General features: G+C 48.8%; 3 protein-coding genes across 9 annotated transcripts; 2 read left to right on the top strand and 1 right to left on the bottom strand.

Annotated features, from left to right (window-relative positions):
• The first annotated feature begins 252 nt into the window (after positions 1-252).
• Positions 253-20,552, top strand: PRPF40B (pre-mRNA processing factor 40 homolog B). Of its 6 annotated transcripts, none has more exons than XM_032876852.1 (26): positions 258-336; positions 6,389-6,469; positions 7,235-7,378; positions 7,694-7,759; positions 8,437-8,464; positions 8,695-8,720; positions 8,858-8,968; positions 9,256-9,328; positions 9,461-9,485; positions 9,709-9,912; positions 10,140-10,269; positions 10,352-10,416; positions 10,937-11,101; positions 11,203-11,311; positions 11,693-11,843; positions 12,576-12,709; positions 13,356-13,470; positions 13,614-13,705; positions 17,825-17,941; positions 18,178-18,315; positions 18,524-18,619; positions 18,851-18,937; positions 19,168-19,345; positions 19,583-19,644; positions 19,758-19,901; positions 20,002-20,552. In XM_032876852.1, the coding sequence occupies exons 1-26, from the start codon at positions 334-336 to the stop codon at positions 20,092-20,094; spliced, it is 2,637 nt and encodes an 878-aa protein (XP_032732743.1). In that variant the 5' UTR covers positions 258-333; the 3' UTR covers positions 20,095-20,552. The 6 variants fall into 6 exon arrangements, with proteins under 6 accessions (XP_032732745.1, XP_032732743.1, XP_032732742.1 ...); XM_032876851.1 differs by having other exon boundaries at positions 9,256-9,376; XM_032876853.1 differs by lacking the exon at positions 258-336 and adding an exon at positions 625-1,417 and having other exon boundaries at positions 9,256-9,376.
• A 291-nt stretch (positions 20,553-20,843) lies between these two features.
• Positions 20,844-74,114, bottom strand: FMNL3 (formin like 3). The gene is given in 28 exon segments (XM_032876850.1): positions 20,844-21,785; positions 22,507-22,623; positions 22,755-22,878; positions 23,154-23,246; positions 23,582-23,683; positions 24,188-24,348; positions 24,931-25,060; positions 25,150-25,230; positions 25,332-25,400; positions 25,528-25,762; positions 26,522-26,724; positions 26,924-27,048; positions 27,133-27,201; positions 27,654-27,933; positions 29,159-29,260; positions 29,641-29,790; positions 30,106-30,216; positions 30,800-30,874; positions 31,950-32,043; positions 32,403-32,479; positions 32,643-32,751; positions 34,020-34,172; positions 36,897-36,980; positions 40,143-40,219; positions 40,501-40,581; positions 42,580-42,663; positions 73,715-73,816; positions 73,818-74,114. Coding segments are annotated over 27 exon segments (3,087 nt in total). The 5' UTR covers positions 73,842-74,114; the 3' UTR covers positions 20,844-21,785; positions 22,507-22,531.
• A 15,324-nt stretch (positions 74,115-89,438) lies between these two features.
• On the top strand, positions 89,439-110,256 carry TMBIM6 (transmembrane BAX inhibitor motif containing 6). Of its 2 annotated transcripts, none has more exons than XM_032876848.1 (10): positions 89,439-89,554; positions 100,187-100,274; positions 100,662-100,770; positions 103,875-103,995; positions 105,212-105,260; positions 105,368-105,465; positions 105,674-105,753; positions 106,055-106,155; positions 106,776-106,851; positions 108,245-110,256. In XM_032876848.1, the coding sequence occupies exons 2-10, from the start codon at positions 100,219-100,221 to the stop codon at positions 108,266-108,268; spliced, it is 714 nt and encodes a 237-aa protein (XP_032732739.1). In that variant the 5' UTR covers positions 89,439-89,554; positions 100,187-100,218; the 3' UTR covers positions 108,269-110,256. The 2 variants fall into 2 exon arrangements, with proteins under 2 accessions (XP_032732739.1, XP_032732740.1); XM_032876849.1 differs by having other exon boundaries at positions 89,458-89,562.
• The last annotated feature ends 11,640 nt before the right edge of the window (positions 110,257-121,896 follow it).

The raw sequence follows: 121,896 nt of genomic DNA, 5'->3' as shown, positions 1-121,896 counted from the left end.
GCCCCGGACGCGCGCTCTAGCAGCTTGGGGCTGCCAGGCTTCTGCGGCTCCGGCCGCCAGTCAAGAGCCCGGCAGCGCACCCCGCCCCCCGTGGGCGGGCCCCGGAGCTGGCGGCGCGGGGGCGGGGTCTAGCTGTCCGCGCCGGGGGCGGGGCCGGGCCCGGGCTCTCCGGGCCGGTGCAGGGCCCGGCTGGTCCGCGGGCGCGACCGGAGCCCCGGCCACCAAGGGGTGCGACCCCCCACTGGCCCCGCCTTCCCGGCTGCGGCTCGGCCAATCAGAGCGTCTTTTACTGGCGGGTGGGCCGAGCCGGCCCAGCTGCTCGGAGGCTCTGGCATGGTAACGTCCCCGCGCGGGGGTGGAGGGGCCCGGGGCGGTCCCACAGCGCCCCCGGCGGCCCGGGCCGGGGCCGGGGGGCCGGGGAGGCCGCCGGGGGTACCCGGACCCCGGGGGAGGGCGAGGGGCATGAGGGGTGAGGGAAGGGAGCCCGGGAGGGGGAGGGGAGCGGGGATTTGGGGGAGAAGGGGCGGGGAGGCCATGATGGAGGATGACGGGGGTGGGGGAGAGGGGGATTGAGGGGAGCGAGAGTTGCGGGACTGGGTTGAGGAGGAGGAAGGGGAGACGAGAAGGGTCGGTTTGTGAAGAAAGGTCAGGAAAGGAGAGGGGGCGGGAATGTGGGAACCGAGGGACAAGGGGAGAGCTGGGGGGCCAGTTTCCCCTTGTTGGGTATTTGGCGTGCAACACGCCCCTCCTCAGACCCAGTGCTTGTTTCCTTTGGAAGCCCTGGACGCCCCATAAGATCACTTGGAGACCCCCTCCTTCGTTTCCTCTCATTGTGTCGTTAGGTGAGGAGAGGGCATTGTCTCCTGAGGAAAGAGAGGCTACGGTCCCCATCTAGTCCCGGATAGCCCAAGAAATGAGAAAACAGAGGACCCTTGATCCCAACCCTGGCTCTGCCATCAACAAACTGTGTTAACAACTCTGTGTGACCTTGGGCAAGTCACTACCTTTCTTTGGGCCTCAGATGCCCCATCGATTAAAAAAAAAAAACAAAACAAGGAAAATGCATGAGAATGATACCACAGATCCTTTCCAGCTTCGAAATGGGGTGGTTCCTCAGGAGAGAGTTCAGGAGAATGGATTCTAGGATGTGGGGAAGCAAGGGAAAGCAGGCTGACGCTGGAGGCGAGGCCTTCAGCTGGGGCTGCAGAAAATCCCCAGGGATGTGGGGGATGGTAGGCACAAAGCCTGCAGGGCTGGAGCAGGCTAGCCAGCGCCAGTGGCATCCTATTGGAGGGATGGAAGAACTCTGGAAGTGGCGGAGGAGGTAGAGACCTAACTCAAGAAAACGAAGACCAGCATGAGGTCTTCATTCTGAGGAGATGGCAGGACAGAGAGAAGCAATGAAAGCTCTTTTCTAGTAAGACTGCCGATATCTTTGGGGAGAGGGAGGAATATACTAAGGCTGATGTAGAGGAGTGGGGATTAGGATGGTCTTGAAAACGGAGGGCCTGACACTGTTTGGGGCAGCTGAAGCAGGGCAGCAAGTAAGGGCTGACTGCAGGGGAATTAGCTGGTCTCTTGGCCTCCATGCTTTTTTTCTTTCTGATGTCAGGTACCCTTTCTGAGAGGTACTTTCTCTCACCTTTCTGAGAAGTGTGCCTTCCAGCTTTCATTGTCCCAACACAAATCCCTTTAGGGAATGAGTCAGACCAGACCATCCTTGGGATCACCTGGAGGATTTCAGGATAGTGTGTGGATTGGGGTAAAAAGAAAACAGGAGAATCAGTTTGTGAGAAATAGCTGTGGCACCATCACCCTAGCTGGGAGACAGCTTTGTGGAGTAGTTGAAAGCTTTGGGGTCAGAATGCATGGATTCCAAACCTGCCTCTGCCGTTTAATCCTTTGGAACCTTGCTCAAGTTATTTAATCTCTCTGAACCTCACTTTCTTTATTTATAAAATGGGGACAATAATAACCTTTTAGATGGTTGCAAGGATTAAATGAGTGGCATGATATCTGGCCCATAATAAGCACTCAATAAATATTAGTTGTTAGCTCTTCCCTCTTTCCTTGCTCTTTCTTCCATCTCCATTCTTGTTCTTTTCCCCTTTTATTCTTTCTTCTGAGTCTTTAGTTCTGAGCTGCAGCTTAGATGTAAAGGCTCAGAAGAATTGATCGCACCTTTGGTGGTAGTGGTGGTGGGGGGGTGTTGGGTCCTTCCACTGGTACAGATGAGCTCATGATGATAAGATGATCAGTGGTTTCTTCGTCTCTGTCCAGCCCACAGATGTGTTTTTGTTCCAGGGAAGACATAGATCTGCTCTTTCAGCCCATTTCCTGTATCCCTCTGTCACACGAGTTCAGTCTCGCCCCAAAGTGTAATGAGACCCGCACTTGTCCAGGCTTCGCAGCAAGTGAGAGAGGGGCAGAGGTGTTTTAGGAAGAAAAGTATACACGTTGCACAGGGGAAGCTCAGGGAAGGGAGGGCCGCGGAAGTTCCATGGTAATTTATCTTCATTCCTTTGCTCTGTCCTCTGCGGGAACTGTCCAAAACAGTCCAGCATCTGGATCCTGGCCAGGGGTCTCCATTCCAAGTTAAAGATGGTCAGTGCTCACTTCGGCGGCACATACACCAAGTTAGAGATGTCCTATACAGTGAGTTTTTTACTATTTAGGTTTTCCCGTGCCAGTATTTGATTCCAGTTTTCTTTCCCCAGCTATACAGACAGCCTCTAGCGAGCTGTCCATCTCATTACAGGCCACCTTTACCCAGAGAATTTTATACAACTGTACGTGGGCACATGGGTGCACCTGCACACATTTGCCTGTTCTGGGATATTCTAGGATGCAAAAATCGAGTAAGGTTAAGGATGAGTCTGCATTCTATCACAGCACTTTGTGTGCAGGGTCCTGACTAGACACTCAAGGGGAGGCGTAAAAGGAGAAAACATAATCCCCCAATATGGAGAAATCTCCTCCCAGGTAGGGAGACAGGCGGACGGGTGGGAAACACCCAGCAAACATCCACAGAGTAGCATGTCATCAGTGCCTAGTAGTGCTGCATTTATCCCGAGGGGACACAAGGAGGTAGGAGTATGTGTATGTGTGGAGGATAATCATAAAGGTAATCTGAAGGGGGTGAATACTGGATCATCTTGAGCAAAGTGAGAGACCGTAGAGTAAGAGGAACACAGGGTGTAACCTAACAATTGCTGTGCAGAGAGGAGGAGGGAAGCCACTGAGTCAGGCTGAGCCAAGAGTAGACAGGTCTTTTGAAAGGCTTCGAATGTTAGGTGAGATTCTGTAGGGTGAGCGATAGGGAGCCACCGCTAATTCTCAAGGAACGGTTTGGATCCTTGCTGATTTTACCACATGGGAAGCAGGGAATATGCTGAGTGAAAAAAACAGACTGCTTCCTTGTGGCAAGGACAGTGCTGAGGGTGACTGAAGAGCAGAATGGACCCCGTCCTGGCTCTGTCCCTGACCACGGTGGAGCCTGGGACTGATAATTTCCCTTAGTTTTCTCATCTGAAAAAGGAAACTCCCTCGGGTGGTCGCCAGAGTCCCCTCCGTCTCTGACATTCTGTGTTCTCTGAATAACTCCTAGGCCTTACCAGTGGCTGTGTTTTGTGGGACCTGCCAAGACCATCAAGTTAATAAATACTAACACCTTCTATGTTCCAGTCTGGGGCAGTGAGGAAAATACAGTGGGGCTAGGAGATGAGGGTGAGCCAAAACAGACCAAGTCCCTGCCCCTTTAAATGAAAGATCTGGTGGAGGCAGCAGATATTTCATTGACCCTAAGACTCACATTTTAACATTTCTTGTCAAGACCTCTTAAAATCGTTGGAGTATCATAATTTAAGTGGTGGCATTTGTTTTTTATTAGTGGCCACATAAAATAATGGGACAGTCAGCACCATGGGAGTAACTGTAAACTTCCAGTGGGTAATTGCTAAAGGGAAGGGTGCGTGGTACACGAGCCTGTAAAAGAGGGCTCTGACTTAAGCCTAGACCACTGGCCTGGGAGGAAGCCTTTCCAGAGGAAGTAATGGCTGGTAGATGTGAGACCTGTAGGCTAGGTGTATAGGGTCAGCAGGAAGTTGTGGCAGGCAGAGATGAAGGCCGGAGGTGGGAGAACTGGGAGATGGTGAGTGTGGCGAGAGCACACACTCAGGAACTCAATATGGATGAAGCTGGCAAGTTAGTTGAGAAGCAGACTTCCCACAGCCTTCCAGGCCTTGGGGAGGAGTTTTGGTCTCTACCGTCAGGACAGTGGGAGCCATTGAAGAATTTTAAGCAGGGAGTAACATGATCTGAGGTGCATTTTGATGAGCTTATTGTAGATGTAGGGAGACTACTACAGAAGGTCAAATGAAAACGAGAGAGGGGTGGGCAGATTCAAGAAATGTGTACAAGGTACAATTAGCAGGACTCAGTGACGTATTGACAAGAGGGAGGTGTGGAGAATGACTCACCAGTTTCTATCTTAGACAGCTGTAGGGACTGTGGTGCCAGCCTCAGATGGGCAACTCTGGAACCTGGTAGGACCCAGAGAGATGGTTACGTAGCATCTGGGAGGTCAGAGAGGATCCTAAGGCAGCTTGAGGTGGGTAAGCATGGCACAGAGAATTGGATTTCCTCCCACACAATTTCTGACTTCCCATGCTAAGGACAGTCTCGGGCTGGGGCAGTTGAACCCTGAGAAAGCTGATTCTGGGTGGAATAGTGTGGCTTACCTTTCTCTCCTTAGGACAAGATGGGTGGGAACAGAGGCAGGACAGATACTATGGGAGGTAGATATTAGAAAGCATCTTTCAATGCCAAGCCTTCTCAGTGGAGGGGGTCAATGGGGAGGCAGGGAAGTTGGGCATCAGTAGGGTGTCTCCTCCTCAGCCAGCTACCACCTTTCCCTAGAACTCCTCCCTGATACCCTCTAACCATCAAGCGAAAGGAGGAAGGACAGGGCCTTTTAGCTGTATCTCGAAGCCTCAGTTTACTTAAAAAGATTTTTTTTTTTGAATGGGTAATATAGTCACATGGATGCATATTCAAAAGTTACAAAAGGGCATATGTACAGCGAGAAGGTTCCTTTCCCACCTCCGTCTCCCTTCTACTGATTTCTTTCTTGTATGTCCTCTTTTCTCTCCAGTTTTCATACAAATGATCATACTTGACTGCACTTTGCATTTTTTCCCACTTGTTAATGGATCTTAGAGATTGCTCCTATCAAGACTATGAATGGCTTCATTCTTTTTTTTATGACTGCATAGTATTCCATTTTATGTTTGTGTATAATTTCATAGTTAGTGACGGGTATATAGGCTGATGCCAGTCTTCTGTTTTTACGAATAATGCTGGACTGGAAACATTGTATATGTATCATTCTGACCATATCTGTGGGATGAATTTGGCTATATTTATAGATGAGGTGTTAGAATTGGGAGTGTTTGGTCCTTTCTTTGTCCCTTCTTGCATTCATTCAATATTTATTGAGTACCCATTATGTGCCAGACACTGGGGCAGGTACCAGGGTCCAGCTTTCAATAAGTCTGACACATCCCTGTCCTCATGGAATGTTATTACACATGTAAGGGGAAACGTAATAATTACGAAACTGTGTACACCAGGAAACTAAGAAGGGCATCAGATAGAGAATAAATTCAGTGGTCGGGAGCGCTCTTGGGAGCATGTGGTATTTAAGGCAACAACTGCAGGATGGGATGTGGTGGCTAGTAGGCGTAGGGCAGGGAGACTAGGCTGTTCAAAGTCTCAGCCACAGGGAGAGGAGGTCGGGATCTGTAGGGGAAAGGGGTAGAGCTGTTGAGGAGCAGGTGATGGGGAGTGGGAGGTGTCAGAGTGAGTAAGGGAGTAAAGATGAGGCCAGTTGGGGGGTGCCCGCAGTGAAGAGAGAGGGAGGCTAGTGCTTAAGGTGTGGTGACTGTTTGGGCTTAGAGGGCTTTGGGGTTGACTCTACCAGTGAATTCAGGTAGGGAGACGGGAAAGGAGGTCACTTCCTCCCTGGCTACTTTGGGAATGAGAGACCTCTGTTGAAGGCTTGAGGGAGGCCCAGCCTTGCCCACAGATAGGAGAATGGATGCAAAGCCTTGGGAAAAGCCACACTGGGCCTGTAGTCCAGCCGCCCTCATCTGTTCTGGGGCTCTGGTGCGATAAAGACCACGTAGAAGGGGACCGGCAGCCTGGCTCTTGGCTGGTAGAAGAGAGCATAATTAGCTAGGGCTCGGAGCTGGGTGTGGGCAGGAAACCGGGCCAGGAGACCCTTCCTCTGAACTTTGTACTCCTTTTTCATCCTCATCACTCTGCTTCCCTTTTGCAAAAGCCCATCTCTGCCCATCCTGGGTCCTATGACTTTTCTCTCCCTCAACAGTCGGTTCCCGATTCTGGTCCCCGGCCCCCAGCAGCGCCTGCCCCCTTCCCACCGGGGCCCCCCATGATGCCACCACCCTTCGTAAGTTTTATGTCTTCCCCTGGGCTTGGCTTTTCCAGCCTGCACCCCCATTACCCCAGTCCCTAGCACTGCTGCATTGCCAGCACGGTTTTGTGTCCTGCTTCCTCTGCCACCCTTGGAAAAGGGGTAGTGTTGCTTGGGCATGGGGTGGGAGGAGCTGCTGTCAAGCTCCCTGTCCGTCAAGTTGACAGCTCCCCCTTTGTCTTTTTGTCCTTGGGACACACTGGGGCTGGGGTAAGAGAAGTGGAAGGGAAGAGACCCTGTTAGTGTAAGCGCATGGTGGGGCTGCCTTTCTCTTTCACTACTCCTTCTCTGTTCTTTCAACATGCCACTGAAGTCAGGCTGAAGTAGCAGCTGGTGGTCATTGAACTGGAGAAAAAGGGATGGGAGGCAGGGGACTGGGAGGTCTGGGGACCTGGAATCCTGCCTCTGAGAAGACTCTTTGGGGAGAGTTGCTCAAGGGATGGAGCCTTCCAGCTACGGTCTGGTGGCAGTTAGACGTTTCCCCTCTCCCTTCCCTACCTCTGAAGAAGCTATGGTGCTTGCCTCTTAGACCCAGAAGACCCCCCCGCCCAATTTTCAGTCTTTTTCAGTGGTGGGGAGCAGGCAGTTTCATGCTTTGCGCTTCTTAAACTAAAGCCTTGGAATTGCCTAAGAGCCAGGCGGTGCAGGGAGTTGAGAAGGCGGGGAGACAGGTGGATATTCCCTGACCGGTCCAAGGCGGGGTCTTCTCTACTCAGTGTCCCTTCCTTTCCTCACTTCCAGATGCCCCCTCCAGGAATTCCCCCACCCTTTCCTCCGATGGGACTACCCCCCATGAGTCAGAGACCACCAGCCATCCCCCCGATGCCGCCTGGCATCATGCCCCCAATGCTTCCACCAATGGGAGCGCCACCACCAATCACGCAGGTAATCCTCCCTCCTGCCTCAGTGCCTCAGAAGACCCCGTGAGTCCGGCTGTGGGTGGAGGGGAGAAGGGGCATCTGGACTTCAGGAAGTAGGGAGAGAAGGGAGGGAGCTTTGGCCAGGCCCATGTGGATTTGTCCACTGAGTGACGGGAGGAAACTCTGTGGTGGGGCTGAGAGCCTAGAACCTAGAGATTGTCTAAGGTGGGGCGGGGGACCATGCGAAGGTCATGGCCCCAAAGGGTATCTCTCGGGAACCTGCCTTGCTTCTGCCTGCCCTCACCTCGGTAGTTGTTTTTTATCTTCTTTGTGTCCCCAGATACCAGGAATGGTACCTCCCATGATGCCAGGAATGCTGATGCCAGCGGTGCCTGTCACTGCAGCGGTAAGCACGAGGGGGGCTGGCAGGAAGCAGGCCCCGCAGCCCTGCGGGTCTGACTTGGTGGACAGGGATGTGGCCTCCATCCTTTCCCTCTTCTCTTTGGTTCCGTCCCGGTCCCAGCAGCACTCCCCACACTCAGGTCCTTCTCTCTGGCCACATACTCTGCTCTTGTAGTTTCTCACTCACCCCCAAAGGCATGTTACTCTTTTGTCCTCCTTGCTGGGCCCGGCTCCCTGAAGGAACACATTCATGGCTGACACTGCTTGCCCTCACAGAGCTGGCACTGCGGACACCTGAATATAGTCCCCCCTCACACCTTCTCTGTCTCTGGTGGAAGTAGCAACACCTGGGGATCTCACCGAACCTTCTGGTTCCATTGCTCAGTGTAGTAGAGTCTGGGTAGGATGTAGCGGTTGGCATCTGCTGTGGAAGAGGGGCCTCGGAGGTGGACTCGACAAAATGCTCTCACTCGAGGAAAACCAAGAACAGCTGCTGTGCGATTCCCCTTAGGATCCTACAGCCACGGCTCCAGAGGGTGGGGGATGCCTGTTAGGGGGCAGAGGTCCCTGGGAGCAGGACACACAGATCCTGGCCTGGCCTGCTTCTTCATCCCCCATGGCCTGGGTCCTGGGGGCCGCTGGGCTTGGCCCCAACCCTTCCCCCTCCTCTTTCTTCGGCAGACGGCTCCAGGTGCGGACACAGCCAGCTGTGAGTCTTCTGGGGGTCTGCTCCCCCCAGGCTCGGAGGTTGGGGGGTACAGGGGAGAGGGGACCGTGGACTAGAGCCCACCCTGGATCATGCCTGTTGGGATGCCAGGGAGCCTGGGATGTTGATGGGACCAGGGGATATTTATTGGGGATGGAGTAGGGGAGGAATAGATGGGATAAAATGGGGGTTGGGGCAAGGACTTAACATTTCCCTTTGCTTTATTTTTCTAGCTGCTTTGGCTGGGACAGGCCCTCCGGTGAGTTCTTCCAGCTCAGGGGTCTCTGGGTAGAAAAGCTGAAAGTTGGGGAAGCTGATGGTTAAATCTTTGGGGTAAGGAGGAGAAGCTTTGGGGACAGGGCCTTGACCACCATTCTGTGCCCCCTCCCCTCCCAGAGGGCCCTGTGGAGTGAGCATGTGGCTCCTGACGGACGTGTCTACTACTACAATGCTGACGACAAGCAGTCTGTGTGGGAGAAGCCCAGCGCGCTCAAGTCCAAGGCAGAGGTCCTGAACAGGGCTGTTTGGCCCTACCTTTCAGCTTCCCTGACCCTTCCAAGTCCTTGGCCTCCCCTGAGTCTTTAACTATACACATGGTTCCTCTGATCCCAAGATCCTTGACCATTGCCCCATGCTCCCTACGATCTCAGGAAGTCTGTCCATCCCCATGTTGAGCCAGGCCAGGTGATAGCTGAAAACTCCCTGCTCACAGGATCCTCTTCGCTCCCCTGACTGTGCCTCCAACTAGGGGGCATGCCCAGCCCACTGATGTCCTCTGACCCATCCTCTTGCAGTTGCTGCTGTCCCAGTGCCCCTGGAAAGAGTACAAGTCAGACACGGGCAAACCTTACTACTATAACAACCAGAGTAAGGAGTCTCGCTGGACCCGGCCCAAGGACCTGGATGACCTGGAGGGTGAGGAGTGGGTAGGGCCTGGGCTACGGTTCTGGGGGGTGGCCCTTGCCACCCTGTGACCATGCTATTTTTTTCCCATTGCAGCTCTAGTCAAACAAGAGGCTGCAGGGTGAGTGACTTGCCCACCTATCCCCCTATACGTGGGGCCAGCAGAGGGGTGGGAGTGGACCCTCTGTCTGTGGTCCCCACTCCGTGGAAGAGCCAGCTCTCAGTCTGTACGTGGAGTGGCCTGCTCTGGCCCCAGTCCTTCGCAGGACAGAGAGACCAGCTGGTCCCTGACTGTCCCACTGTCTGCTCCGCTCCTGGACACTGCTCTTCTGGCCCACCTGTAGGAAACAGCCGCAGCAGCCCCAGATCTTGCAGCCGCAGCCACCTCAGCCCCAGCCTGAGCCCCCACCTGGGCCGCCTGGTCCCACCCCTGTGCCCCTGGGCCTTCTAGAGCCTGAGCCAGGTGGGAGTGAAGATTGTGATATGTCAGAGGCCGCCCAGCCTGTGGAGCAGGGTTTTCTGCAGCAGCCGGAGGAGGGCCCCAGCAGGTGAGGGCTGCCCCTCTGAGACATTCCAGATGCTGGCTTCGGGCTCCCTGCCTAGTTCAACCCTTGACTTCTGCCAGGCCTCTTGGGAAGGGTGTGAAGATCTGGGCACAGCCTCTGGAGGGCAGAAGGGGGCTGCTCTGGGGAGCCAGGCTGTACTCCTGACCACATAGGCACTGAAAGCTGGGGGACCTGGGAGATGCTGTGGCTGAGTCCCCTTTGCCCCCCAGTGCTGCTGGACAGCATCAGCCGCCACAGCAGGAGGAAGAGGAATCAAAGCCAGAACCAGAGAGGTCTGGCCTCAGTTGGAGCAACCGGGAGAAGGCAAAGCAGGCCTTCAAGGAGCTGCTGAGGGACAAGGTGCGGGGGTGGGGCTCCCAGGGTAGGCCTGGAGGGGGCTGGAGGTGGGCAGGTCCCGTGACCCCTGCCTGCTCCATTCTAGGCTGTCCCCTCCAATGCCTCGTGGGAACAGGCCATGAAGATGGTGGTCACCGACCCCCGTTACAGGTAGGCCTGGGCAGAGGGAGCCAGGCCCTCCAGACTGTGTGTGAGCAGCTGGGCCAGGGCCTCCCTGAGAAGCCCCAGCTCAACACTCTGGCCCCAAGGGGGCCCGAGTCAGGAGAGTGATAGAAGGGCAAGGGCGCAAGGAAAAGAAGCTGGAGGGCCTCCGGGAGGAGGAGGGGAAAGGTATATGATATGAGACATTCAATAAATGCTTGTTGAATTGAAATGATTCGAATTGAATTAATTGGGGTAAGGGGGCTGGATAGGGCGGAGGCCTGAATGCACCTTGAGAACCAACCCCAGAGCAAAAGGGCTCGGTGTTAGTGTCTTGGAGCCCCATCTTTCCCTCACTGCCTCCCATCCTTCCCCTCATCCCAGAGACCCGTCTTGCCTCCCTGCAGCCTGCTGTTCCCATGCATGGACCCCTCACTCAGTTCTGTGTGCCGTGACCCTGCTTGGTGGGCTGTGCAGGGTGACTCCTCTATCCCCCCCCCGCCCCCAACTCCCACCCTCTCCACCCCAGTGCCTTGCCCAAACTGAGTGAGAAAAAGCAGGCATTCAATGCCTACAAGGCGCAGCGGGAGAAGGAGGAGAAGGAAGAGGCCCGGCTAAGGGCCAAGGAGGCCAAGCAGACCTTGCAGCATTTCCTGGAGCAGCACGAACGCATGACCTCTACCACCCGCTACCGGTCAGGGGGCCGGGCTGGGGTGGGGTCTGGGAACCCTGAGAACACACGGGCCCAGGGTCTCTGTCCCCTGCCCGCCTACCCATGACCCATATGCTCCACAGGCGGGCAGAACAGACCTTTGGGGAGCTGGAGGTGTGGGCTGTGGTCCCTGAGAGGGATCGAAAAGAGGTTTATGATGATGTCCTCTTCTTCCTGGCCAAGAAGGAGAAGGTAACAGTCACTGGCTGGATCCATCAGTCTGTCCTCAGGCTTTTCGTGTCTTTGTGTCCTTGTGGAGCCTGGTCATTCATTTCTCAGCTGCCCCAGGGTCTCAGCTCCTTCCTTGGAAGCTAGTGTGGCACCTGCACACCCCCCGCTTCTACTCGGGGCTCAGGGCCTATAACCTCGGTGTGGGAGGGCAGGAGGGCATCTGTGAGGGGTTGGTCTGTAACCTGTGCTCCTTCCCCTTTCTGGGGATGGGGAAGTCTTGAGTCTGGCCCTCCTAGGGTTCCCTAGCTGCCTGCTTTTCCCCAAATGCTCCTTTGCCCAGGCCCACCTGATTAGCTCCAACCTGCCCTACCTCACCCTGACCCTGACCCTGTGGCTCCCCAGGAACAGGCCAAGCAGCTCCGGCGCCGCAACATCCAGGCCCTGAAGAGCATCCTGGATGGGATGAGTAGTGTCAACTTCCAAACTACATGGTCCCAGGCCCAGCAGTACCTCATGGATAACCCCAGCTTTGCTCAGGACCACCAGCTGCAGAGTAAGCCTGGGTCTCCACTCCCGCCCATTCCTTCCCTTTTCCTCACTGACCTGGGAGCCCAGGGCCTGCCTCCTACCGCTCCCCTGCACTTACTGCCCTTGTGGATGTCCGGGGTCCTCTGCATTCACTCCGTCCCTGTATCACTCCAGAGTCTAGAGATGCTGGAATACTGGGACACCCTTCCCCTCCCTCTGGGGTCCACTGTTGACCTGGACATTGTGTGTCCTTGGAGGAAGAGCTCTAGGATAGGCAACAGAGGACCAAGAGAGGATAGTTTTTCCAACTCCTGTGAATATGGTCTTAAATTGTCTTGGTGCCAGGGGCCTCCACTGGTCATGTGTTGTCACGATGAGCTCTTGTTGGCCTGCAGTCATTGGCAATGTCAGAAATTGACCTTCTGAACTTTCGTCAAAGCCTGATCCATTCCCAGTTCCGTAAAACATAAAACGTTAGATCCCGAGATTGCCGGTTTCATAGGATTCTTTCCAGTAACTGAATTCACAAGAGCTGAATACTTGCTAGTTTTGTTCTCATGTATTAACGAACCCTCCTCCAGAACCACCATTCCAGTCTCTCTCCCACAGAGGCTTCTGCTCCCTTGCCCCACCACCCAGGGTGACCCCGGTGCCTACTAAGGCAGCACCCTCAAACACAGGGTAGGGGTGTGGGTGCTGAGGTCGGTGAGGGTGTCCCACTCCTGCAGCACCTGCTGAGCCTCCTTTCTGTGCTTAGACATGGACAAGGAAGATGCACTGATCTGCTTTGAGGAGCACATCCGAGCGTTGGAGAGGGAGGAGGAGGAGGAGCGGGAGCGGGCCCGCCTTCGGGAGCGGCGTCAGCAACGCAAGAACAGGGAGGCCTTCCAGGTATCTTTGCCACCTGCTGGTTAGGTGCGCAGCTCCGGAGGGGCCCATAATCTCTTTGCTCGTGCCCTGCCTCCTCTTGGCTAGGCCCGTTGTTTCATCTCCGCCCGGTCCTGTGCCACCTCCACGAGGCCACTCTGCTTCTGCTGTGTCCCTTCAACTGGGGGCCATGCTCCTCTAAGGAGACTGGATGTATGCACCACCCAGAAACTGCCAGCAGAGAGCACCCTAAAGGCACATCTTGGCAGCTCAGCCAAGTTCATTTCCGTTTGGTGGGGAGCCAGACAGTCAGAGCTTGGTTGTCCCTCAGCTTGGAGGTGGCAGCAGTGGGGGTTCCTTAGCTCTAACACTTTGGGAAGCTGAGAGCAAACCCCGAGCAGGACATGCTGCAGACAAGTACCTATTTCTCTGCCTCCCAGGCCAGCTGCTTGTCATGTTTGAGTCTGTCCCTCTCTGTATTTACATTCCCTCCGTTTTCACTGCTCTCTGCCTCACCATCTGTAGCTTTTCATCTCTGCCTCCTTCGCCTGCATTTCCTCAGGCGGGATTGTCCCGGCCTCTCCCTCCCATCCCCTCTTTTCCTCCCTAGTCTCTGCCTCTGTCTCTCTCCGTGTTTCCCTCTCCCTATAATTGGCCTCTCCCCACTCAGACCTTCCTGGATGAGCTGCACGAGACAGGGCAGCTGCACTCTATGTCCACCTGGATGGAGCTGTACCCAGCGGTCAGCACTGATGTCCGCTTTGCCAACATGCTGGGCCAGCCGGGTAAGGCAGCCAGGCTCCCCCTTCTCTGGCCTGGCTTCCTGCCCTGCCAGCCTCTCTGCACCCCCACTCCCTGTCCTGGACCCCTCCCCCAGGCCTTGGGAAGCTGCCGCCCGCCAGGCCCCCCCTCCCTCCCTCCCCCGCAGGCTCCACCCCTCTGGACTTGTTCAAGTTCTATGTGGAGGAGTTGAAGGCACGATTCCATGATGAGAAGAAGATCATTAAGGACATCCTTAAGGTGAGGGAGGCCCAGGGTTGTGGATGGATGCAGATTGGGTGCAGGGCGCCTCTCCGGACAGGACTCCCTGCTAAGTCCTGTTTTGCAGAAGCAGTGTAGCTCCATTCAGCAGAGATCTGCTGTGATCCCTGACTGCACTGGGAACACACAAATAAGAAAGATGCGGTTTCTGTCCGTAAAGAGCTCATGGCCCAATAGGAAGATAAACATGAGACCTGTTATAGAGAGGGCCAAGTGCTATTAGAGACGAGAATCGACAGAATTGACACTTTGCACTATGCCTTTAAGAACGAGCAGGTGGAGGAGGCTGACAGTCCTGGGTATGGGGTCTTACAGGAGTAGAGGCAAGGGTGTGGGAAGGGCATGGCAGGTCTGAGCAGTAAGGGGCACAGCTCCTCATAAGCTGGTGGCCCACAGATATACCTTTTGGCCCGTACAGTGTTCTGGAAACATTTCAACTTTGTTGTTAACATTTTAAAATTAGATGATTGTATAGAAAAATCGGGCTCTTTTAGTTCTCTTAAAATTATGACTTATCTAACACCACTGGGCTGGTTTTGCAAAGCATTCCAGGGTCTCAGACTGAGATGCCACTGCTTTTTAGAAGGGGCAGGCCATCCTTAACCTCACGCTCCCGCCACCCGTCTGGTGTGGCAGCAAGTTCAGCCGCCCCTTATTGCTGAGCAGGCACCTTGCTTGTCTTAGACTGGAGAGAGAGTTCTCAACGTCTGTGTCCTTGAAAGGTGGAAAAGGGATTGCTGCACTAAGAGAGCCTTGTGTTTCAGAAGGAAAAAACAAAGAGAAAGCGTATTTCTTGGTGGAAGTGAAGAACGTGCAAAGGCCCTGGGGAGGCAGTACGCCCAGCAGTTAGGAGCAGCACTGTGGAGACAGACTGCTTGGGACACAAGTCCAGCTTAACCACTTATTAGTTGTGTCACCTTCGGCAGACTATTTAACCTTTCTGAGCCTCAGTTTCCTCACCTGAAAAATGGAGGATTTTCCACCAGCCTACACCTAATTACCAAGGGCAGTAACTCGGTACCTGGGGCAAGAAGGGTCGAGAATAAAGCTAGGAATGGGCCACTGCACACAGAGCATTTCTTTGAAGTCCTGTATTTTGCTTTACAGATTCAGGTATTGCATCTTCACACCCTATTATTTTTCTGTTTAATATAAACGTAATGTTTTAAAAGTCCTTACCATTAGGTAAGACGTGCCCTTTTGTCCTGTGGCTTCCTGTTTCTCTGAAAGAAAGAGCTCTAGATGTAAAATACCTTGAATGCTAAAATAAGAAGTTTGGGTTTTTATCTTGTAAATAATGGGGAGCCAGGGAATGCTGTGGTCAGAGGATGTCTTGGAAGAGCCACAGGGTAAGAGTATAGAGTAGCATCCCTCAGACTGAGTGCCTGTGTCTGTAGAGGTAGGTAGTTGGAGGACAGTTTTTGAAGTCTCAGAACACTGAAAAGTCACAGTGGCAAGTGATTCAAACAGATCTGGAACTTGAGCCGTCCTTTTCTGACTCACCCCCAGGCTCTCTCCCCTGCTGTTAGGACCCTTTGGTAGGAAAGTCGGAGCAGCACAGGACTCCGAAGGACAGGTTAGAGGTACGGGAGGTGAGAAGGGAGGCCAGTCGGGAGGCAGTCTAGGTGGTGAACGAGCTCGGCGGAGGCAGCAGAGACAGCAGATGAGGGAGAGCTGTGCTCTAGCTGTGTTTTTCTGAGACCCCTACCCCCTCCCCTGAGTTTCCTCAGGGGAGCCTTGGGACAAGAAAGGGGGAAGCTAATGCTCCTTCTTCTGTTTTTAAGTATAGCAGCTTTTCTTTTATATACTGAGGTTCTCCGTAAGATTTCTGTGGGAAAAAAAAAAGATTTCTGCTGGCAAAAAAAAAAAAAGAGAGAACTTTAAAATCAGGAGAATGGAGTCACTCAGAAGTCAAGTGAGTTGAAGTTGGCGGAGGTGGGACAATGGTACCATTACTGAGGATTCGTCAGGAACAGGGCTAGAGAGAGAATAGAAATTCAATTTAGGGAATTAGTCTCAAAAGTAACCTGGGGCAGGGAGGAATACAGCAAAGGCCACATTTTAAATAGGACATTTGTGTAAAGTATAAATATCTAATCCCAGGAGAGCTGTATTTTATTGGATGCTTACATTTTAGCCACAGAGTGGCTGGTCCTGCCGACTGGCCTGCAGGAGTCTCATCCTTTCTGTGTCCTGTCTCTCCATATCTCCTGAGAAAGAAGCTTCTTTACACGGTTCCCCCACCGCTCCCCCTTTTGGGCTCCTGCTTACAGAAGGCCGATGAGCCCCGGAGTCCCTGTGGCCACCCACTAGCCGGGCAGACTGTGAGGGCACCTCTCACTCCATAGGATAATGGCAAGAGCCTTGGACTTGGAACAGCTGGAAGCCAGAAGATCTGGGCCTGCGAGATCCATGGGAGTGGGGAGAGGGGTGGCTCACGGGGAATGAATTCTTTTGGGGTCTGCTGAATTTGAAATTTCTGTGAAACCTCCAGCCTATTATGGGTCTGAAAATCAGGAGGGAAGTGGGGCTGAGGTCGCTAGGGACAATGTAGATTGAAAAGACCAAGTGCTATTCTCAGGGGAGAAAGCACAAGCAAGAGAGGCAGTCAGAGAGGTCAGAGAGACAAGACGGCGGTTGTTGAAGGGAGCAGCACACGTGCGAGGACCAGTCAAGTGAGGACTGAGAAGGGGCCCGTGGAAGTTGTCTCTGAGCACATGAGCACTTCGAGGAAAGTAGTGTCTATAAAGAGGGTGGAATGGAGTCAGGTAACTCCTGGCTTAGACCTCTGCAAGTCTTATCAAATTTGAGCCTCAGTTTCCTCATCCGTAGAATAGGAATAATTTACGCACATGGTTGTGGGAAGTGCTAATATTTGTAAAGTGCCGGGCTTATAGCAGGCTCACTAAATGTTGATTCGTTTTCCTTTGTGCTGCATTTAACGATTTTGCACCAAAGGGAAAGCAGCCCAAGTTGTTAGCTTGAAGAAGGTGAGAGCAAGGTGGACAGGCTCTTCCCAGTCAAGTGAGGTACGAGTTTGAGGGGAGTAGCCAGCAGAGAGGTGGGATGGACGCTTTCACTCTCCTGACAGAGACTGGGCTGTTTGAGAAGGGCTGGAGTGTGGGTTGAGGAAATGCTCTTGAAGACGATAAGAAGAGCACATTCCGCCGCAGGCGGAAGGCTGGAGCAAGTTCGTGCTGTGTGGAGGGAGGGGAAGGGAACCGGGCCTGTGCCCCCACTGGCTCAAACTCCAGATCGACTTGGGCCCAGTGAATTACCTCTCCAAAGCCTCTGCTTTATTGAGGTGTTGGGAGGCATAGATGAGCAGCTCAGAGCCAGGCCCAAGGTGCTTCGAGAAGGGGAGGTATTTTTAAGTGTTCTGGAGTTGCACACCTGATGGCCTTGAATTCCCCAGAGGACTGAGGGATCTGCGTGGGTGTAGTGCTTCAAACTATGCTTTGGTGTTAGGACCCGGGGTAGAGTTCTCAGTCAACCACCAATTAGCTGTGAGACCGTGGGCAAGTGCACAAGTTTCTCTAAACCTTGGTTTCTCCTTCCACATAAAATTAGGAGGCCAGGACCTATGCTTAAATTTCGATTCTGAGGATTAAAAGAAATAAGGTGTGTGAAGCACTCAGCACGGTATCTGGCAGCCTAGTAAGGACCCAAGAACTAAGCCAAAGGATGAGACCAGCAGATGTTGACAGAATGCAAGGAAATTACTGAGCGGCAGGAGGGCCTGACTGGGGCCCAGCCTTAAGCCAAAGGAACAAAGAATTACTTGTGGGAAGCTCAGGCGTCCGTCAGCAGACATGGCATACGCACATGCCCCCTACCCTCCCCCCATGTGATCCAGTGCCCCCCTCCGCTCCCTGCGACATCCAGACCAAGGGTAGGCGTGGGAAGCTTAGGTGTCAGATGGTAAGGACTTGGACAGCCTGGTTTCAGAAGTACATCTGAGTCCTGTGGGTCTCTTCTGGGGGCTGGGGGACTTCTCGAGCATCCCATCCTGTAGTCCAACCCTCTCCCTGCCCCGGAGGCCAGCTTCAGGCCTCGGGCCCATGACGGCCCCTGCTTCACACACCGCTGTGCCCACAGGACCGGGGCTTCTGCGTGGAGGTGAACACAGCCTTTGAGGACTTCGCCCACGTCATAAGCTTTGACAAGAGGGCTGCTGCGCTGGACGCGGGCAACATCAAGTTGACCTTCAATAGTGTGAGGGCCCAGGCGGGGTGGGGCTGCAGCCTAGGGCTCCGTTTCCAACTCATCCCCGCATCTTGTCCCTTCTCACTCACTGCCCTGGTGTGACTATACCCAGCCCCCCCGCTCCGTTCAGTGGGTGGCAGCAGGAGCCCCCAGACCCCAGCTTCCCATGTCCTGCAGTGTGTCTGAGTGGGGCCTGGGCACCCCCTCTCCTGGGTGACCCTGCTCTGCCTCCTTCCCGTCCTCAGCTGCTGGAGAAGGCAGAGGCGCGGGAGAGAGAGCGGGAGAAGGAGGAGGCGCGAAGAATGCGGCGCAGGGAAGCTGCCTTCCGAAGCATGCTGAGACAGGCCGTGCCTGCCCTGGAGCTGGGCACTGCCTGGGAAGAGGTCAGGGCTGCAGCCTGGCACCAGACACCACCCCCTCGGTCCTGAGGGCAGCGGTGCTTCACCACCACCGGGGGCCCGCCCCAGTCGTAGCGCAGCTCGCGGCCAGCTTCGGCCCCCTTCCTTCCTCTGCCCCAGCCCTGCCCTGTGCTCCTGGCGGTGTCCGTGCCTGCCCGGGGCTGGTCTCATCAGCAGTGCTCTCCCGTTCAAGGTCCGTGAGCGCTTTGTGTGCGACTCAGCCTTTGAGCAGATCACCCTGGAGTCGGAGCGGATCCGGCTCTTCCGCGAGTTCCTGCAGGTACTGGAGGTGAGACAGAGCTTCTGACCCTCTGTCTGTGCCCGGCTCACGAGCAGCCTGTCCAGCTCAACAGAGACCCCAGTGACCGCCTACCCCCAGGGGCTGTCCTTGCCCTGAGGTCTGACATTGGCCTGGAGAGGCCTGAGGCCCTCATTTGAGGCAAAACCAGATTTTTGGGTGCAGGGGGCGTCCTATGGCGAACCCTGGGGCCTTCCTCACCCCTCCCTCTGCCTCTACCAGACTGAATGCCAGCATCTCCACACCAAAGGCCGAAAACACGGCAGAAAGGGCAAGAAGCACCATCGGAAGCGTTCCCACTCGCCCTCAGTGAGTTGGTGGGCAGAAGGGATGCGGGGCCGGTGGCGGGGGGAGGCTGGATTGTCTTGGGGAAATAGGAACCACGTTGCTTGTTTTTTCCCCTATACCACCTCTCCTCGGAGTGAGATTTGAAAATTCCTTTGGCCCTGGATCCTCCTCTCTGTCCCCAGTTCCCAGACTTGAGGGCTTCTGGAGGCCAGAGAACCTGTACGCTGACATGTCTGTGCTGATCTGCCCAGGGCTCGGAGTCAGAAGAGGAGGAGCTGCCCCCGCCATCTCTCCGACCCCCAAAGCGGAGAAGGCGGAACCCGTCGGAGTCAGGCTCTGAGCCCTCTTCCTCGCTTGATTCGGTTGAAAGTGGGGGTGCTGCCCTTGGAGGACGGGGCTCCCCATCTTCTCGCCTTCTCCTTGGATCAGGTGAGCCATTTGGGAGTTGGAGTGGTTGACTCCGGTGAGAGGAGACAGCGCCCTGAGGGTGGAGGGGATGAGGTCTGTACCCATCGGAGTGGGAAGAACTTCCCTGCCCTGCCCTGGCAGAAACCGGGAGAAGGAAGGAAAACTGTACCCCAGAGACTTCCCCAGCTAGCTCCCTGTCTAAAGAATGAGCCCCCTCACCCCCCGCCATGGGACTTACTGAGTATTTTCTATCTCCAGATCATGGCCTTAGGAAAGCCAAGAAACCAAAAAAGAAAACTAAGAAGAGAAGACACAAGTCGGTGCGTAGAGAAGGGACTGCTACTCAGGGCCCTGCTATGCTGAGAGAGCTCTTCAGCCGCCTCCCGGGCTGTCCTTCACAGGAACTGAGCAGGTGGGCTCTGGGCTCTTACAGAACAGTCCTGAGAGCGAGACAGACCCTGAGGAGAAGGCTGGCAAGGAGAGTGATGAGAAAGAACCAGAACAGGACAAGGACAGGGAGCTGCGGCGGGTGGAACTCCCTAACCGCTCCCCAGGTTTTGGAATCAAGAAGGAGAAGGTGAGAGGCAGGCACCTGACCCCAGCCCAGTCCGCACCCTCCACAGGCCTCCGTGGCCCTCGGCGGAGGCTGTGGGTGAGCTGTGCCTTTGCTCCACCAGACGGGCTGGGACACGTCGGAAAGTGAGCTGAGCGAGGGTGAGCTGGAAAGGCGGCGGCGGACACTCCTGCAGCAGCTGGATGACCACCAGTGACCCGGCGAGCCACTCTGCCTCGGGTCTGTGTGAGGCCGTGGATCCTCGGTCACCCTCACTGTCTGCACTAGACTCCTTTCTTAGTCTGGTCTGTGTCCACTTTTCCTCAAGTAGCCCCGCCCCCAACGCGCCACGGCTGGCACCTCCCCAGGTTGCTCGTGGTATTCCAGGGTCCTCCACTTCCCAGGCAACTAGCGCGGTCCTTGCCCTCAGCCCCAGACCAGAGATTGGGATGCCATGTGGAGCGGGTGGTGCCAGTAGAGAAAATGTGAGAAGGGGCCTCTAGGGAAGAATGACAGGTTGGTGACAGGCGGGGTCCTTAGCCTCTAGCATCAGTGCCTGCTCCTGCCTGCCTGGGCCCTTGGGCTCCACCACTCCTTCCTTCAGCCCCGGGACCCAGTGTATGTGTGTTTTGTTTTGTTTTGTTTTTGTTTTTTAAATAATATTTATAACATGGCCAGTGGCTCTTTTCTCTTCACCGTATCCTGCTGGGGCATGCTGGAGACAGGGCAGGTGCACGCGTGGCCAGCAGAGAGCACTAGTGTCCCATCGCAGGCCGGCCTCCCTTTGTGTGGTTGGGAGCCCACCCAGCCTGGTTCCCCTTCCCCAGGCTCTTATGCTTACCTCCCCCAAGGAGACGGCAGGATCCGTGTGGCCTCCTTTCTGTCCCTGTGGTTCAGGTCAGACTAAACGGCCACCCTAGGCACCCTGCCTCCACTCCCCCCGCAAAGAGGAGACAAAGTCAGGCCTGGTGCTTCAAGCCTTTGTTGGGAAAAGGAAGGTCTGGGATTTATGTACATGAGAGAAGGGAGGTGGTACATGTACAGAAAGAAGTAGGTCCCTGTATTCCCCTGCGGGGGCTGGGACAAACTTGCAAGAGACTGAGAAAACAGCTAAGACCACTGTGCCCCCGTCCCCTGCCAAAATACCCTAGTTGTGGAAAGGGGGCGAGGGTGCTGATGGTGTGCCCTTTCTCTAGCGGTCCCGGGAGAACCTCTACCCTTCTGCCCACGCAACGAGGGCAGAGTCAGCCTAGAGTGGAAGGGGCTAAGGGCAGTAAGCATGGTATCTCTCCTTTACCCTTATCACCAGGGCCCAGCTGGGTGGGGACCAGGCTTAGGTGGGCCTTGCTCCTGGTAAAAGATGATCTGAGACTTTTAGGGTCCTGGGGCCCCCCGAGTCTGGACACTTCCAGACCACAGCTGACCAAGAGCCTGCAAAAAGGAAGGGGAAAAAAAAAAAAAGAAGGGGTATCTGCTTTCCCTTCTTGTTCCTCTGACCTAGTGACAAAGGGGGCTGTGGGCCCCTATACAGGCTAAAGCTAGAAATGCTTTTTCCCATCTCCGAGCTGACCCTTGGTGTCCTTTCAGTTGGGAAATGAAGCTGAAGACCTTGGGGCCGAAGTGCAGTCCTGGAGGCATCAGGGAAGTGCCAGGCCCCAGGAGACCCAGGGCCCCCGGTGGTGTCAGGCACGTGCAGCTTTGAGAGCTGGGGTGGACGCTGGGCAGAGAGCAGCACAGCCCTGCACTGTGCCCTCGGCCAGTTCCAGGGCCCCAGGTCCACAGGTTGGAGAGCTGAAGTGCTTCTGCCTTCAGGGGGTTCTTAATGGGGGCCTGGAGCCCGCGGGGGGCCACTGGGCGGTGCGGCACTCCTGGCTTGGTGGCGAACGACAATGGGCTGGTGGTGAAGGCCTGTGGGGAAGACAGAGGCCTATGAACAGGCAAGGAGGCTGGGCCAGGCCCACCCTCTGTCAGAACATACCCATGAGGAGCAGCCCCACGGGCAGGGCCAAAGAAGAGCCAGTCATGAGGCTGAGGAAGGAGAAGCCTTAAGAGAGGCCAGAGGGAATGGTCAGGGAGCCTGCTGGGGCTCTGCATCTTCCGAGGACCAGGTCGGGGTGACTAGAGGCCGCTGGGCAGCGGCAGAGACAAAGTAGACTTGGCGATAGCCAGAAGCTGAGGAGAGCCCCCAGGAGGACTGAGTATCAGGAAACCGGTCAAGGGACATCAATTGCCCCTGGGCAACAGCTACTGCCAGCGTTCTTAATGGCGGGGGTGGGGGGGGGGTGGCACAAGTCACAAAAGATACCCAGGCCTGGGAATGGAGGGAGCCTCGGCCTCAGCAGGGAGAGGTGGTGTCCAGGTCCTGCCCGCTGTGGAAGCTCCCTACCCCTCGGGGCTTAGTAGAAGCCAGGACAGCATTAGTGGGAGACACCACTTCCCCAAAGGCACATGCAAGGGGACAAGCCATGCTTCTCAGAGCACTGGGCATGCAAATGGAGAAGTATGTGCCCCCATCACCGTGAGGCTGCCAGAGGATGGTTCCAAGTCATGCAGGGGAGGAGGTACCTGCGGGCCCAGGAGGAGCCCGGGGAGGTGGGCATGCAGAGAGGGCAGCTGTGGTGCCCGGTACCTGTCAAGAGCCCCAGCCTTGGGGGTTAACAGTTTGACTCATCATGGTGGGCTGCATCGCAGAAGAAGCGTGAGCCCCGCTTGGCAGTACGGGCCGTGAAAGGGACACTCTTCAACACTGTGGCCCAGGAAAGAGACACAGCGGTCAGGCCTCGTGGGGTTGGGGTGGGAGGAGGGCCCAAAGGGGTGAGGTTGGAGTTGGGGAGCCAGGCCCAGTGGCCAAGCCCGAGGGAGGGACGAGGGCCCCACCTGTAATGATGTCCTCAATGGTACCATCCTTCCCCTCGTAAACAGGCCGATGCTCCTTGGCCTGGCGCCTCCTCAGCTCTGCAATTAGCTCCTGCTGTTGCCACTTGTTCCGCTGAGATGGGGTCTAGGGCCAAGCATTGAAGGGGAGGGGAGTCATCCCTACCTACCATGGCTGGTTCCTGCCCCAAGATGCAGTCTGAGGATGCCCTTGGTTGTACACAGCAGCCCATCCCCGATCACTGCCCGGGAACCCCTTCCCAAAGCCCCTCTCCCCATCGCTTCGGACTCCAGTCTCAGGCCCTTTGGGTGGTCTCTGGGCTCCAGTTTTCCATCTCTCTAGTTCTCCCTCCACCCCCTCCTAATCCTCTCCTCCAGGCCCCAGCTCTTGGTCCCACCCACCTTGGCATCCAGTTTCTTGGCTTCCTGAGCCAGCTGCTTCTCCCGCATTACCTCCTCCTGCTTCTTTCTAGCTTCGTTCTCTTGTTCTGCTTCCTAAGAACCGTGGGGGGGGGGGGGCGGTGAGGCTCACACAGGCTGTGAGGGGCGGGGCTGCCACCGAGGGTGGAGAATGGGTGGCAGTGGGACCAGCAACCCCAGGTGGCCACCCTCTGGAGGGGCACTTCCTGCCCCAAACAATGACAGGAAGGGCCTGGGCCCCCACCCTGCCCACCAGTTCACAGCTGAGAGGCCTGTGGCCAGCTTCCATTGCTCCCTCCCAGGACTCCAAGGAGGAGACAGAAAAGGCCCAGACTTGGAGCCCAGCCCTCCCTCCCCCTACCAGTTTTCTCTCAGCTAGATTCCTTTGTAAAAGCCTCTATTCCGCTCACCTTGTAAGAACGAATGAATCGGACGAACACTGGGAAGAATACAGAAGGGGGTGTGGTCTTGGGACTCTCGCCGAAGTAGCGCACAACCGCATTATAGGCCTCCTGGGGAAGGGGTGGACAGAAGGGGGTCAGTCTGGCAGAGCAGGACAAGCCTGGCTCTCCAGCAGGGACAGGAGGCCCACAGAATACAGTGCTTGGGGCCAAAGGAGGAAAGCCAGCAGCCCCCAGCCCCTGTGGGAGGGAAAAGAACCTGGGGCTCCCCAAGGTCCATTGAGTATGTCCCCAGACGTGGCTGCTGGCCACCCTCAAATCCCCTCTCCCCGACATGCAGCCGGTCAACCACATGAGAAATGTTCTTCGGTCCAGGGGCACCTGGGTGGCACAGACCGTCACATTCAGAGCGTGATCTCAGGGTACTTAAGACTCTCTCCCCCTCTCCCTCTGCCCCTCCTCCCTGCATGCACTTGCCCCCTCTGTCTGTCCCAAATAAATAAATCTTTAAAAAAAAAAAAAGTTGTTCTTTGGTCCAAGAAGCAGAACAAAGCCCATCTGGAGGGGCACAAGGCCTTGGCCCCGGCTGTTCGCCTGCCTCCACCCTTCGCCCACCTCAGCCGTCTTGGCGTCACGCTGGAGCTTGTCCAGTTTGCCTTCGTTAGTGCTGAGGAAGTTCCGAAGGACGCTGTTGTCGTGGATGCCGCATTCCCGCCGAATCAACTCCATGCCCCGGCCCAGCTCCTTCACGTCTAGCAGCACGTTCTCCAGGGACACTGTGGTCACCAGAGCCTGGGCTGAGGCCTGCTTGGCGGCAGCCTCGGGTTCTCATGCCCCTGCTTCCTGAGCCACCCGGTGGCCACCGAGAACCATAGACCCAGCTAAGAACCATAGACCCAGCTAACGGGGCTTGCACAGAGGTAAGGGAAAGGAATGGGGGCTGTGAGCTCATGACCCCAAGGGCAAGAGCACAAGAAGGTAAGCCAGAGAGTCTGCTGGTCTCCAAAACGGAGCTCCCTCAGGCATGGGGCAGAAATATCAGCTGCCTTAAGTCTGTGGGGACCTTATGGTTTTTCTAAGCCCTTCACACATCACAGAGAAACAGAGTGTCCAGGGCCAGCCCGGGGGAGTTAGGAGCAGAGACCTGCTTCTGTCCCTCTGCCTGGGCCACGCGGGGGCCTGCAGGAAGACTCCTTCTGGGGTGGCCCCTACCCATGGCCCCAGCGGAAAGCTCAGGGGTCAGAAAGGAGACAACGAAAGCCAGAACCGAAGGGACCCAAGTGTTCCCTCTCCTGAGCTTCCTGGGATTGTCCTGGGCTAGACACGCAGGCAGGGTGGCCGGGCCAGGGTTCCCTCACCTGCCGCGGCCTTCTCCACGAAGTGTAGCTCATGCCAGAAGTTGGCCAGGTCTGGATACTTCTCTTTCACCGTCAAGGCGATGAAATGCAGCAGTGTCATCTTCCTGTCAGTGGACTTGGTGTCCAGCAGCTGGGAAAGGGGTGGGGGTGGTGAGAGAGAGGGCCGAACGCCACAGCTCCTCAGGCTTCCTGGCCCCAGAGTTGCTCCTGCCGTCTTACCAGATCCAGGCTCTGGAGCTTGAAGCCGTACACAGCACCTCGCTTGCTGCTGTTCATATAGTTCCCCAGGGCAAGTATGATCTGTCCAAGAGATGTAGGGGAGGAGGTCAGGCCAGGCCCTGCAGGCTCCTCCCTCCACCCTGGCCGACGGGCCTGTGCGGGTGTTCGCAACCCCTCCCCACCTCCAACATCTGCTTCAGCTTCTGGGAGGACTTGACAGAGGCAGAGGCAGCAATGATGGCGTTGAGTTGCTGGAAGGCGAGATGAAGAGTCCCGTCAGCCCAGGCCGCAATGGGGCGAAGTCAGCCTGACAGGGCGGGTGGGGGAGGGGACTCGCGAGTGGGGTTGGGGCCTGGGGGACCTGGACGGAGGCTGTACCGGTGTGAGCATCTGCAGGTTGTCCTGGAAGTTGCCCAGGAAGGCCATGCCGGCCATCCGCTGCGTCAGCCGCTCCACCTTGCTGAAGAGCAGCATGAAACGGTCCTCGGCCGCCAGCTCATCCAGCGGCTGCCGCTCCCGCTCGTACTGCCGCAGCAGCTTCACCTCTGCTTCCGTGGGCAGGAAGCGCATCAGGCACTCCACGAAGTCCACGGGCAGCGTCTGGAGGTCAAACCTGTGTCAGAGGAAGGAGCCACCTCAGGTCTTGTGTCTGCCCGGTATCCAACACCCCTTTATTCTCTGGGCCCTGGAAGGCCTGAGGGTGGGTTCTGTGAGCAGGACACAGCCAGAGGCTGAGCGCCCATTGCTTCACTATCAGAGCATGACTAACCATCCTAGGGGAACATTCCATGGCCTATTTAAACACCCTTCAGTGTCTCCCCTCTACCCCTAGGGAGAAATCTTTACACCTGAGCATGGCTTACGAGGCTCAGCCTGCAAGACTTCTGCCCACCTGGGTCTACCCTGTCTCTCCTACTCTCCTCCTACACTAAAGTCATAGTCGATTTCCAGTCCCTAGGGCATCATGTTCTCCCTCCAGGCACTGAAATGGACTTCATCTACTTCCTCGTCAGGTCACAGGTGAGACTCCACCTCCTCCGGGAAGCCTTCCCTGACCACCAGGCTCAGCTACCTGGCCTGCTCTGTTCCCCTGAAGCTGCCTATACCTCCGCCACCTGGGTGGTTATCACCCGGTGCTACTGGACTGTTCCCCAGAGACTGGCAGCAACTTGAGTAAAGGTCTGGGCTTAATCTCCAGCACCTCTCTATGTGCCTGGCACAGAGCACAGATGCACTGGGTTCTGGCCAAACCAGGGGATGACTGAGGGGTGTGAGATATTGATGCCCTAGAATCCAGGGAAGGCCAGGATCCTGGGTGGAAAACTGGGTTGCCAGCTGACTGGGACCAGGATGAGGTCAGCGGGAGCCTCACGTGTGGATGGCCCTGCAGATCTCCTCTGCCGAGCGGCCAGCCTTGCGAAGGGTGATGGCCAGGTTCTTGGCACGATTGGCTTCCAATAGGGTCACCTTGCTGGCGGCCTTTTGCGCTGTCTTGTTCTTAGAGCAGATTAGGTCAAGCGCGGGGCCCTGGGCTTTCGTCTTGAACAGTTCTTCAAATTTGTCCAGGTCTAGGTCCTGGAAGGGGGTGACAAGAAGGGAAAATGCAGTGGGCTATCTGACTAGAAGACCCCCTGGACAGTGCACCCGCTGTCTGCTCAGCTCTGGTGCACAGATGCCTGAGTCTGATGGCATTTCTAAGGCCAGAAGATCTGGCTAAAAGCATGATCTGGTCCCAGCCCACAACCCCACCACTAAGGGATCCAGGCCTTGCTACCTCCAAGATCTTCTCATCGTCAAGTTCACTGAAGACAGTGCCGCTGATCTGGTTGGGTTTCAATGCTGTCCAGTTGAAGACAGGCAACCGGAACTTGGTCTTGATGGGTTTCTTGATGCGAATGGCTAATTTGGAAGGAAGATCAGTGAGGGCTGAGGACACTCTCCCTCCATCCCACTAGCCCTGCCCAGAGCTCGGGGGGCACTCACCTGACAGGCCTACTGTCAACACCACAGAGGGAGAAGCGCCAGGGAGAGGTGGGGCTGGGGGACACTTATCTGGGGGAAAAGAAATGCCACCGTGACCCAGGGCCTAAAAGACTCTTCAGAGATCCCTTCCCTGATGCCACCCCACCTGTCTGCAAAGTCTCCAGGGGAAAGAGAATGTGTGAATCCCTGCCCCTGTGGCTCCCAGGGGTCCTAACTCTGGTAGGGCAGGTCTCGCCGGCCTCTGGCCCACTATTTCCTGCTCTGGTCTGAGCCCTCTCCATGGCCATCCTCAGAAGAATCAGGAACGGCTCCTTTACGATCCTTACAATAGACCACGTCTACCCTTAGATACCCCTTCCCCAGTAACCTGAGACTCTTGCCCTCCCTCAACGCTTTCCCACCCAACTTCACATCCTTCTACCCATGTCCCTGGCTTCTCCCTAAGGGAGGCACCGCCACCTGGGGTTTCAGTGTGGCCCTGAGATGGGGCTGCCCCTTGGGGCTCCCACAGTTTTCCTCACCTGGTAACGGGGGCGGTGGTGGGGGCAGGGGAGGAGCTGGCGGTGGAGGCAGCGGCAGGGCCTCCTCCGGTGGCGGGGCTGGAGCCAGGAGGTCCAGGTCAGAGGGCAGCAGGCCCTCACCCAGCTCTGCAGGGCCTATCCGGGCCAGAGCCTCGCTGCCCACTGACTCCAGGCCCCGTGCCCCAGGCTCCAAGTGGCATCGGCGCTGGAAGGCCTCCTCCTTCTCTTTAATGAGCCGCCGCAGCGTGTGGACCTGGTGGCTCGTGTTCTCGTAAGTCTCCTAGTGGGAGACAGTGGGGAAAGGGTACATGGAAGGCACAGCCAGAGTTGCCCCTGAGAGTGGCCCCTCCAGGTTTCTCCACTGGGGTCTCTGGGAGGGTACCCAGAGGCAGAGAGCAGCAGGAACCCAGGTGGGGGCCAGGGAGCCTGGACTGCACAGAACGAGAGGTGAGCTACAGAGCCGCTGGCCCAGAGGGTACCCTCCAGGGTGCTTCCTCTCAGACCGGCCTTAGTTAGGACCTGGTTCCTCAAGGCCAGGGCCAGAAGCTGCTACTGGGCACACCTCCCGGGCCTGACTCCAGCCAGCCACACCGCCCTCAGCCCTCTGGGCGTCCACTGTTCCCACTGCATTTGACCTTGTGTAATCACTCCTGGGCAGCCCCCTGTGGACAATACCCTGCCCTCGCCATCTCTGTATCCTCCATACTCCCTAGAGCAGCACTCCGGACTCTCAGTAGGGTCCTGACGGATGTGTATCAAGCCCCTGGCCTCCCAATTCAGGATACCTGGTGGATAGCCTCAGAGCTACTCAACCTGCCCATTACACAGGGGAGGGAAAAGCAGTAAGAGGGGCTGGTAGGAGGAGGCCTGGATACCAGAGGTGCCTGCGGGTACCCCCTTGCTCCTACCCTCCTCTGTGAGCATCCGACCCACTCTGGACTCAGGTTCCTTCGCCAACTAAAAAATGGGGTGAAGTCATCAGCCCACGCTCCTCTGAGTACCTCAAGTATGAACCAAGATCTGGATTTTCAAAGACTTGACATGACTCAAGACAAAAAAGCCAAATAAAAAACTATGATTTTCAGATGCCTTTCTTATAATAGGATGGAGCTGACTGTATGAAAGAACAAAGAGGAGGCATCTGGGTGGTTCAGTGGGTTAAAGCCTCTGCCTTCGGCTCAGGTCATGATCCCAGGGTCCTGGAATCGAGCCCCGCTTCGGGCTCTCTGCTCAGCTAGGAGCCTGCTTCTCCCCCTTTCTCTGCCTACTTGTGATCTGTCAAATAAATAAAATCTTCAAAAAGAAAAGAAAAGAAAAAGCAAAGAGATAAAAAATAAATTGATAAGGGAAATATTGGGAAAAAAAAAGGAAGAAGGAAAGGAAGAAAGGGAGAAAGAAAGGAAGAAAGGAAAAAAGAAAAGAAAAGAAAAGCCAAGCCAAGCCAGGTCCCCACACCCTGGTGCCCAGCACCAGTCAGGGCCTCCCTTCCCCAGATTACTTGGTACCTTGATGCTCTCTAGTTCCTTCTCCCGCTGCAACAGCTGCTTCTCTAGCTCTGCCACACGCATCATGTTCTCATTCTCCAGGTCCAGAAGCTTCTCCGTGAGCTGCAGGATGGGAAGAACAGGTCTGGTGCTGGCCCTAAAACCTGGGCTCTTTGCACAGCTGGAGCCTCCGTCAGGACCTGGGCCCAACCCCCGCATGCGGGGCTCCCGAGGCCGAGGGGCCCGGTGGCTTCCCTGCATCACTCCCCTGGGCCCAGGGTCTGAGACTCTGTGAAACAGACCACATCTGACTCTCTCAAGCCTGAGGCCACCTCACGCCCAGTCCTAGAGGTCAGTGTGTCTCCTAACCTATGAATTATCCCGGGCCTCAGCCAGAGTGTGTCAGGTTCTGAGGCTTCCCTGGGCCTCAGTATGGAACTAAGACGGCCTCGTCCTCTTCCCACCCTCAGTGGTAGTTCTGGCAGCAAAAGAGGACTACTTACATGGGACACATGTTCCTCCAGCTCCTCCACCTTCTCCAGGGCCACGTTCTTGGTCTCCGCGTCCTCCAGCAAGCCTCCCACATCAAACACATTGTCTAGGTACGCCTGGATCTGCACCTGCAGCTTCTCGCTCTCTGTGTGCCTTGACTTCTGGGAAGAGCAGACACGGTAGTAGCTGGGGGAGCCTTCCGACAGAGACGTGGCCCTCATCACCCTCCATGACCACTTCCTAGATGGGAAGACCCAGGGAGTTCCTTCTGCAGCCGTGCAGATTCTCACCCCGTGGAGCTGCCAAGTTAGACAGCACCCCCTGCAGGAGGGCCCCAGGCCCCCGGGCGGCGGAAAGACAGGCAGGGTTCCAAGAGCATCCACGACTAGGCTCTCGTAGAAGAACACTTGGTGATAGGACTAAGCCGATCCTCTGCCCCCAAGTTCGTCCCCGGCGGAGGCTTGAGTCCAGCTCACCTGCAAGAACTCCTCCAGCCCCAGCTTGGTGAACTCATACTGCAGGTGCACCCGGAAGTTCATGTCCTCTACTGAGTGCACCACGATGTTGATAAACTGCATGCAGGCCACCTGGGGAGAAGCCGCCTGGATGGTCAGAGCAGGGCAGGCCAGAAGAGACCACAGATCCCGGGCGTTTGAACCACTATCCTCACGGGGGTACTCAAAAGAGTGAATTTAAAAAGTCTTTCTGGGAACAATAAGAGTATTTTAGCTTAAAAAAAATCAAACTTAAGATTCAGTGTACGGAAAGAAGTAAATTACATGAGAAATAGAAATGAAGATACAACTGATTTCCTTTAAAGTTCAGCAGGTATTTCTGGAAACAAGACTACATAATGAAAGATTGGAGGCTGAAGGGAAGAGAGGCTAGAGGAAAAGGTTGGGCGAAGCAAAGCAGCTTGAAAGGAGCCAAATCAGGTGCAGTAAGGCCACACAAAGGGGGAAAGGAGGGGAATTCAAGACACAAAAATGTTACTATCCTTAAGTTCCTAAAAGTTCTCTGGGGTAGGTGAGTAGACAAGGAGCACTTACGAGTGGAGACAATCGTTCTAGTTTCTAGACAGAATATCAAGATAAGCTGTTGCCTTGGGCCTATTCTCAAGGAGCATGGCAGCCTGTTGGGCACGTGCCTGACCCAGGCCCAGCTCCTCACCATGAAGTCGATGTTGCTGTCCTCATTCCGGAAATACTCCATCAGCTTCTCAAAGCGGTGTAGCTCCTTGCATACCTGAACAAGCAAATTTCTCAGTGAGAAGCTCTAGCCCGTGCAGAACCTAAGCCCTTGAGCCCTGCTCCCAGGAACATCACAGCAAAGGGACTGGTTCAGACTAAGCTTAACCACAACTCTTTCTAGGCAGGGAAACATTTGTGACACATAGAAGAAAGCCTGTAAGTGTAACAAGCTCTCCAAGTAGAAGAAAGCCTTGGGTCACTGGTCTCCCATCAACTTGCCGAGGGTACCCAGTAAAGCCTGGGCCATTAGTCTGGCCTTTAGGGGCCTCTGGGGGTAGGCCAAGAAGAAACACAGTTGCTCAATTATTGAAGGAAGGAGGGAGGAAGGAGGGAGGTGGGAGGACATAGCTGAGGTCCTAGTGGGGACACAGGAGAGGGTCCAGGGTGCAGGAAAGCCCCTGTGCTGAGAGGGGTCCAGAGACACTGCTGAGCCTTTGGCTTCAAGGAGGAAGAGCCATTTCCTGGCTTGAACAATGGATGCTAGGGAAGAGGTCCAAAGAGGAGGAAGGGGTGGGACCAGCAGCTGCGACTGGACATCGAGGAATCCTATGTTCAAGCAGATGAGGGTTTCAGAGTCAGGCCCAGAAGCTGGGGAAATTCCAAGTAGGAGCTTCCTCTCCCCTCACCAATAACAGCCAACAACTCAGGACAATCCTTGCTTGCCTTGTCCCCACACTGCAAACATGCCTGCCTTGGGTTCTACCAGTGGGTTCTCTGCCTCAGAGCCACTTGGGGGGCCCTGTTAAAGCACAGGTCCTCAGCCCCCCAGGAATAAGTTTAACAAGCTCCTCAGATAGGCAGATGCATGGCTAGGTTAGCGCCACTGGACTGCAGCCCTCAAGCGAGGGCCTCTTCAGGGAGCCATTCAGGAGCTGTCTTGCCATAAGATCTGGTAAGGCAGTAGTTCCAGTTTTGGTGCGGGGAAAAAAAAAAAAAAGTAGACAGGGCAGCCTTCTTAGTTAAGCACAGGCTGTGAAAATCATCACTGGGCTGTGTGAGATCAGAGCAAGGGGTGCTTCCCTAGCTGGCTCCCCACCTCCTCAACACATGCACAAATGTAGGAGACTGACCTCTTTGAAATTGTCAAAGGCAGCAAGAATGATTTCGTGGCCTCCCCGCACCAAACACACAGCTGCCAAGAGCTCCAAGACAAGGGCTTTGGTCCTAAGGGGTGGAGAAAAAGGATTAAGCTCCTCGCTCCCCACCCTGGCTGCCAGACAGTTTGCCTCCACGAGGAGGTGAGCCCCTTCAGAGCAGAGACAGCCTCAGAAATCAGGGGAGTGGGTTTCGGAAAGAAAGCAGGGGAAGGAAGGCTTGTCCCTCACTGAGCTGTGCAGACCGGAGGAAAGCCAGGGACATTCCCTGTCCTCTGGCGGGGAGGTGAGGGAGCAGAACCAAGGCTCTGACCGAGGTCACAGGCCCCCGGAGGCCAGGCAGGCGTGACTGCATGTCAGGGCCAAGTGGAGCCCAGATCTCTAGAGCCCTGTGCACAGTCAGGAGGAGAGGGGAAGGAAGGAACTCACCTTGGATTCTTGTTGTTGAGGCTGAGTGCGATCTCATTGACAGCGTGGGGGTGGGACATGACCAGGTTGAAGCCATACTGTAATAAGGGGAAAGGACAGAAGGAAGGAAGACCTTGATGGTGGGGAAGGCAGCTCCCTGCTGGACCTCCTGGACTGTTGGCCTGGTGCCCTCCCTGCTCTTTGAGTTTAGCAGATGAGGCAGGATGGGTAGAGCTTCTGCAGCTAGTGCTGCCCACTTACCTGATAGTTCATGATGGCTCTGAGGCAAAGGATACAGACATGGACATCATCCTTCTGGCTCACCAGGCGGGAGTTCTTCAGGGCCCTGCGCCCAGGGAGAGTGCTGTACCTGGGGAAGAGGGAGCTGCTGATGAAGGGTCTAGGAGTGCTTGCCATCACCCTGACAGCCAACAGCTGTCTGTGCCTCTGCAGCGCCCAGAAAGGGGAACAGGGGGCCTTGAACTGACAGCCTCAAGAGCGCTGGAGGAGGGGCAGTCAGGGTGCTCAGTTGTTTTCATCTCTCTGCCATTGACCTTTGGGAATAAATATCCAGGATCCCAGCTTTATAATCAGTGCCCAAACCGTCCTGAGCCCAGGGGCCCTCCGAAATATAATGGCAGGTGTGCAGGCCTTCCTGGGCCTCAAGATGGATCCAGGGAGATGTTCATCTGAGCTTTCCCTCCTCTTCTTCCAGTCGCTGCATCTTCCACGAATTCCCTGGGGCAGGAGCATCTTGGTTCCCATCCCACTTCTATGTCCCAGAAAGGCAGACCAGACCCCCCAAGACAATAGGAGGGCCAGGGGCTACCTCTCGATTGGCCCCCAGAGATGTTTCATGAAAGAAAGAGGATGCACAAATGATGTGTGCTCAGGCATGACGAGAATGACGAGAATGACGAGCAGGGTCAGAGGGACAAAACCCAAAGGAAACCCGGAGAAAAGCATGGCCACAAGAGGGACACAGACCACAGAAAGGGGCACAGGGCCCAGAGGACAGCCTCCCTGGGTAGGAGGGGCTCTGAAAAGTCATTTGGTCTGTCCACCTGCCTCCAGGCAGGACAGCTCCTAAAGTACCAAAATAAAAAAAAAATTAAATTAAATTAAATTTAAAAATATATATAAACACAAGGAAGGCTTGGAGAGAAAAGGAAGAAATGAAGGGAAGGTAAGCAGCGGGCAGGTTGGGTGGGAGCTGGTCTCGGAGCAGCTGATGGCACAGAATGCAGAGCCAGAAGGCAACAGACATGAGGGCAGGAGCTGGATCACCGGTGACGACCAGGGAGCTGCACGAGGGCCGGTCCAATCCAGGAGGCCAGCAGGAATGGTAGAATGAAAAAGAGGAATGGGGGGAGCCCCTCGAGGGGGAGTGTGGAGAGGGAAGAGCTGGAACCCCAGATGGGGCGGGCACAGCCGAGGGCGATATACTTACCCAGGACAGATTGCTGGGCAGAGTCAAGGAGACAGAGAGGACAGACCAGAGACAGACTGGCAGGCAGAGGGCAAGAGAGCTGAGCCTGGAAGCAAGAGTGGAGGGAGGAGCAATGAGCACTCACCCCTGGCCCCGAAGACCGGGACTGGGGGCTAGGCAGCAGGCAGGCAGAGCGAGAGCACACATACCGGAGCACAGACTGGCGCGCAGAGCGAGCGAGGCTGTTGGTGAAGGGGGCTGACAGGGCGCTGGGTGGCTGCAGGTCCTCGATGGACCTGCTCCAGGACCGAAGCTTGTCAAACGCACCATCGTCACCACTCTCCAGACCCTCAAAGTCAAACCTGGAGCAGGAGAGGACACACAAGCGCACACACAGGAGAAATTCAGTGCTAAGCCCCCTGGCCTGACCACCCCCACCCTGTAGACCTCCAGGGCAATAAGAAGCAAGGAGGGCAAGAACAGAAAGCGGAATTGGGCAGCAGAGACCCAACCCTGGTCGGGAGAGCCACCAACACAGGACAAGGGCAGCGGAGGCACAGGGAGCAACCCGGAGAGGGACCTGCAGGGATGGGAGTGCTGACAGGGGTGAGCTGTGGCTCCCCGCTGACCAGGCAACTCCAGGAGTGATCTCTTGGTGGGCCCCAAGGGAATCTTTCTGTACTCCCAGCCTTAGAGACCATGTCTCAAAGAAGCCATGGCTCCCTGTGGAGAATCTGCTCTGTGGGAAGTGTGGTAGAGAACTAGCCAACGCTGGTCTTGCTGGTTGGCTGATGGCAGCGGCCAAAGCGGTCTCTCAGTGCCCTGAAGGGGCCTGGCTGGTTCTGGACTGAGCTCACAAGAGCAGGTCTGAATGAAAGGAAATGGGGGTCCCAGCCAACCTAGAGTGGGAGATGCCACTAGGTTCAAGAGTACCATGGTCCCATCCCAGCACTGGGGTTTAATGGCTGGGTTTTCTGTGGTTCTACTTGAGACTGCTAGGTTTTCTGGAATAGAGGCTCCTTGGGCTCCAGCTTCCCTGGGGGAAGAAATCACAGGTCGAGGGTGTGAACTGGGGTCCTTCATTCCTACAGGAGTTGGAATGGTATCTCTGTCACTTTGTACTTCTATGACTGCCACCAGCCATTTGGGAGTGCGGCCAGAACAAGGAGGATGGCTTGAGATCACTGGGGCCTAGTCCATTACAAGTCCCCACATCAGGGTATACCCACTCTGGGAAATCAGTCCCACTTTTCTTTCCTGTCCTCTTTCCCCAAGTAGGTCATTAAGGACTGAACAAGCAGGGGCCCTCCTACAGGCTCCTCCTCCGGGGAACCTTCTGCTCAGACATTCATAACCCCAAGGTCAAAGGCACAGAGGCCAAGGCTTTCTGAAATAGGAAATGATATCTGCAGATGACTGAATGTTCCAAAGGAGCCGGGGCAGCCTACAGAGCCCCGAGGATGAGAAGTTTAATGGGGCGCTCAAGTAAATACCAGAGGAGGCTCCCTGACAGGGAACCTTGCCAGCGGCTTCTCTCAGTCAGTAAGAAAACTCCCTAGCACCGGTACATGCAGTTTACAAATCAATGTTTTCACCCAAACTCTGTTTGGCTTCACCCTTTTCCTTCCAACCCTTCCCAAGACACACTTTCTCTCCCCTTCACACCCTCTCTCTACCCTGAAACTTTCTTTCTAAAACAGAATCAAGAGCGCAGCTGTGGACACTGGAAGACTGAGGATCCAGCGTATTTTGGTTTCAAGCAGCTGGGATTTGTTTGCTTTTTGAACGAGAGAGATAGGCTTATTTGGAAAAATGATCTACATCTTTTTACTATAAAAGCTTTGAATTTTTAAAAAAATCACTTCAGCAAATGTTTTTCATTTCTTTCTATAAAAAGAGTCGTTTTTAAAGGGAGAGGAGGATCACGAGGCCTGAATTCTGCTGGGATGGGAACGGGGAGTAGGTCACTCTTGGTTTTAAGGAGGGATGACCTGGGAAGAGTGACAGGCCAAACCAAGGAGAGGTGTTACTTCGAACCCCTAAAGAGCTAAGCCTGAAGATCTGGGGACCAAGGAGAAGGTCCATGGGGTAAGGACAGTAACAGCAAAAGTGAAAGCCACGGCTAGGACTGAGTCCCAGAACTGAGGAGTTCCCCAGGATGTGGGACTTTTGGTGTCAAGGCTGGGAAAGGTCACGGGCAAACTGGGACTATCAGTCAGCCAAGGGCTGATTGACGTCTTGGCTCTAAGTCTGAAGTATTCCCCAGTCATCACGCGAAAGGGGAGTATAAACTCTCTCTCTTTCCCTATATTCAGGTAATTATGGTAGGTTACACCACCTTGAATAACAATAATTAACAATAAAGCAGCTAGGGCAGAACAGACTTCCCAACACTACTAGTTGCTTTACACACATTATCATTTCAACCTTACAACAACCCTGGAACACAGATCCCCTTTTCTATAAGAGGATGCAAGGGTGCTTGAGGTCACCCTGAGAGTCAAGGACATAACTGAGACCCACGACCAGCTTTGTGGCTGTCCTAGTCGAAAGTGCTCCTTTTCACTACCTCATGCCACCTCCTCATCCACCCATCCCCCCAACTGATTGAAAATGGCTCCGAATACTTCATTTTCAGTCTGGGTCAAAGGTCATGCCAGCTGCTCCCCGGGCTCTGCTTTCAGCAATGACCTGGAGTAACCCTCTCACATCTGGAGACCCAAAGGAGATTCAACTCTCCAAAGGCAAATGAATAACTCCCACCGGGCGTCTCTCCCAGAAGCCAGGACATTTCCTTGGACTGCTCTCAGCCCAGAGTCTGGATCCTTTGGGTTCTAATCCTGAGTTCCCTTTCCACATCTCCCTCCTTCTGCTTCCCAAAATGTACCTTCTGCTCCAGCCACCTGGCCTGCTTCATGGATCCAGTGACGTCTCCTTGGCTGCCTGCCCACTCCCACACCACTGCCTGGGCTCTTCCCTCCTGGCCTGGGACTCCCATACTGCAGTCTCACCCTTCCTCAGCAAATCAGAATGGGACTGTGTCCTCCCTCGCCGGTTCCCAACCCCAGCCCCAGGGAAGTACTCACATGACCGAGCACTGGGCAAAGGACAGGTAATCCACCAGCACATCCAGGCCTTTGTTTTCATCATTCAGAAACTCCCGAACCCACCTGCGGATAGAGGACACATAGTGGAGGGGTTTGCTAAAGGGGGTCAAGGGTGAGAAGAGTGAGGGGTCTCTGACCCAACACCCACTTCTGAATCCTCTGGAACTTAGCACCAAGCTGGGAAAACTCTGAGGTTCCAAACCCATGGCAGACCCATCCATGGTGACATCATGGGCCTAGACCTCTGCTAGGCCAGGGAGCCAGGGATGGGGAAAGGTACAAGGCCTTCCAATACCATGTCAGGCACACCAGCTTTCAGGTACGCCCTCCTAAACGGCCAGGGCCCTGGCTCAGTCTCGGTGAGTTTCGGCTCAGTTTTGGTGTCCTTGGTGTCTAACACAACACTGAGTGTGCTGTCCCTGCTTGGTGTTTATTGGCGGAATTGTGGGGAGGTTGACCAAGAGCATTTACCACAGGCCCTTGTGCACAGCTGTGCCTGACGAGGGCTAGCACATCTCCAACTGGACTGAAGTCTTGGTTGAAAACAGGCAGGAAGGGCCAAAGAGAGCTCTGGAACAGAGACATGTTGGGCCAAAGGGCCCTTCTACCAAGTTCAAGGAAAGATAGTTTGGGCCACAGTGAGCTAAGAGGGATATGCGGGAATTCTGTGTGTGGTCACGGTGATTTTGACAGAATAAGAAAAGGATGGGAGAAGAGTCAGGGACTCGAGTAACTCCAGAATGACTATGACCACTCAGAGCCAGACTGAGGACTCAGGCCCCTTCAGCCAGAGAGGCAGGAAGGTGGACAACAAAGACCCTAAAGACAATGGCCCTGGGCATTTCCACTCTTCGGCCTTCAGGCCTCTTCGCCTGAGATATGCCTGGAAGGAAATTCAAGGGCCAATCCCAGGAGGGCTATTACAGGACAGGTTCATTCCACAGCACAGAGAAACATAAAACTCTTAGGATAAAACCCTGACTCTCCTCAGTGCTCCGTTCCCTTGGCTGTCTGGGGTTCTTCAGAGGCAGCTGCACCCAACAGCCCAAGAGGGCTGCCTCTCCCCCGAGGCTGGGACACCAGCGCCATGTTTGCCGGCCACACCCTGGGGCACAGTGAGAGCTTGGGCCAGGAGCACCAGGCTCAGCTGAGGCTGACTGACACCGGAGCTGCCTGAAGTTAGCTTCCTCTCTGGGGGCCGACAGGCCTCCCGTTTCCTGTCTGTCTGCTCTCCAGCTCCCCACCCCCTTCTCATTTCCTGTCTGAGTCTACACTGCTATTTTCGGGATCTTGACACTTTGAGGAGAGGTTAAAGGGCACTTCGGCAAGGCAGAGAAACCAATACAAACCGGAGAGAGGAGGAGCTGGTGAGGCTCTGGAATCCCACTTCCCAGCCCATCTGGCTCCAGGGCTGGAGTTCCCATTGGGCTGGCCCTACACACCAGGCTTCGGCAGGTCCTGGGGCGGATCAGGCTGAGACAGAAGCAGGAGCCTCCTCTCCCCCCCTTGCCCTGGGCTCCTACCACCTGGGAGCACCCACACCTTGGCCCGACAGCCTGACAAACTCTTCTTGCCTAGGAATCTGGGAAGGAGCCTGACCCTCCCACATAACTGCCCGGAGAAGCCACAGTTCAGACGACAGGAGCTCCTAAAATGCCAGACGCGAAACTGTTCCCTGGGAACCGAGGGCCAGGTCCAGACCTCTAACTCGTGTGCCAGCTGCCAAGAGGCCCCAGGCCTGGGAACCACGCTGCTCTCGCCCCAGCTCCTGGCCGATGGCCAGAGAGGCAGGCCCCAGGTAGAAAGGGTGAGCAGAGGGGAGTGTCGCACACGGCTCTGGGGTCCTCTCCTGTGAAGAATGGGCTCCATCCTCTTGTGGCCAAGACTTACTAAGAAAGAACAGAAGGCCTGAGAGGGAGGGGAGGGGAGTAGTACGCCCTGCAGGGAGGTGTGAAGGGCGGTAGGTGGGATTTGGAGTCACTTTCTGTCTCACTGCCCCATGCTCTCCCCTCTCACACACAGGGTAGCTGAGGAGGCCCTGCCACTCCTTCTGTGAGGACTCACCACATACAGCAGGAGGCTGAGTTTCACGTTTGCTAGCATGTCAGCTTTCACTCTTGTTCATGGATGGGGTGTGGAAGCCAATTCTGGCCACCAGGCACAGCTGCTGAGGCCAGGAACTATCCCTTTCCTGTTCTGTCCTGCGCCATTTCCCCCGTGACTGCTGCCTCGGCAGCTGGCTGCAAACAGGTAGCCTCTCTGAGAGCCCCAGGCAGGCCCAGCCCAGCATGGACAAGCGGGCGGCCGCCACAGGCAGGAGGGGAAAGGCAGATGACGTTATTTGGCTCTTTCCACCCCTGCTGTCAGGAAGCCCAGGACCCTGGGGACGGCACCTGCCCAGCCACCCTCTCCTCCATCCCAGGCTCGACTTCTCACTCCTGTGAGCTCTCAGTATCTGTGCCAGCCTCCCCCCCCACCCCGGTCAGGATTGTGGCCCTGCCTGCCGCCCTCCATCAGGTTTCCCTTGCTATCCTCTGTGTACATTCTCTCTGTCTCTGTCTTGCTCTCACTTTCACTACATATACTCTGACTGGTTACAGTTTTAGAAAACCGAGACCACTTGCCATCTGTCACTGTACCTTACGCATTAGCCTTCGGCTTGTGCAGCAAGTTCTGGTTCCCCACTCAGAGACTAGCAAACAAGACCGACGCCGTTCCTAGGCACCTGTCAATAGGCTGGTCTGTAGATGCAGAAAATATTCAATTCCTGGTCCCCACTGCCTTGATCTACTTTCTTGGTGCCCTAGGAAGCTGCTTCTGCTCATGAACTGAGATGGTCTTGCAATCAAGAAAATAGTCTTCTGGGCACCACACAGTCTGGGAACGAGGTCTCAGCTACCCAGTGTAATGTGCTCCCCCATCCCCAGCACTCTCTGGGCCTCCCTTGGCCCACCCCCAGGCCACAGGCAGACTCGAGTCTCAGCTGTGACAGGAATGTCATCTACTTAAAGCCACAGGCTGAAGACCCCAGGAGAGGCCCCAAGCTTGCCAGCAGCATCTAGTCAGCAGCTGGCAGAGCCAAAAGGGAGAAAAGCCAGAAAAAGAGCACTCTGAAGCTCTGGGGAACCCAAAGCCGTTCAAGGGGCGACCGTGCCTCATGGCCGGGAGATCAACAAGCCACCCATCCTCAGAGACGCCGGATCCTGATGGCCGATTCTGACTCACCCAATGTGGTTGGTGCGAAGTGAGATCTCCAGCTCCCTCAGTACTTTGGTTGACTCCTGCACTCTCCTCCTGAACTTCTGTAAACATGGAATTTCCTGTCACTATTGGAGGCCCCCGATCCAACTTTATAGCACAAACAAAAGGGGTAGAAAAGGATAGGGAGGGGACACGAGAGGGCAGGTACAAGCCTTCCCTCTGTGAGGAGCCAGCCACTCCAGGCCCATGGCCTCAGAACCCAGAAACCCAACTCCCATTGCTCAGAAGTGGATGTCTCACCCCCAGTCACAGGGTCTGACCCCCCAAACCCCACAGGACTATAAGGGGCAGCAAGGTGGGGCCTCCCTGCCTCACGCTTCACCTTCCGGGTTACGCTGGGGTCCAAGAAGCTCTGGAGTTTCTGGATGTAAGTGTGGGGAGGATTCTTCACCTGGAACCGTTCCTGTGAGGGAAACATGCGTATGCGCACAGACACCCACAGTTTGAGGAGAGTGTCAAGGAAGTCAAACCCTGATGGCGTTCAGTGTGAGGGGACCCAGACTCCTCAAGTTGTCAGCTGGCTCTTAACAACATCAAGCCAGAGTCTCTCTTCCTTGACTTATTTTCAGGCGCTTCTCATCTACTGCCATCTTCCCCTTCTCTGATTAGTGATCTCTGAGCCTAAAATATTTTTCTATGTTGAAAATTATTTTAAGAGCCTGCTGCTTGCTAAGATGTGGGGATTAAAGAGCTGCTAACACCAAAATAATGGGGCAATTGAGAAATGGTGTCCACTGCCTAGCTAACTGATGGCCCGGGACTAGGAGGGCCATGGAGAGAGGAGCGAGGCTTCGTAGAATGCAACCTCTTCAGCCCTAAACCCAGACTTGGGGTTGCACTGGCTTTGTAGCACTAACATGTCCAGGGCTGGAACACACGTTCTGTTCCTTGCCCAGACCTCAGGCCCCAGGCCCCAACCATCGAGGCAACCTCAAATGCTGAACCTGCTTTTGGCAAGGTCATCCCTCGATCCCCTTCCACGAAGGGCACGGGATCATGGGACTCTGCCTTCCCCATTTTGGTCCAACCCCCGCATCAGACCCAAGAGAAAACTCGGGGAAAACTCTTCAGCGTTCTGGTCCTATTAGGGCCTTCACCACTGAGATACCTGCAGAGTTGAGGGGTGGGGGGAGCTACGTGGGGCTCAGGGAGAATGATCTCATGTTAGCAAATAGAACCTAAACACAAAATGAAAGCAAAAAGTAAGATGTGAGAAAGAGTCAAAATTATGTGACCTGGAAAAGACTGGGAGATCATCAATTAAAGAAACTCAGTGCCAATAGGCGACTGTTGTCCAATCCCAAGCAAGGGTCACCATGCTTGCCAGCTCTGCTTAATGCAGAACACGAGGAAACGGGCCTTCCCTGGAGAGGTGGGGAACGGGACTAGGAGCTCTGAAGAATAATTCCACCTCAGGTCAAGCAGCCTGATTTGGGTGGCAGTGGAACATAACAGCTAGCACAGATGGGGTTGGCTGCTTTGCCCTGGTGCCAGTGTCAGGCACGGAACTGAGCCGCAAGTTCTTCATCCATAAAACGTAACATCACTTTCCTCAGGGGGGTTTTGTGAGGATTAAATGAGATATTTCAGTATATATAAATCCTTGGTCCCCCGTAAGTACTTAATAAATGTTAGCTATTCTGGTTCTGTTTGGGGCTTGAAAAGAAATCATAAATCTGTGAGCGTGCCAGGCGAAGCTTCCACGCCTCCCGAGAGGTAAGGAAGTAAAAGTGGACTCTCCTAGCTACGCAGACAGGCCTGTCGGAGTTCAGAAACTCGTGACTTGTGAAATTCAAATGCATGCAGGGTAAAGAGCCAGGCCATGGGTCCTGGGTCTCAGTTCTGAGCTCAGTAATAATCTCTGTAGTCTCTTCCAGCTCGAAACACTGTTCATGTAGGGAGAGCTTCCAATCCTCATATTTTGAGATTTGGGAACAGAAGACAACAGAGGACTCGGTCTGCTCATTCGAAGATGCCTGTCAGTAATGAGAAAAACCTGAGGTGCCAGGGCTCGGGCAGAGCGAGAGAGAGAGAAGGTCCTTTGGTCTACCCTGCCAAGGAGGGCCCTCACCCTGGGGAAAGGCAGAAACAGGCTATGTTGGGAAAGACACCCAACTCCTCTGCAGACAGCCAGCAGGACCTACACAAACTTCCTTCAGGCTGCTGCCCATCAGGAGGAAACCAAGACAGCTCTTTGCAGGAGTCAGAGGGGAGCTTGGCCTGCCAGCCCTGTGTCTGTGAAGAGAGCCCTCTTGGTACAAGACGTGAGCACGGACTGAGGCCAAGCCCAGGCCAGGGTTTCTCAAGGGACTCCAGGGCTGCGGTCAGTGCCTTTGGCCCTGCTGCCTTGTCCAGCCCAAGACACAGCCCCTACTCCTGGGCCTCGCCCCAAACCCCGTACCTGGTCACAGATCAGATCCCACTTCTTCTCATTGTCATACTGCCGCAGGAGCCGGGCCTTGTCGGGAGGCAGGTTCATGGAGCTCTGAAGAGAGAACCTGAGTCAACAGGGTTGAAAACTCCCTGCACCCAGAGGAGAGAAAGGGAGAGCATGCAGGCCTTTCCCCTTCTGGGCCCTCGGCTTCACCCTAACACTCTGTGGCTGATAAGGAGGGCTTGGAGAGGTGCGATGGTCCTGCCTCCCCCCTTCATATTTAGTTCAGTTTGGTTGAGCAATGTTTTCTAATTTAGTGAGTTGAGATTAACTTTATTTTGAATGAAAACAAACATTAAAACCGAAGAGGCTAGAAGATAGGAGAAATCCCTCCAAGTAGGAAATACAATGTTTCACGAAGCTTTTTTTCTTTTCTATTTTAAGTATATACATATACATAGGCACACACACCAGTCATGCCATAAAATGTGTTTCTTAACTTGGGACAGGGCAAAAAAGTTTGAAAGCTACCTGTTTAGAACAGCAACTTTCAATCTGCTTCTCCCTCACAGCTGGAGGGATGCCTGGCCTTCCTGTATCATACACGACCATGGGTGGACGCCAAGCCAGCCACAGCTTATGTGGATGCCACAAGTCTACCCCTTTGCCCCATATCAGGATGCAAGTACATGAGAAGGATACTGACATAAAGATAACAGCTCATTTTTTTAAGGAAATAATTTACAAAATTTCAGTTCTTTAATTTTTTAGTAGCAAGTTACTTATGACACACTTCCCAATTAATGAAAACACAGGAAAGTGTCCCAATCCCTTCCTGAAAAACACTCTAACCTGGAATACAGAAGGGCAGACCAAGAGTCATCTTATTTTGCTCACTACTGTTTGCTGAATGAATAAAGGAATAAAAGCAGGCATGAGTGAGGGAAACCCAAGGCACCCATGGGCTAGTGCTATGCAGGCCAGCAGCCCTACCTTCACCTCCTTGATCCCCACCCAGCCAAGCTTCTCTTCTAGCCAGTGGGGCTGCCTTCGCTGCAGGTCACAGCCTTTGCCTCTAAAGGCAGATCGCAGCACCTGCCCCTAGTGCCCATACTCCCGAATCTAATATGATTTCCTACCTGAAGTATGATAGCTGTCTGATAACCCACGTGACTTCCCACAAATCCAGCCTCTCCCCCGAGCCCACGGCAGACCACCTGGAAGGCCTTCCCCTCCTCTCTCTCTCTCTCTCCCCACTACTCACTGCTCCAAGTTCAGCTCTAACTCCCCGGGCACCCAAGCATGGCCAATGTTTACATCTATCTGCCCACTCCTTGACATTCTCATCCCTGGGGACATGAATTGTGTGCACCCAGGATTCCGAGGAGACACACAAGCCCTGTGTTATTCCAGAAGTGGAAACATGCTAGGAGTGGGCCTTGCATTTTCTAAGAATCTGAGAGACAAACCTTAAATATCATTTATTTCTGTTAGACATATTATGCATTTGTCTACACACATCCTATTAACTAGCTAGACACTCATCTAGCCCCCCAAGGACGGTGTCTATTCATATGGTCTCCAACCCCTGATGATGTCTAATACTCTGATAGGCCTCTAGTGGCGAGGAAGTAGACGGTAAACATAAGGTTAAAGCATCCTCGTTCTGAGTAATGGGCCCAGCTCTGGGCCAGAAACCCAGTCACTAAAGCTCAAAAAAGGAGAATAGTTGGGATTTTTGCTCAGTTTTTAGGTATAAGCCAAAATGGGGCAAGGGAGAGAAGACAAGAAGGGGAAGAGGATCCCACATCACACCCCTCTTCACAGTTTCTGCTGCCCTGCGAGTCTGCCTGCACTCCTGCAGGAAAGAGGGGCTAATCAAATCCCCCCCTCTCCTGATGCAGTAGGGACGGCTGGTTGGGCAAACACAATCCAGAATGTTCTCTCTGAAACTACTTGGCTAAGGGCCATTCTCAGCCTGTCTGTGTGGAGAAGAGGACAGGGGCAGGAAGCCACAACAAAACAGGGACCCCACAGTCAAAGGTGAGCCCAGACCAAGGTCTCTCTCCTAACCGTAACCAGGCTGCTGCTGGCTAAGCCCAAGTGAGAGCAGAGAAGACACAGACCTCGGGCCTGGATCTGGCTCTGTGCACATCTCAAGCCCTTCGTTGTCTTCTGCCTATTTCTCCCAAGTCTGTGCCATGGAAATAGAAATAGTTGTCCCCCCTGGAAGAAAGCGACTGGCAGAGAAGGGGGAAGCCTGCCGCTGGGGAGGCAGACATCACATCCGGTCTACACCAACTTCTTTAGCCACCAGCTGTCAGCTGCTGCAGCCTCACACTACCCCACAAGGCAAACTGGGGAGAAAACGTCTGGTGCCCCAGGGGCTTTGAAGATGGAACAAAGTCACCCCCTTTGGGAGCCCTAGCCCAAGAGCATGGAAAAGTGGAAAAGGCATACCAGGGTTCAACCTTTAGATGCTCTGGAGAGATGCCCACCCCTCCAGGAGTAGGGACAGGGGTGGCAGAAGTATGAATCAGCTCTGACCACAGGCCCACAAGCTCCAGGCTCGAGCTTTAGGTGGCACTTTCTGGGCAGTGATGCTGGCTTCTCTGTTTCTTTGGGGCCCAAGTGTGTCGGGGAAGGAAGTGGGGAGGGGAATTCCCCCACACCCACCCCGTCACCAGCACTAGCACACAGAGTCGGTACCCACCCGCCGCGGGCTTCTCTCCATGACAGACAAGGGCCCTGGGGCTTCTGCAGCTACCCGATAACAGGCATGAGCCCAGCAGGGCTCTGACATCCTGAGTTCCGGGGACAGCCAGTGTCACGGGGACAAACGTGACACATTCCTGTCTCCATCAAAGGTGCGTTTACTTGACACTTTTGTTCAGTGGTTCCACAGAGATGGTGAGCTCTCGTAAGGGAGGAGCCAGGCTCAGTCCTTGCTAATTGCTCACTGAGACCCTTGCTGACCAGAAGGGGGCGGCGCGACTGTCTTGAAGCAGAGGCACTGAACACCAGAGTCAGAGGGTCCAATATCAACTGTGCGCTCTTCAGAGCTCATCCATAAAATGGAGATAATCTCACTATTTCACAGGGGTTTATGAGGATTAAATGATAAATATTTTATATCTGGATGTGTCTGGAACACCGTGGGTGTTCCACTGTCTTCTTCCCCTTCCTCCTGAAAATCTCGGGTAATGTTCTTGCTTCCCTGCTTCTGGGTTGTCTCAGTCTCTGTCTCTGTCCCTCCTTCAGCGCTGCTTCTCAACCACTCAGGACACAGACACCCATTGCCCCTACCCCCAACCCCCACACCTCTCACCAACCCTAAGACTAGGAGGTAGTTAAATACCAACATCCTCGAGAAAAGAGACCCCAGAGAGATGGGGGGTGAAGGAGAAGATGAACTTACACTGAAAGCAACTCTGAGACTGATTCCTCCATCAGAACAACCAGCCAGAAATCTAATAATAAAAACCTATAACGGGAAGCAGCAGAAAGGGGAGGATCTGACGCTTCTCCAGCAGGGCTGTTCTGGTTTACTGCCAGTTTGAGGTCAGGCACAGAGCCCTGCTCAGTGCCTAACCCCCTCCTGGGTTCTGTGGGAGCAAGGCTTCCTTACTCCCCACCCAAGCCCTGTCAGCCCCCGTGAAGTCAAGGAGGAGGAAGGTAGCTCTGGTCACAGAGGTTCCCTTCCCTTTCCTGCTCTGTACCCGTAGCCGGTTAGCCCCTCCTCGTTTCCTTCCCATCGCAGGGGAAGGGAAATGCCGGTGGGGTTGGAGTTTCCTTAGAAGGTGTGGGTCCCTGCTCTGGAACTCACCCATGACTGTCAGCCTCCTCTGGCCCGGCCTGGGGAAAACCCAACCAACAGAAGTAGGAACCACCAAAAACTCCCAACTGTTTCCCAACGGCTCTGCTGAGAGGCAGGGAGAGGGATGTGTGAAATTTTCCCGTGAAGGGGATTCTGGAGGCTTTAGGGAAGGCAGGCGGGGACTGTTTATTCTGAGCAAATCCAGAATGTGAGTTGGTTTTCTTCATTTTTTTCCCCCTCAAAACCATCTTCCCACCAGGTCCCTTATGGCTGACATGTCTCCCACGTGTGGTAGGCCCAGTCCCCATACTCAGCCTGTGGGGTTGGTGAGCCTGGAAAGCTGAATCTAGAACTTCCCCAGAGACTAAATGAGACGCCATCCTGGGCACCACCTGCTGCTGAGCCCCTGGCCACAGCTGCCAACAAGTCCTCTTGGGCACCCACAGATCAGCCCATTGTACAGATGGGCAGAAGCAGAATGTGGTGAGGAGGCACAAGGTTGTGGAGCCCAGGAGACGGCTGTAAGTGGAGCTGGAGCTCTGTGTCCCTGCCCTGCGATCCTGCCCTGCGTTCCCTTACAAACCAACAGTACTGCCCAAGCCAACAGCAAAGCAAGCAACACCATGCACAAAGGTCCATCCCCAGCTGCCAAAAGGACAGAGTACTAGGTGTGGCCCAGCCCGCCCTGCCTTCCACGTATCTCTACTGGTGGGCAGGAGGCACAGCTGTGGCCAGCTGGGCACTGCTCCCAAAGGGCAAGAGCTCAAGGAGGTGGGAGGTACCAGCTCCTGCCGCCTCGGCCCCCTCGGCGGCCAAGGCCAGCCTTACTGCAGTAGCAGCTTCCAGACAATGAGAGTTATTTTCAGCCAGCGCTTTAACACAAGCCAGCTGGCCAGGGTGCAGGGCGGGAGCCCTCCGCCCAGCCCGCCCAGACAGCAGACGCTGGCCCCGCCCACTGCCTACGCCCAGGCCGCCTAGGCGTCACTGTTTATCTCCTTTCCGCACAGCTCCTCCTCGTGCCCCCCCCCCAACCCCCCCCCCCCCGCCAAACTGTAATCCCGTCTAAAAGAAACCCAAAAAATCAGAGAGTTTGATCACAGATCCAATAGCTGACATTCATTATGTCTGGATCCGGGAAGCAGAGCAGGCCCTCCAAACACGCCCCCTCTTTTCCCCAGTCCCGTGACTGGCAGGAGTCGGGCTGGGGAGGAAGCGGAGCGAGAGGGGGCCAGGTCTCCCTGCCAGCCAGAAAATGAGGCTCAGGACGGCTATCCTGATCTCCCTCCCTCCCGTCTGTCTTTCCAGACCTTAGGTTCGGAGATGATCGCTTGAGACAGCCTGGAATGAACCGGAGCCAGCTGTGAAAGGTTCCGGGAGAAGAACCATATCCTGTGGCAGAAAGGCAACCGAAACCGGGTTTAGGACACTTGGCTGGAGGGAGCGGCAGCCCTCCCCATCCAGATGGAGTGGGGGCGAACACTTCCCTCGGGCCCCCTGCACATCAGACAGTTCAAGGATGGTAAGGGGTGGGCTCCAGGCCTCCAGCCCCAGTGCTGCCGCACCCCACAGCCTCAGCAGCAGGGCTCCCTCTGTTCCTCATCACCTTCTGGCTGCAAGCCCCTACACAGGACCCAACTCTAGTCACACACAGCTTCCTCGAGGCCTTAGCTGCCCTGTTACACTTATGGGAAAGGTGCTGGGGTACCGCATGACAGAAGACATCAGAAGAGTGGGTGCTCCTTGACTTGAGTGTCCACAGTGGTTAGGCCTAGCCTCCTGTTTTTGTTGACTTGGAGCTGTCACTCTGGGGACAAGCTGCCAGGGGAAAGCCAGCTTGCACAGACTCAGAGCCCTGTCTGGAGAACGTGCTTCTGTGGTCACTGATGACTCTATAACCAGAAATGACTTGCTGAGCACTTATGGGCCAAGTCCCTGAGCAGCCTGGAGGAAAAAGAGATGGATTCACCAGATGTCTCAGGCTGAACTCTGCAACTCACACCAGGGAAGTCCGAGGAAGGAGAGGCCCTAGAAGGCCAGCATCAAAGAGGTAGCTTTTTCCCAAATACGACCGTATCCCCGAGGCCTCTTCTTCACCCTGGAGGGCCCTTCCAGTGGATCCTGAGAAGGCAAAGGAAGTTGGCCATCTCCCTGATGCCAGCAAAACCCCCAGGTCTACCTCTATCACACCGGAGGCCTCACACCTGATATCAGATAACCTCTGTAGGTAACCTGGCCCCCAGCCGCCAGGTGAGGCCAACCCTTCTGGCCTCCTCCATCAGGATGCACACAAGCTCACAGAGAGGAACTCATGTTAGCTCTTCCCAACCGAGCCCCCAGGCCCTTAATGAACAGCCACTGCCACAGCAACCTGATCTGTCTGCTGGCTCCTCAGCCCCTCCTCGCGGTTAGCCAGACCCACACACTCCCCAGTTACGCAAAATGGAAACTATTCTGCTGGGGGCAGCCGGGTTTCCAAAGATGAGGAGGCTTGGGGCAGAGCCTCCCATTCTCTCTGTGGCCAACCAGGGGGTTCCCCCTTCTCCTCACGATATTCTCCCCTCCTGCCTGGGGAGCCCTGAGAGGCAGCGCTGCCTCTCAGAGGACACAACATCCCACAACGAGCATTTTCCTCTCTCCCCAGATCATCGCCTGTTACTCACTGAGACCCAATACGTGCCCCTCCCAGGGCCTCGAATCCATACCTTCCCTCCATTCCCACTGTCACCATCAGATAGGCCCTTATTGTTTACTCCTGACCTTCTAGGGTAATCCTCCAGCTAGCATCCCTGTTTCCTGCTTCCAGCTCTCTTTCCCACCAACCTGCACATGATGAAATTTCTCAACTTCTCAGCACCTAAGAAAAATCACCTCTCTTCTCAGTTCTGACAGAACTCTTCTCTTGACTCCTTAATCATTTACACAAAAAAACGTCTGAACTCCTTGGCTTGCTGTTCTTAGCATCTTAAAATAAGAAAGAGCTTCAGAGATAAGATTCTCCCGCAGGCTTGCCCCTTGTCCTCTGACCAGCCTTGTCCTCTTTCGGACTTTCTCCTGGAACGGCCACGCTTGCCATAGATAGGAGCTGCTTGTAACTGATGTTTCCCCAATCTTCTGAATCCCTACCTATTACTGACTCAAAATCCATCAGCTCTGTGACCACCCAACCTAAAATCATCAGCCCCTCTTGTGAACTCCAAAGCCTAATCATACATGAAGAATGAAATGGCAGAGACCTTGTTATCCCCCACCCTCTTGTCCTCATCTTCCTGAGTAATGAACCTCCGATGTTCAGTTGACTACTTGGCAGCCCAGAATTAATGTATTTCTCATCTTCTCTTGAATTTAGGTACGGCTATGTGACCATATAGGACAGAAACAGAAGTAGTGTGTACAATTTCTGACAGGTGTCATTAAGGGGAAGGAGCATACCCTTCTTTTCCCCTTTCTGCTTCCAGCTGGGGAAGGAGCTCTGAAATGCAGAGGTAATGGCTGGAACTTCAATAGCTATTCTGGACCATGAAGTGACCTTCGAAATGAAGTCCAGATAGATGAAGCAACAAGAAAGAAAATACTTGGTCACTGATATCATGGACCTCAGCCCAAATTAAATGTCTTCCCTGTAGTGTTATTCATGTGTGTGTTTCCTCTATTCACAAGGAGAACATGAATTCCTTGAGGGTAGGGGTCATGCCTTATCCCTTTTTGAATCATGTGCAGGTGCTTAATGAGTAACTGATTGATCCTGCTACTACTTCTCCTGCTACCACCAAGTTCTTTTTTGGCCCCTGGTTATTCTTGGAGGGGATTACCCAATTTCTCACTATTGTCCTTTCTATTTCTGGGCTCTCTCTCCTATCATCTAATTTAATGTAGCCCAAATCACTTTCTTTATTTGCTGCATCTCCCTCAGCAAGCTCCCACTCCTCATTCAGAATTTCAACTCTGTCCTTCAGTTCATGCCATAAATCTGAGCCACTCTCCTGCCCTTCTTTTTAATCGGCCTCATCTTAGAGCCTGCTAGACCCTAGGCTCTCCAGCCCTGGGATTACCACCAGATTATTTACCACTGTAGTGCTCTATAAATATTGGGCAAGTTGAACTTCCCCATGCATATATTCCTCTTCCTCCTATTTTTAAGTGTTCTGCTCCATGACACCCCAGAGAGATCATTCCCAACTGTCAGCAATGCCTCGCCTTCTATTCAAAATAGGTGAGATCCTACCTTTTCCAGCAAATCTTTCATAAGTGGTAAGATTCCCACCCCCACCCCCAACAGTGTCTCCACACATGTACTAAGCCTTCAAAAATGTATTCAGAGAGCTGTGATTTATGGCTAATGTCTTCTTGCCTTTTCTTGGACATCCAATAAATATCCTATCATAACCTCTGAGTGTGGTTAAAGCAGTAACTGATGGGCCATACCGCCTTGGCATGAATCCTGACTTTACCACTTACTAGTTATGTGGCCTTGAGAGAATCATTTAACCTCTATGAGCCTCAATTGCTTCATCTATAAAATGGAGGTAGAAATACTATCTCCTTCATATGGTTGCTCTGATGATAAAATCTGTTAATATATGTAAAGTATTTATTTACTAGATGTAAAGCATTTAAATCAGAACCTAGGTAGTAAATGTTACACAGAATGCTAGCAATGTGTTTTTGTTTGGGTTTTTTTATTTGGCACATAGCTGGAAAACAACCATACACCAAGCACTAAGGTAAGAGCTGGGAATATTAAAATAAATAGGGTGGGATCCCTTCATTCAGGAAGTTTGTATCCAGAGAGCAAGGTAGATGAGCAAAGCAGGGGTAAGTGTAGGTAGCACTGCTGGGAGAGAGTTGCGCATGGCCCTGTGGGGACCTGGGGAGGCAACATCTAATTGGACAGAGGAATGAAGGAAGGCTTCCTGGAAGAGACCCTGGAGGACTTAATATATTTTTTGTTTGTTTTTTTAAAGATTTTATTTATTTATTTGACAGAGACAGAGAGAGAGGGAACACAAGCAGGGGAAGTGGGAGAGGGAAAAGCAGGCTTCCCCTTGAGCAAGGAGCCCGATGTGGGCTTCGATCCCAGGACCCTGGGATCATGACCTGAGCCGAAGGCAGCCGCTTAACGACTGAGCCACCCAGGCGCCCTGGAAGATTTAATCTTAAACATCAGGCAGAGGGGAGTCAGGCAAAGGCAATGAAGGAGGGGAAGATGGTGATATTCTAGGCAAGGAGACAGCACCTCTATGACATGGAAGTGCAAAACATCCTAAAAAGTCCAGAAGGCCCTAAGTGATTTGCAGAGATGAAATGACAGTGTATAGGAGGAAATTACAGTAGGCCGGGAACAGTCTGAAGACAAAGGGGCTTAGGAGCTAAGGTAAGCGGGTGGCCATGAAGAGAATAATGATGCCACTATTAAAATGAAAATAGCAATAATGACAAAAGCTACCATTTATTCACAGAACCGTGATAAGAGCTATCCATGAATTATCTCATTGAATTCTCACAACAAGCCTATGAAGCTGGGACTATCATTAATCCCATTTTAGAGGTGAGTTAGCAAAGGCTTGGGAAGGCTGTGGAACCTGCCCATATTCACAGAGCAAATATGGGGTGGAGCCGGGATTTGAACCCGGGTCTGACTTCAAAGCCTGAGCTTGTAACCCAACACAATGAGGCAATGAATTACATTAAGCCTTTTCTGTGCCTTTTCAAATTGCACGCACCCTTAGGATCAACACAATCAACCTTCCTCACGGACCACCCCCCACAAACCACCCAGAGTTCACACGCTGCTCCTTCTGCTCCTTCCTCTGAACTTGCTCCTTCCTCTGGACTTGCACGAGGTTTACTGCCCTTCACCTCCTATTGGCAATCGTATTCAATCACACCTTCAACAACGCTATGTTATCACACACTGTGCCAACGGGAAGACACGTTTTGCTTTGTGGTCACTCCTATATATTTACAAAGAAAGAGGAAATTGCAATTTATAAACACCTGCTCTGGGCCAGGCGCTGTGCTAGATCCTTTAATTACAAGATGTCATGGAAAAATCACTTCTGTCTCATATTGTTATTCACCTTTCATATTTTGTGTTAATTCCCAAACTACGCTGTAAGCTCCATGAGGGCACAGACTTTGCCTTGAACACACTTTTCCTAGACAAGAGTGTCTGGCTCCCAGAGGAAGCTCCGTAGATACCGGGGGCCAGCCATGTGGACAGCAAAGGCCAGTTGGGGGGCAGCACGCCATCTCACCCAGTACACGGGCGAGGGACCCAGCTCTGGCTTTCCAGGAGTCTCATTATAAAACCAGGAGCTTATTATCAAACCATAAAACTTAATGAATCCCTTCCTACCTCCAGATGATATGTGGGACAGGCACAACTCCTGCTTTATGGAAGGATAAACTGAGGCCCAGCACGGGCACACATCCGTCCAAGTGATATGAGCCGGGGAGAGCACTCCAAGTCTTCTGTCTCCTTGCTTTCTCAATTGCTCTCAAATGTGGGTCTGTCCTCAGGGCTGCCGTGTTCCTGTCCTCTTGGGGGAGGAACCATAATGACCCCAGTCTGCTCTTCCCCATGAGCGGTTTTCCCAACACGGTCCCCCTCATGCCTTTAAGGACGGCCAGAGCCTGACACAAGTGTCATGGGTGCCCACACCCCAATTCCATCTTTGAGTGTCCCAGATTTTTTATGTCTCGTTTGACCGTCCCCCCTAGAAAAACAGCAACAACAGCATCTCTCTGGGGTTAGCCTTCCGAGAGTTACCACCCCATGACCCAAAGAGATCTTGATTCTTCTCTGTGTTTTGCAACGTCTGGCCCCCTCAGAACCATTTCCACTCAGGGCCACAGATGTGGAGGAGAACATTCCTGAGCATCTCTTACACACCAGGCACTTTTACTCACATAATCTCCCTTACTGCCTTCAACAACCTCTGCAGGGAACTATTAACGCCTGTTTAATTGGTGAGAGGATGTAGACTCTGAAACAAACTGGTTCGAGATCACACAGAACGTGGCAGAACCCAGATTCAAATCCAGATAAATGGCCTCCAACATAACTTTTGCCAGAAGGTGGCTCTTTCTACCATGTCCTGCCATCTCTTTACCTAAATAAATAAATAAATAAAATCTCCATTTCTAACTTGGGAAGGTCCACCTGGATTCATCAGACTGGCTTTGGTTGATCATTAAACAGTGGTTCCTTGCCCAGCACAACTGGGGTAAAACCAGCTAAACAAGGTGTGCCAGGCACCTCAAGTTCACGGCTTCCATCTCAGAGTAAGAAGGAGACCCTGCAGAGCAAAGAGACAAGGGAACTGCCTTCTTGAACACCACATGGTGACAATGCCCTCGTATAAATGGCATCTTAAACATTCAGAGTACTATGGGTAACAGTAAGGACTTTGCAATCACGATGACCTAGATTTGAATCCTGGTACTTTTTACGAGATAGTGGGAAAGTTACTGAATTTTTTTTTTTAAGATTTTATTTATTTATTTCACAGACAAGAGATCACAAGTAGGCAGAGAGGCAGGCAGAGAGAGAGAGAGGAGCAGGCTCCCTGCTGAGCAGAGAGCCCAATGCAGGGCTCGATCCCAGGACCCTGAGACCATGACCTGAGCTGAAGGCAGAGGCTTAACTCACTGAGCCCCCCAGGCACCCATTACTGAATTTCTTTGAACCGAAGTTTCTTCATCTAAAAATGCAGATTATGGTATCTACCCCTTATAAGAATTAAGTGAAGGGATGAATGAATGAAAAGGATTTTGCATGGCACCTGGCATGGGAGAAGGATTCTATAAACAGCACCTGGGGTGAGTCACAGCTGACTTGAGGTGTCATAGGCCTTTAAAATACATCAAGGTGAGAGTATATTGATAGAGTGGAACAATATAGGTTAAATATATTTATTTATATGTTTCTTAACTCTCTAGGTTAGCGCAATTGCACACACATCCCCTTTGAAAGATCAGACTGAGATACCAACAACCACTCAGGAGATTCACAGGAAAGCTGGGACCAGAATTTGAGGAGACACAAATGAGTCATTGATGAAGGCGCCCTGCTGAGTGATCTGGGACAACTTCTCTAACCTTTTAGAGATTTTGCTAAACTGTCTTTAGTGTTCAGTCTCATTGCAAATCCCTTATTTCCCCATTGTCTCCTGACTTCCTCAAGCTAAATCTGCAGTCTGCAAACCTGAGGTCTGATTTCTACCGCAAATCTCTATTTTTGGCCCCCTCAACCAACCACTCCTCTAGCAAGTCTGTCCTCTCCTTGGGATTGTGCCTGCCCTCCCAGTCACTTGAAGGGCTATGCTGTCTGTGGGGACAGAAAAAAGGCAAGAGAATGCTTCAGCCCCCAATTTTATTTGACCAATAGACACTGATGATTGTCAAGTATTTCCTTCGATCCCAGACTTCTTCTTTGAGTTTCAGCTTTAAATACCCAACTGCAGGGGCACCTGGGTGGCTCAGTGGGCTAAGCCTCTGCTTCAGCTCAGGTCATGGTCTCAGGGTCCTGGGATCGAGCCCCGCCATTGGGAATCTCTGCTCAGCAGGGAACCTGCTCCCCCCCGCGCCACCCCGCCTGCCTCTCTGCCTACTTGTGATCTCTCTCTCTGTGTCAACTAAATAAATAAAATCTTTAAATATCCAACTGCCCATTAGACATTCCCCTTGGACTTCCACAATCTCTGTGACCTCACGTGCCTCAAACCGGCCTCATCGGGTTTCCTTCTATGTTATTTTCTCTCCTGCATTCTCAACCTCCATTTAACTCATCCCAGCAAGCTAGAAACCTGGGGGGGGGGGGGCATCCTGCATTCCCCCCATATTCCTCATGTCCATCTTCCCAAGGTCAAATCTAATCAGTTGTCAAGTCTCCCACATTTCTTTTCATAACCACCTGGCAACTCTGTTGCACGGTCTCCATCACGCACTCCAGCCCTTGTTCAGGCTCCCACTGTCATCACCACACCATCCAGGCCTCCTTAACCACTCTCGCCGCACCCTCCCCTCCCGCCACCACTCAGCCTGACACCTCACACTCCAACGACACTGAGCCACTGCACGAGGATTCTTGACATATCTATCTGCTCTGCCTCACCTTGCTGCCTCTACTCAAGCTGTCCCCTCTACCCAGAACGCTTTTTCTCTCCCACACGTCTCTCCCAACTCCTAATTATCCCTTTAGCCAGCCTTGATTTCCTCCCCCAGGCAGGAGTCCCCGAGCCCCACCTTTCCTCCGTGCCCCCAGTTGCTCCTGCATTATCGATCCCGCTGCACTTCCCAAACTGTATATTGCAATTACATGTTTAGTGTGTTTGTCTCCCTCTTTAGACTGCACTCCTGGGGGCAGACACTGTCTTAGTCATCTTTACTTTTCTGGCACTTAACATAATTCTAAGTGCTCGGTAAGTGCTTATGGAGTGAATGAAGGCTAGGCTGCAGTCAGCAAGTCTCTGAGGGCTGGCGCTGGGTCCTTCTCTCCCTCTGCCAGGGAAGACGACAACTTAAGCATTCTCAGCTCACAGCCTCAGGCCCTCCAGAGTACTGATGTGACTGTCACCTGCCCTACCATAGAGTAAGAAGGGAGTAACTGTCTGCCCTCTTGCCTCCAGAGCAATCAGATACAACTGGTGGTGTTTTCATACTGTTCTGACACCACCGTGATATTTCCCTGGGCCTCTGCAGCAACAGGTACGAGAGGATTTCTTTACGATTCTTGGAAAGAATCAACTGAGAAGCCAAATGGCACCATACACTGTCTAGCTGGCTATCCCTCACCTCCTGAGGTTATGCTCTAAACATCTAACAAGGATATTCTGGAGAAATGACAAGTAAGTGCTCTGGGAGCCCACCAGGACCAGCTGCCCCATAAAAGCACAGATTCTTAATTCCTTAGTCACCACGATGCCAGTAGTAATTAGCCAACCCAAAGGGAGAAGCAAGAGCTGCTATTGGGCCATCATTCTGGAACTCATGCCAGATGCACTGGAAAATAATCTGCAGACGTGAGCACTTTACAAGAGATTCACCAAGTGCCCTGGCTGCCAAGGGCCTGAGGATAATGAGCGCTTGTGTGATGCTGATTCCGCTGAGCAGTGAGTAAAAACAAGATAACCACAACCACAAACAAGAGGCCTATCCAAAGTAAGGGGCTCAGGCATATCCTGGACACATAAGGTTCAAAAAAGACACTCTTCCCCAGTTAGCTCTTATCCATCCATCCATTCTAGGACATTGTCTGGGCCTCACCTTAAGGCTGGCATCAAGGGTAGGGGAGTATGTGATCTCCCATCTGCAAATGAACCCACATAAGAGTGGCCCCTACACCCCAGGATTCACTACTGTCCAGGAGCACATGTCTGGACCTGGGCAGGCTTGTGCTAGCTCTTCTGGCCTTGGTAAATGCCCCAGTCCAGAAGCCTCTTAACATCCAATCCTTCTGGGGTGCCTAGGTGGCTCTGTTGGTTAAGAGTCTGCCTTTGGCTCAAGTTATGATCCCAGAGTCCTGGGACTGAGCCCTGCATCTGGCTCCCTGCTTAGAAGGGAGTCTGCTTCTTCCTCTCCCTCTGCTGCTCTCTCTCTCTGTCAATTAAAATAAAATCTTTAACGTCCAATCTGTCCACGGCTATACAAGAAATGAAATGTGCTAAACGGTGGGCCAAGGGTTACACCAGTTCCTAAGGGCCCTAAGGCCTGTGGGTAGGTCAACTGGGAAAACAAGGGGACAACAGTGCGGTGTTTAGTTCAGTGATCTGACAACTTGTGCCACATAAAACCAGTCCCTACTCATCAATGGCAATTCATATGTCTTGACTATTCTTTTTGGGATCCTTGATACTAGATACCTGACGTGAAAAGGTTAGTGGTCTTAGAACATTTCTACTTAAAATTTACTAAGTGCCCACTATGCCAGACACAGCCCTGGATTTTTTACATCCTATAAAATCCTTAGAAGCCAAGTATTATTATCCTGATTATACAGATAAAGAAACTAAGGCTTAGGGAAATGAAGGCACTGGCCCAAGGTCACAGAGATAATAAATGAGCCAGAATTCAAATCCAGATTCACGGAGTCCCAAAGCTCTTGAACACGCAAAAGGAATCCCTGAACTCCTTGTAGTTTCCCAGGCCAGACTTCTTATTCCTCCACCAGCCAAGAGCACAGAGTGACTCCAGGAGATCTTGAGAGCATCAGGCTTGAGGAGCCCTGGAAAGACAAGTATTTAAAAACTCTACTTCTATCCCAGTGGGCTACGTAAATAACAAGACTGAATAATACAGACTTCACAGAAAGCCCTACAAACCTGTTGTTGGACCCTAATATGCCTCCCAAAGAGCTCCCTAAAGTCCCGCACAGCTCACACCCAGGCCTATGAACCCCAACCCTGCCCAGAGCAGGTACTAAAGGGAGAAAATGGAACAGCGTGTGGGGAGGAAACACATTTCTCCTCCACTTAAATACAGCCCAGGACCTCTGCAAATTAAAAGCTCCCTCTTTACTGAATCCACTCAGCTTTAGTTATAGGTCGTACTTTTTATTTTTGTAACCAGCCAACCCGCCAAATTATAGGCTCGGGCCACTGGTAGGCACGCCAAACACTGGGGCCAGCAGAGGCACTGCCCTTTCTGGCCTGAGGGTGAGTAGAGGAGTGAGGACTGAGCACCAGTCAAACCTGAAAAGGCAGAGGGCATGACCACTCCACTGTGCTAAGTTGAGTGAGGAGCCTGGCCTCGCTTAGGCCACTGTGCTGCCCAGAGGGGAGCAGGATTCCAGGGGTCCCACACAGCAGCCATAGTGAACTCTTCTCCCATCCAAGTACTAACCAGGCCTGACTCTGCTTAGCTTCTGAGATCAGATGAGATCGCGCGCGTTCAGGGTGGTATGGCCACAGACCATAGTGAACTTTTCATACTATAAAGCAGATCGAGTCATTCCCCCGACAATCACATCCAAACTCCTTACCAAAGCTGATACGGTCTCCCATGATCTGGGCCCCGCTCAACTCTCTCCAGTGTCCGTGTCAACCAATCTGGCATTCCCTCGGGTCCTGAACTGTGCAAAGCTCCTTCTCACTCTACAGCTTTGCACGGGTTGTTCTTTCTCCCTAGAAAACCCTTCCCTGAGGTCTTTGCATATGGCTATGTGATAGATCAGGGCAGGTAGGTCTGCAGAACCAGAGTAGAGAGACCACGAAAGGATCTGTGACAATACCCCAGGCAAGTGATGAGGACCAACTATGGCGGTGGTAGTACTATTGAGAGAAGGTGGGAGGAACAGTAGCCTAGTATGACTCCCGGGGGTCTGGCCTGGACGACTCACTGAAAGAGGGTGCGGTGTCATCCTTCTGCCCTCTACGCCAGTAGCATGCAAAAAAACACTAGCAGATAGAAAGGGCCTCACAAACACTGGACACTATTACTATGTGACATACGAGTGACATTTTTTTTTTTTTAAAGATTTTATTTATTTATTTGAGAGAGAGGCAGTGAGAGAGAGCATGAGCGAGGAGAAGGTCAGAGGGAGAAGCGGACTCCCCATGGAGCTGGGAGCCCGATGCGGGACTCGATCCCGGGACTCCGGGATCATGACCTGAGCCGAAAGCAGTCGTCCAACCAACTGAGCCACCCAGGCGTCCCACGAGTGACATTTATTAAGACCCTACCATGAACAAGGCATTGCTAATAACACAAATTATTTAGTGCAAGACAATATTTCACCCTAAAGGAAGGCAAGACAGTCTTGGCAAAGGAAAGAATTAGCCCAGAACCTGGTAACTAGAAGCAGAGTCTCCTAAATTTTTGGACTCCTGCAGTTCAGGGTAACGTCCGGATCATCTACCCAGTTTTGCTTACATCAAATTATTCTGATTTTGTAACCTTTAAGGACTGAGTTGGCATCTATTTCTCCTATATTACCATCGTTCAATTTAAAGAGCAAACCCATGAATGGCCACGAACCACTTATCAACTAATCTCTATTCCTTGTTGGAAACCGGGCAAGAAGTTCTCCCCAGCCTTTTGTAACAATCAAACAAAAACTCTCTGTGAACTGCCCATCTGTCCTGATCCACGCTCACTCCTTTGTCTGCACCTGGGCTCCTCTGTCCCAGCAGCAGGGCTCCTGGCTGCCCCCTACATGGCTGGCTCGTTCTTCTCTTTAGTTCCCTCCACTATGCTCTGGCCCGCAACAGCCTCCTCAACCACAGCTGCCACCGTTAAGACCCGACGGAAAGTCCATGTCCTCCTTAGAGCACTGCCTGATCAGCAGTCCTCTGCCACAGTGATCCTTCCCTAACTCTCCAGTCCTTCTGTGCTTGTAGCTGCGTGACACCCCGTCACTTCAGGATCTCATTTGGTCTTCCCAAATACATGGGATGGGGCGAGACAAAGAGCATCCCCAGGTTACGGATAAGATAACTGAGGTACACAAGGAGTCTCATAGATGGTCTGAAGACACATACTTGTTTTAATTCTCTGGCTGTTCAAAGTACAGTTCTAAGTATATAGCTTTGTCTCTCCAACTTAGATAGTGAGCACTGCCTTCTATTTCTTGGTATTCTCCCAAATATTCAGCAAAGTGGTGTGTTTACAGCAGGCCCCTAAGACCTATTTCCTTAATAAATCAAGAAAGGAAGAAAAATGAAATGAAAGCAGAAAACCTCTCATAAACTTCCAAGGCTATTTCTGGCCTTCATTTAGAGGGAGGCTTTCTTATGCTCTCTCCTAACAACTTGTTCTTTGCCTCCCAAGGACATATCGTAATTTGCAATGAAGTATTTATTTGCTTAATATCTGTCTTTCCCTGTAAACTACAAAAAGGCGGAGGTGATTATTTGTTTTTTCACCATTGTATACCCAGTGGTATTGCTGGCACATAGTAAGTAAAAAACAAAACAAAACAAAAAACCCTCCAAAGACCGAAAATCAAAACCAAAACACTTGAATAGCCCATGTCCTAGTGGGGTAAATCTGGCTGACTCCAAAGTGCAAATCTTCCTACCACACCTCTTGGCAAAGGAAGAGTTGTTCTGGAACCTCCCATCTATTCTGCTGTAGCCTACACAATCCCCTCCAAAGCAGCAAGGCGGCTGACCCCGAGGATGGAAGGAAACCCTAGCTCACAATGTGGGCTTGGAGTCAGATGGCTTGGATTCACAGCCTGACTTCACTGCTTACTAACTGTGTGATCCTAAGTGAGCTACTTAACCTTCCTGGACCTCGGTTTCCTCATCTACAAAATGCAGATAATAAAACTACTTTGATAAAGTTGTGACAATTAAATGAGATAATATGTGAAGAGCTTTGCAGGGTGCCTGGCATACCGTTAGCACTGGAAATGTTGGCTGTGAAAATGATTAGCTATCTGTATTCCTGGGAGATAAGAATCTAGAGAATGTGGCTTCCATGGGGATCAGGGCTGCTAAACGGACTTGACTTTGAGAAACTTAACAGCAGTGAAGCCCAGAGCTCACATTTATTCTCTTTGCTCACTTCACCCGCTACAGCTCTGCTAAGGCTGGAGGTGTGGCTTTCACCGGCCTAGAAATAAAAGAGGCTAAAAATATACAACCTGTGTCTGGGGCACCAAGATCATGCCTACATTAAAGAATTTAAAATGCAGTCTCAGGGTAGAAGAGCATCTCTTAGGATTCTTTCTACTCCAAAAACTAGGGCCAGCTCAGCACAGGGCAGGGAATGGGCTGTGGCCAGTTGCTGACCCCACACCCACTGGTGTCCTTTCTCCCTCTTGCTCTCCTCTCTTGGCTCAGTGCAGAGAATAAGAGGAACTTTTTTTTTTTTTTTTTTTTTTGCAAAAACGTGCAGTCCTTTTCTCTTATTTTTTTCCTCCTTTTCCCTCAGAAGAGGAATAAATACATGAGTATATATTGTTAGGAAAAAATTCAATCAATGCAAAAGCTTACAGAATAGAAAATGAGTCACTCTTCAGCCCCCAACTTTATCCATTGCCCCACCAAGGGTCACCACAAATAAAAGTTTGTTGTGGATTCTTCCAGGCCTTTTTCCTATATGTTTACATATAAACATATGTGGCTTAAAAAGCATTATACATAGGCTTCTTCTTTTAATTGCTTTTTTAGATGATTATATTTATACACACACACACACACACACACACATCCTGGAGATTCCCATCAGTCACAGCCATTAATACTGAGTGCCTACCTAGTGCCAGTTATTTGGCTGAACAGTGATAAGCATACATAAAGTCTCCACCCCCCTGGAGTCAACAGTCTCAGGAGATGGATAATAAGCAAGTAATCAACAAATAATTTAAAAATGAAAAATAATACAAAAGAAATAAACAGCATGCTAAGATAGAGAATAATAAGTGAGGGAGGCCTGAGAGGTGGGATTTTTTTTTTTTTTTTTTTTTTAACTGAGACCCGAGGTCTAACCTGGGTCAAGCCACTTGAAGATCCAGGAAAAAGGCATTCCAGAAGAGGAAACGGCTTGTGCAAAGGCCCTGAGACAGAAAGGAGATTGTACTGAAATGAAAAAATGCTAATGTAGAGCTTGGTAAACAGGAGGGTGAGTGAGGTTGAAGAGGTCAGCAGGACCAAATAATGTATAATCTTAAGGGCCAAGGCCAAGAGTTTGCTCTTTTTTTTTGTTTTTCTCCTGTATGTACCAAAGGAAGCCATTAAAGGTTTTAGGCTGGTGGAAAAAATAAAAAGTACAGGTTTTAAGTGGTTTTAAATGCTATGTGATTTCTATTCTGAATTTGTTTTGTGGAGAATGAATGGGGAGATGGAGAAAGGGGAAATAGAGGAAGCCAGTTGGTTGGATATAATAGAAGCAAGAACTGATAGTGCTTGGACTAAAGCCATGGTAGTAGAGATAGAGAGAATCGGTAGATCTGAGATATATTTTTGGAGATGGAATTGGCAGGGCTTGCTAATAGGGCATGGTAAAGTGAGAAGGAAAAAATTAAGGATAACTCCCAGCATTTGCCTTGAGTAGGTGAATGGAGAGAAATTGAATTTTGGGCACAAAATAGACTATCAGTTTGTTCCCAGTATTTTACTGTTGAACAATGCAGCCCTGAGGATCCTTTATATGCACCCCATGCACGTGTATTAACAGTTCTGTAGGACAGTTTCTTAGAAGATGGCCTGGTCAGAGGATATGGACATTTGAAATTGCTGTACACTATAAAATGCCTTCTACAATGCCTGTACCAAATTGCCCCATTATTAATAGTGTATTAATGTACCATTAAAGACACCCACAGACATCAATCTCTCAAATTTCACCTAGATGATTAGCATTAAAAGTACATAGTTTAAATGTTCATTTCCTTAACTTCTAGTGAGACTAAGAATTTTTTCTTTTTTTAAAATTTTTTATTTTTTATTAACATATAATGTGTCATTAGCCCCAGGGGTACAGGTCTGTGAATCACCAGGTTTACACACTTCACAGCACTCACCATAGTATATACCCTCCCCCATGTCCGTAACCCAATCACCCTATCCCTCCCCCCTCCCCCCAGCAACCCTGTTTGTTTTGTGAGATTAAGAGTCTCTTATGGTTTGTCTCCCTCCCAATCCCATCTTGTTTCATTTTTTCCTTCTTTACTCCTCAAGCCCCCCACGTTGCCTCTCAAATTCTTCATATCAGGGAGATCCTATGATAATTGTCTTTCTATGATTGACTTATTTTGCTCAGCATAATACCCTCTAGTTCCATCCACGTCGTTGCAAAAGGCAAGATTTCATTTCTTTTGATGGCTGCATAATAAAGAATTTTTTCTTTAACTTTTAATTACATAATTAATACATAAGTACATTCTCCTTGTAAAAAATGGAAACTTTATAAAGCTAAATTAAATTCCCTTTGACTTTCTTATTCCTCCAAATATGGTTCCTTCAGTCTCCATCCCAGAGGTAATGGCTGTATACTTCTAGAAATTTTTCTATGCATTTAAAAATCTATATATGCAGGGCACCTGGGTGGCTCAGTTGATTAAGCGTCTGCCTTCGGCTCAGGTCATGATCCGGGGGTCCTGGGAATCAAGCCCCATAGCGGGCTCCCTGCTCAGTGGGGAGTCTGCCTCTCCCTCTCCATTTTCCCCTTCCCTTGCTTGTTCTCTCTCTCACTCACTCTCTCTCAAATAAATAAAAATAAAATCTTTAAAAATAAAATGAAATAAAAATCTATATGTGCAATCAAGGATTAAGCATTTTTTTGAAGTTGTATTTCTAGCAGTCCTTTTAGCATGAGCAAAAAATCTAACTGAAAATTTTTGCTTAAGGCCTAAGTAAGTGACATTTCAGTTGAGACCTTCTCAAGGTTAGTTAACTGCTCTGAGCCCTGGTTTCCTCACCTATAAAATAGAAGTGGCACAAAGGCCTCACAGAGTTGTTGACAAGTTAACTGATTAACACACGTAAAAGCATGCGGCATCTACCCGACAAATGTTGATTCTCTTTCCTTAACCTCTACAGTTAAATTGAGGCATTTGATGGAGACCAGAAACTGACCCATTCCTATAAGGATGAAGTAGAAGACTTCACTCAGAAAAAAAACATTTTTAATGTTGTCTTGAAAGATAACTTTTTTTGTAGTAAGGCCCCTAAAAACTGAATTTTCCTTCAAAAATTTCAGTATGAAATATTCTGAGCAGTCAAAAAACATATAGGTCATTTAAAAATTATTATTTTTTTTTTTCAGTAAGGCAGAAAGCAAGAGGATTTAAGCATAAAAGCAACTGCTAGAGACTGGTTGTTCCCAGTTCCCTCTCAGGCACACCCTGGGAAGTGGACTGCCTGGACGTTCCCAGAGAATTTAGGCCTGCAGGAGACAGTTACTGCTTGAGACAGGTGGTACCTCCAAACACAGGATATGACCTAACGTTTGGGTCTCACTGCGAGGATGCCACTGGTTCCCCTGGCTTGTCAAAGTACATCCTGTCATCCCTACCTAGATGTTCCTGGAGGTTGAGTGTGTAGTTCAGAAGAGCGGACCCCATCACAAAGTATCCCTAATCAGAATGAAATCAAAATGTCCAGGGACCAGGGACCAGAATATCTCCCTCTGAATGGGATCAGTCAGGTTTCAACAAGCTCTCTTGTTTGGAACCACCAACAAGAGATATCATTTTATCTGAACTGATAACCAGGGCTGCTTCGCCTTACAAAATATCGAGAGTACTTGTATCAAGGAGCTCTTGCTACCTTTCCGCCCAGCTCTACCTTCTCACTCCTCTAGGCTCAAAGCCAGAAATTTCCTCAGCAGATGCAAGAATAAGCTTTTTTCTTTTTTAAAGATTTTATTTATTTATTTGACAGACAGAGATCACAAATAGGCAGAGAAGCAGGCAGAGAGAGAGGAGGAAGCAGGCTCCCTGCTGAGCAGAGAGCCCGATGTGGGCTTGATCCCAGGACCCTGGGATCATGACCTGAGCCGAAGGCAAAGGCAAATGACCCACCAGGTGCCCCGCAAGAATAAGCTTTAAACCCCCAAATACTATGTGTGTGTACATATACAGTAGGGCAGGGAGAATTAGGGGTCACAGGTCTAATCAGATTTTCAGAAGGGTATTTTATCCGAAAGATTCAGAAGCATTGTTCAAAGATCTCTCAAACGTATTCCCAACCTAAAAGAATTTTTACCTTGGCCTGAGGAGCTAACCTGGGGTGGGTTAAGACCAGAAGTGGAAAATGCAAACCCCAAACTGCTCCTTGATAAAATTTACCGTAGGGCCCAAAGTACAGAGGGAATCAGGGAATCAGGCCTTAAACCTAAAGACAGAAGTCATAAAAGAGGTCCCTCTCTTGCCTGAGGGTATAAGAGGAAATGGGGAAATCAAGAAAGTACCAAAAACAGATGGTTCTGCCTTCACTTTTACTGCTCCTGGAGCTTGTTCCCCAACTGGGACACAGGACGATGGAGGTACAGATTAGTAGAAGATGATTCTCGGCAGGTGGACAGAACCATTCTTTTTTTTTTTTTTTAAGACTTTATTTACTTATTTGACAGACAGAGATCACAAGTAGGCAGAGAGTCAGGCAGAGGGAGAGAGAACAAGGGAAACAGGCTCCCTGCTGAGCAGAGAGCCTGATGCGGGCCTGGATCCCAGGACCCTGGGATCATGACCTGAGCCGAAAGCAGAGGATTTAACCCACTGAGCCACCCAGGCGCCCGGACAGAACCATTCTTTACAGTGTGGGACTGACCCAAACACAGGAGGATAGTTAATATGCCCCACCCTCAGGCACAAAGTACCAGCAGCACCACCCAGCCAGCATGATAATCAAAACACCCTCTCTTCTTTCCAAAAACTTTCTCCTGGGATCATACCTCCCCCACACAACAACCACTTTTATTTATGGGAACCGAGGTTGGTGTAATGGATAATGTGGATAATGTGTATGGCACAAACATTTATTGGTAGAACTTTTATAGGTTACAAGGTATTTTCACTATGTTTTCTACTTTAAACATCCTCAAAACCCTGTAAGATAGGTATCGTCATTACCCATTTCATAAAGAATGAAATTTGCTCAGAAAGAAACATTTTTTAAAGATCTTATTTATTGGGGCACCTGGGTGGCTCAGTGGGTTAAAGCCTCTGCCTTCGGCTCAGGTCATGATCCCAGGGTCCTGGGATCGAGCCCCACATCGTGCTCTCTGCTCTGTAGGGAGCCTGCTTCCTCCTCTCTCTCTGCCTACTTGTGATCTCTATCTGTCAAATAAATAAATAAATAAAATCTTTAAAAAAAGATCTTATTTATTTAGAGATAGAGTGTGTGTGCAGGAGTGTGGGGAGGGGCAGAGGGAAAGGCAGAGGGAGAGGGATCGAGAACCTCAAGCCAATTGCACTGAGTGCAGAGTCTGACATGGGGCCTGATCCCAAGACCCTGAGATCATGACATAAGCCAAAATCGAGAGGGATGTTTAATCGACTGTGCCACCCAGGCACCCTTGTAGGCAGTTAGTTCTTAAAACAAGATAGCCATCTCCTAAAGTAGGGAGCCACGCTCATCCCCAGCTCTTCCTTAAAGAGGCACTGGTTAACTGGAGGAGGGAAGACATTCTCTAGTCTAGACCTGAGTAGATGAGCAGGTAGGGAAGGAAGAGAATACATACCAGCTCTGTTCATGGTTTTAGGAACCCGGGGGCAAGATGACCAGCCCCAACTCCATACCCCCTGGTGGTAACTCTGACTGAGGGTGGGAAGGTGGTAAAAGAGATGGGGAGTGGATAGGAGGAAAAGATGAGGACAAGAACTGAACCATCACATCGTAAGCACTCTAAACCCTTCCTCTCCTGGCAAAATTCATCATGTAAATAATTCTGCTAGCCCCTTGTGGTTCTGAATATTATTTACAACACTATTCAAGGACCTCAAAGTGCTTAATAAACTGAGAAGAATATGAAAATTCGTAAAGCTGGTCAGGGGGCGGGGGGGGCGCTTCTTCCAAAACACCCTACCTACCCAGGTCCTCTCCTGCCCAACACACAACTTCCCAGCCTGTGGATTTGCTAGGAGGGAATGGAAGACAGAAAATGTGAGAGAATCTGGAAAGAGGGCATTTCTGAAAGGTGAAAAGAAAAGTAGAGAGCAGGGTAGGTGGCAAAGACAACCGGAGTATCTCAAGGGCAGAGAGACAAGCTTGACAGTTGGATGTCTTCCTCAAGTGATTCATTCTCCCATGTGGATGGAAAACAACACACAAAGATGTGCCTTTGCTGAGGGAGGCAAAAGAGAGCCTGAAACTGAGAACTTGGGAATTCTAGCTGCTCAGGTCATCTCTATCCTGGAATGCACTTTTCTTCATGGACGACGATCTTAAAACCCTCAAGTTCCCGACTGGTACTGTTCAAAGAGGGAGCCCTGAAGTACCCAGCAAAGAGCAGGAGGTGGGGGTGCCGTATGGAGATGGCACCCCCTCTTATCTTCAAAGTAAAAGGTCCTTCCTCTTCTCTGAAGTGCATTTCCAAACTGGAACACCCGGCCTTTCCCTGCTTCAGCTCAGCTTGGATTTGGGAGAAACGTTTCCCCCAGAATGGAGGTGACCAGCCTGGTGGACCAGTTAACTCACTGACGTCAGGCAGCCAGCGCTGCTGTCCCCTGGGCTCACGGCAGCCGGTTCTGGAGCGGAACTCCGGTCTTGACCACAGAACCAAGGCCCTGGCTCCAACCAGCCTTCCCAGGCAACCTCAGGGGGGCAGGGGAGGATCTGTGGTCTCATTTCCTCTACACCTTGGCTTCTTTTTTCACTTCATTGAAGATTAGCTATTTCCACCACGACCAGTTCCTGTTCTCAGCAGCTGCAGCAGTTGTTTCCCCCCCCAGACAGAGCTCTGAAACACTGCTGTGGCTGCCACCTGGACCGTCCCAGCTGCAGACTTGTCCCAGGCCCAGCAAGTCCTGAGCTCAAGGGTTTCTTCGTCCCAGATAAAATAGCAGGGAGAAGAAATTAAGGGACAGGAAGCCAATTCCAAGAACTCCACAGTAGATACACCAGTGTCCGTTTTTTAGATTATTTTAATTTTATATAATATGCTCTTTCCTATGTGAAAAAAATTTATAATAAAAATGTGGAAATGTATACATTTATTACCTAGAAATCTGTACATGTAATAAATCCCCAACAGAGAGCAAAGATTGCCAACAGAAGATGGCCAAAACATTTACGATGAAATGTTGAAAGAAATGCAAAGCAAAACAAGACACCATTTCTTATTAATGAAATTGGCAAAAGTGTTTTAAAACGTTAGACCTTTCAATATGTTTAGCTTACAGAGAAAGGGAGAGATGCATACTGTCAGTGAAAAAGCCAAGTAGTACAACTTTTTTAGAAGAATATTTCTCAGAGGACTTTAAAAAGCATATCCCCTTTGACCCAATAATTATACTTCTAGCAATTTATCTTAAATAAATAAGCAGAGATGCACACAAATATTTATGCACAGGATATTCTTCACAGTGTTATTTTCAGTAGCAAAAAAAAGAGAAATAAAAGGGCACTCATAAAGTATTATACGATGGAGTACTATCCAGCTGTGAAATCAAGATAACAAAGAATGTTTAAACAAAGGAGAAAATGCTTAAGAAAGTAAAATAAAAATCAGTTTATAAAACAATGTGCCCAGTATGATCTTAACTGTTCATATATATATATATGTACATCAAAATGTTAATAGTAGACAGTGAGGTTAGAGGTGACATTCTCTTTTTTATACTTTTCTATACAGCTTATACTTGTTACATGTTTAACCTCAATTTGCTTAATAAACATGCATTATTGTCATAATCAGGAGAAAAGAAGCTATTCTCAATCCTCTTCCCTTCCTTTGAGGATACTCACACACATGACTCCCTTTTTAAAAACCATTTGGAGGGACACCTGGGTGGCTCAGTCGGTCAGGCGTCTGCCTTCAGCTCAGGTCATGGTCTCCAGGTCCTGGGATCGAGTCCCACATTGGGCTCCCTGCTCAGTGGGGAGTTTGCTTCTCCCTCTCCCTCTGCCACTCCCCCTGCTTTTGTGCTCACTCTCTCTCTCTCTGACAAATGGATAAATAAAATCTTAAAAAAATAAATAAATCTCTAAAATAAAATAAAAACCATTTGGAAATATGTATTGAGGACCATAAAACCTTTATATTCGACAACCTAGCAGGTTCAATTTGGGGTTTCTATCCTAAGGAAAACTCTAAATATTAAAAAGGTTTTGTGCACCAAGATGTTCATCACAGCATTGTTTATGATGGCAAACAGAAGCAAACAACATACATGTCCAACAATAGAACAGTTAAGTACACAATGGTACATTCACTGGAGGGGCCACTGTGCAAGCATTTAAAAGTGTTTACAATGACTGGCTTGGGAAAACTAGTGAAATAACAAAGCCAGAGGGGAAAAAAAACAAACCCCAAACTGGATTATAAAATATATACCAATATTACAACATTGTACAAAACCTTATGCAGAGGAAAAAATATGAAAGGTTTTAAAACACACTGGCTCCATTTGGTGAAGGAACTACAAAATATGGATTTTTTCTTCAATATAAATCTTTAATCTTTTCTTTCTAAATTGCCCATGCTTTTCTTAGGGAATGAATATTACTTTAAGAGAAAAAAGAAAAAAAGGTGAAACTCCCTCTGAGCAATGAAAACATTCCCAAGTGACAAAAAGCCCACTTCATCAGTCCTAGCCACCCCCCACCCCAACACACCTCCCCCAGGCTAAGGCAGGGTCATATGGGAAGGTCAAGGAAATGAGGCTCCTCTCTGATGGCCTAAGGTCTTCTCGGTGGGGTCTCCAAGCAAGGGGGGTTCCTCTGACCAGCTGCTGTCAAGGGTCTTCTCCCTCCCCCATGTCCTATTCCAGCCTGAACTAATTCACTACAATCCCCAGGGCTGGGAAAAAATTTCCATTGTGGCCATTTGGAACTTGATATTTAGCTCAAGTTTTTCCCAGCCCCTTTCTGTGTCATAGGAGGCCCTCAAAGTCTCTTAGACAGCTAGCACCCAGACCAGCTTAGCTCCCACATCAACACTACACTTACAGCAAAACCCAAAGCCATCAGTCATCACCAGGGAAATGTGAGCAGAGGACCCACGGCAGGGACAGGCTCTGTCATACAACCCCACCCTGAGAGCCTCCTCCTGAGGGATAACCAGGGCTTTTTCTGGCATCAGAACCTTTAGACTCCATTTCAAGTCTATAATAAGTCGGCAAAGAGAAAAATGAGTGTGCAAACACACCAAGGGCAGACAGCTATCCTTTCAAAGCCCTTAAAGCCCTCTGCTTCCCCTCTCTATCTTAGCAAAGACCAGTACTGTCCAGATACTAACTGAGAAATGGAGGGTGGGTAGTAATCTAGTTGGACCCAAAACACAGACTGGGGCTCTATCAGACCAGAGATGGGTGCTCATTCTGATACTGATAAAGAAGCTCCAATAATTGCACCATCCCCTAAACTTCTCAGTACTCAACAGAATAGGAGCTGCTGCTCAGACAAGGGATAAGGAAGGATCCCAGAGAGACAGCAGAACACAGCTTCACAACCTTTTTTCATATCGGGGCACACCAGAAAATAATACTATTTATATAGCACACATGAAAAATGGTGGAAGTGATCCCAGTCAGAGGTGACCAATCAGGGACCTTGGCTGCCCCCAGGGATGAGGGGATCGGTATCCCAGCAGAACAGGATCGGGAAGCCTCGGATTAGGGCACTGGGCCTAGTCAGGACTCTTGGGATCAATGTCCTGAACAAATCACCTCATGGCCTCAGACCTGAGCTCTCCAACCTCGGCTGTCAGGCTGTGTGTCAGACCATGTGTCTCTACCAGAACTCGGGGAGCCTGTGGTCTTGACTCACCATGATACAACTTCCCCAGCCAGGGTGGTTTTCAGGGTTGAAGGGGATGTTCCACAGTTACACTGGAACTGGGGGAAGCCCCCCATCAGAGAGCAGGAGGCATATCCTGAGACTAGCTATACAAGATAGGTAATTGGTTTCATCATATTGCTAAACTTAAAATCCTTTTTGGGAATACAAAGGATCTCAGATCTGAGTCACTGCTGAGAGCTACAGATTTAAAAGCTACCATTTACTGAGCGTAAAGTAGTTGCCAGACTCTGCTATCTAAGTACTTGACTTCCAGTTTCATTACATCCACACGGCAACGTCATGTGGCAAATACTATTATTATCTTCATTTATAAGAAGAAGCTGCAACTCAAAGAGATGAAGCAACTTGCTTAAGGCCAAGCACTTTTTTAACTAGAGACTGTGGAGAGGCCAGTATTTGACCCCACTTTGACTTGAAAGTCCATATGCCTAACCAGGACACCAGTATGTCACCTCAACAAACTTCCAAACAGCTTCTTCAAAAACCAAATCAATCATAATGATGCTGACCATCTGGGAAAGAAAAGACTAAGAAGGGAGCAGCTTGTCTGACTCCCGCTATCAAGAAAAAAAGCTAATCTATATGGAGCATCTACAGGGTACCAAGGGCTTTATATACATGGCTCATCTAATTCTCATAAGCCTACTAGGACAGAAATTATTTCCCTATCTTCTAGGTAAGGAAATCTATAAAATGTATGGATGAGGCTTAGAGAGGCTAAGACAACTACTAAGACAGCCCTTGCCTTTTTCTACTGCATATACTCCACTTCTCCTGACTGTTCAGGAAATACACCTGAGCTTGCTTCAGGCTCAAACATCCAACAGCCAGTACTGGTCCCCAATAGTAGGACAGTAGAAAGGAGGACAGTAAAAAGGGCATGTTTCAGAAGCAGAGGAAGGAGCCCCCAGAGAAGAACTCAAATCCCCAAGAAAGCATGATTTCCCTATGTTGGAAAAGTGAGGAAAAATCCCCTCCTCCCCTAAGACAGCTAACTAGCCCTGGCCTGCCCTGTTCCAACCCGGAATCAGCAGCAGCTCAGACACACAGAAACAAGACCAAAACAAAGGCCAAGAGGAAACAAATCAAAACTTTATACAGAAAGTATAACTTGCAAGTGGGTGGTCCGGGCTCTCTCTTGACCTGTGCTCTCTGGGTGCTCTGGTTCGTAATCAGGACACCACATGCATTTTGTGGATATTAAGCCATTGGTTTGCCAACTAACTAAACACTTGTCAACCAAGCTCCAACGAGGACATGACCAACTCTGGTTCTGAGCTCTCACGACCAAAAGCCTGGCAGCCCCTATCTAAGGCAGCCACCCACCCAGTCCACCTCAAACCATCCCTTTCTCTCCAATCTCTGTAACTACCTCGTGACAACATACTGGGGCGGGGGGGGGGGGTGGTCCACACCCCCACTGGAGTGCAGATTCCCTCCCACTCTTTTCCCCAACAGTTGAGCTCTTGTTCTCAAGGGCACCAAATCCCACTCTCTCCTCAGCCTCTGAGTTGGCCACCGCACGTTAGTAATCACTGACTCACCCATCCCCTTGAGGAGGCCAGGGGAAATGCAGAGGGCCACAGGATGTGTGGCCCAGATCCCTTTGGCCCTCTGCAGAGCTGGTGGGCAGAGAAGTTCCAGTAACATCGCTTCCCCTCGGCATGGCTCTGAGCTGGCTGTGGTGCCAGTGGGCTAATGTCAGACTCTCCACCATCGGAGAGGCCAGGATCTCTAGACAGTCCCACTGTTGCCAACAGATCTAATCTCCCTATTCCGAGGCAGATGAAATCCAATAAGCCTGCTAAGTCCACAACTATTCCCTCTGCATGGGCAAAGGCAAAGTGGGCCCTTCAGGCCATACCAACAATAACAGCAGCATTAACACTGTCCCTTTAGAGAGTTCTTTGAGGAATGGGGAACTATTTCCCCAAGTTTCTCAAAGGTTTACCTCTGCCAGCAAATGTTCCATCACCTTGTTCACTTTCTTTTCCCAAAACTTCATTTTTACCTCCAACATATTTCCTGGCTCCATCCCAGTGATGCCAGCTCAGATCCTCCCTATCCACAGGGCTACTGATACCAATGCCCAACTCCCACACCAAAGGAGAATCCCAAAGTTAGCTTAAAATTCATCTCTACAGATCTTCTGGGAACTGACAGAAAGTAAAAAGAAGCAGAGGCAAAGAACACAAACCAGCCACTAGGGCTTAACATAAAGAGGGAGGAAAAAAGGAGGCGGGATGGTTTGTGTATTGTTTCAATTGGAAAAATACACTGGTGAGATGGCTTATCCACATGTTCTGCCTTTTAGACAAATCCACTATAACTTTGCAGGATGCCTGCAGGCCATTCTGAAAATAAGTAGAATGGCATCACTCTTTATTCCACACCCTTCGAGAGCTCCCAGCCCCCTCTCCATTCCTCCACCTCTCCCCCAAACATCTGGTCTGGGCTGGAAGTGGGACCCACTCCCTGGGAAGCCTCCATGTTAACGTGAGAGGCGGTCTCCCCAGCCAGAGAACCCTGACTTAGGCTGAGGAGTGGGCCGGCCCCAAGTTTCTGAATCCCCAGGCACCAGCAAGAGGCTTAGAAATGAGAATTCTAGGGCCCCGGGAAGGCTGGCGGGGAAGTGGGGAGAAGTGCGAGGGCTGCAGAAGGGGGAGAGAGGAAGAAGAACTGTGGATCCTGGGGAGGTCCCAGGCTGAGGACCCCTCCTCCTAAGTGTCCGGCGGCTGAGGCCGCGGTCGGGAAGTCCCCGACGGGGCTGTCGGGCGGCCAGCGGCTGCTCAGAGGTTGCCAAGAAGGCACTGAGTCTATTGGAAGCCCCCATAAAGTAGGGGGGCCGGATAGGGGCACCCGAGCATAGTCTTACCCCGGGCACTGGGAACTCAGGGATGATGGGAGGGGGGAAGGGACTGGGCTCAGCTCTCACCAGCACCAAGGCGAACCTCTCTTCCAGTTCACAGGGCTCAGGCATCGGCATCTTGCCGGGCGGCGGCAGCAGCGAGACCGAAGGCGGCTCGCCCGGGCCCCCCCTCGGCACTCTCCAGGTTGCCCATCGCTGCGGGGCCCCCTCGGGGGCCTCAGCCCCCCACCTCCACGCCCGGGGGCCTTGGGCTCGGCCGCTCCGACCCGGCTCCTCCCTCAGCGTCGGCTCCCCTAGTCCCCACTCCTCTGTCCCGTCGGGGGCGCTGGGAGCTCCTCCGAGTCCCGCAGGCGGTGGCGCGCGGCGAGGGCGGAGGCAGCGCAGCGGACAGCCGCACCGAAGCGACCCGACCCGGCGGCCACCGCTCTCGCTCACGCCAGCCGTCTCACAGCTCTCGGCTCGCCGCTCCCGCGCTGCCCCTCCCCGCCCCCTCGCGCTCTTTCCCTTCCCTCCCCCCCCCACCCCTTCGCTTCCTCCCACCCACTCCCGGCCGAGACTCGGGCTTCCCCCCCAGCGCCGACTGCAGCCCGCGCGCCGCGCGCCCCATTCATGCAGGGTCCGCCTCCCGCCTACAGGCCTCCCGAGAACTCCGCCCCGCCCCCCCCGCTCCTGATTGACGACCGTACCTGCCAATCACAGCGCCTCCCGCCCCCGGCGGCCTCGCGCCTGGCGCCTAGCGCGCCCTGGCGGCTCCAGTGCGAATGGAATCACCGTGGATGCTGAAGGTGTGAGGTGCTGGCTTGGACATCCGGGAAATGGACCCGGCCCTTTCCACAAGGAGCTCGTAAAACATACAAATAGGTAAAATGTAGGGCACGGTGAGTAAAGCTAGCTACACGAGAAGTAGAAACAACTAGGATGCTCAGGAGAGGAAGAGAGGCCACATCTGTTAAGACTTAGACTCATTTGAATTGGGCACTGAGAGGTGAGGAAGACCTTAAGTGACAGAGACAGGTGAAACGGCATTTAGGAGGAGAGAATCTAACCAAAGTTCAGAGGTTGATCAGGCTGGTTGTGAAAATGGACGTGCAGAAGAAGAATTCTATTCTGGGCTAGGTCTGCTCATGGGATGAGCATCTGTTGCTTCTACTAGCCTAGCTTCCATCCCTTTTCTTCAACTAATACCGCCCCATTTCCTCTTAGGGAACCACCAGTCCTCTGTTCTTAGTCCAAATGGAGCTGAACTTCACCCCCTTTCCATGGGGCCCTATGACCTAGGCCCTGCCAGTCACAGTATTTTCTTTCCCTACCCTCAGAGAATGTTTTAGGGATCAGCACTTGACCCAAAACCAGAAAAGAGACACTCTGTTTCCATTAGGGCTGCTGGATTGTTAGAATGTAAATCTGGAGCTGCTGGTAGCCCTCATGCCATCACACATCACACCTCAGGCCTGCTGGGGGAAGCAAAACTTAGAGACAGGGACAGAGTTCTAGCAACAAGCTGAAAACCTGAATCTAACCACACCCGAAGTTATCACCTTGACTTTTGCCTTACTTATTCAACAAATTTTTGCTGAAAAGCTTATTATATGTCAGATATAGTTTTCGGCTTTGAAGATACATTTGTAAACAAAAAAGGCATATACCTTGCCCTTTCGGAATTTACACTTACAATCAAACAAGTAAAATGTACAGACATTAATGATCAGTGTTAATAAAAATAAAACTAAAAAGGGACAGAGATGGAAGAGAGGTTAAAATTTTCAATAAGATGGTCAGAGAAGGCCTCGGTAATAAGATCACATTTGGATTTAGATAAAGATCTGAAGAAAGTAAAGGAGTAAGCCAGGTGGATATCTGAGGGAAGAATGATCCAGACAGAGAGGATGGCAAATCCATACTATGTGTCATGTGTTAGAGGAACAGCGAGGAGGCCAGTGTGAGACAATACAGGTGGAAAGATGGTGGTGGTTTGAACCAGGGTAGCTGTACAGGTGGAGAGCAATGCTCAGATTCTTTTTTTTTTTCTTAACTTTTTTTCTTGCCACGTTTTGTCTATAGATACAAACATAGTTATCTCTAAACTTATTTATTTATTTATTTATTTACTTACTTACTTATTTACATAAGCTCCATGCCCACTTTGGGGTGTGAACTCACAACGCTGAGATCAAGAATCACATGCTCTACTCGCTGAACCAAGCAAGAGCCCCAGAAATGGTCAAAGTGGAACCAATAGAATTGTTTGGCACTTTGGAATTATCTTTTATTCACCCTCCACATTCAAAGGTTTTATTTGACCTGAGCAACTGGGAAGGTGGAGTTTTCACTAACCAAAATGGAGAGAGGAGTAGGTTTGTTGAGGGAAAGCCAGAAAGGGAAGATTAGAAACAGGGTGTTGGCTGTGATGAGTTTGATTTGATGACTGGACATCCAAGTAGAGGTAGTCACGTGGCAATTGGATATAAATGAATCTGGCGATCCAGGGTGGTAGTATCAGTTTGGAAATCATCATCATTGGGTGCTATTTAAATCTGGTAAATTCTCCTTCGCAAGCCAGTTTGCATTGTTTCTATTGCTTACAACCCAAAAGTGGAGGAGTTTTCCTGTCTTGACAGATCACTGAAACTCTCCTGTGAAGTTCAGCTCCTTCCAAACAGCTGGACAAATTAGTCAAGTCATATCTTATCCCATCTTTTCCTCCCTCTCCACTCCAAACACATGCTTTCTCAACTGCTATAATAGACTTTCTTAAAGCATAAGAGTTATAATATACTGAAGACTTGTACTAAACAAAAAACTGAGAATTCAAAAGAGGAAATAATTCATCAGTCACTTTAGCAGTTGCTCAAAGAACATCCAGCAGAAAGAAGAGACTCAATAGGATGGTAAACAGCAGAGTATTTACCTTTGTGTAGTCTTTTGGTCCCCAGCCTTTTATTTTTGGTTTTGCTTGACCATCAAATTTATATACTTTAGGGACTTCTGGAGTCTGCTAGATACCGCTTTCACTGTTAACTCTTGGTCACACAACTTCAAAGTTTCTAACTTTATAAAAGATAAAGCCAAATCAGGGAAATACAAATCAAAACCACAATGAGATACCACTTCATACCAGTCAGAATGGCTAAAATTAATAAGTCAGGAAACAACAGATGTTGGAGAGGATGCAGAGAAAGGGGAACCCTCCTACACTGTTGGTGGGAATGCAAGCTGGTGCAGCCACTCTGGAAAACAGTATGGAGGTTCCTCAAAAAGTTGAAAATAGAGCTACCCTACAACCCAGCAATTGCACTACTTGGTACTTACCCTAAAGATACAAATGTAGTGATCCGAAGGGGCATGTGCACCCGAATGTTTATAGCAGCAATGTCCACAATAGCCAAACTATGGAAAGAACCTAGATGTCCATCAACAGATGAGTAGATAAAAAGATGTGGTATATATATCTACAAATGAATATTACTCAGCCATCAAAAAATGAAATCTTGCCATTTGCAAGGACATGGATGGAACTAGAGGGTATTATGCTAAGTGAAATATGTCAATCAGGGAAAGACAATTATCATATGATCTCTCTGATATGAGAAATTTGGGAGGCAGGGTAGGGGGTCATGGGGGGTAAGGAGGGAAAAAATGAAACAAGATGGGATTGGGAGGGAGACAAACCATAAGAGACTCTTAATCTCAGGAAACAAACTGAGGGCTGCTGGGGGGTCAAAGTGGGTGGGGGATAGGGTGGTTGGGTTATGGACATTGGGGAGGGTATGTGCTATGGTGAGTGCTGTGAAATGTGTAAACCTGAAGATTCACAGACCTGTACCCCTGGGGCAAACAATACATTATATGTTAATAAGACAAACAACCAAACAAACAAAAAAGCAGAAACCTGAAAATTGTATCCATTACAATGGTTATCAAATTTTAATGTGCAATAAGATCACCCCTTGATCTTGTTAAAAAAAAAAAAAAGGATAAAGCCAAAACTTAATCTGGTATTCAAAGATCTATATCTTCTCTACCTCATTGCCCCTTCAAATCCATTTTTCTTATCTTACCTGGCTCTAATATTTAATGAAACTTTTGCTTCGGCTGGAAATGTCCACCCCCAAAATCAGTTGTTCATTCTTCTGTCTTCAGCTTAGCTCTCTGTGCTAAGCATAATAATGGCTCCCCAAAATGCCCTAATCTCCAGAACCTGTGAATGTTATTTTACATGGCAAAAGGGATTTTGCAGATGTGATTAAATTAAGGATCTTGAGATGGGAAGATTATTGCGGGTTATCTGAGTGCGCTCAGTGTAATCCCCAGGCCCCTTCTAAGAAAGAGGCAGAGGGTCAGAATGAGAGGAGACATGGCAACAGAAGCAGAAGTTGGAGGGATGCAGGGCCGTAAGCCAAGGAATGCAGCAGCCTTTAGAAACTGGGAAAGGCAAAGAAATAGATTCTTCCCTAGAGCCTCTGGAAGGAACACAGCCCTGTTAATACTTCAATTTTACCCCTAGAAGACCTATTCTCAGACATCTAACCTCTAGAACTACAACATAGTAAATCTGTGTTGTTTTAGGCCACTAAGTTTGAGGTAATTTGTTAAAGTAGTAATAGAGAATGAATATAACCCGGCTGGGTCCCTGCTTTGGATTTCTTGCTTTCTTCTATGCAGCCTCTTCAAATCTCACCCAGACTCAGCATACACTTTGGGTTTTAACAAAAATGCAACCAATATCTACTGGATGTCTGTCTTGTGCAAAGCGTCGGCTAGATACTAAGTAGAGAAAGAATGCAGGATGCAAAGATGAACAAGAGACACCCTGACTTCAAAAGGGCTGACAGGCAGGGGAGACAAGGTAGAGAGGAGAAGGAATATGGACTGAGTTTGAAGGCATCAGACGGAACCAGTGGTGGATACCAGCTTTTAAGTCCTATCCTGGACTTCTCCCAGATTTAAATGACAATGACTCTTATTTTCTTAACTTTTCATTTACAACTTTTACTTTTTATTTAGAACAACATTTACTGAGAGTCTACTACATGCAAGACACTGTGTTGGGTGCTATGGAGGATATCGGATACATAACTCTTGGTTCCTCTCCCGCTCTCTGTTGTTTAATTTTCTGTCTGTGTCTTGTCTGGACTGTGGGATTTTTTTTGTTTGTTTATTTGAAACATATGTATCCAGTACCTCCTTTGTTTCATAAGTATGACAGGAGATTCAATGATGGCTAGGTTTCTTTCTTTCAAGTGCTCACAATCTCCTAGGAAAGAGTCTCAACATATTTACAAAACAATGTGATAAGTGTTGAAAGAGAGGGGTGTGCCAAATGTTCCCAAGAGAACTGAGGGTGGGCCTATAAAGGGAGGACTTCAGAGAGCAGATGACACTTGAGCCAGGGCTGAAAGATAAATAGATGTGCCAGAGGGAAAGCTGAGACAGTGTGTTGAGAATGTGACGGAAGGAGTGGTGATCAGGACGGGAAGGGGCATTTCAGGAAGGAGGAAAAATTATAGGCCAAAATTTCATGAATTATGAAAGAGCATGGATGTCTGAGCAATGGTAAGGATTTCAGTGAGGCTGAAGCATAGGATGTGTGTGTGTAGCAGGAAGACAGGAGACAAAGCTGGAGAGGCATGTCAAATCAAGTTCAAGAGGACACTTGTGCTCCGGTGAGGAGTTTGTCCTATGCGGTGGATAGTTGTGTATCCTAGATGGTTTTCCACTATATGCCCGTTGGAAAGGTTCCTTTATAAGAATTGAGAATACAGAAAGGTCTACAGACATGATATGGAAAAGAGAAGGGCCTGAACCAAATAAGGGCAGGGAATGAAGAGAAATAGTTGTAGGTAAAGATTACATTTTTTAAAAAATTTTTATTAACATATAATGTATTATTAGCTCCAAGGGTACAGGTCTGTGAATTGCCAGGTTTACACACTTCACAGCACTCACCATAGCACATACCCTCCTCAATGGGTAAAGATTACATTAATTAGCCTGCTTGGGTGGCCATAATAAAATACTGTAGACTTGCTGTCTTAAACAACAGAAACTTATTTTCCCACAGTCCTGGAGGCTAGAAGTCCAAGATTAAGGTGCCATTGGTATTGGTTTCTGGTTAGACCTCTCTTCTGACTTGTGGATGGCCACCTCCTTGCTATGTGCTCATATGGTCTCAACCTCTGTTCAGACTTGGAGAAAGAGGGTTGTAGCATCTCTTCTTAGTAGGAATGCAATAATGCATAATGTCTTATTGCATTAGGCCCCACCCTTATGACCTCCTTCAACCCTAATTGCCTCCTTAAAGGCCCTATCACCAAATACAGTCACCATGGGGGTTAGGCTTCAACATATGGATTTAGGAAGGACACAATTCAATCTATAACAGAGATATACTTGAGACAGAATCAGGAAGACTTAGTTATACCTATTATATAATAGTGACTAATATTTTTACAGTGCTTTATAATTTACAATATTTTTTCACATCCATTATCTGATTTTATCTTTACAACACTGTAGGAGGGGGATATTATCATTATCCTCATTACATAGATAAATAAACAGACTAAATGAAGTTAAATAATATGTTCAAAGCCATATGCTAGTAAGTGATGACCCTGGCGCTGAATGTGACCTCGACCTTGGAATCCCCTGCCATTCTTATTCTCTTGTGAGAGGTGAGGGAATAAAGATGATTGAAAAGTTGACGCCAGCTTGAGGATGTCATATCCTTAATCTTTAGGGACAACCAGAATCTCTCTAAGGTCAAATACTTTCATCTCCTTACTCAAAACACTTTCAAACTCCTGCTTCCACCTGCACCCTCCCATTGAGGAATTTCCTACATTATCTCTAGCCTCCTCTTCTCAAGTCTTGAGAAACACACACTTCCTTTCTCCTTCTCTTTCCTGGGAAGGTGTGGAGGGTGGGTAAGGGGGATGTGAACACATTTAAAAGTTTTTCTTAATAATTCACCCTTTTACACATAGAATGCTCTTTCCCTCCCTCTTTTCTGGCTAATTCCTCTCATCCATTAAAATAAAGCTTACAGGTCACTTCTTTCATGACTTCCCAAGTTTAAGTGAGAACATGTCCATGATCGCATAGTGTCCCAACGTATTTCTATCATCATCCCATGAAATCATCAAATTGTGTAAGCTCCTTCAGGGCAGGTAGATATTCCTAGTATCTAACAATACCACCCACTTCATGTCTGTCACATGCTCATTGAACAGATGAATGCCTTCATATATTACCACATTCTTCCCACACAACGGCAGTCCCTTTATTCTTTACCATTCTTCCCAGATACAATCTGTCTGCTTGTATCACTTAGGGTTCAATGCAGGAGACAAAAATCCCTCCAAGTATTGTGAGGACACTAGGACACAGTGCTTACAAAATCAACTGGAAATTCTAGAGGAGCCCACTGCAGGCCCAAACTCTGCCAAGAAGGCTGCTCCCTCCGCCACAGTCAGGGAGCGTGATGTATCTGGACGTCTCCGCCGATGACTGGGTCTAAGAACAAGTGGCTACAAGTGTGATCCAGAGATCTGGAAGCAATGATCAGGACGTTGCTGCTGCTACTCTCTGATGCAACCACCTCCCAATATTTACAAAGCAGGAGACATCACTGAATCACTGCTGTACAAATATATCATATCTCCATGAACTTGTCTGCCGGGAGAAATAGCCAAAGTTGCAATACAACGCCCTTTGTTTCACTTCTGCCTTCTAAATCTCACCCAAATACATCTGACAGCCTGCGAGGCCTTCTGAGAAATATAATCCTTAGCTTTTCAGCCTCTGCAGTGCAGGAAAGCATACCAGCAGGAGATGGGAATATATGATGAATGTGAACTAACCATATCCAGCACTCTACTAGTCTGAAATCCACTCAAAGTCTGCAACTGGGTCTTTCCTTCCTTCCCCACCCACCTTGCCCAATGCCTACCCTAGAGGTCAGTTTAATCTTTGTTCTTGTTCTCTTTAATCTGCTCCTTCAGGCTATAGTTCACCCTTTTCTGTGATGTGGATAAGGCAATTATTAGCTATGATTCCAAAACACAATCTGTAAAAGAATAAATTGACATATAGGGCTTCATTAAAATTAAAAACCAATGCTCTTTGAAAGGTATTTACTTTTGTTTTGTTGTCGGATTTTAAGTAGGCTCCATGAGCAATATGGGGCTTGAACTCACAACCCTGAGATGAAAGTCGCATTCTCTACTCAGTGAGGCAGCTAGGTACCTCTGAAAGGCATTGTTAAGGGAAAAACAAGCCACAAACCAGGAGAAAATATTGCGAATCACATATCTGACAAAGGACTTGTATCTAGAATATATAAATAAGTCTCAAAAATCAGTAACAAGAAAATAAACAGCCCAATTTAAAAAAATGGGCAAGGGGCACTGGGTGGCTCAGTGGGTTAAGCCTCTGCCTTCAGCTCAGGTCATGATCTCAGGGTCCTGAGATTGAGCCCCACATCGGGCTCTCTACTCAGTGGGGAGCCTGCTTCCCCCCTCTCTCTGCCTGCCTCTCTGCCTACTTGTCATCTCTTTCTCTGTCAAATAAATAAATAAAATCTTTAAAAAATTTTTAAAAATTAAAAAATGGGCAAAAAATTTGAACAGATCACTCACCAAAGAAGATATATGGATGACAAATAAACACATGAAAAGATATTCAATATCATTCGTCATTAGGGAAATGCAAATTAAGACCACAATAAGATACCACTATACACCTAAAGTTAAAAAGTCTGATCTGAGTGTTGGTGATTATGTGAAGAAAACTGACTTCTCACATACTACTGGTGGGAGAGTAAAATGGTAAGACCACTTTGGAAAACAGGCTAACATTTCTTAAAAAGTTAAACATACACTTACTATGTGATGCAGTCATTCTACTTTCAGATATTTACCCCAGAGAAAAGGAAACACATGGGCATACAAAGATTGGTACACAAATGTTCTTAGTTCTTGGAATAGATACTACAATACTATAATGATGGTTGAATTTCAAATAATTATGTTGATTAAAAGAGGCCAAACCATTCGACCATACAGTATGAATACACATATAAAATTCTAGAAAATTCAAACTAATCTACAAAGATAGAAACCAGATCAGTGGCTGCCTAGGGATAAGGGAGGATAAAGGCAGGAAAGATGATGAAGGAGCATGAAGGAGTTTGGGGAGGGGATATTGGATATGTCCATTATCTTGATTATGATGATGGTTTCGGGGCACCTGTGACTTGGTCAGTTAAGTGTCTGTCTTTGGTTCAGGTCATGATCTCAGGGTCCCGGAATTGAGCCCCACATTGGGCTCTTTGCTCACCGGTGAGTCTGCTTCTTCCTCTTCCTCTGTGAGCTCTCTGGCTCTCTCTCTCAAAGAAATTAAAAATCTTTAAAAAAATGATGATGGTTTCATGTCAAAACTCATAAAATTTGAAGCTTCAAATATATGCAATTTGTTATGTATCAATTTTACCTAAGAAAAAAAATTAAAGCAGAGGTAGTTGGACTGGAAAGAAGCCCCTACACTCCTTGTATATATTCACTTACGTGAGTTTTGGTTTGACGTCTCTTTCCCACTAGCATGAAAACTCCATGGAGGCAGGGGCTGTACCTCTTTGCACAAGCACATCTCTAGTGTTTAACATGGAATCTCGTGCATATTAGGTACTTGACACGTATTTGCTGAAGAAAGGAGAGAGAGAGAAGAGTTGAGAATACCTCCAAGTTTTAACCCGAGTAAAGGAGAGAATGTGCTGCTGATAGATATGGAGGAAGCAGACGTAAGGATGGAAAGGAAGCAGCGAAGGAGAAGGAGAGCCAAGTAGTGCTGTGGCAGCGAAGCCAAAGAGAGTGGTAGTTTCAAGGAGAAGGATTAGAAAAAGCCCATTTGATTTTTGGTTTTGGCAGTTAGAAGGGATTGGGGCCTCAAAGAAAATGATTTTGGACAGAAGCCAGGTTGTTTTTCCTTCCCCATACACGAAACAAAAACTTCTTCATACAGTGAAAAGTATAAATTTGCTTCACTCTGTCTTCATCTTCACTAGTTGACTCCCATCCAAGCCCTCATTCTCTGTCCCTTGTTCTGTTTTGATAGCCTGACCCTCCTTTCTTGGGTGCCACTCTCATCCTCTTACAATCCCTTTGCCACAAATCAGCTAGAATGATGGTATTAAAACACGAATCGGGTCGTGTGCCTCGTTCTTCCATGGACTCTAGTTCCCCCTGTGCGCTCATGGTTAATACCCTCCTGTGCTCAAACTCCGAGGCCCTCAAAATTTTGTCAAATTGTCAGCTGGAATCAGGGGAGGATGGAGTAAGACTCTTAGTTATATATTTCTGCCGAAAAAAACTACCCAAACCTTTGAGGCTTGAACCAAACAAAAAACTTTATGATCTTACAGTTTTGGGGAGTCAGGCATCTGGGAGAGGCTTAGCTGGGTGCTTCTGGCTTAGCCTCTCTCACAAGCTTGCAATAAAACTCCTGCCCGGGGATCTAGTTCTCAGCAGTCTGGACTGCTTTGAAGAAGCCTCCCTCCCAGGGCTGTCAGCACAATGCCTCCGTTCCTTGCTAGCTTGTCAGCAAAAGGCCTTAGTTCCTCACCACCTGGGCCATCCCACCAAGCTGCTTGAGTCTCCTCCTGACATGGCAGCTGGCCATGAGTGATCTGAGAGCAGAGAGGATGTCACGATGTTTTTCATGATTTAGTCTTCCTGGCCATCATCTTTTCTACTTTATTGTATTTGTTAGAAGCAAGTCCTTCTATCCAGCCCACACCAAAGAGGAGGAGAATTAGACTTCACCTCTTGAAGGGAAGAGTCTTAAAGAATATCAGGACCTACTCGAACACCATCACAATAAGGCCAAGAAAAAAAAGTATATCAGTGCCTTAAGGATGAAGAAAAAATTTGATCATCAGTTGTGAATAGCAACACAGGAGTTAATGCAGTGAACAATTGTTATACACGTGTAGTACCTTTCCTATCTGTGCTACGTGACAGGAGGAGGACCAAGACAAGCAGATGGAGAGGCTGGAAGAGGATTTGTGGCTTGGAAACAGCAAGAGAAGAGAAAAATGTGGACATTGGAGGGGTGGGAAATACTCAAGTAATTGACCTGAAGCTCAGGCGGGAGGCCCATAGTGATAAGTAAAGAGCTAATTACTTCCAAAAATGAAGCATCTGTGATAGGTCTTTAAGGAAACTGACTTAATCTGGGTTCCAGTTTCCTCATTTGTAAAATGGGATTAATCATGTCTACATTATCTTCTTACTATTATGCAAAATGAAACACTGAAAATTACTTTGAAAAGAGTAAAGCATTCTTCTAATACTCTTTTATTATCACTGCTTTCCAAAGTTAGAAGGGGCTGAATCAATATTAAAAAATATTGCAAGCTATATTTTTCGGTATTTCTTTTCTCCTGCCAGTCTTCAGTAATAATTGCCCATAATGCTGAGGTTGGAAAAAAGAAAACTCGGTTTTCTTCATTCCTGTCCTTCAGGTGTCAATGGATATGCAAATGAGATCTGGGAAATGAAAAACCTCCTCCTGAATTTTAAACAGAATATTAAATGCTCACACACACTTATAAGTGATGGTGTGGATTTTAATGTGCTTTATTCCTGTGAGCTGCTTATTCTCATAACCACTGGGCAGAACAAGGTCGGTGCATTTGAGATCAGAAGGAGGTATCGAGGCTGTAAAAGTAGACAAGGAGAGGTGTGAGATACAGAAAAAATGACTTCAGGGAAGCCATGTTTATCTCTACTTGCAGGGAAACCACAGTGGTTCCCCTAAGGTTGAATTTAGACCAAGGGCCTCAAGTCATTCCCAGATTGCCTCCTTTTCCTGTTCTCCTCTTCATCCTTGCCCTAGGCTGAGGAATTCAGGCTGCTTTCCCTCTCTTTAACTCTGTCACATTCTCCTCCCCACCTTCTGGAATGTAGAACCTATTGCTATCTTCCCACCTTCCTCCCCACCATCTTATACATCCCTAGCGCTGCAAGTCAGGTAAAACTGTCATTTTCTTTCAAAGGTTTTATTAAATTAACACACACACACACACACGCACACATAACTTCACAAAAGTATATTAACAATACATGTCAATTTTACAATGACAGGCAGTATACCTTGATGATTGGGAATACGGGCTTATACCCGTTAATCCCCTTCACCTATTTCCTACCCCCCACCATGTTCTTCATGTTCTTTATTGTCAAATATGTCATTCCTGGCTAATGTTATATCTCCTACCAGGAGAAGATATAGTAATACTGTAAATACGATGTCATGGCTCTTTGGAAACTTTTTATATTGAACCAATAAATATATTCTTGTCTCTGTAGTTCTTCTACACTATTTATTTACTGCTGGCTATATGACACCATATCACTTATCATGTTGCCCTTGACTTTCTCAAAAATTATTACTGTGCTCTGTTGATGATGACCACAAATGGAAGTCTTACCCAGAGTATGAGGAAATTTTGAACAACAATTTTTTGTATGGTCACGTTAAATTTTCATTCAGAATTTTATGCCAGAAACATAGACCAACACCTATTCCAACCATGTCTTCTCTTGTGTTCTATAATCATAGCATTCCCAGACTGATTTCTTTCAATGTTGACCGCATCCCTATCTTCCATACACCACCAAAACAGGGAATATATGTGGGGAGATCCACAGGTGCAGCAAGACGGCTGAGGCCATTTTTGCATGCCTCATATGGCATGACTTAAGACTGACACGGGAAGGGCATTTTATCACCACATTATTTTGAAACAAAAGAGGAAAGGGCCTATTGGTACTGTGAAGTGACAGTCTCAAAAGCACCTCAAAATGATATTGGAGGAGAAGGTGGGGCTGCTCCCGGGTGACTGCCTGATATGTGTCCCAGGACCTTTGGAGGGAATGGAGTTACTGCCCTGGGTGCCAGTGGTGGATTAGACAGTGGGGCAATGGTATGCAGTGATGTACAAGAGAAAAGATGCCGGCTGCCTCTCTACTGTCCTCTGGCACTATGGACCACCAGTAGCTCCACAGTCAGAACACTGAAAAGAGAGGGTCAAGGCAGGGATCCATATATACGACTCAAGTCCAAGGGCTGGGACTATTCATAGCCCAGAGGCCTGACCTCATCTTCCATGTGACTACAGATAGGCTTATCAGCACCATCCCAGAGACAGTCTCACCTGATTCCCCAAAAGGAATACTGTGCTGGCCAGAAAGAGCAGTTGGCTCATCAGGACGCCCTGTTAAAATTGAGACTTGGTCTCAGGGCCTTGGGATGACCCCATAGACATGAGTTCCAGAGTTTCTCAGGCAACATGGGATTAGAGAATGCCATGAAGGAGAGAAACTGGGGCCAGGGCTCTTTCAGGGACTGGTCTGGGCTCCTCTTAATAGCACTGCTGGCTCTGGCTGGTCCCAGGCACATAAGGGACGCCTAGAATATTTACGGGAAGGCCCTCCAAAACTGAGGCCCTCTGGGGCACAGGATCCAGGACAAGAGCCTGGGAATAGGGTGTTATTATAAGGAAGTGATTGCTCTGTGATTTACGAGGCTAAGTTTTAAAGAGAGTTTCCATCTAATTCTCATTACTGGGATTTCTCACTCCGGAAGAGAAGAAGCCACTTCTCTTGCTATAACGACCTTCAGGCAGCCCTAAGGAGGAGTCCATATGCAGAGGAACTCAGCCTTCAGGTTAACAGCTAGGACCTAATTGTCAGCTATAGGAGTGAGCTACCTTGGAAGCAATTCTTCCAGCCTCACTCAAGCCTTTGGATGACTACAGCCCCTGCTGACAGCTGACTGCAACTTCATGAGAGACCCTGAGCCGCAAGGGAATGAATAATCTGTCACCAGTGGATGAGTAACCTCTATTGGTCAATACTGAACAGACCAATCCCTTAGCAACTTAATTCTTCTAGGCAGAGAATTCAACACTAGCATGACAAAAGTTTTCTTGTGCCTTAACTACGGCATGGAATAGAGCTGCTGCACTAGTACAAAGGTAAAAACCTCTGCAGCAACTTGTGTGGACTGACCACCAGGTAGCAGGTAGGCCCCATTCCCAAGCACTTTAGCCCAAGAAATGTGGCAGACATTAGGGTGGGGTGGGGAGAGAAACCCAAAGGAAGACAATAATATATTTTCACCCACTCTGATGGAATGAGATTCAGAGTAAATATTAGGTTGTACTGTAGAAAGTAAAATTATATTTATTGCATACCCAAGTTTGGGTACCAAGAATCATATCCTGCACATTTGTATTCTTTACTGAAAGGATAACTGTTCTAATCCTTCTAGAAGGATAGATTCTGATCTCATCTCCACTCATCCAATGCTTAATCTACGTTTCTTCCCTTACTTTGCCAAAACTTTTTCAGTCAGAGGCCTGTTTCCTCATCTATAAAATAAGAGGCAGGGGCAAATCTGTATTCTGTGCAGCCTAAAAATATGAAATTGTGGGGCTGTATTTAGGAAATAGAATATGAGTGATGCTTGAGTGGCTCTGTTGGTTAAGCTTCTGCCTTTGGCTCAGGTGATGATTCCAGAGTCCTGGAATTGAGTCCCACATCAGGCTTCCTGCTCAGCGGGGAGCCTGCTTCTCCCTCTGCCTGCTCTGCCTGCTGCTCCCCCTGCTTGTGCTCTCTTACAAATAAAATCTTAAAAAAAGAAATAGAATATGAAGTTATATAATAGTCAATATTTATTTATAATGAGAAAAAGAAGCATTGCCCATTTTAAGATGCTGACAAAACGAAAAACATCACACAATTCAGAAAAAAAAAGGAAACAAAACCCAAAAAAAAATTTTTAACTATCTGGCAACCACTATAACCTCTCTTTTTCTACATTTTTTGGGTCTACATACTCTTTGCCCCTTCATATGTCAATTTTGTACTATTTTTATAGAGATACTAGATAAAATAGTAAAAAAGTAATTTAAAACATTGATAGTGTAGGAACATTTTTTTTTTTTTTTAAATCGGCTTCACACCTCCTTACGTGAAGTTCTCGCACCGTGGTGCTTCTTGCCTTTACAAGCTCTTGGGGAGCTCAGCCCTTTGATCTCCCTTGGTTTAGTTTCTTCCCCCGCGGCCTGGGCAGCTCTGCCGGGTTGCCGCCCTCGTTGCCTCTCCCATCCACCCCACTCCATAGGCCGGAGTGACTAAGAAGCTGTTGCCTTCTCCACCAAGCAGGCAAGGTGACCCTGGAAGCCCTATAGCCCCGCACGCGGCCCCAAGACCACCTCTTGGGCTAGAGGGTGTCGGTGCTTCCGGTGTAGGACTGGGACTGCTATGTGCTCCTCGCATTCACGGACGATTTGCAGAGACTCAAAAGTGCTCTGAAGCCTAAGGCCCGCTAGATTCAAGGTAGATCGGCCTTTTTTACGCGTTATACGAATCTCTTTCCCCCTTTAACATTCCATGAGAAGGCTAAAACCAGAATCCCGGGACTTTGTTGCGCTATCCTGTCCTGACACGCGTCGCGGGGGCTCGGTGACACGCCGGGTATCTTGGGTGGGGCCTGTCCCTTCTTCACTTTCTCCACTAGGGGCGGCTTGAGACCACGGTCCTACCTAGCTACGGGGGAAGAGGCGGAGACCTTTTACCACGACGCCGGTTGGCGGCCCGAGTCTTGATCGACAAGGGCATCAGTTAATGGTGCTGAAGTAAGCCGCCGTTGTTTACGCACGTAAACCCAATGGGAAGGCAGAGGTGCGGCCAGGGGCCAATGAGGACTGGCCTTAAGGGGAACGCAGGGGCGGAGCTTCCCTCGAGGGGCAGACGCTTGGGTAAAGAGTCTAGAGCGGACCCTGGGAGAGTCAGAAGCACATCCGGTGTGAGAAGAGCTGTGTTGGCTCTTAGGAGGCGGGTAAGAACGTACGTCTGAAGCTGGGACTGCGTAAGCCGGGAGAAATGGACAGGGGGTTGGCGATTAGTGTCTGAGCAAGAGTGGGAGTAGTGTCGGTTTTCGGACAGACTGCTCCTTCGGGAAATGGGGCCTTGCTCCGCGACTGGACTGCGCGGGGAGGGGAGAAGCTCGGGAACTACTACCGCGCACGCGCAACGGGGGGGGGGGAGCGGGGGAGGGGTTGGGGCGCGTCCGCTGGGTTTTGGGGGACGTCGAGGCTCCCGTTGTGAGCGCGAGTGCTAGCCAAGGGTCCTTGTTAGTCCTTTTCCTTCCTCCCACTTTGCGTTCCTTTTCTTCCCCTCCCCCCCTCCCCCGCCAGGAGTAGGCGCAGAGGCCCTTTGGCTCAGCCTCGACTACTTCAGGCCACATCCCCCACCCCTTCCTTCCGAGGCTAATGAAAGCGAAACCTCTGGCGTTTGTGGTCACCCCTGCTTCACCCGTCTGGTTGTTTCTCTGCTGTGGGCCCTCTGGCTGGTGGGCCCCTTGTGGGTGAGCCGCGAGGGCCGGGACAAAGGGCCTGGTCAGGCAGGCTGCCCTGTCACGGCCAGGCGGGTGATGTCACACTCCTCTGTGACACGCGAAGCTCCTTAGTTACTTGGAAGCCGAAAGCAGAGGCGGGAGGTGAGAAGATCCTTCCTGGCTTTCCAGACCCGTTCCGGTCTGAGTGATTACCTTTGGACAGGTGAGGTGGCCTTGGCTTTGCTTGGTCCCGAGCCTTGTGGGCGTCTTTCAGAGTGAGCGCAGGAAGGGCGTCGTTGGGCGGTTTTTTCTTGGACCTACTTGTTGGAGTTATGGTAGTAAGTAGGCTTTGGTATTTTTGTGTATTTATCAAGTGGGAATTGTTACTCAGTGCCAGCCCATTGCCTACCCCCTCAGCCTTTCATTGACCGAACAACAGTAACAAAAACCTCTTTGAACTTGAGACTGTTCTAGCAATAGTTAACTTGTGAATGTGTAACTCAGTAGAAGAGCTGACTGTGCCTGAAATACAAAGATTTTAAGGCTGAAAGTTAATGGTGAATAGACTTTTCTAGTTATTTATTGATATGTAGATTTAGTTTATCTTTTGGTTGAATGTGTATTTTAAGAATTCAGTTCAAGCAAGATTATTCCCGTTGCATAACCGAGTTCTTGTGGCTTCTGCAGATAACACTTAGTTCTGTAATTATTACTAGGTTTACTTTCTTTGGTGGTTTATTTCTCTTGTCCAGTATTTCTTGTTTTGTCTTCAAGAATATGTTGATAACTTAGATTTTCTACCATTTTCTTCCAGTGGGGACACAGTGGTGAAATCCTTGAGAAACACTCTCTGTAATTTGTATTCAGAGTTTCCTTCTTCCATTAATTCATTTTGTTGTGGAAACATGGCTTAGTGAACACGCTTTTCTTCCTCTCTCCCTTCCCTTTTCTTCCTCTCTCCCTTCCCTACTATTTTTTTTTTTTTTTAGATTTTATTTATTTATTTGCCAGAGAGAGAGAGAGACAGGGGGGGGGAACCAAACCGGGGGAGGGGGGGGGGGGGGGGGGGGGGGCTGGCAGAGGAAGAAGCAGGCTTCTCCCTGAGCAGGGAGCCCAGTGTGGGGCTTGATCCCAGGACACGGTGATCATGACCTGAGCTGAAGGCAGACGCTTAATGACTGAGCCACCCAGGAACCCCTCTCCCTTCCCTGCTATTGATTTGACTGAAGTCTTACTCTTCTAAGAATAAGAAAGGTGAAATTAGTCTAGATATTAGTCAGCATTTCTGTTTTTTCCTGGTTATGCATATAGTTCATGCTTATCATAGAAGTGCTGAAAAAATACAGAGAAGTGTGATAGGAATCAGCAGTGTTAATATTTTTAAAATTTCTCTTGGCCTGTGGCTGGAACTGCCTTCATGAAAACTTGCTTTTCTACTATAGGGTATAATAGTAGGGAGAGCACCAGGTGTTAGAGGTCATAAGGCCCCTAATGTGGTTCTGGCTCTACTGTTTAACTTTGTGGTGTTGGTAAGTCGATACTAATGTCTTTTTAGCACTTTACAGTGATTTCACACAGCTTTTCTTCTTCTTCTTCTTCTTTTTTTTTTTTAACTGAGGTATAGTTGACACAGTGTTCCATTACTTCAGGTGAAGGACATCGTGATTCAACAAGTCTGTACATTATGTTGTGCTCACCGCAGGGGTAGCTACGGTCCCACCATATGGGGCTGTTAGAATATTGTTGACTGCTTTCCCCTGTGCTGTACTTTTTATCTGTGTCCCAGAGTCGTGTTTTTTTTTTTTTTTACTGGCATTCAGTAAGTTTGGTAGAGCTGGTGTTATTTAATCATCCTTATCATACAGGTGAAATGATTTTCCCAAAGTTACGTGGAAGAAAATGGTAGGATTTATGACTCCAAAGCCAGTGCTTCTGCCACTATTAACACTGCCTTTTGGAACTTTCTTTTTAAAGTGAGACTAGTCATTTTTCCCCTTTCTTTATGGATTGGTGTGATGATCAAAGGAGATAGTGTATATAAAAGCACTTTAAAAGTTGTAAAGATTTATAGAAATGTCGTATTATAGAAGGTACTGCTGCTGACCTGAAGTTTCACTTTATTTCATAAACTACCCAAGGGTATTAGTCTCCTTTGGGAAAATACTGAATATTCTCTTGATGTTCTGTCTGCTAAATTTTCCTTTGCCCCTTTGACTTGACTGTAGAAGATGTTAGTAGTGTCTTCCACTTCACCCTGTTTTGTTCCCCCAGAGTTCTTTTTTTAAGATATATTTATTATTTGAGAGAGTGAGCACGGCTAGAGGGAGAGGGAGAAGCAGACTCCCTGCAGAGCAGGGAGCCAGATGTGGGACCCAATCCCACTACCCTGAGTTCATGACCTGAGCCGAAGGCAGACACTTAACTAACTCGGCCACCCAGGTCCCCCACCCCCATCCCAGAGTTTCTAACCAAGTTTCATGAAGTAGCTTTGGTATTAAACACATTTTTTATTTCCAAAGACAGTGTTCAAACCACGGAGAGAAAGACTAGAGATTGGCTTTTAGGGCCACTCAAGTTATTCCTCAAGATAGGTTCCCTTTGAGCCAGCTGGGAAGTGTTGATTTGAGGTTGCAACACTTCTGATTAGGTAATGGGGTCTGCATTTGCTTTGGTGACTTCTGGTTGTGCTTAAATATGGGGGGATAGAAGCTGAATCAGATGCAAGCTCTGCTCTCAAGGTTCTGGCACAATTAACTGGATTCCAGAACACTTAAAAAGATCTTCAGGGATGAGAATTGAATGGGTGTGCTCTTTATCCTCATCTATGCTTGCTCTCATTTGGGCTGAATATGTTGTTATTGGGGAGAGATTACTGGTTTACACTGGAAAATGAGTCTATTTAGGACACTGGGGCCTCTTTATGATTCAGTCTGTCAAACACTTGTTATAGAGATTCAGTAATGTCAAAGCTCAATATAAAAAAATAATTTATTGGGGCCCCTGGGTGGCTCAGTTGTTAAGCATCGGCCTTCAGCTCAGGTCATGATCCCAGGGTCCTTGGGATCGAGTGCCATGTTCAGGCTCCTGCTCAGTGGGAAGCTTGCTTCTCTCCCACTTCCACTCACCCTGCTTGTATTCCCTCTCACGCTGTGTCTCTCTCTCTGAAATAAATAAATAAAATCTTTAAAAAACCAATAATTTATTGAAGGCTGTAGGCGTTCCATCTCGAGTTACTGGCTTGGTTCTGAGGCAGCACCCTGGAGAGACAGGATCCAGTGTTAGCTAGCTAACCTAGCTAGCCCCCAGGAGTTTGGGCCCAAGTTAAGGGAGGGACTGGGACATCTAGGCTTCAAATCTAGGACCACCAGAGCCCAGACCTGTCAAAACAGTTCTTTGGACTTCCTGAAACCAAACTGACCTACCTTTAGGGATGACAAGGAAAGCATCAAGCTAATGACCATTTACTTCATCAAATTCTCTTTCACAACGGATTCTCACTTAGAGATTATTAGGGTGTCTCAAAACACATTGTGGACCTGTGGGACAGGAGGTGCAGTATAAATGTGCCCAAGGAGAGACATGGCATTTAAACAAAAGTAACTTTAGCCAGTAAAAAGATTTATCAAATTCCTTTAAATTCTAGTTCATAAGTTTCTTAGACTCTTCCCTCTCCCCCAATTTAATTTTATTTATTTGGGTAAATATTAAGTCTTCAGGATATAGTTAGCTGTGAGTTAGTGGTCGAATATATTTTAAAAAATTAATTTATAGGGTATATGAAAATTAGACCTACAATAAGTGTTTTATAAAACTAGGGGAAAATAATGCACTGAAGATACAAGAGTAATGAGTATTTATACTGGTAACAACAATAGTTAACATATGGAGCCAGTCTTATGTATGAAGCACTATTCTTTTTTTTTTTTTTTTTTTAAGAGAGGGGGCACGTATGCATGAGATAGTAGGTGGTGGGGGAAGAAGGGCATAGGCAGAGGGAGAGGTAGGGGCAGAGAGAATCTTAAGCAGATTCCATGCCTGGTACAGAGCCTGACACAGGGCTTGATCCCGCGACCCTGAGATCATGACCTGAGCCTAAGTCAAAAGTCAGATGCTTAATTAGCTGAGTCACCCAGGCACTTCTGTGTGAAGCACTGTTCTAAGCACTTTATTTGTATTATCAGTCTCAACTCTATGAAGTAGAGATTATTATATATTACTCTATGCAAATGAGGAAGCTAAAGCACAGTGAGGTTCAAGTGCCAGAAACTTGGTGTGGGTCACACAGCTAAGGAAAATACCAGTTAGGATTCAAGTGCAGCAAGCCAAGCTCTTACCTACTATTCTAGATACTTGGTTATACAGAGTCTGAAAGCTTTTCAGTAGGAAGAACTTCCAAAAAAATACAGTTCTGCTGCCTCTCCTGCCGCGCTTCCCCCCCCACCCCAAGCTTTTTAATAACTATATAGGGTTTTTCTTCTCTCAAGTATCAGTTGGTTCCTTCTGGATATATGGGAAGAGGACTCCAAATGGTCGAATTATGACAGGAATGAAGAACCATATAATTCACAAACTAAATGTTTAATTAAAAGTGTGAATAATGTTTCTTTGACTTGCTGTATTTCTTTCTTTTTTTTTTTTTTTTAAGATTTTATTTATTTATTTGGCATAGAGGCAGGCAGAGAGAGGAAGGGAAGCAGGCTCCCCGCTGAGCAGAGAGCCTGATACAGGGCTGGATCCCAGGGTCCTGGGATCGTGACCTGAGCCGAAGGCAGAGGCTTTAACCCACTGAGCCACCCAGGTGCCCCTGACTTGCTGTATTTCTAAAAAAAAAAATACTTTTTTTAAACGTAGGCTCCACACCTAATATGGGGCTTGAACTCATGACCCTGAGATCAAGAGTTGGAGGCTGTAGGAATTGAACTACCCAGGTGCCCCTGACTTTCTGCTTTTGTTTTTAAATTGTATACATTAAGGCAGCCTGCTGCCCAATAATTAGCAGGCTTTTATCTTTCAAAGGTAAGGGTTTTTTAAAAAAAATTGTGATTGTTTTGGGGCACCTGGGTGGCTCAGTTGATTAAGCGGCTGCCTCCAGCTTAAGTTAGGATCCCAGGGTCCTGGGATCCAGCCCTACATCAGGCTCCTTGCTCACCGAGAGCCTGCTTCTCCCTTTCTCTCTGCTTGCTGCTCTGCCTACTTACGCTCTCTCTCTGTCAAATAAATAAATCAAGTCTTAAAATTTGTGGGTGCCTGGGTGGCTCAGTTGGTTAGGCCACTGCCTTCGGCTCAGGTCATGATCCCGCAGTCCCGGGATCAAGTTCCGCTTCAGGCTCCCAGCTCCATGGGGAGTCTGCTTCTCCCTCTGACCTTCTCCCCTCTCATGCTGTCTCTCATCTCAAATAAATAAATAAAATCTTTTTTAAAAAATTGTGATTGTTTCTGTCTTCATAGCTTTTGGCCACTTGGCCATGTTTCATATGGACTGTACTTAATAGATACTGAAATAAGATTATAGAGAATTTTTGTTGTTGTTTTCAAGGCTTGGCCCTTGATGATAATTAACTGATTTTAGGATGAGGGTAAGGAAGATAACCTAGAACAAAACAGATTTAACAAGACCTAAGATGTAGATGTTAGTTGATGAGATTAACTGTCAAGTTTGGTATTCCTGCTCTCCTAAGGATGAAGGTGTTTTAAATGAAGTTCTGAACCAGATTAAAGGAATTTGATTATGATTAACAATCTTAACATTTACTTCTCAAATGCTATGCAAATTTCTCATAAGTCTAGGGGGGCGCTGTCTGCATTGTATTCTAAATAATCCCACCCCCCTGTTTTTACATTTGAGTGGAACTGGGGGTGGGGTGGGAGGGAGGATGCAATTTCTAGATTTTTGTATTAGTTCGCGTCTAGGGTGAGACAGGCTGGTGCTGGTGTGGATTTCTTAATGGACTGAATGGACTGGTGTGTGTTAGGGGAACTACTGTATTGAATAACTTCTGAGCAACTTGTAATACACTTTTTTCCTTTATTGTGGTAAAATATACATAGCATAAAACTTATCATTTTAATGTCCTTTTTTTTTTTTTTTTTTAAGATTTTATTTGCCAGAGAGCAGGAGAGAGCACAAGCAAGGGGGAGTGGCAGGGGGATAGAGAGAGCAGGTGTGCACATAGCAGGAGGAGCAGCAGGCAAAGGGAGAAGCAAGTCTGCTTCTAAGAGGCTGTGCTAAGCCGGGCTGGGTCCCAGGACCCCACCCTGGGATCAAGACCTGACTGGAACTGGGAGCTGCTGTTTTGGGGGGTGCAGTTATCTTGTTGAGCTGAGTTTGCCTGTTGACCATTGAAATGTAGATATCTTTTTTCTGCAGCTTCCCAGTATGAACAGTTGAGGCTAAGATAGAAACTTGGTTAACTTAATCCCTCTGGCAAAACTTTAAGAACCCTTTTGACTCTTTACTTATCTGTACAGTAGTTCCTGTCTATTTGGAACATAGAGTGATACTATCCCATTTCCTTGATTCTAAGACCTAACTTTTTCCTTCTCATGGTTTTTTTTTTTTTTTAAACGATTTTATTTATTTATTTGACAGATCAGAAGTAGGTAGAGAGGCAGAGAGAGAGAGAGAGGAGGAAGCAGGCTCCCTGCCAAACGGAGAGCCCGATATGGGACTCTATTCCAGGACCCTGAGATCATGACCCGAGCTGAAGGCAGAGGCCCAACCCACTGGGCCACCCAGGCGCCCACCTTCTCATGTTTTAACAGTTCTGAAATAACTTGTGTCCTGTACATACCATGTCATTTAATAAATGTATACTTTATTGTGTTTTTCCCCTACAAAGCTATCATTAAAATTGTTATATGCCTTGGGGCTTCTGTGGGGCTCATTCGGTTAAGCATCCGACTCTTGATTTTGGCTCAGGTCATAATGTTCAGTGTCATGGGATTGATCCCTGCATCAGGCTCCACACTGAGCTTGGAGCCTGCTTAGAATCTTCTCTCCCTCTGTGCCCCCCTACCCCAACACTTGTGTGTTTACACGCACACTCTCTCAAAAAAAACTGCTGTGTGCCTTTGTATCTAGAAAATTTGATTCTTACATATTGCGCTTAAATTTTAGAATAAGTACTGGTGTTAGAAAACTGGTTTTATTTGGTTTATTTTTTACTTATTTTACACCACAAGGCAATATTAAATCATGGAGAAATTGCTATTTGTTACTCCCTCCTGTCCTCACAACCTTTTGATAGTTTTGGTTTTTCCATCAGCAGGTTTTTTTTTTTAAGATTTTATTTATTTTAAATTCTTTTTTTTTTTAAATGTTTATCTATTTATTTGACAGAGAGATCACAAGTAGGCAGAGAGGCAGGCAGAGAGAGAGGAGGAAGCAGGCTCCCTGCTGAGCAGAGAGCTCGATGCGGGGCTCGACCCCAGGACCCTGAGATCATGACCTGAGCCGAAGGCAGAAGCCTTAACCCACTGAGCCACCCAGGCGCTCCAAGATTTTATTTATTTATTTGACAGAGATCACAAGTAGGCAGAGAGAGAGGAGGAAGCAGGCTCCTTGCTGAGCAGAGAGCCCTACGTGGGGCTTGATCCCAGGACCCTGAGATCACGACCTGAGCAGAAGGCAGAGGCTTTAACCCAACTGAGCCACCCAGGCGCCCCTCCACAGCAGTTTTAAGAGGCAGTCAGTACCCCGTGGGAAATGCCAGACAGCAAACTGGGGAAGAGGACTTTCTGCCATTATCCCCTCCCACTGTTTCCACACAGTGGGGTCTGGTTACAGGATGTTGCCCCTTTCTGACTAACAATCCCCTGGGTATTTGAGGATTTATACTGCTAAGCCCATTCATCATTCCCCTCCCCAATCCTTTTTTTTTTTTTTTTTTTTAAACTCTTGAAATTGGAAGCAAGAGGTGCTTCAGTGTTGTTGCGAATACTGCTAAACTTGGCTCTGAAGGTTGCTTCAGAACTGTTGCAAGTTCTGTCTAGGGATGTCATTAAGGGTGTTAATGGAAGCCTTGAACAAAGACACTTTCCAGGTGCTGGATTCTGCCATCCTGTAAGTGTGCTCTCCAGAGGATGTGAGTTCATCATGGTTATGAAAGACTGTGGTCGGTCCTGCAACAGACTGCAATAATTGCACCATCTAGATCAGGAGGGCCAGGAGCCCCGTGACTTAGAGGGGTGAGCAGCTTACATTCAGCAGCTTCTCACTGTATCCATCCTTAGGTACAGAACTAACAAAAAAAAAATTGAGGTGAGTAGGATATTAGTGGGAAAGGAAAAAGGAAATCAAGAGAGGGCAAGCTAGCCATTGTAATTGTTGCATTTGTGAGAGAACGAGCCTCAGGAAACAAATGGTAATGATGTGTGTGAACCAAAAGAATGGCATCTTTCCACTGGCGCAGGATTTCTCAGGAGTCAGTTTGGGATTGTAACTTTTATTGCCCAGATTAGTTTTGCTGAGTATTGGGCTAGGTGCTCACTAGGATAGGCGCGACTAGTTGGCTGGTCTTTCAAACTACTTAGCTTTGTGTTTTGATACCACCCCGTTCCCGTTTTTGGTCAATTTGAAATGAATAGGTATTATGGGTCTAATAAGAATCTGGGTGATTGCGGAAGATTGATAATTAGGAAAGATGAAAATTCTTGATTAGGTTTTTGGGTTTTTTTGTTTTAATCTATAGATTGAGTGTGGTTTTTGTTGTTGTTGTTGTTTTTAGGATTGCATGTGCAGTAGAGGAGGGAACAAAATTTAAGAGCTCAACTTGATGGTATTGATGGCATGTAACCTGGGTATAGTTCAGTTTAAAAGTCCTTTCTGTGACATAGACGTATTGGGACAGTTGGCAAGATCTGAATAGGTATATCAGATAATAGTATTGTGTCAGTGTTACTTGCCTGGTTTTGATTATGGTTTTCAGGTGTACACACAAGTATTTAGGGGTGCCTGCATGGTTGGGAGAAAAATATTTTAGTCTCTATATACTGCTACATAGAGAGGGGATAAAGCAGCTATAGTGAAATATTAACAGAAAATTTGGGTAAAGAGTTTCTAGGAATTCTTTGTACTATTCCAACTCTTCTGTAGTAGAGTTTATGAAATTATCTAAAAAAATTCATTTCTGCACAAACTACTTTTTCACAGAGGAACTTTTTTTTTAAATTGTAAATCCCTTTCAGTTCAGTTTTAACATGCATTGGATGGAAAGTTTCTACATGCATATATTTAAAATTCAAGACCTGGCGCATTTGGGTGGTTCAGTCAGTTAAGCGGTTAAGTGCCTGCCTTGGTTAAGTGCCTGCCTTCGTCGTGATCCCAGGGTTCTGGGATCCCCACGTTGGTGGAGGCAGGCGGGGTAGGGGGGTGGTCCTTGCTCGGCAGGGGGCACATTTCTCCCTTTCTCTCTGCTGCTCCCCCTGCTCGTTCTCTCTATCTCTCTGTCAAATAAATAAAATCTATTAAAAAAATTTTTTTTTTATTAAATTCAGGACCTAGTACCAGGCCCAGCTCCATCTTTCCTCCCTCCCCCCTCCATCCCCTTTTAAGGTTCTTTGTCTTTGCTGAGAGAATTCGGTAGCATCTCGATACAGTGACATGAAATTGCTTTATGTTGTAGGGGTGCTTAATTAAGTTCCAGTCTTAATTTTGGCTCAGGTCATGATCTCAGGGTGGAGGCTGCAGATTCTCTTTCTCCCTTTTCCTCAGCCTCTCCCTCCCATCAAAAAATAGAATAAAAATAAATATCACCTTACGTTCCAGTCACTGGGTTCCTTTAACTAACTCCTAACTGGTAATTTCTCAAGAGAAGAAACTATCTATTAAAGGGACAGTTACTTTCTGAAAGAATAGAAATCAAAAAGAATAGAAATCAAACGGTAGTAAGAAAATAGTTTGCGAGAAGATGGCTTCATTTCTTCTGTGTCCTTTAAAATGGTGGAGTATAATTGCAAATGTATCCTAGAAGGAAATGCATAAAAATGAAAGTGGCTGTGCCAGGACAGTGGGATTTTGGGTAACTTTAATTTTCCAAACGTGGATGTTGCTGTTTTTCATGAGAAAGTTGTTTATGTTATTTTGTATGTCCTTGTAACTGTAAAATAACCTTCTTTTTATCCTTAATTCTACAGAGTGGAGGCTGTGTCCCACAGACTCTGGCATCATGAACATATTTGATCGGAAGATCAACTTTGATGCACTCTTAAAATTTTCCCACATGTAAGTGTTACGATCTTGACTTTAGTTTATTATATTTTCTTTCATATCTTGTTCCTTTTCCTAGTTTATTAACTTTTATATGTATTAACTACCATATTAACTTTGTTAGAATCCAGAGGATCTAATAAAAGCACCTAGATTCTAAAGGCTGCCTGTAGTCACTGAGAAACCATTTAGATACTCCAGTTTGGGTACTGATTATTCATAATTTGGGACCTTTGGTTACTACCCAGCATTTAAGATTCTCAATTCATCTATTTTCAAGGCATTCTTTTTTTTTAAATTATAACTTATGCATACTCCCCGGGAAGAAGAGAGGGAAATGATTATTAGCTTAAAAATGAAATTGGTCCTAAAATAATGGCTGTTACTAACATTCTTTCCCAGAACCCCATCGACACAGCAGCACCTGAAGAAGGTCTATGCCAGTTTTGCCCTCTGTATGTTCGTGGCAGCCGCGGGGGCCTATGTCCACGTGGTCACTCACTTCCTTCAGGTAAGAGCACTTTCTCTCATAGTGTTGCTGTGGCATAAATTTAGTATGTAGAAACTAGCGCAGCACGGTGGTGCAAGCATGTACCTCTCCGTAATCCTTTTCTATAGTTTGTGATCTGAACTCAGCCAGAGCCAGCTGGTAACTATGGACATGCAGAGCCATTTAAATTTTCTGGTAGATATGCCCTCTGTAGGTGCTGAAAACAATGTCTTAATCTGGACACTGAATGGTGTGCAGGCGATACGTAAGACCCCAGCCCTCTAAGTTATGGTGTGGTGTGTGTGCTGGGGTTTGCACAGTAGCCTTTTTATCTTTTCCTCCCTTCTCTACTTGCTTGTAACTATGGGGTTCTTAGATACAGACCACTGATTGTACGATTATCAGGAGAGGCAGGGTTGAGACCTTCAGGGATTTGACTTAATTTTATTTGCTGATGCACTTACATCTGCATAGTTGCATGAAAACCTTCAACAGCTCACCTTCCTGTGTTGAAAGAGACCTTCAGTTTGGCCAGTAGGAATAAAAAGGACAGTTGATGAATAATCAGAAAGTTTGAAGTTCCCACTAACCATGACTTGGCCTTTCCAAGTGTCCTTTTTAGTGTAAGTACAGAGAGTGTGTCTGTGTTGGCATTTGCAACTACTGAGAACTGTCTGAATGCTTAGGCATCTCCTGGCAGTGGTTGTATGAAAAATTACTCTAGATACTTAGAGAATAAGACTTTGATCCCTGGAGTTTAGACTAAAACATACTCCAATTTCTAGGCAAGAGTGGCCATTTTGGTTTCTGGTTGTGGGTATTCTTTGTTTTGGGGGAGTTTTTGTGTGTGTTTTTGGTTTCGTTTTGTTGTTTTGTTTTTAAGCAATGTAAAATGCAGTTATCATTATTTATGGATTCTATGTTTATGAATTTACCTACTTGCTAAAATCTATTTGTAACCCTGAAGTCTGTACCCACTGCGCTGTTGCAGACATTCGCAGTCCTAAGCAGAACGGCAAAAACTTTGAGTTGTATACAGCCGTGTTCCAGCTGAGATTGAACAAGGCGCCACACTGCCCTGCTTCAAGCTCTTGTAGTATAAACAAGGATCTTTTTCATGGTCTATATAGTGCTACATTTTTTGCATTTTTCTGATTTTGGTGGTGATGTCTTTATTTAAAATGGACCCCAGGCATAGTGCTAGAGTGCTGTCTAGTGTTCCTGAGTGGAAAAAAAAAAAAAAAAGTACATGGAGGGGCGCCTGGGTGGCTCAGTGGGTTAAGCCGCTGCCTTCGGCTCAGGTCATGATCTCAGGGTCCTGGGATCGAGCCCTGCATCAGGCTCTCTGCTCAGTGGGGAGTCTGCTTCCCTTCCTCTCTCTCTGCCTGCCTCTCTGCCTACTTGTGATCTCTGTCAAATAAATAAATAAAATCTTTTTTAAAAAAAAGTACATTGAGACTGTGATGTGTCTTACGGAGAAAATATGTGTATTAGGTAAGCTTTGTTCAGGCTTGAGTTTATGGTGTGTTGGTCATGAGTTACAGGTTGGTGAACCAACAATATATATCAAATAAAGTGTCCTTAAACATAAACACACATAAAACATGTATTTTTCAGTTGAAGAAAATGTAAGCAGAGGTACGTGAGAATCTGAACCTTTATTTTTCTCAGGAGCAGTTGTTCAGTATTATTAATTCATTATTCACGGTAACTTTATAGATCATAACTGTGAGAAATGAAGACCAGCTGTGCTTTTAAAGGAAGGAACTTCAGTGTGTACATACATCCTTCATGATTTTCTTCTCTTTCTAATTGCCTATAGCTTTTCCCACTTCCTCCTCCTCCTCCTTCTTCTTCTTTTTTTTTTTTTTTAGAATATTTTTCCTGGGGCGCCTGGGTGACTCAGTCATTAAGCGTCTGCCTCCGGCTGAGGTCGTGATCCCAGGGTCCTGGGATCAAGCCCTGCATTGGGCTTCCTGCTTGGCGGGGAGCCTGCTTCTCCTTCTCCCTCTGCCATGCCCCCTGCTTGTGTTCTCTTGTCTTGCTTTCTGTCAAGTAAACAAATAAAATCTTAAAAAAAATTTTTTTTTCTCTTAGAAAACTAATGTACGTTCATTGTAGAGCATTTAGAAAACAGACTAGTGATGAGAAGGAAATAAAAACACCCGGACATAACCTAACATTTTGATTCTTACTCTGCCTCAGTCCGTTGAGGCTGCTTTAACAGAACACCTAGGCTGAGTAGCTTAAAACAGCAAATGTTTATCACAGTTTGGGAGGCTGGATGTCCAAGGTCATGGCACCAGCAGATACGTTGTGTGGGGAGGTCCTGCTTCCCGTGTCTTCTCAGAAGGGGCAGGGGAGCTCTGGGATCTCTGTTGTAAGGACACTAACGAAGGCTGCACCCTCATGACCTAATCACCTTCCAAAGACCCTCCTCTCCACCCCCCACACACTTCAGAATATCAGCACATGGGGGGTTAAAATTTAACCAGGAATTTGGGGGGAGCATAAGCATTCAGTCTCTAGCACCTCTCAGTCATTTTTCTCTGTATGGGTATATATATTTGTGTGTGTGTTTTAAAGTGATTAAAAAGGGATCATTTCTACTTGTCCTACAGATTAGAAAGTGCTTCAAACACTTGTCACTTTGATTCATTTTTTTCTTGGGCAAGACTTGTAGCTTGACTTGGGAAGTTGTGGCTGATGGACTACCTGGGTCAGAAGAGCCTCTAGGGGCGCCTGGTTGGCTCAGTGGGTTAAGCCGCTGCCTTCGGCTCAGGTCATGATTTCAGGGTCCTAGGATCGAGTCCTGCATTGGGCTCTCTGCTCAGCAAGGAGCCTGCTTCCCCCTCTCTTTCTCTGCCTGCCTCTCTGCCTATTTGTGATCTCTGTCAGATAAATAAAATCTAAAAAAAAAAAAAAAAAGAGCCTCTAGCATCCACCACGGTCGTCCCAGCCCTGTCCTACAGGGCTTCTAGTTTCTCCTTAGTCCCCTCTGCCTTTCCACTACCTCCAGGTTAGAAGGAAATATTAGGAAGTTCAGATGAATATTTGATCCCAGTAAGGTCTGCAGAATAAATTTGGTATTTCCAGTACTTCATTATTAACTCTGGATTTGACAGGCTGGCCTGCTCTCTGCCTTGGGCTCTCTGGGGTTGATGATTTGGCTGATGACAACGCCTCATAGCCATGAAACTGAGCAAAAAAGACTGGGACTTCTTGCTGGATTTGCCTTCCTTACAGGTATGTTAGAAATTTGGCTAATTTGGGGTGGGGGGGATACTGTATCTAGCATCTCTTTAGACTAGGGCCCCAGATTTGTATGTATTCTGATTCACCCCAACTGGCACACTGTGCTAATCAGTCTTTGAGCGTATTTTGCCTGGTATTGCTTTCTCACTTCATAGAGGTGCATCTTTCCCACCCAGGGGATTTGCTCTTTCGGACTAGTGACTGTGACTTCTACCTTTGTATCCAAAAATAAGCATTTGTGTTCTTGAATGAATGAGGTTCAAGAGCTTAGGTAGCATAACTTGTTAATGGTCGATGTGGGACTAGACCTGAAACTTTAACTTAGTTGGACTCACACTGCAACTATCACTCCTGTGACAATTTATTCTCAACTTTGCGGGCAGTTAATTAAAGCCATACATTGAAATCCATCCAGCAGAGCACTTTGCTGGTTCTCAGGGAAAGAATTAAAAGCACCGCCCTTCTTGAATTATCGTTAAGGAAAACAGGACTCAAGCTACAGAGTGAAAATACTTGCAGGCAGCATTTGACTTAGTACAACTCGTTTTGAGTGTGTCTCATCTATGTAGTGTTGAAATAGAAAGGAAGGGATTTGGAGATTAAGATTTTTTTAAATATGGAAAGCTAGTTTTTGAAGGCTTTAAGGGGTGGAATTAGCAGAAGGAGAGAGTAGCAAGAGTAGAGGAAATGCTGGGGCTGGAACAGGTTGCCACTGCACCCTCCTCCTGGCAAGCGTCCACCTGCAAAACCAGTCGGGCCTTTTCTACAAAGGGAGTCAGTCCTGCATGACTGTTGGTTGCTGGCCACAAGGCACTGGTTTGCTCTTGATCCTTCTGTTCTAATTCCTGATCTGGCCCACATTATGGTCTCACATCATTCCTCTTCGGAGTATGCAGCCTTACAGCTTTGCTCAAAAATGTTTGACTTGCCTGCTTTCTTTTTCCTAATGTGTATCCATCCTGGGCCATGCATGATTTTCAGCTCAGAGAACAGCTTTGTAGCTTTGTCTGTAAACAAATAACTCAGTCAAGTGTATGTTCTCTGGAAAACAAGGCAGAGAGAGGAGTGGAGATTTAGTTATTTCAGTGTACATGTTTTGTTTTTTTAGGAGCATGGGCATGCCTGTGCATTTGATGGTCAGCTTTTGGACGAGGGTCCTTTTCAGGAGCTGACAGTAATACTGTGTTCTGGGGCTTTTGTTTTCTAGGAGTTGGCCTGGGCCCTGCTCTGGAGCTGTGCATTGCCATCAACCCCAGGTAACTGTTCTAGTCATGTCTTATGTTTCTTTATCGTTGCAAATATGCCTCCTCCATACAGGTTTGCAGACTGTAGCCCTCAGTCTAATGGTGTTTTCCTCTCACAGCATTCTTCCCACCGCCTTCATGGGCACAGCAATGATCTTCACCTGCTTCACCCTGAGCGCCCTCTATGCCAGGCGCAGGAGCTACCTCTTTCTGGGAGGTAAGTGTGGATTGGAAATCAGAGTCTCTGCTTTAGCCAGAATTCTCGCTAAGACTCTTTCCCTACCTTCCACTTTCTTGGGATTGTTGGTTTGAAATTGAAAGCCTTAATTTGTTGGGGGAGGCTTGGTAAGTAAGGAAAGGCTTTAATGGGATTGTCTTCCTTCACTTTTGTTTTTCTCAGGATGGCTTTTTGTCATCTCTTACAGGTGTCTTGATGTCAGCCATGAGTCTGATGCTCTTGTCTTCCCTGGGGAACCTTTTCTTTGGATCCATCTGGCTTTTCCAGGTAAGACTTGGCGTATAACTTTCTAGCAGCCATTTGCCTGGCACATCTTATACTTGCTCCACACTAAAGCAAGGTGGCTAAGAATCTTCCAGAATGCTCACTTTTGTTGGCAGTGCAGAGTTGTGCCTAGGGAAGCAATGTGGTCTTTACCATAGGCTTCTGTTCCCAAGAATGTTAATGCCAGTAGGGTTAGCATTTGTCATGCTTTCAAACAACCAAGAGCCAAAAAGAGGCACAGCTGGGTTTTTCCCCTCTGTGGTGTCTTCCACATGGTAATGTCATCTCATTCTTCTCTTGTTAGGCAAACCTGTATGTGGGGCTGGTGGTCATGTGTGGCTTTGTCCTTTTTGATACTCAACTCATTATTGAAAAGGCTGAAAATGGAGATAAGGATTATATCTGGTGAGTGAAAACTGGTCTTTACCGCCTCCCTTTCTGTGGCTGTCAGGAGGGATAAGAGTGGACTGGGCGGTGCTGGCTGAACTTCATGGCCAGCCTTTGGGAGCGTATATGGTAGGATGCCCATGGTTTTGGAATTGGGAACCAAATAGCGTATAGTCTCCCTCAATTCCTGAAAGACGTCAGCTCTTTTTAAAATTGAACTAAGACGCATTTAATTATCCTTACTTTTAATAGTGGTTATCTCTAGGCATGAGAGAGGGAAAGGATCTTTCCCTTTTTACTCTGTATTTTTATATTCTTTAAACCTTTAATAATGAAAGATACATACTCTTTTTCATATGTAACTTTTAAGAAATGTAATCTTCTCTGAGTCTCCTCTAACTGGTTAATGGTAGTCCGGGCCCCTGCAGAGTCTAAAGCTCAGCTTTGCTTTTACCTGAGCTGATGGCTTTGTTGATTTCAAAAGGATCTCGTACCTCAGAGTTTTACTTAGTGGGTGTTGGAGTATTGGCGAAGCTCTCTCATAGGGTGGGAGAGGGGTTTTTATGCTCTGCTGCTCTGTGGGCTGTGGAAAAGGAAGGTGGGACGAGCCGGTTGGTAATCTGGTTCTTCTATTTCAGGCACTGCGTTGACCTCTTCTTAGATTTCATTACTCTCTTCAGAAAACTCATGATGATCCTGGCTATGAATGAGAAGGTTAGTCCACCTGCTCCCTGAGGATGAGAGAATGGCACCTGAACTTAGCATCTGTGTAGACTTCAGGTTTGAAAACTGACATAGTGTGTAGGTCTAGGTTAACCATAAGGCAGGCCACCAAGTAAGAAAGTAAGAGGTGAACCAGAAGTCTTTTAGCCCATGATGAGAAAAGAACAAGTAAAAGAAAAAAATCTTAAAAAAAAAAAAAAAGCAAGGGCTGCCTGGCTGGGTCAGTTGGTGGACCCTGTGACTTTTAATCTCAGGGTTGTAAATTCAGGCCCCGCTTTGGGTGTAGAGATGACTTTAAAACAAAACAAAACAAAAAAAAAAAACAGGGGCGCCTGGGTGGCTCAGTGGGTTAAGCCTCTGCCTTCGGCTCAGGTCATGATCTCAGAGATCAAGCCCCACATCAGGCTCTCTGCTCAGCAGGGAGCCTGCTTCCCCCTGCCCCCACCCCGCCTGCTTCTCTGCCTACTTGTGATCTCTGTCAAATAAAGTATTTGAAGGAAAAAAAAAAAAAACAAAACCAAATCCTAAGATTAGTATCAAAAGGGAAAGGGGCTTAGGTGGCAGCAAGGAATAATCTAGTATATGAATAATTTAAAGGCTCTGAAGATAGTTATGATTCAGGAAAAGATATTCTAGGGGACTTGTTTAATACTGGCTTTTATAAATATGTGTCAGAAGTAGATTGGTTTTATCCATTTGTTGGTCTTGTTTCCAGAGAATATCCTGTGTATGGTTAGTGAGTGTCACACATAGTCTACTCCAGCAGTAGGTCAACAAATGAAACAATGAGGGTTTTTCACAGACCTTCTTAGGGAACAGGAGACAGTGTGGTGGTGGTGAAAGCCACCGAGGAGGTGGGATTGGTGGCTCTCGGTCTCAACCTGTGCCGCGACTAGATAGAGCTCCAGGCAGGTTTCAGCCAAAGCAATGAACTTGGCATCCGCTAGGATGGGATGAAGAGTTCATTGGGCTGGATTATTGCTGGGTTTGGTTTGTGCCCGGGATTTACACTTCTCGGGCTAATGGAAAGTTGGTCTCGGCCTCTTGTGTAGTTGTTCTAGGGTGGACTGCCAGTCTAGAGCCTTCATGGGTTGGGATTGGAGCTGTGGTGGTTATGAGTAAACCAGGAGTGCTCTTGGGGTGGAAGTGGGGGCACCTGCTTAACTTTTATTCCCATCAGATCTGTCAACAGCTTGAGGGACCATCAGTGGAAGGTGGTTAAGATTCAGTTCCTACCACACCGAGAGAGGATTTCTCCTTCCTTTTTATTGTCCTGTTCCCTTCCTTTCCCTAACCAAAGGCAGCCAGGTGTTGGCTCACTCGAGTGTTTTAGGTTGAATGTCAGATACCAAAAATTAATTGGGTAATTTTTCTCCATTTCTAGGACAAGAAGAAAGAGAAGAAGTGAAATGACCATGCAGCCTTTCCCATTTTGACCTCTCCCTCCACCCCTCATTTCCTCTTCGCACACATTGCAGGTGGTGTGTTCTGTGATAATGAAAAGCATCAGAAAAGCTTTTGTACTTTGTGGTTTTCTCTATTTTGAATTTTTTGATCAAAAAACTGATTAGCAAAATATAGTTTGGAGTTTGGCTTCATATTCCTGGGGTTCTTCCCCACTCCCTTGTCTGTCCAGCCCATCCCTAGCTTCTCCCTTTGCTCGGGCAGCCAGTCACCGTGATGAGGAGTGGGACCCACAGCAAAGTAAACTCCAGGAGTCTGCCTTCTACCCAAGCCTCACCAGGTGCGCCTGAACTTTCAGTCGAGCCGCTTTGGCTCTTTCCTCAGCATCGTTTGGTTTGTGCACAGTTCCTGGTGGGACTGGGCGGTGTGTTCTCCATCGGAGAGGAGCTTGGTGGTCCTCTTGTTCCTCAGGCTCATTACATCTGAGCTGCTGTCGACCCCTGTGAAGAAAATGAAGAGCTTCCTCTGGCGGATGCTTTGCTTCCTCTGAGCTGCCCAAGCGGCGGAGGGTCTGGCAAACACACCTTTCTATCTTGCTGTCCCAAAAGGAATGTGGACTGATGTGTTCCCTTTCCCTGTACCTGGTCTGACCCTCAGGGAATCTGCAGGTTTTTCCATCCCCGGGACTGGAGGATTTCAGCACAAAGGAAAGACTGATTCTTGTCAGGTATTTACGAAAAGGCAGGTTGTGTATGTCAAGACAGAACATAAAATTCCTGACAGTCCCCTGTCTTTACTTTTTAATCATCTTAGTTGTTGAGTGGCCTCTCCCACCTGGCCTTGATTGAAGATCCCAGGACAGGAAGGATAGGGAAGGGGAACGGTTGAGCCCGGGGGTAATCTTAAACTAATCCTGCCTGACAAACCTAGTTGACCTGTTTGGGGCAGTGGGGGAAGTAGGAGGAGATGCTGCTAGCTGAATGGTTCTTTGTTGAGAGCTGCAGAACTGGGTTGTGATGACTTGGGAGGCTGCATTCAGAGCAGTCTGGCGCATTTCTGTCTTCTCCCGCCCGGACGCCAGTAGTGTCAGGCCAGAGATACCGGGCAGTAGATAAAAGTTCATTTTACAGATGCACTTTAGTTTTTGGTCTCTGCACCTGTTCTCAGAATCCATAGCCTTCCATCCAGGGACAGGTGACCAAACCTGCAAAACGAATGATTCCCTACAGCTTGGTCATTGTGTGGGAGGCCAGTACTAATGGGGATCCCTGGAGCTTTCCCAGGGAGCTGCCACAGGCCGCTAGCACAGAAGGTTAGGCAGCCTGGAGAGCAGTTATGTTTCTGGCTGTTCACAGGGCTTCCGTGGAACGGGACTGAGCCATCGAAAGCTCATTGCCAGTAGGATACCATTTTTGGTTCTCCCTGTTCACAAGCAGCACGCAGGTTGAGTGGCTGCTAGTTCGTGGTGCACCATGTCATCGTGCTGTCCCGTGAAGCAGTTTGTCCCCAGGGTGTGTGTATTTCTGGGGAGCCGTGCCGCCAGGAATGGCTGGCATCTGCAGAGGATGCTGCCCTTAGACCTAGCTGCCGCCTCCAGCCTCTGGCTTGAGAACTTTTACTAAAGGGACTTTCCATTAAATGCCCAGAAGCACTCTCCACACATTTGTTGATTCTCTGCAAGGCCTGAGAATCTGAGTTGCATCTCTTGAAGCCAGACTCCACCTCTTGTGCTTTTTTGCTTGGGATAAAGTTTTTCTTTAGAAACAGTGCCAAGAATGACAAGATCTAAAAAATGACTTTTAAAGAAAATGCCTAACAGGTTTTTAATACAGTAATCACTGTAATTATCACTTTCTTTTCTAGTTCCTTGGTTTTCAGCTCAGGCTGCATTCTCTAACTCATACTGTGAAGACAAAGGTGTTTTTGATTCAGAAATATATGAAATCTACATAGTCTTAATTTGTAAAAAATAAAGAAAATTCCTTAACCTTTCCTAGTGTGTGTGCGTGTTAAATTCAAGGCCACAGCTGAACAGGGCTTGGGGACATTCTGACTTGCCTTATGAGTAGGGCCTGGGAGTGGAACAGGATTGTTTCTGATGTAGACTTAGCAGACTGGTGACTAGAAAGAAACAGGGACCACAGAAGGCCTCCCACTCCAGCTTGCGACAAATGTTGAGAATTTCCTCTGTGCAGTCACTATAGAGCCCAGGCCTTTTTGTGTCCCCAGTCTTCAGGCACTTTGTGGTAGTGGCGTGTGCCATTGTTCCAGTGGATAGCCAGGCTCTGGAATTTGGGGTGTATAATGGGAAAGGCATGGTAATCTGGTTCTGCACGTCTTATTGGTCACCTGCTGTGGCCAGGCTCTATTCTAGGTGATAGGAATCATCAGTGAAAAATACAGAAATCCTTGTCTTCACAGCTTATGAGATCATAAACCACTATTACAATCAGGTTACTCCGTTTTGGCTTGCCCTCTAGTTGCTGTGTTCCTTGCAGACGCAGAGCTTCCTCTTAGGGTCTGACTGTTACCCTGACTGGTTCAGGTTGCTCCCAGTTGACCTCTTGGATTCCACATACCTCCAACTCAGCTAATGTTAGCCACTCTCCCCAGCTGAGAAAGCGTACCTTACGCTCTCCTCTCAACCTTTTTTCTCTTCCTGACTGAAAAAGTCCAGTCTCAGACTCTAAAGCCCTTTTGTTTGGGGGAAGTTGTCTTCACCTACCAGGCACAAAGTAATGCTTAGAATAAATCAGGCGGGGCAAGGTGCTTTCTGTGTTGTTTAATACTCCCGATAGCTTAAGAAGGTGGGCTTTTTGCTCTGGAAAACAGCATGGAGGTTCCTCGAAAAGTTGAAAAATAGAGGGGCGCCTGGGTGGCTCAGTGGGTTAAGCCTCTGCCTTCGGCTCAGGTCATGATCTCAGGGTCCTGGGATCGAGCCCTGCATTGGGCTCTCTGCTCGGCCGGGAGCCTACTACCCCCCACCCATTTGTAATCTCTGTCTATCAAATAAATAAAATCTTTAAAAAAAAAAATGAAAAATAGAGCCACCCTATGACCCAGCAATTGCACTACTGGGTATTTACATTAAAGATACAAATGTAGTGATCCAAAGGGGCATGTGTACCTGAATGTTTATAGCAGCAATGTCTACAATAGCCAAACTGTGGAAAGAGCCTAGATGTCCATCAACAGATGACTGGATAAAGAAGATATGGTATATATACACAATGGAATACTATGCAGCCATCAAAAGAAATGAAATCTTGCCATTTGGAATGACGTGGATGGAACTAGAGGGTATTGTGATTAGAGAAATGTCAATCAGAGAAAGACAATTATATGATCTCCCTGGTATGAGGAAGTTGAGAGGCAACGTGGGGGGTTTGGAGGTTAGGAAAGGAATAAATGAAATAAGATGGGATCAGGAGAGAAACCATAAGAGACTCAATCTCACAAACAGGGATGCTTGGTGGGGGGGTGGGTAGGGAGAGGGTGGTGGGGTTATGGACATTGGGGAAGGTATGTGCTATGGTGAGTGCTGTGAAGTGTGTAAACCTGGTGATTCACAGACCTGTACCCCTGGGGCTAATAATACATTATGTGTTAATTTTTTTTTTAAAAGGTGGGGTATTTACTACACATGATCAATAACTTCCCATGCCAGCAGGTGGCGGCAAATGCCAGCAAGTCATGCCAGCAGGTGGCGGCAAATCTGTGTCCAAAAATCCCTGGCACACTGTCCAAAGCTCATGTTCACTGTTGCTCTGTGTAGGTGATACTACATCGTGTTAGTGCCTCCTCACCGGTGTCATCCTTTCCATCCCGACTATCATTCTGGCTGGGGATCCAGCTGCCTAAGCAGTGATCAGATGGGGGCATCCACTAGGCACCAGACGATGTACTCCACGTTGGGGGTAAAGATGGATAAGGCATGACTGCTTTCTAGTCTTTAACAGCTGAGCAGCGCAGGAGAGCTGTGTGGAGATGTTCGGTGCTTATACGGGTCTAGGTACAGTGGCCATGAGATGTGGGTGACACCCCTGTCTGGCGGTTCAGGGGAAAAAGTATTTTGGAGAGGGCGCCTGGGTGACTGATTTGATGAAGCGTCTGTCTTCCACTCAGTTCACGGTCCCAGCTTCCTGGGATCGAGTCCTGCATCAGGCTCCCTCCTTTGCGGGGAGCCTACTTCTCCCTTTGCCTCTGCCTTTCTCTCTCCCTCTCTCCTGAGTAAATAAATAAAATACTTAAAAAAAAAAAAAAAGTGTTTCGGGGATGACACCTGAGAAGACCAAATCTCTGAAACTGTTTAAGTGAGACAGGCGATGAGTGAAGGCAGATGCTGGAGCAACAAAACTTTAGGTTCTGCTGGGTTTTAAAGTTTAAGGAGACTGGGAAGAAGTGGGAAAGAGGGGGAAATGGGGAGACATTAAAAGGGCTGGCTATTTTTTTTTTTAAAGACTTTATTTATTCATTTGAGAGCACAAGCAGGAGGAGAGGCAGAGGCAGAGGGAGAAGCAGGCTCCTCTGGACCTGGAGACCATGATCTGAGGACCTGGAGATGAGGACCTGCGCCAAAGGCAGACAGTCATCCATTCCAGCCACCCAGGCTCCCCAGCACTGGCTATCCTGTGCTTAGTAACAGACTTTGTCCTGGGGGCGATAGAGTCAGGGTGTTGGGACTTTGAGGAAGGGAGTGATGGGATTTGCAGTTTTACATCTCAGGTGACTGGAGGATGGACAGGGCGGGGTGCCGCTGGAAGGTAAAGACACTGCCCAGACGGTGGCAGAGAGTGAACAAGTCAGAGGTAGCCGGTGAACTCAGGGACGGAGGGGCTGACTTGAAGAGGCACCTCCTGGCTGACATGTGATCATCTGAGCATCAGTACGAATTACAAGTGCGATGGATTGAAATTAAATGGTTTTTTTAAAGATTTTATTTATTTATTTGACAGACAGATCACAAGTAGGCAGAGAGGAAGGTGGGGCTCGATTCCAGGACCCTGAGACCATGTCCTGAGCTTCAGGCAGAGGCTTTAATCCACTGAGCCACCCAGGCGCCCCTGAAATTAAATGTTTTAAATCTGTAAGTTCATAATGATTTTTTAAAAATATCTTATTGGGGGGCGCCTGGGTGGCTCAGTCATTAAGTGTCTGCCTTTGGTGCAGGTCATGATCCTGGGTCCGGGATCGAGTCCAACATTGGGCTCCTTGCTCAGTGTGGAGCCTGCTTCTCCCTCTCCCTCTGCCCCTCCCCCTGCTTGTGCTCCCTCTCCAACCCCCTCTCAAAAAAATAAATGGATAAAATCTTTAAAAAAAAAATCTTATTGGTTGACTTTGAAGTTTGCTAGTACTTGTTAATACAAGGAAAATCAACAAGCATATATCTTTTCTGTATTAACTGTGCTTCAAGGTAATCAAAAAGTGAAAGTTTCTATCTGCAGCAATATTCCAGCTAATAGACGATAGAATTATAGGGTTAATTTATCACTATTCTGTAAATCTCTAATGAAATAATGAAGCTAGGCCATGACAACAGCCACATCATATTAAGAGAGACAACCGGATGTCACGTGCTCCGTGCTGAAGCTCAACAACATTACCTTTGAAGCTTTCTTGCAAAAAAAAAAAAAAAGAAAAGAAAAAAGAATCAGAATCGTACTAAGTTCTAGATCTAAGTTCTAGTTTACAGAAAAGACATGAATCAAAGGACCGTGTTAAAGGACATCATGGGGATGAAAGCAGCAAAATCCAGTAAATGTAAAACTAAGGACAAACAACCTGGCTTCTTTGAAAAAAAAAAAGGCAAAAGACAAAATGAAAAAAAACAAGAGGAAAAGGAACCTAGAGATTAAGACTTATGAGACAGATCAACAAAATGCAAGCGTGGATCCTGGTTCAAACAAACCCAACTATAAGAAAGAGAGACAACTAGGTCAGTTTGAACCTGTGGTTACCATTCTCTAGGACAACCCCCTAAAATCCTAGCCTCCTGGTATTCCTACCCTCTCACAATGAAGCAGGCTGGCATATGTGACCCAGGTAATGTTGTAGATGTGTGTGACTTACGAGGCTGGGTCATGAAAGGTCTTGCAGCTTCCTCCTCTTCCTCCGTGGATCCTTGGTTTGCTTGCTCTGGGGGAAATCGGGCAAGGTTCTGAGGCCATTCAAGCTCTGGGAGAGCCCTCGTATTGAGGACCAGAGCCCCTTGCTAACTGCCAGCACCCACTCCCCAGCCTGTGTCAATGAGCTGCGTGGAACACAAATCCTCCCGGATCCATCGGGAATTGCAGGTGACTGGCATCTCAGGAGACACTGATCCAGAACCGGCTAGCTCATCTGCTCTCGGGTTTCCAACCCACAGAAACTGTGAGCAGCTAATAAAAATAAATGTTTATTATTGTTTTAAACCACTCAGTTATACAGCAGTGGATACCTAATATAATTACTGATTAGCTAATGATTGAAAGAAATACCTAATGCATAATGTGAAGAATGTTATGTGATTTTTTTTTTTTTAATTAGAGAACATGAGCAGGGAGAGGGGCAGGCAGAGGGTGAGGGAGAGGCAGACTCCCCATTGAGCAGGGAGCCTGACTCAGGACTCGATTCTGGGACCCTGGGATCACGACCTGAGCCGAAGGCAGACCCCCAACCAACTGAGCCACCCCGATCCTCTGCTATTGTGCTTGTCATTTGAAAGTTGTTTTAGAGATGAATACTGAAATATTTATAGATGCATTAATATGCTGAGATCTGCTTCAAGATAATGCAGTTATGGGCGCCTGGGTGGCTCAGTCGTTAAGCAACTGCCTTCAGCTCAGGTCATGATCCCAGGGCGCTGGGATCGAGTCCCACATCAGGCTCCCTGCTTAGCAGGAAGCCTGCTACTCCCTCTCCCACTCCCCCTGCTTGTGTTCCCTCTCTTGGTGTGTCTCTCTCTGTCAAATAAATAAATAAAATCCTTAATGAAAAAATAATGCTGTTAGGCGGCAGCAGGGAGTGTGTGGTTCAGATGGAGTGAATGGTCAGGAGTCTAGAGTGGGTGTAGTGATGGGCACAGTCATTGTACTAGGCTCTACTTTTTGTATTGTTGAAATCTTCTATAATAAATACAATAAAGTTTTTTTTAAAGGTACTTACGGGGACACCTGGGTGGCTCAGTGGGTTAAGCCTCTGCCTTCGTCTAGGGTCATGATCTCAGGGTCCTGGGATAGAGCCCCGCATCAGGCTTTCAGCAGGGAGCCTGCTTCCCTTCCTCTCTCTCTGCCTGCCTCTCTGCCTACTTGTGATCTCTGTCTGTCAAATAAATAAAAATAAAATCTTTAAAAAAAAAAAAAAGTACGATGCTCCAGACAAGAGAAAAGATGGAGGTACCAGAGCAGTAGTTATAAGGATTAGAGGAAAGATGATGAAAGTAAAATATTCAGAAGGCAAATGTGTGGGTTTTAATGATGGAACAGACACTGGGAAGTGAGAAAGACAGGAGAGTCAAGGGTGATTCGGGGATCTGGATAGACCGACCACCAGATGCCAGCTGTGCAAGCTTGGGTGAGTTACTCAACATCTCTGTGCCTCCTTTCCCTCTCCCTTTGGTCCTCCTCGACTCCAATAAATAAATAAAATTTTTATTTATTTATTTATTTATTTATTTATTTATTTATTTATTTATGAGAGAGATGGAGAGAACAAGCAAGAGAGCACAACCAGGGGGAGTGGCAGAGGGAGAGAGAGCCTGACGTGGGGATCCATTCCAGGACCCTGGGATCATACCCTGAGATCAGACCCTGGGATCAGACACTTAACTGACTGAGCCACCCAGGTGTCCCAAAATAAATAAAATCTTAAAACAAACTAGGGGTGCCTGGGTGGCTCAGTGGCCTAAGCCTCTGCCTCAGGTCATGATCTCAGGGTCCTGGGATCAAGCCCCACATTGGGCTCTCTACTCAGCAGGGAGCCTGCTTCCCCTCCTCTCTCTCTCTCTGCCTGCCTCTCTGCCTACTTGTGATTTCTTTCTGTCAAATAAATAAATAAAATCTTTTAAAAAATAAACACATGAAAAGACGTTAAATATAATTAGAGGTAATTAGATATTAGGCAAGAGCAAACTCAAGCAATGATGAAATGCTGCTCTACATCTACTAGAATGACTAAAATGTTAAAGAAATGGTGATAAGACCAAGAAGTGGTAGAGGACTCATACATCTGGAAAATCATCTGGCACTTTCTCATAAAATGAAATACCCATTAACACAACCCAACAACTGCACTACTGGATGTTTATCCTAGAAAAACAAAAATATGTGTTCACACAAAAACCTGTACCTGAGCGTTCACAGAAGCTTCATTTGTAATGACCCAAATCTGGAACAATCCAAACCTCCTTCACCCGGTGAATAGATAAACTAACTGTGGTACGTCCATACAACAGAATACTACTCCGCAGTAAAATAGGATAAGCCATAGATAAAGGCAACAAGCTGGATGGATCTCAAAGGCATCATTTTAGGAAGAATGACCAAGCCCAACAGAACCCTGGGAACCTCATACTTAAGGAACATATGGAAATCTAGTCCACTGTGCTCCAATACAACAAATGCTGTCTGCGTTCAGGCCCTACTGAATCTTGCCTGGGTTATTGCTTCCGCCTCCTCACTGGCCTCACCCCCAGCCGTGGGTGTCCACACACTGTTTCTGGATGGATCTTCCTGATAGCAAGCACTGAATTTTTCAATGGCACCTCTTTGCTGTCAGGTAAAAGTTCATACTTCATTGTATACTCAAAAATCCTCTCATCTTTCAGCGCTCCAACCATAATAAATCATCCGTATGCCAGAATGTTCCATTTGGTCCCTCACTGCTAGGCTTTGGCATGGACATTTTTCTGCCCAGAACTCTCATCCCCTGCCTCTGGGCATGACTCAGTCACACCGACCCTGCCCGTCTGAGTCCTGATATCAGCTTATCTAGGGAGACTGGGTTAGAGCCCCATCCACTGCCTCCATAGCACATGAGTGCCCAACGTTACAGCACCCCCCCCACACCCTCCTGTGATCACCCAGTGACTGGCATTAGCCTCTAGAACTGTGAGTCCTGAGGGAAGGGGCATGTCACAGTCCCCTCTGGGTTCCTGGTGCCTAGCTCAGAGCTGCACACCCACAAGGAGCCCAACCAATGTTTGTTATATAAACAAAAGCGCAAGTAGGTGAGGAAATGAAGGAAGGAGAGGGGAGGTCCAAGTACATTCTCTGTCCTTTGCGTAACTCTGAGGGCATGGGGAGACCAGCAGCTGATTTTGGGCATTGGTAACAAATGAGGGAGGGAACCCTGCATTTCCTCTTCTCTCCACTCGGCGGCAGTTCAGGCCAGCGAACCTTTCTGACAGGCACAGCCATCGAGGCGCCACTTGGTGGCAATATATTTCCCAGCCGTTTTGCAGGAAATGATTTTTTTTTTTTTTTAATTCAGGATAAAGAATCTCAAACAAAGAAAAAATGTGGCAAACTTAAATTAGGGATTTTAAACTCACTCCTTGGAGTGCTCCTGACTGAGAGAAGGCGCCCAGGGCTACCCTGTTGGGTTCCCCATGAGTCAATGACAGAAACCCGCTTTTCTGATGGATTCTGCCACCTTGGACCACAGTAGCTCTCTGCCCAGACTCTTCCCTGCCCACCCACTCTCCTGCAGGAACCTTTCTCTGTAGTTATCAGAAATCTGCCTCCAGTTGTCCTCTCCCTCCATGTCCTTGTCACTTTGGGATACTTCAGTGTCCCATGATGTCCCTCCACCACCCGGCTCCCCGATTCCTCACTCTTCCGGTCCCCTCCAGTGACTTTTCCCTCTGCCTCATTTCAGCCAGCTGCCCCAGATATAAAAGTCTCCTCTTCGGCTCTCAGACCACAATCACACATGGTTCCAGCTCTTACTACCACTCTCTGCTTCTCCCTTGCCCTGTGGTTGCACCGAAACCCCAGCCCTGCCCCTTCACCCCTCCACTGTATCCTGTTCCTTGCTGTGCCCTCCTGGGGGCCCCTCCCTCTTGTTTGTGCCGCTGAAAGCACCCTCTGGAGCCGCACTGCCTTGTTCAGCTCACAGCTCCTCCGCAGATAGGCTTGGAGCTCGGACAGCATCCTTGAGCTCTCAGAGCCTCGCGCTCTCATATTAAAGTGGGGATAAAAGATTGTGGTGAGGGAAACTGAGTTACTATGGATAAGCACTCAGAACAGTTCCTGGCACACTTGACACACATGACATTTGCTCTGACTTCTTACTATTCTTTCTCAAGACGGAGCCTGTGGTAGATGACCTCACAGCCACCTCAACCCCCTCCGCAGCAAAACCCACCCTTGCACTAATCCCTCAGCTTTGAATCTCCTGTTCACAGACTATACTGCTCACTCTACCTCCCTTTCCCGCTCACCTACTGACCCCTGGGTTACTTCCTCTTATTTCTCAAAGGCTTTGGCTCCTGCCTCTTGGTCATTCCCTCTGATGCTAATCCTGTCCTAGTTCTTAGAGATGTCAACATCCACATAGATAGTTCCAGGATCTCTTCTCCAATGACCTTGCCCTTCACGCTGTCTGAACTACTCACTCTCGTGGTCATTCCCTGGTTCTTGTCGTTACCGGATAACTGCAGCCCCTTTGTGTTAGTGTCCCAGGGCCTCTGTAACCAACTCCCACTGACTGGCAGCTGGATCAACAGAAGGTGACTGCCTCACAGTTTTGGAGGCTGGAAGTCCAGGGTTGGCTCCTTCTTGAGGACCAAGAGGGAGCGTCCGTTCGCTTCCGACCTCTCCTCTGAATTCTGATGGTTTGCTGACAATCACAGATTGTCCCCACGTGCCTCTCTGTCCATATATCTAATTTTCTGCTTTTTATAAGACCCCAGTCATACGGGAAGTAGGGCCCTCCCACATGATTTGGTTTTAGCTGGATTACCTCTGTAGAGTCTCAGTTTCCAAGTAAGGTCACATTCTGAGGTATTGGGGGTTAGGACTTCAACATCTTTTTTTTTCCTTAGGGGGGCACAATTTAACCCACTACACCTCCCATCATCTCAATCTCATGCACCCCACCTTCTGATCACCACTTCACCTCTTCCCAACTCATTCCTTCTAGTATCTTATCTGCAAAAGTCCTCTGGTCCCGCCACACTTGCCATCTACTGATCGTACCTCTGTCATGCCTCTCCTTTATCATTCTCTCTTCCCTCTTTAATCAGTGTAAAGCCCACGGCCAACTGATAGAATCTTTCCCTTGCCTATACCTTCAATCCCCTGGCCTCCCTGTCTCTCTCCCCGATGCTGTAGTCATTTGGTGAATCGGCAACTCTGACTAAACCTGTCTATTCTGCACCTACCACGGCAGGAGAAAATCCCCAACACATTTGTGTTAATAAGTCTCACTTTAAGGGATGCCTGGGTGGCACAGTTGGTTGAGCATCTGACTCTTGGTGGATCCAAGAGTCACGTCCACTCAGATCGTGATCTCGGGGTCATGGGATCGGGCCCATGTTGGGCTCTGTGCTCAGCATGGAGTCAGCTTGGGACTTTCTCTCCCTCTGCCCCTCCACCCCCATTCTCTCTCTCTCTCAAATAAATAAATAAAATCTTTTTTTTATAAAGTAAGTCTCACTTTAAATTCCTATGCATCTCATGTGAACCCTTCATGCTGCTTCGTACCCCCACTCCATTCCCTAGTGTGTTCACCCTTGACCTTCTAAATGACTACTCATACTATCTCCTCTCTTCTCAAATCTCCAACACTTCCCTTTCCCATCCTTCCCTCTTAGCTGATGACCTTGATTATTTCCTTGAGAAAATGAAAGCAATCACAAGTATCCTTCTCTAAACAGACACTCATATACTCAGCTGCCTCCGTGCCTTCCTCCCTCCTGTACCTATAGACACTATTTAGGGCCACACATGCCCTAGGGCCCAACAATTCCCTTTTCTCTCTCCTGGAATCATCAAATTTTCTCTATTTTTTTCTTTCCTGTAAGTACAAGAAAATACCTTAATTTCTTCTACCTTTAAGGAATCCTGGGTGGTTCAGTAGGGTAAGTATCTGACTTTGGCTCAGGTCAGGATCTCAGGTGGTGAGAACGAGTCCTGCGTTGGACTCTCCACTCAGCGGGGAGTCTGCTTCTCCCTTGGCCTCTGCCCCTCTTCCTGCTTGTGTTCTTTCTCTCAAATGAATAAATAAAATCTTGAAAAAAAAAAAAAAAAGAAATTCTCTCTTATGGCCTAGGAATCCTAAGGAACAAATCCCCAGTAGCAATAAGCATACTCAGCTTCCAGATCTTGGTTTCTAAATATCACTCTCCACCAGAAGATCCAGGGCTCTTTGGTAGAAATAGCAGATTCCAGGGTTGGGTTGGGGAAAATCCAAGATGAATCTTGAGCAAGTTATGCCAGAAAGTATATCCTCAAAGAATGATGGGGGTTTGTCAAAGAGATGGAAGCCATATTGAAGGGGCTCCTACTGGCCAAATCATGGACAACTTGACACCAAAGTAAATAATGATGGTAATGGATAACAAACCATTGAATAACATAGGAAGTCATGAGTTCATACTGACATAAACAAATGCATAAATAGAAAGTTTGATAAAAATGAAATATTTACAGTGTCAAAGTACTTTCCGATTATGTTATTAATTATACAGGGAAAAATAGTAAAAGTATAATAGAGAAATCTGGCATATACCAACTTAAGTAATGAAAATGAACATTCTTAATAATGAGATAAATGGAAATTATGGCCTGCAAAGTTAAAAAATGTCAAGTTCTCAGGGTGTCTGGGTGGCTCAGTCCATTAAGCCTCTGCCTTTGGCTCAGGTCATGATCCCAGGGTGCTGGGATTGAGCCCCACATTGGGCTCCCTGCTCAGCAGGGAGTTTGCTTCTCCGTCTGCCCCTCTCCTTGTTCATGCTCTCTCTCTCTCTCAAATAAACACATAAATAAAAAATTTTTTTAAATGTCAAGGTCTCAAAAGTCAAGGACAGTTTGGGGGCACCTGGGTGACTCAGTCAGTTAAGAGTCTGACTCTTGATTTCTGCTCAGGCCATGATCTCAGGGTTGTGAGATTGAGGCCCAAGTCGGGCTCCCTGCTGTGTGTGGAGCCTGCTTTGGATTCTCTCTCTCCCTCTGCCCCACACCACCTCCTTTTCTTAAAAAAAAAAAAAAAAAAAAAAAAAAAAAGGTCAAGGACAGATTGAAAAATTGCTCCAGTTTGAGGGACACTAAAAAATGTCTAAAAGCAATGTGTGACTTTTGAACTGGCTATAAATGACGTTTTCTGGACAACTGGTGAAACTTGGATGTGGTCTGAGGTGTCATTATAAATTAATTCCTGATTTTGATGATGGTATGGGAGTATAGAAGAGAATGCCCTTGTTTGTAGGAAATCTACAGTCAAGTATGGGAGAGGGATCATCAAGCTGGCAGCTTTCAAGAGGGTTAGAAGAAAGTTTTTGTGCTGTCCTTGAAACATTTATGTAAGTTTGAAATAGTTTGGAAAAAGGGGCGCCTGGGTGGCTCAGTGGGTTAAAGCCTCTGCCTTTGGCTCAGGTCATGATCCCAGGGTCCTGGGATCGAGCCCTGCATCCCGCTCTCTGCTCAGCGGGGA

The sequence above is a fragment of the Lontra canadensis genome, unplaced genomic scaffold (assembly GCF_010015895.1).
Source record: "Lontra canadensis isolate GAN:19392208 unplaced genomic scaffold, GSC_riverotter_1.0 scaffold59, whole genome shotgun sequence".
In the NCBI taxonomy this organism is placed as follows: domain Eukaryota; kingdom Metazoa; phylum Chordata; class Mammalia; order Carnivora; family Mustelidae; genus Lontra; species Lontra canadensis.
The sequence above is the reverse complement of the archived record's forward strand: the minus strand, read 5'-3'. Positions and strand labels throughout refer to the sequence as shown.

Bases quoted from the DNA above. Each gene is read 5' to 3' on its own strand.
- PRPF40B (XM_032876851.1), top strand. The intron at 9,913-10,139 runs GTGAGGGCTGCC...TTTGCCCCCCAG, and splicing joins CCGGAGGAGGGCCCCAGCAG to TGCTGCTGGACAGCATCAGC. The intron at 10,270-10,351 runs GTGCGGGGGTGG...GCTCCATTCTAG, and splicing joins AGGAGCTGCTGAGGGACAAG to GCTGTCCCCTCCAATGCCTC.
- TMBIM6 (XM_032876848.1), top strand. From the start codon at position 100,219: ATGAACATATTTGATCGGAAGATCAACTTTGATGCACTCTTAAAATTT. The intron at 105,261-105,367 runs GTAACTGTTCTA...TTCCTCTCACAG, and splicing joins TGCATTGCCATCAACCCCAG to CATTCTTCCCACCGCCTTCA. The intron at 105,754-106,054 runs GTAAGACTTGGC...TTCTCTTGTTAG, and splicing joins GATCCATCTGGCTTTTCCAG to GCAAACCTGTATGTGGGGCT.